The sequence below is a fragment of the Strigops habroptila genome, chromosome 7 (assembly GCF_004027225.2).
Source record: "Strigops habroptila isolate Jane chromosome 7, bStrHab1.2.pri, whole genome shotgun sequence".
Classification (NCBI taxonomy): Eukaryota; Metazoa; Chordata; class Aves; order Psittaciformes; family Psittacidae; genus Strigops; species Strigops habroptila.
This window is the reverse complement of record NC_044283.2, coordinates 8,407,221-8,546,763: the sequence shown is the minus strand read 5'-3', so window position 1 is coordinate 8,546,763 and position 139,543 is coordinate 8,407,221. Positions and strand designations below refer to the sequence as shown.

Below are 139,543 nucleotides of genomic sequence, written 5' to 3'. Positions count from 1 at the left end.
GTTGATTTTAACAACTATTTTTTCATCAAATAGGAAATTTGATGTACCTTCAGAGTCGCTGTGTTCTTAATCCAGTGTTGCAGCAACATGATTGCAGCTGCCCCAGTGTGGGGTTGGGACAGTAGGATCCTGATAACGGTGGCACACAGCGTGGAGAGGAGGGTTAAGGGACCTGGCAGGTCTGTGCAGCAAGGCAGGGAAGGCTGCAGCGCTTTCGCTCAGGACACTGTGAGCTAATGTACAGACCTGGAGGAACAGGCTGGAGTGAAAGCTGCAGTGATGGTAATTAGTGCTGATCTTAATAGTCAGAGGACCGTCAGCATTGATTTTTCTCATAGTTCTGCTCAGCTTGTACTCAGGTTAAGTCTTTCTTCCTGCAACCTGTGTATTGGGATATAGATTTAGAAATCTGTCCTGGATACTGAGGCATTAACGTTGGCCATTTCTTATTTGTAACTCTATTCAGATCTCACGAATGTATTCAATAATTCTTTAAAGCCATTCAAGAGGACACTCCACTTGATGTGTTACACTGGTTTGCTGAGGTAGGAATGGAAACATGGTGTGTCTGGGAAACAGAATAGAAATCTGAGCACCCCAATTCACATTGTCTTTGCTACTGTTAGATGTCTCTGTGCTTGGGTTTATATCCATTTTTTTGTACCAGAGAGAGAAATGGCTCAAAATATAGAAAATCTGGTTGCAAGAAGGTTGGAAGCTGTCTTCAAAATTAGCTATTCAGGCATGTCTGCACAGAGGGAGTGTACTCCAAGGTACGAGAGCTGTTCTGGTGTTGGATTAGGAGCCCTTGAAACACTGTCATGAAAATAAATATCTTTGTGTTCCTTGGAGATCAAATTAACAGGTCCCTTGTTCCACGTTAAATGGAATTTGTACATTCACGTAGCCTTTTTATTGTGTCTCTTTGGGATTGTATCAGCAGCTGCTTGGGCAAATGCCAAGTGAATGGGACTGTGCAGCCACTTTGCATGGAGAAAAACAAGCCAAGTGAACCCTGTACTTGAAGTTCTGCTACGGATATTGATGGAGGGACACGGAGATGCCTAGGCTGGGTTTTGCTCTGAGCATGCAGGATCAATAATGCTAGCTTGGATGCCAAAGGAACTATGGCAGCAGGTGCTAGCACAAGAAGAGCTTGAGCTCTGAGAAGGTGACCCTTTTCCTCTCTGGCTCTGTTCATCGGGATCTGGCTCTTGTAGTGGTACCAAGAAGCAGACTGCTGTTGAACCCTGTTGAGCTCCCACAATAGCATCAGCTTCAGGAATCTAATGCAGAAAAGACTCCATGTGGCCACAGCTGCCTCAAATGCAATCCTCAAACTTTGCTTGGAGCAGGTGTAAAATGTTGGCAGTTGCAAATTCTTCTTCTAAACCCCTTGGCTTTAAAACATTCCCATTAGAGAATTGTTTTCTCTCTCCTACCCAAAGTATTGCAGCACTGGGCTGCCCCCAGAGCAAGTTCCAACTCCCTCTCCTCACTAGTTCAGCCGTACTCCTCTTCCAGGGCTTGTCCAGACTTGGCACAAAGGCGCTAACACGCTTGTACTGACACATTTCCAAATGCAAGATGACATATTTTCAACTGAGCAGCTTTATCTTTTCCTGCTAACACCTGCTAAAAGCAGCTCCTTCTGTCCACACTGGGATTTGAAAACCTGCTCGTTCAAATATTTTAGCTGCCACGTTTCAGAAATGCTCTTTCCCTGCTGCCAGGATAGGCAGGACATAGGGGGCTGTATTCCCTCCCCATGTGTGAACTTGGGGCTAATGACAAAGCCTGGCTCATTTGAATCCAGGATCAGGTTCAAAATGAGTGACAAGCCTTGCTTGCTTTCTGTCGGCATCCAGGTTGGGGTGGGAGAGGAAACTTCCCAGGCCAGGCTGCAGACACTGGCCACCTGCAATTCAACATCTCTTCTCAGCTTGTTCCAAATGAGAACGATTTATCCTGACACCTACTATTCCTTTTCCACTCCTTTCTGACAGTGTCTTCAGCTTCGGCTCTTTTCTCCTTGCCCATCTAAGAGTATCTAAACTTAATCAGAAAGATGATTAATTCTTCATTTTCAAAAGAACTGGCATCATGTACCTCTGGCAAGATGAACTGCTTCCAAAGCCAATTGGATTGAGCTCCTTCCTTCTCCTTCATAAGTCAGGTCAGGTCAGGATTACCTGAGGTCTCATCCCAAAAATCCTCCAACCTCATCCACACATGGAGCTGTTTGTGTAAGACTAGGAAAAGCTGTGGGAGTGGAGGTTGCAGGGCTGGGCTCATGAGTTTCAGGCCTTTTGGGGAAGAAATCATTGTTACTGTTTTCTTCACTAGTTATAAATGCCCAAACCAACAGAACAGCTCTGCTAATGAAAGGGGCAAGTTAAGGCTCAATAATGATGTTCTGTCTGGGCTGAATTCTGCGTGTAGTGAGCTCAGTCTCAGCACCTCAGTCCTTGGGTGCTCATGTTGAGTGTACTAGGTTCCCTCTTGGGAATAAGGAACAACACAAAGTGAAGGAGGTTGGCAGAGTCCTGCCATTAGTTAGTGAATGAGTAATCGGATACTTACTGCTCCTCCCAGTGCATAAAGAGTGTAAGATATAAAGCTGGAACTTGTGTCTGAAAATTTAGGCAGGGTTATGGCAAGATTTATTTCAGGGCAAAATGTGGTAGAACCCAGTTGAACCACCTTTCGTGTGACAGCACCTCCCAAGCTGTGTGTCTTTCAGATTGAACACCACCACCTTTTATCTTCTCCCTTTTCATGCTGTGCCTCAACCTGCATCTGCCCAGGACTTGCTTTGCCAGCCTGGATCTGCACAGCACCTCAGTTGGGTGGGAGATTGGCTGAAGATGGTGGGCTGGGCTTGGAGGAGATCCCAGCCAAGAGGAATTCCATGGGGGTTTTCACATGGGAAAGATGATGTAAAGATGCTTTGGATGGTGGGGCCAAGTGGGGTTAGCTGACATTTTGTTTATCATCGCCAGAAGATAATAAACCTGGTGAACATACATACCTTCCTTTAATGTCACCCTTAGGTTCTTATACCCATGTGCTCAGTGGTGGCAAAAACCCCTTCACTGTATAATCTAGAAAGAGAACTTTGCTTCCCAATACATTTCCTTGACGTTAGTAGTGTTCAATAATATTAACAGTGAAAGGAATGAGGGAAAAGCCTCCATTTTCAACTGCAGTGAGAGCCAACTCTTGCATTAGCTGCGTTTGTTGGTCAAGGCTGGATTTTCTATAGGCCAAACGTTGTCCCCTGCAGCTATTAGTGTAACGAGCAATTCTGTTTGTGACAGCTTTCATAGCTTCAAAGCTAGTTTTCATTTTTCATAGCAACAGGACAGAATTGTTTTAGAGTGGTCTCCTAAAATGGATTTTCATAACATTACTGTGTTTGGGTCAAAAAGCTCATTTTAAAAACATCCACACCATACCATTGCATCTCTCTTGGCTACTGATTCCTCAAACTTCCAGAAAATCTTCCCCAAATACATTATGAACCCCAAATGTCTTTGCAGGGTGTCTGTGCTTTGACATGGTGACACATTTTGACAAAATGGAGATTTTCAGAGTGTTTCCCTTGCTGCCTTGAAGTCCCTCTGTACACAACCTTTGAAACCTCACTTCACAAACCTCTTCTATTTCTAACAAACTTATCCACGGCTCAGAGTTCCCAATGGAGGTCCTTGGGTACATCCTCTCACTGGTTTCACTAATTCCCTCATTGAAAAACCAAACCTCTTCTCCTAAACATATCTGTATGGCTGTAAACCCAGTTCAGTCATGAAAAGTGGATCTACTTGCAGAATATATATTTTTTCCAAGCAGATAAATCTTAGGTGACTGATTTTGCTCTAGTCCATGGAGCTAAGCCATGTTTGCCCCAGCTGGCCCCCTTTTTAAAATGAATGAAAATGGGTCACACAAACGGTAACTGCCTGATGACTTTCATTGCCCTGAGCTCACTGGTTCAGTGTGTTTTATGATCCAAGCGTGGCATAGATGGGAATGCTCTGCTATTCCTCAGGTACATTCCTCTTCTAGTTCTTGTGTTTGGCTGGTTTGTTACTGATGCATCTTTGACTATTCACACCTCATTTCAGATGTGGACGTAAGTAGCAGTTTTTATTCGATGTAAAGAACAGAAGTAATCACAGTGCTTGGAAGCAAAAGGCACTGTTTGTTTTGCGATGCACACAGGGATTCCTGTTTTGCAGCAATGTTGTGCATATTTCATAGCCTTGTAGACAGCTTCTGTCAATTAATGTGAGTTATGGCTCCAGAAGCATTTGTTTACCATAAACCTGCAGTACATTATCTCCTGAGTTTTAATCCCTGCCAGCGGCAAATTCATTGCAATGCAAATAGAAGTGATTTTGAAACTTGTGACTAGAAAGACATTTCTCTTGCAGGACTGCTGCTTCTGATGCTGTGGGGAGCTGTCTTGGTATAGCTCATGATTCCGTTGGGGACACTTTGCATATCAGGATCAGGCTACAGGCTGCTCCTAGAACATGAGACTACTTGCCTCCCAATCTGTCCCCAGCTAGAGAGGGAAAACTCTTGCTCCCGGAATGGTGATAGGGGAACAAGATGGTAAGCCTGATCTATTTGTATGCAGAAAGATCAAGGACGAGGACAGCTCTTCCCATCACAACACAAAAGCCATTCCTAGCAGGACCCAGGATTCCCTCCTAGAACCTAAGAGCCCATCCAAGGACAACCCAAGAGCTCATCTAGGACTACCCCCTAGCTCACTCCTCTCCTTCCTGCCCCTCTGCCCCAGGTATGTGGTTTCACAGCCCTTCCTGAGCAATGGGGCATGCCAGCTCCCTCTCTAAGATCTTCACTCCTAGCCCCAGTGAGCTGCCCCTTTCTTTAAGAGGCAGGTTAGCCTTCTGCTGCTCAAGTGCTTTGGATCGGCTTATGGAAAAGTACATTATGGATAAAGCCAGGGAGCAAGCTAGGTGGCTAGCAGATGGGAGGTGATGTGATGCCCCAGGATTTCAAAGATCATGAGTCCATCTTCTGGCATTGCAATCTGGGAACTCGGGTTTCTTGAGACCTCTGTAGACCTCTTAGTAACGTTTGGTACGTGTCATGGGGAGAAAGACTTACAGGTGTAAATAAGAGTTAATCTTGGAGAGCAAAGGGAGTTGATTGCCTGCAGGGGCTGTGTCCATGCAGATAACCAACCAATTCTTGTCTTTTAATACAAGGAATGCAGGGTTTACTTATTTTTTTAGGCAGAAAGAGTGCACAAAGATTTGTGGAGGACTTTCTTTCCTTTTGGATCTACAGATGAGATGCTGGTCTGTAGAAGCATATCCTCTGTGTGTAGGTATTTAGGCAGTGTGCTCAGGCACCCCACTGTGAAGAATAGATAGATTTTGGGTGGGTGTCCTGAAGTGGTGCTCAGCTGATCTCCTATCTCCACTCTGCTAGAGGCTCTTTTAGAGTCTTTGGTCCTTTATCTAGTCTAGCCTGCATTTCAATTAACCTTTTTTACAATGATGGCAAGAGAAAACACTAAGCCAGGCATATCTATGCAGTGTGTGGATATTCTGCTGAGTGCATCCGTAAAAGCACCTGGGCTGGCAGATAAGGCAACAACAGTTCTCTGGCTGTTCTCAAGCCAGAGCAAATCCTTCTGAAGCATTGACTTTCATGTCTGCTCCCAAGGTAGAGTTTTCCTAGGCAGCTAGAGTAGCCATACCAGCTGCTCTCTTCCACTATGGCAATGCAAAGCAAACCAGAAAAGCTGGCTAAGCTGCTAAGGGAAAGAGTTCCCATGGACTGAGGAATCCTCTGGTAGGGCAGAGTCAGCGCAGGACAACTCCCATTGCCAGCACGTGGACTGGATTACAGCTGCGGAAAGTGCCGGTGGTGCCTGTATACTGTTGCATGATAAGTGAGCTTGTATAGATGTAGTTCAGATGATGGCAGTAGCCTTCAGAGACCTTTTGTGGTCACCTATGCATCGGTTGAGTTGGCTTTGCATAGTCTATAGCTCATCAAGTGAAGCCCAAATGGTTGTGGTGTTCACTGGCTGGTTCTCTGGTGCTGCTTGAATGCTGCTGTGCTGACTGACCTATGCTAATCTCTGCCATGGCTGAAGAAGAGTTTCTTTGCTGTATTAATGAGCTGTTGTGAGCTTCTACACCTCTCTACATCTCCTGAATGGGTTAGAATGTGTGTGTATTTTTGACCTAACAGACACTTCTCATTGTATGTGTACAGGTATAAGGAGCAGCTTGAGGAATCACAAGCACAGCAGAGTCTGTTATCTCCTGCAGACCAAGAAATTATTCCTGGGTACATAGGGTATTCAACTAGAGTATTTGCACCTCGTCTACTCCCTGCTTGCGCAGGTAGAGTGCCTGTAACCACCGGAGAGGGAGTGTGTGCTCAAGTGAATAACATGAGACAGATTTTGTAACTGAAACCTTCACAACATCAGCTTTGAGAAAGCATGACCACAGTGGAAGGAGCACAGTTGGATGAGGCTGGGGTGTGGACAGTGCTCCCAAGTCTGAGGAAGTGCACAGGGAGGAGAATTGTGACTGTGAGCATGGTTGTGGCAAGTGGGCACAGGCTGATCTGGCATCCAATAAGCCTTTTGTAGTGGGTATGCGTTGTTGGGGTAGCTGGAAACCAACTTCCACTAGCTCCCAAGACAGGCTGGAGCTCACAGCAATGCCCAATTCTGTATTTCAAACTTTGCTGGAGCGTGCAGAGCTCTTGTTGGTGCCAGTTGATGCCTGGTGCTCTAGGGCTTGTTCCTGTAAGCTACCATTGCGTAGGACTGCCCTTCTATGAGAGGCTTCTGCTGGGATGGGTGTTGACCCATCTTATATATACAACCTCAGAAAGGTTTTCATTTATTCAGTGACCACCGAAACTAGTTTCTTTGCTATGGCTTGTCTGTTGTGGGAGACTGCCTTGTGTTGGAAAATATATTATCTGACATGCCTTAACTAGCATCCTGCTAAATGCTGCTTTGCCCAGCTGTCCTTGCTGCTGCCAAAGGCAAAGTAATATTGAATATTGTGGTGGTGCTGATCTAATCATGCTAACGAATATATTTTCTAAGGCAAACTTTTCCACTGTAGACATAATATGAAGTTCCAGACAAGTAGAGAACACATAACTGATTCATCTCTAGTTGGTGCCTGTGCTCCTTATGGTTGTTAATTACCAGCATCTTTTACAGAGAATTTTGTTAGAGAGGAGAACATTCACCCATTTATCTCAACAACATTGTTAGTGGGAACAGTGGGGGAACTTACAGAAAAACTTGTTGCTCTCTGTTTTTCTTCCAACATCAGGGCAGGTGGGATGCAGGCATTAAGAAAGTGGTGACAGCCATTGTAGGCACAAAGTAAGGAGCTGAGAAGTGTGCTCTTGGCCTCTTATTCCTTGTTTTGCTGGCCTGACCTTGTGCCACGCATACACTTCTAAGAAACGTGGTAAACCTTCTAGCTTGAGCCAGGAAAGTGCGTTTTGAAGATTGTTTTGCCAAACTCTAACCAAGTCCAAAACATGTACAGGGGCCCCTACATGCATCTGCAGCTTGTACCTGGGTGGCAATTATCAGCTGGTCATCCTTGTTTGTGGCTGAAATTCCAGCATTACTACTCTGCTTGCAGGGAAGCCAGAGTGAGCCATGCATAACCATCCATTTAATCTTACAGAGGAATTAGGCAATTTATGGAGGTTATTAAACATGGCAGAGATGGAGCTGGAACTGGATTCAAACAGTTGTTCAGTCTTAACTTTCTCCTGCAAGCCAAAATCAGCACATCGCTTCCTATGGGAACCACTTCTGAGATTCACTGGCGAAAAGCATGGCTGATAAGATGCGTGGCTCTGAGGGTGATTTAACAGAGCTTCCCTGTATGTGGAGCTTTTTCAGGGCAGTCCTCATGGTCACAAAAAAGCTTTTCACGGGCTGGACTGGAATTTGAGGGAGAAATGCCCTCGCTCAGCTTCTGGCAGCCACCTGGAGAATTTTAGGAGCCGAAGATGATGAAACAGTGAGCGAGGCAGTCCTGCAAGATCTGAGGCACCGCCGTCGCTTATGCATGGATGTACTAATTGGTAGGAGACTGGAGGCAAATTTAAATAAAAACACACTGCACAATTATGAGAGATTAAATCAAGTCGGATTAATTCAAACTGCAGGAGCAAGGGGAAGGAGCGCACTGCTGCAGCTTGAACAGGTTTTACAGAAACTATGTCCACCAAACCTCCCTGACACTGAGCATCCAACCAGAGGCAACTCTTGGGTAGAGCTGGCTTGCAATGAAAACCAGCTCCTAAAATGACCTCTTTTGCTTAACACTTGGACCAGTTGGATAACTCTGTGAAGGACTAAGTAAGAGGTTCGCAGAGATGTATCCAGAGGGGTCTGGGCATCAGAGCTGGTCTTTTGGGTCTTGTAGGGCTTATACTCATTTCCTGACTTTCTTTGGTGCTGTCTATAGCCTAGTTTTCAACTTCAGCCCCTGACAGAGCAGCCATTTAGAGGACAGGGGTCAGGTGCCATGCATTTGTGCACTGCCCAATGCCATAAGATCTCAGTCTTGTGGTACTTAAATAAAATAGTAAGACTAAAACCACGAAGCCCAGGAAAGTGTTTCTGCCCATGTCTGCTCAGAGACTGTTTTCATCCCTATGAGAAAAACACACAGAAGCTGCAAACTCGAAATGAAACTCCAAAGAAGAGTGCTGGGTCATCTGAGAGAAGAAGTTTTAGCAACAAATCCATTCCAACTACCCGTAAAGTATTGAAATATTACTCATTGCTTTTATATGGCTGAAGATCAAGTGAAGCACAGGTGTGACTGAAATACTACCTGTCACAGAGGTTTTAGTGGCCAGTCACCACAACACATCTAATAGGCTGTTCTATTCCAAGCAGTGCCAGTGTCCGAGTGAAGGAAAGGAGGGAAGTACAGTCAGAACTGAACCAGTAGCTAGTTTTGCAAAACTTCTAGATATTTTCATGTCTGCAAATTGCCTTTTTTAAAGAAAAATAAATTTATCTTAAATACAAGTGAAAAGCAGAGCTGGTAACTGTCACCTTTGCTTCCTTTCTTTGAAACCTCAGAGGCTGGGGTCGTGATATTAAGTGATGTTTAGATTTTATAGTTGCGAAGAAAAGCTGCAAATGGTCATTGGAAAGTACCCTCCAAATTAAACAGTGAGAGGTCAAATAAAAGGAGCTACAACTGGTGATTTAGACTGAACAGTAATAAGTACAAATCCTGCTTCTTTGGGCTGGAATTGGAAATTTGGGGGTATTGAAAACTGCTATAAGTCCCATATCCTGCATTTGTGTGACACAGCACAGTGTCTTCTTCCGTGTCCAACTGAATGGGACTCTTCCTCTTCCATGCAAATTCAGTCTTTGGTGGCAGGAATGGATCACCACTGGGAGCTCAAAAGAGTTGTCCTAGGGACAGAAAGTCCATTTCACAGAAGCCAAGGTGGAAGCTCAGGTAGAAATCCATGCCCTGGTCTCTCATTGAGCATGGATTCACATGGGGGTGTGCAGTTTCCAGGACGCTGTGCAGCCACTCAGTCACTTAGGCCAGTAGTGACCTGGGTAAATAACCATAAAAGCTTTTTGAAACATATTATGGGAGGGAATGGAAAGTATTTCACCTTATCTGACCCAGTGAAGCTTCTTCCCTTTTGCAAACGGGGTTCCTAAAGTACAGCAGTGTTAGTTTGCTTCTCTTCATCCTGCAGTGAGAAGCATTTACGAGGAACGTGCTTTCCCCCCTGTTAAATACTTCTTACATGTCAAGCGTGTACATTGCTGCTGGCAAAAAGCAGCCAGACCTGTAGAAAGAGAGATTTCTGAAGAATGTGTGGGGTGTTTGGGTGGAACACAAACGAGCAGATGTTCCCACAGAACAACAGGGTTTTATGGTGAACGCGCGGAGGTAAAGCCCTGGCTCCAGGGCAGCTGGATGCGTTAGGTGTACTCCAATGTAAGAGTCACAGATGCAGCAGGACTGCAGGAGAAATAACTGCTGGGATGTGCCTGAACCCTTGAAATGCTGTGTGTGCGGGTTTCCCGCTGAGGGAGCTGGCTGGGATGGCTGTATGTGGGATAATCTGTGTCCAGTTTGCAGTCTCCCTCAAGCACTGAGTAATGAGGTTTAATGTCAGGTAGAAAAATGCCTGTAAAAAGAAACGGTGGGGAGTTTCAAACCTGGGCATTTGAAGATGAGCCAGCTAAATCCATGTTAGTTGGCAATAGTGAAATGCCATCTTTTTGGCTTGTAAATCTTGTATTTTTTAAGGGAGTGGTCAAAAAGTATGAAATACCTCTGCCACCTCACCCAGGCAAGACAAGTCAATCTTCTGCTGCATGCCAGTGTGGCCCCCATGCCCTGGTTCCTAGGGCTACTGCTGCAATATGTTGCACATATGATCAGCTAGTTAATGAAGCTATTGCTTTAATTTGCACCATATTGGGAGCCTGTGCTCTCAGCCCTTCTGAAAAAATGCGCCTTAGCTTCGGTGTGTGTGAACTGTGGTGATTAACTGTAGAAACTCACCTCTCAAGTTTGTCTGCATTGGCAGCATCCTAAAAATTTACACGGGCATCTGGGGAACCCCTCTTGTGTCCCCACTTGTCACTGGACCCTGTCTACCTCTGCATTCATGGAAGTCTTGCCACCAACTCACCCTGTTTCTTGAGCTCGCATTGCTCTTGCTGTACTGAATTTACAAGTCTTTCTTGCTTCAGCACCTTTAAGATGGGAAAATAGACGGATGATTAATATTGCATTTCTCTTCTGGTATTCCCGCTCTCTGCACATTATGTCTGACCCAAAATCTGCTTCATCAGTGCCTGAGCTTCAACGTACCTAAGATCAATGGAGTGGGTTACGCTCCTTGAGTGTTACTGAGTGCTTGGTGATATCTGATTTCGTCTGTCTTGGTTGTATCTTGCTCATGCGTGCGTTCTGCACAGAAATCTGACAAACGGATCACCAGACTAAATTGAGATGTTTCGCCTCATCTGATATTTAATATGAACCATTGGTTCCTTTGAGGCTGGAATTAAGTATTAGGTTACAGTCACTGTAATTAGCGGTTGTGTGAAATTATCATTAAATCCACTTTCTGAGCCAAGCGAATTATTCAGACATTGAGGAAAGAAAAATAAACAAAGGTCAGATCAGCTTTAGATTTGATCATTTGGAATTATATGCAAAATAAGCTGGAAAATTTGAATGGCACAGGGACATGGAAGATTTATCCCTTTGTAGCCACAGTTTCTTATTTCTCCAAGGGAGAAAAAAGTCTCTCCTCATAAGCCATGGGACTATGCTTGCTCTGGCTGTCTTGCATAGCTGAATCATGAGAGATGATGTGGACTTTGTAAGGGAGTATCTGCAGCACTATTTCAAGTGCTCTTGCACTTGAAGAAAAGGGCAATCGGCTTGGTATGTGTCAGCTATGAGGAGCATCCCAGATCAAGAGCCACAAAACAGTTAATTACTGAGTGAATAATGAAAAACCAGGTACTGCAGCACTGATGTCACCTCCTAAGGAGATGATGAATAGCACAGGCTGGTCCTGCCATGTGCTGTGTGTGGGGCTGCACAGGCAGTGAGGGACATGCTGCTCCCCAGTGACCATCCGCAGAGCAGGCAGGAGCTAAAATCAGTGGTGACAGTTTTAGCCTCTTATTTGGATGCAGGCATCCAGACTGCAACACTTTGCGGTCAGCTAAAGTGGCAGTCTGATTTTAGGTATAATTCTCTGCTGCTGAGAGTGTGAAGTGACCCCTGCACAGCTCATGCAGACCTGGAGATCAAGAACAAAGTATGGGGCCATAGGGCTAGTGAGGACCCAAATTAAAGCATTGCCTTCCCCCCTGCCTCACCCCTTGCAGGGTAATCACAGTTTGACTTGTCACTGAACAACCCCAACTACAACATATTCCACAGATCTTTCCTACTGCATGGAGTCAGAGAGGTGTGCAAACCCACCATTGCCAACACTTGAGTACTGGGAAGCAGCATTACAGCTGAGCATTCAACCCTAACGCTGCATTGCTTGACTGCTTCATTTCCCAACTTTAATGTTGCATAAACAACAGCTTTTCTGCCCTGTCCTACATGCTCACACATGCACACAGGCCTTACTTCTCTGGTCCCTCCCACACAAGCTAACCTCCCTTGGCTTTGCTGGAGATTTTACCTAACAACTAAAATAATGGCCTTTTATACAGTTTCTTAAGATTGACTTTAATGATGAGTGTCTCCCTTTTGGAGAGCTACCTGCTCTCCTTGGGCTCATGCTGCTCTTATGTTCTTCCCTGTTCATAAAATCCCTGTGATACACTGACTTTGTGCAAGGCAAATATGAGTTAGTACCACCTACATGGGGATTGTAGCGCATTCAGAAAAAATAACTAACTTTTGGTCAGACAACCAAGATTCTTTTGGATTCTGTAACCTCAGAACTGCCCCTTTTGCCAATAATTTCTTGCCCTTTCTCTACCTTGTAAAAATTTCTTGAATTCTATATTTAAGTACGAGGCTGATGGAAAAGTCAGGTCTACTTCTGTGCCAGCATAGCTCTGTAATGTTGTAACGAATACAGCACTTACCTTTCTGTGTTCTGAATATCCAATAACAGCCTTGCTTTTGCAAACCCAATTCCTGAAAATGTCATTAAAATCACTCTCAGAGGGTGGGGCTTTGCATGGAATGGGCTTGGTATCCAAAGGCTCCCACTGGCTCCGGTTTCTTAACTCCTGTTTATTCTTTAAATAGGAAAAAATGTGATCCTCACAAATAAATAATAACTTAGAATAAAACTAAAACATGGTGCCAGTGTGCACGTACCTCCTGTGCTCTGACAACCTTTAGGTGAAAAATCTCATCACAAGCTAATTAGAGGGGGCATAGATAGAGGTGGACGAGGTGTCTCCAAACTGTTTCAGACCATCTGAGACTTCCTCCAGTGTAAGGCAGAATTACAGCCCTCATAGTAAATGTCAATAAAACTGGGAAACAATATGAAAAATATCCATTTTCCCAGCATATTTATCTAACAGTAGAATTCTTTGTATGCTGAAATTGTAACTAGCAAGTATACAGATATGACTATATATTAATAACTATGTATTTGTTAATTAGAAGAAAAACCACTGTTTCAGAGAAAAGGGGAATGATGCCCACCTGGCACACTCCAGGTACACTGGCCTGCCATCTCCACAGACACTGACCTAAGCAGAAACATCCATTCTTTGTTATTATTGGGCTGAAGGAGGTCTTCTCGCCCACCATAAGCATCTTCACTCAACCTACGCTAGGAGAGCTGGAAGCTCCTTTGCCTTCCTCACTTGCAGCCTGGGACCCGCACCCCTGTCTGGATCTTGATGTTTGTTTAGCATCAGCCTCACAGTGTGTGCTGCTTTTATCTGCATATTTTATCTAGTAGTCACTGTGCTGCTCAGGAGCCAAGTATGGTGGTTCCAGATCTTGGTGGTTGCCTTGCAAGATGAAAGCCCCTGGTCATCAGGGGTATATTGCACAGCCTCTCCTTCTCTCTCTTGGAAGGTGATAAAACTTGCTAGGGCATTTCCTGACTTTTCAGGCATTTCTTTCATTTCTCCTGTGGAGTATGGGTATCTCCTTGGATAGTTTGTGAAGGGTTGTCTGGCAGATGATTTTTATTAGTTTTATTATCAGTTGGTGTTTATATACCCCAGGCTGAGGTGATGAAGATTATTCTGAGTGGAATGGCTTTTTTGAAGAGGGAGACTCTGCAGGGTCTCGTTAAGATGGTCCAATTCTGGATTTTCCTGGTGTTTCCCGAAAGTCTGACCATAAATGCCTTTGGGAGGTATTTGCAGAAGTTTTTCATGTGCAAGCCATAAACCTCCAACAGAGGCATGAGGTAGGAATGTATATACTGGCGAGGGCGTTTCCACAAACATATTTTACAATGCCCAGATCAATCGGACCTAAAATTTACCTCCTGCATCTCTTGTGTAAGTTGAGTTGGCTGCATGGTTTCTGTCCAAGGAAGGATAACCACCAGAAGTCTGAGTAACTTGTATAACAAGAGCTCTGAGATGACATTTAGACTGCCATGACTTCGAAATCTCACGTGCAGGCTGCAAATGAGTGTCTCTTTCCGACAGCACCACATTCCCAGTGTGTGAACTCATGAGTACCTGGAAAGATATTGCATCTTTCTTAGGAAACCATCTGGCAGCTTGGTCCTTTCCCTCCTCTCACAAAGATGACTCAGCAGAGTCATCCATGTGACTGTCTCTGCTCTTCTCTTTGGTTTCCATACTGCCCTCAAGAGCCAAACATCTCAGTGATTTTCTGCTGACGTGTTCAGCAGTGCCTATTCAGCGTTTTCCTAAGGGCTCAAGGTCCATGGTCACGTAGTTAATGTTCTGCTGTAGTTCCCTTGGCTGGACCAGGCAGTGTGCAGTGGAGGCCAGGCCGCTGTCTGCTAAGACAAGACAAACTCCTCACTGACATCAAATGAGAGAAGACATCCCTAGGAGACTGTTTTAGGCAAAAACTTAAGACTGGCAGAGAATGGGAGTCCTCTGAAGCCACTGGCCAAACTGAATCAATGAGACACATTCAAGAGCTGATCCTGTCCCCAGCTGCTAAGCCTTCATGCTGGTGTACAGCAAAGGTGTGGTGGGCATCATACACGTAATGTCAGCACTTGAGTGCATGTTCCTATTTCACTTCACACAGAAGATGATGGCTACAGATCGACCCTGTAATGGAGCTGTGCAATGAGCCCCTTGCTCATTGACTTTGTTCCTCCAGAATGGCCTTAAGCACCATCACCAGTGAGTCTGTCATCATCTGCAGGACAGAAGTGTCTGAGGGATTTAAACACTGCAGGGAGGCGCAAGACTATGAAAACAGATCTCTGTCTCCCGTAATAAGAAGAGATTACCTGTCAGTACTACTAAAGCGGGTTTAATTCCAGGGTCTGCTTGAAAGTAACTTCTGCAAAGTCTAGCAAATTTTTACTTTGGGGGAAAATTGTATTTGGTGCCTCTTCCATATTACTGGTGGAAGTGGAAAAATCGATGTTGACTGATAAATGTGTTTTCTGCCTTGTGAGCAGACTAGGTAAGTGTCTGATGGAAGGTCAGCACAAAGAATCATTTCCTGACCAAGCTATGGGTTATATTGGGAAAACAAAGATACCTGTGGTGCTACTCAGGAAAGACATTGAATGATTTCTGTTGGATTGGATTCAGGCTTTTTTGGTAGGACCAGAGCTATCTCATAGCACAAATGTGCTGGATCCTGGGGAAGTGGCAAGCTGCTGGCTGGATCCTGGTTGTCCAAGCTGTTTCCTACGTGTGTGAGCATGTCAGAAGTGCACTTCTCCACAGAGCTTTGTGCTACGTCTGTGCAGGCTGCGATCACTTTGTGTTTGCAGAATTACTCTCCAAAGCAGATAGTTCCTTGAGGCAGCTCAGTGAGGGCTTGTAGGAATTTGTTTGGGGTTTTTTTGCCCAGTTCTGCCAGTCTGGCAGAGTCTTCAGGGGATGTGCTGTTTTGTATTGCTTTTCTCAACCTTGATTTTCTGCCATTAATACTTCAGGTTATGATCTTCTATTAAGAGGTTTTGTCAGTATGAGTCAAAAGGGAACAAGTTTCACCACCCCTGCTTGCAACCTGCTCTTTAATACAGTCTCTAACATCTGGAAGTGTCTGATTACTCTAACATGCATGTTGACTTTGGCTCAGGGTGGACTGAACCCAAATACAATGCCTACCTGAGATCTAAGGCACTTACCTTTGATGTAAGGCAGTGGTACAACCTTCCACCCCGTCTCACTCTAACATGCCTTGAGAGCATGCAGAGGATGGTGAGGCAGCCCCAGAGGTGAGTCTGTGTGGCATTTAGCTGAATGCCTGTAACACGGGCTAGATAGGGTGTGTTACCACCAGAGAGGCCTTGTGTGATTATCCATGGTGTTATCTTGTTCTGCCCAGCTTGATTTTAGTTTGTGCTGCCTGATTTTCTGGCTGAAGCATGGGCAGTGCACCCCAGTGCCATGGAGCTGTGGATGTACCCAATGCTCTACCGATGCCAAACTTCCCCTTGCTTTCACTGCTTGGGTTTGGTGCTCCATGCCTATTTGAACATAGCACTTGGCTAGAAGATGCTTCTGACTTTGTTGCTACTCCTTGCTCTCCCCTCCCACCTGGGGTGCATCCTCCTTGATGGCAAAGCCACTTTTGTCTGCACTGCTGAGGAACCTAGAGCAAGTCATGGTTGGTGGGTGATATGCAGAATTTGGCCTTTAGCAAAATCATTCCTAGGCCAACCCCACTTGCACATTTGTTAAGATATCTTTCTTCTGCTTTCATACTTCTCTGTCCCATCCATTGCTCTTGCATGCTGCCCCCCAAAAGGGCCTGGGAAAGTTACAATGGTTATGGGATCTCCTTTGGTGGGGACCAGCCAGGAGAGCTGATCACGCAGTGGTGCATGTGGGCACAAATATCCCTGCAGGGCTCAGAGCTGATTGTATCACCACATGCTAGGACATGGATTTCTTTGCTGGTTTTAGTTAATAATCTTGGGGGCAGGGCATGATGCTTCTGCTTGACATGTTGTCTACACCTGAGATGCTGCTTGTGAAAAACAACATGGTGATGATGAAAGAGAGAAACTAGATCAGGGCTAACATGGCGGAGGAAGTGGAGGAAGAAGAGGGTACAAATGAGTGTCTCTTGGTGAGCCCATGATCTAGGGCCAAGAAGCCCTAGAAAGCTCTTCAGCTCCTGGCATCTCCTCCGGACATTCCCTCGTGTCCTCCTATTGTTAGTAGCTCTGCGGTTTTGAGCAGATCCATCAGTCCCCTTTTATATTCAGTTTTCATGTCAACACAACCCACGACTCCATACTCCCTTTCTGCAGGTTATGCAGCCTCTGCGAGTGATGCACTTGCTCGGAGGAGTCCACCAGCAGGAGACACTTCCTTCAAGAGTTTTGAATAGCACCACAGCCAGGAAACTTTGCTATTTTAGTTCTAGTTGCCATCTATCACTGACACCTGCAGGGCCTCAGACTTCTCTTCCTTTTGCCAAATCCTCCCTGTCTCCCCATGAAGCCATGACCAGTGGGAATAAATCATGGTTTTAGTAATTTGTTTGAATGTTGCTATGGAACAGGTCACGGTGGCCAGTGCGAGGCCCTATTTGTGTAGTCACCAACAGAGGAAAGAAAATGTTTGTTCTGCTTTGAGAAAGACTTCTTTCATGTGGAAAGGGCAGACAGTTTGGGTGGAAGGCTGTGGCCACCACAGAATGAGCTGCAGTGGGATGTTCACTCGGTGACGCAGCCCAACTTCGCAGCTTCACAGATGTTCCTTGAGATGGTTTTGCACATTGCTCAATGCACATCACACGCCACAGCCAAATATTCATCCTCAGCTAAGAACCGTCTCCATTGTAGAGCAATTAAAGTAAAGTATCCCCCCCTCCTCCCTAACCCACAAGCAAACACTGCTGCAGGTGAAGGCCAGCAGAGGAAGAATGACATCATGAAACCCAAGAGGGAAAGCAAATGTCACACCAGCTCCATGTGCAGGTCAGCCACTGCACTGGGACAGAGACATGCCTCTGTGACTTCTGTGCTCTCTATGTGCTCTGTATGTGCTCAGAGGACTTTTTTTGGTCAGCTATGAAGCACGGATTGCTACACACCAAAGCTAACTGCAGAACAAGCTGCCCTTCTCCTGCTTTTAAAGTCCTGGTGGCAAATGTTGCACAACATCCTCACCACCCTGCCATGATGGAGCCATTTCCACATGAACCATCAGAAGGCCATTTAGCTGTGCTCCTGCTGCAGCCCTGGATGGCCAGGGATTGTTCTCTGGCCCATGCTGCTCCTGCTGGGCAGGGCTCAGGGCTGGCCATCAAAGTGTGTCCTTAAAGCATGGAAACAACTCATTCCAGGCAGTAAGACTTCTCCTCCAACAATGCAGTGCATCTTAGTAGTGCTAGAAAAATGTTTTTTTTCCTTACAATGATAAATAAATTACCTAAACCCCTATGTGATTACATTTTCTACTAGGATGCAACAGTGGTGGTGCCAGTCCCAGTGCTGCAGATGTAACCTGCTCAGATGCATGCACTCCCATGCCCAGCTGTTTAAAACTACAGATGGCTGCTACTATAGGTAGGCTGTATGTAGGCAAACAAACTTGCATGAAAAACGAAGGTATCTGGGATGCAGTTCAACATGATCACTTGCAGGAATCTCTTAACACTTTATGGAAGTACTCGTAGGATTGGCCCAGTGTTTCCCAAGCTGCAACATCCCCTTGCATTGTCTACTACCAGCAAAGCAAGGATTTAGTGAACTCCCTTGCTCAACCCTCCAAAGCCAAGTGTGGGCTCTTCTGGGAGCAGGGCAGGGGGAGGTTCCTCATTCCCATCCCACGAGGCACCAGTGCCTTCTCCAGTGCACCCACCTTCCCCCTCTCCTAGTGGTGGATTCCTCTTGTGGCCCTTCCACCTCCACCAGCGTCTGCAGGGCTGAACACAACATGAGCACCACCACCATGATCACACTGGGAGCAATCCACAAGAGGTTTACCGAGCAATGCCAGCCCTTGTGCTACCGCTACATGCTCAATCCTGTATGAGCCTCCTCTAGGCCCATATGTACATAATGGCTCATGGCTATAAATATACACACTCACAAATTAAAGAATATGGCCTTTAAACCAAAATTCTTATAAATTTATTATGAATATAAAACCTGTGCTGGCCAGGACTCACAAAGCAGCAGTGTAAAAAATAACCCCTCCTGGCACTACAAATCCCAGAGCCGAGAAGACTTGGCTTTGCAAAGGACCCTCACAACAGGGAATAAACCCCCAAATTTAACAACTTGTTTATTTCTTTTGTTTCTTTGTAAAGTAAGTTTGCCATGTTAACAAAAGCAGAATAGTTTTATTTAGTGTTCATCTCACACCTTGGACAGCTGCAGCTGTCAGGCACAGAAATACAGTATTAAAATAAACTGAACAAGAGTTGCTCATCGAAAAGATCACGCTATGCAAACCTGTGGATTGGAACACCAACAGTATAAAATGTAACAAAATTGGAAATTTTAATTTTTTTTTAAGCTTTTAAAGATAATAGTCCAGGCTATAAAACTATATAAGCATTGAATAAGAAATGTTAAAGTCAACAAGTCTACAACAGATACATCTTGTAAAAACTCAATAAATTATATATATATTTATAATATCTAGTAACATTTGAAATCATGCACAGTTTTGTACATTTTCTTTTCTCAGTACAGGAAAACTCAACGCTTCCAGTACTTGGAATGTACACAATTAGCAGACATTTGTAAGAAAATACCAAAAAATTCTTTTTTTTATTCCAACAGAACAAAACAAAACTCTATAGAAATCTACCTTCTCAAACTTCCATTGAAGTAACCTCAAAACTATAAATTATTTCTTTTAGGATAAGGATTTTGTGGCTCTAAGGAGAAAAAAATATCTTAAAATGAGATGCTGTCATCCTGTTATTCTGAAACATTGATATGTAATATGCACCAGAGAAAAATGGAAAGGATGAATTCAGGATGCAATTTTCCTTGCCTCTTCGTGGTAGTGAAGTCTTCTGGGCAAAAAAAGCCCACTCACAAAAATAACCCCAGCCCAAATCTTCCTCCTTGTCAGCTTGATCCATACTAAAATTCCCTAGTTCACATCTGTGCTTTTAAACAGCTATCTGGCGTTGAGGAACAAAAACAGCACAGCATTTTAAACACAGAAAATGGGGCATCACTGGCATTTTCCAGTGCGTTAGATACAAAAGAAGCACACAGTCACTGCACCTCTCCTGCAAACACTGTCGCTCTTCTTGCCATTTTGCTCACACGGCATTTCTGAAGCCCAAAATACAACAGTACTGGCAAAAGGGGGGAAAAAAAGTTACCCCGCACCATCCAAAGTCAACACTGTGTTTTGCTGCACACCAGTTATTAAATCGACCACAAAGAATACCTTCATTTGAAAATAGAAAAATAAACACCCCCCGCCCCCTTAATGCACAGTGGTTAAACTGATGGAAGAATTCTTGGCCCTGTTTTTCTGAAATAGGTAAAAAAATCATCTCTCTGCTGCTATTTGTTTGGTTTAACCACTGGTGATGTATTGAAAAATAAACTTACCTTTGCTCACTGCAATCCAGGATAAACTAATATTTTGTTTTTTAATGAATACATATATATATATATTTATAACATTAAATGTAATTTGTTAAAGGACTGTACACCTATACACTCTTTCAATATTTCCCATAAACACAAAAAAGAAAAACTTGATTAATATATTTTTTCTCCATTTTTTAATAAGTTAAAAAAACACCCCACCCTTAAGCTCGGTGAACTTTGAAGTTTACAGTAATGCTACGCTATTTAAACCCATGAACAGATAATGTTAATGTCTATAAATAACTTTACAAATATACATGTTAAGGTACAATTTTTAAAACAAAACTGTGAAGATATAAAACAAACAAAAAATCTTTTCTTTTTGCCCAGATCAGTATATCCTAGATTGCAATGCTCCTATTTTGAGACTTTCTCTCAGTACTGCTTTATGTTGCATTAGTATTATACATTCTTTATTTTTTTTAATATATTTATTTATATATATACAGGATATATTTATAGATATATACACAGATTCTCTGGAATAAACCTTTTTGATATAAGTTAAAGGCTCTTGCCTACAGGTACCCGTAACTTCTTTCTCCGAGTCACTGCACGTAGATGGAGCCAAACCACTGGCGTCGAGGGGTGGATGGAGAAGTGCCCACTCACTCTTGGCAAGCAAAGATGCACAAACCCCCAAAAGCAAGATTCACCCCCCCCCCCCAAAAATGGTTGTTCTCAAAGGTCAAGATGTGGCTTGAGATGCCCATCCCTGGGGTCTGCTCCAACCTCGGCATGGCCCTATCGCTCCCAGCCCAGTGCAAGGGCCAGTGGCATGGCCAAAGCGCTGCCATTCAGATGACTTGACCACCTCTTTTTATATTCTTTTTTTCCTTTCTCCATGATGATTTGCATTTTACTTAATTATCATTTTTTCTTCTTCTTCTTCCAAAAAGGATTCCTTCTATGTAGCTGGGCAGTACGATCATGAAGCTATAAAAACGACGACAACAAAAATATAGATATTTTTATAAATATATGAATCCCTGCAGGCAACGTGGCTTTTCAGCTCCACCAAAAAGGTTCATGTACAGATTGCATAAGCGAAGAATTTCTACATTCTTTACACTTTTTTTTTCTTTTTTCGTTTGCGTTTTTTCTTTCTTAGGAAAAAAAAAAAAAAGAAGGAAGATTTTCTTTCCTCTTCTTCGTATTGCAGGCACAGAACGGCTACTCTGGTACTCGAAACGCAAGCATGGAGGCTGGGAGGTCAGCGCCCCCCAGGTTCAACATTCTCCTTAGTAAAAAAAAAACCACCCAAAAATGAAAAACAACCCCCCCCCAAAAAAAATCTCAGATATGATAGATCATCTTGGCAAGAGATTAGTTCCTTCAGGCCAAACAGTGCTTCTTGACTCTTTATACAGCAAATGGGAAAAAAAAAAAAAGAACCAAAAAAAAAGTTAATTATATTTCTTTTTCTACCCTGAACAGCTCGACAACACCACACATCTCCGGGCACCACCACACAGTTCTACTGGAAGATCCTTCATCCTCGGCACCCCACATTCCTGCCTCCATGGGCACGCTGCCCGCCTGTCCGTCCATCCATCTGTCCGCCCAGGATGGGGTCCTCACGTCCGGATGACGCCGTTGCAGGGGGGGTGCTTGGGCAGGCAGGGCTCATCGGGCAGCAGGTCATGTGCAAAGACTGAGTCGTCCCCCGAGGAGCACGTGCTGTGGGTGTCCTGGCCGGCCGGTGAGTACTGCTCGAAGGGCACCGAGAGGTCCAGGTACTCCTGCCAGGGCAACAGACCCATCAGTGCTGGGTGCCCGCACCGGGGACCAAGCAACCCCTCCCCATGTGCACCCCATCACACTCACATCGGTGGACGTCACGGTGAGGACCCTGTCCAGGTCTTCCACCAACTGCTTAAAGGTTGGCCGCTGCGAGGGGACGGCGTGCCAGCACTCCCGCATGATCATATACCTGCATAAGGGAGAGGGGACCATCACCCATGGTGGGGCTAAATGGCACCCACCCACCCCCAAATTGCCTGAGAGAACAGCTATGGCCAATGCAACTTTAGCCAGGTTGGCCTTGGTGTGTATCCAGCTGGGGTGAGGAGGAGGAGGGTTTTGTGGGAGGGTTTTGTGGAGCTATGCCTCCTCCTCACTGATCATCTCATGTGTCCGCACTCTCAAAGCAGAAGGACCGGACCTAAAGGTGACATGCCAGAGCTACACCCCCCCACCACCACCTACTAAACCAGGGCAGGCATGTTACGTGGCTCTGCAGTCATGGGCTGAGCTGAAATGAGTAGAGATAGGTAAGCCTATCTGGAGATGGCTGCATAATCTCACAGCAGGGATGCCTCAACAGACCCAACCACAGCCTGGGGTGATATTTGGCCACAGAGGGAAGGGGGAGTGGGGCAAGGAGGTCAGCTCCATCACACACTCACAAATCATGGGTGCAGTTTGCGGGTTTGTCCATCCGATGGCCTTCCTTCAAGAGTTTGAAGAGTTCTTCAACGGGAATTCCTGGGTACGGAGACCCTCCCAAAGTGAAGATCTCCCATAGTAGCACTCCAAAAGACCAGCTGGAGACCAAAGAAAGATCTTTAAAATTCAATGAGTTTTTTTCCAGGCCCCCCCATATCCCCTCCCCCCCACTTGGCTTTATTTCTGTGCAGCCATGCATAGCTAACAGAGTCATCAATAGCATGACTAATTGCCTAGGCCATTTTTACTAGTTACTTGGAGATCTCTGCTGATCCAACTCAATAGCAAAGAAATCCCAGGCACCAAGTCTGAAATTGAAATGAGCATTTAATCAGATAGGTGACAGCCCATCTATCACCCCCAGCTCTTTCTTAGGTCTTCCACCAGCTCCACTGAATGGAACAAATCAAATTATTCATGCACGGCTTCACTGAATTGCAGGCTTGGAACCACAGGCCACTAATTGTGCAAGCTGATACCAAAACTTGCTTGTTACAACACTCATTTCACTGGCCAAGCCGGGAGAAAAATACCCCAACAAGCATCAGTGGAGCACTAACATTACACACTCCAGTCCTGCAGCTGTGCTCTGGGTAAAAGTCCTCTTTTTCAAATATATCTTTTGCCTTCTTCGTTTTCTTTTTAAAAACAGGGATTATCTGTCCCTGTTTCGCTTTCACGCACGCTCGCTCTCCCGTTCTCTAGCTTTGATTTATGTGTCATGCCCGCTGCAGCATTACCTAAGCATGGAAACTATGATTTAAGATCAATGAAAGCCAAAGTATGTGAAAAATACAGAAATAGATTAATTTGTCCAATTGCAAGCAGTGAGCTTTGGGGAGCAGGCACTGAATTACTGTAGAAACGCCATTATCAACCACATGTTGAAATAAAAAAGCCGGTGTGCATGCCGAGCTAGTTCAGCCCTTGCAAAGTTCAGACGTGACACAGATTTACACATGAGGCAGGCTCTGCTGTTTGCTTACCGTGCAGAGGCACTAAAATGGACAAGATAGGATTAGGAAAAATAAAGGAAGCAGCAAAATTAATCCAAGAATGTATTTGTTGAATATTCTCTGATCGACTCTACTAACAGCAGACAGAATATTTCAAGCTCATCCCATGTACTCAGCTGAAACGCAACTAGTCTAGGGCAAAGTGTGGAGGAAACCAAGGGCAATTTTTTTCTGCATGGAGTTTTTCTGCACAGTTTTTGACTGAGGAGAAATCACCTCATCTGTAAATGACTAAGAAATACCTGCCTGCCTTCCAGTAATTTTTCAGCAGTTCGCTAGAGATCCTTGGATGAAAGCAACTAGATAATAGTAAAACAAAACCACGTGTGCAAAGCTGCAGCTTGGAATCGAGTCATTTGATTTTGCATCCCCAGGCACCCCAGCAGTGAAGGAGCCCTGCTCATGCTTAGCAGTACTTGGTTTGTCTTTAAGATACTATAGGTGTTGATTTCCCGGTCATTTAATTATTTTCCTTTTAAAGTGAGAGTATGCTTACACATCGCTCTGGTGAGTATAGACCCGGTCAAACAAAGCTTCTGGAGCCATCCATTTCACAGGCAGCCGACCCTGTAATTAGGAAGACAATGGGAACATCCCATCAGCATATTCCCCCAGCCACAACGGCACCATCTGAATCTTCTTTTCTAATCCAGTTTGAAACATTTTCATTAACAGCCACATCTGCCTTCTCGGTCACTGGGCAAAGCAGGAGTGGCCACATATAAACAGATTAGACCATTTGATCCCTGGATCTTCGCTGACGATCTCTACACTAAATGCTCTCTGTGGAGGACTGTATTTCACTGCCAAGGCAGGTTTAACATATCAGCGCATCTAAATCTTTGCATGGGAACAGCATTCATTGCTCATAAATGCAGTGAGCTCTGCAGCAGAGCTTGGGACAACACTTTCCATCTCTTTGCTTGGAAGAAGCAGTTGACTCCAAGTCCAAACCTGGCTTAAACTGAACTTGAAGGGAAATTTCCAAGGTTGAAGGTAAGGGCCAGATCCTCCAAGAAACAAATCCTCATCCTGCTGGGGGCTAAAGGAGAAGACCTGACCCCAGGTTTCCAGGGGAACATCCTAGATCAGGGTCATAAACGTGGGTTGTCACATGTGAGAAATATGAGATGAGAAAGACTAGATTAATCATAATTCTTTAGGGCTTTGCTTGGCCCCTGGAAGGAGACAGAAAGGACTGTTTTTGTGTTTGAGGCGTAATTTGGCTATAGGGGGACTCTGTCCTCTTTTGACCCAATGTCTCACTGGGGGAGACAACTAGAGATGGGACATAGGCAGGATGCACAAACGGGATTATGCTCTCAGCTGTGCAACGCAGCTCAAACAGGGAAGTCCATCTGACCTATGATTTAAATTCCCAACAATTTCCATTCATTTATTATTAAGAAATCCCCATAATTAAGGAAGATTTCTGATGAGATATTGAAAAGGATCAGTATGGACATGGTGTACTTTGTAGGACTGCCTGGATATTTAGACCCCTTGCAGTCACAAGGCCCTTAGGTTCTGCAATACCTTCAATCATTCCACTGCCAATTGTTATAGTTGTAGCTTTTGCTCAGATCTCAAAATCTGCTGCAGGGCTCTTAACCAAGACACAGGTCTTGTCACCAGCCCTTCAATCTTAAATTCATCTCTACAGAAACTATAAATGACTCTGGGTCTCAGCTCTTGTCTGGGGCCATCTTCTCACCCATTGGCAGTGGAGTCAAGAGGCTCAGTTGTAAAAAAAAGGGAGAAAAATGCAAGATAGCTCCAGGTATACAAAAAGTGACATTCCTCTGTCAAAGGCTCTGGTGGGACAGAAGCTGGCTCCTTGGAGCCTTTATTAACAGTAGTGGAGTAGACTGGAAAGGGCTCCATTCCCCTTTGGTAAAAAAACCAGTTTCTCTTAGCCTAAAGCCTCCTGGCCAGAGCTGAGGCCTCACAACCAGCTGCTAGCAGCAGCAGTATCTATCAGGAAGGAAACGTATGGTGGGTGGATTCCTGGGACCAGCCTACCTACACTTCCTCCCTAGGTGAGGCCACCAGCAGACTTCTTCCTTCTAAGCCTCTCCAGAAGGGGAGTCGTGGGACAAGGGTCACTTGCTGCAGGGATGACTGAGCTGCCTGCCAGAAGGAGAACTGCATGTCCTTGGCAGCTCTATACTTACATTGGTGGTTTTCTTGTAATAGTCAATGTTGTGGACGTCTCTAGCGAGGCCAAAATCAGCTATTTTCATCACATTGTCTTCAGTGACTAACACGTTCCTGGCTGCCAAGTCACGATGAATGCACTGTGAAAGGTGAGCAAGTCAATAAATAAGGGCTTGTTAGCTGCTCGCGCCTGGAACCAACAGCACCGTGTGGTTTATGAGCTGCCGTTTCATTGACTTCCAAGCTCATAAAGCTGTGGGCACTGCTTCACTCCTCACTTTCTGTGCCACTGCCCCATCATGCATGCTCAGTGGGAGCCACCTCTTAGCAACACCTAATCGGCAGCCTCAGCGCTGACACAGCCACGCGTCTTTTCTCTCCAAAGGGAATGATGCACAGATGGGAAAGCCAACCCTCCTCTTGTGTGGGCACTTACTGGGATGTGAAGCTGTCTTTCTGCCCTGCTTCCTTCAGGAAGCAGTGCAGGCTGATGTTTGAAGGAAGTAACGTCCTAAAATTAAGGTATCCCAAATATATCCACAATACATAGAATCATAGAATGGTGTGGGTTGGAAGGGACTTTTAAAGGCCATCTAGTCCAATCCTCAACATCACAGTTGTTAGCTGAGAAAGAAGCTAGATTAGCCTGCACTGTACAGAAAGAGTTTAAAGCCACAAAGAACCAGCCACCCTGAACTGCAGCCACAGGACAAACACATCTGACATCTGAATCTGAACTTGCTCTTGCCATAGTGCTCCCTGCCCACACCGGCTGGTGCACAGCTTTGTGAACCCAAAGCCTGATTCTCCACTTGCTGATGTCAGGGTAAATCAGGACTAATCCCAGGGTATGATGTAAGCAAACACAGCAGCCAGCTAAGTGCCAGCAAAGTGCTCCCCAGAGAGCATTGTAGGCATTTCCATGCATTGAGCCAAATCCACTGCCAGTTCCACTCCTACCGAGCCTACATGTGCTAGAGACAGCCACAACACGTGAGCTACACCCAAGATCTCAGCTTCCTTGTGAGTGGAAGTGATCTCAGAAGGAAGATCAGGGAAGGATCAGGAGGAAGAACAAGGGTACATGCAGATCCTGACTGTTGTCTAATGTGACATTGCCATGGAGGAAGCTCGCAACTTGGCATGATGCTCACCCTGACCACTGCTGCCTGAGCCTCAGGAACACACATCTTAAAGATGGCTACCTCTAGAAGTGACAGAGGTTGAATAGGTGAGGACAGGCAGCAAGGTCTGGGTTTCTTGTGCTTTCATATGCACTTTGGGGATACTAAACAGGCCTGCAGGTCACAGCGAGGGCTGTACAGCTGCATGGTTCATGAATGCAGCCAGCATATAGGAACTTCTGCATACGGATGGAGCCTCCAGCTAAACACTCAAGACACTTCATACAGAAAGATGTGGTCTCTAAAGGAAGAAGCCTGCCAACACTTTGCCTGAGGTTGTCCTACACACACACACAGAGCATTGCATGTCTTTGAACGCACGGGTCTAACTGATGCTTCTACCAAAGGAGGTTTCTCAACTCACTTTCTGAGATGCCAAGTACTCCATGCCCCGGGCCACCTGGTAGGCGCAGGAAACCAGGTCTTTAAATGTCAACTGCTCCTCGGGCAGCTTGCAGGTGTCGAAGGAATAGTCCATGCCAGGTGGGCGACGTGCCCTGAGGTATTCCCGCAAGTTCCCCTTTGATGCATATTCCACCAACACGTAGAGTGGTCCTGCAAGCAAGAGCACATCAGGATCCAGCGGAGGAACAGCTCACCACCAAAAGCTCATCTGGGACATTCTGGGCAACCAGTGAGTAGTTACACAGAAGGGACAGTCAAACCCGAGCCTCCCACAGCCCTGCGAGCTGCTTTGCTACGTACCGTCCTGCGTGCAGGCACCAAGGAGGTTAATGATGTTTTTATGCTTCCCAATCATTTTCATCATTTCCATCTCAGAGACCAGGTCAGAAAGGTCCTTGTCTGTGGCATCATCTGGAGAAAGCAAGAGAGGAAAGCAAAAATGTCAGGAAGAAAGTATGTGTTTTGGGAAATAGTTAATACAACTGCTGCATAGACACGTGGGGCTTTGCTGGGGAAACAGTACCGAAAATATGGCAGTGTTTGTTTTTATTTGACTTTGGGAAGAAGAATCAAAATAAAACCAAAACTAACTACCACAAGGAAAGATAAAAACCCAAATAAATTGAGATAGATGTTCATATGGAAATTAACAAAGCCTTTCATCTTCTGTTTCATCCTGTGAAGTATTAAAGAAATAAAGTCACTTTTGGTACCTGGGATAATTTTCCTTTTCTGACTTGTTTCCTTCCCTCATCTCCAGGGGCAAAAAGTCAAGGATTGTGGAAGGTCAGAGCTGGGACAAGGACTACAGGAAGGAATGCATTTTTTGCATAGAAAGCTGCAAATTTTCTACAGAAGTAGAAAAATACAGGGAAACCTCCCCAGCTGAATGCTTTGGTTTAGCAAGATGGGAATGTTCCCGCTTCCAAAACCAACTTCAGAATGGACTGAAGGAAATGTAAATTAAACAAATCCTTCTCTGATAAGAAATGTTATTTTTGTAAAGACGTCACCCCACGTAACGTCAACCCTGGGCTGCTCACTGCTGGAGCATCTGCCCTGCTTGCTCCAGCTGAACTCCTCAGGGTGATTTTGTCTGCATGTTGTCTGTGGTTACTGTGTGCACGGTAAGGATGGGAAACAGATTCATCTGTGGGTGCCAAGTGACTCCTCCACTTTTGGCCTCCCTTTAACCTCTTGGGAGTTTGGGATCAAGTGTATTCAGTGAAGAAACTCCTCAAGAAGGAGTCTGTTAAAGAAATTTCTGCAAACTCCACCTGAGCTTGTTGCACAAGGCTTTGTGAGAACAAGCAGCGCTGGTTACAGGAGGAGTAAGGAGTGGGCTGATTCACAGAGCTGGCTAGACGTGAAGGGGGTTCCCCTTCTTCTCAGGGACGCTATTACCCCTTGGCAAAGAACTGGGTTAATTCCCAGTCCCTCTTCCTGATGGGATTTGCACTTCTAGGTGCTCTCCAAGGAGACAGCCATCACCCTCCGGCTATGTGGGTGAAGGGGATGGAAAGCTGTTCTTGCTTTATTCTATTGTAGCTGTTTGTATAAAAGACTTAAAAGAGAAGCAAAGAGAGGAAATCCCAGCACAATATGCTGTTCTGCCCTCCGTGGAATTCCCATACCTTTTAACATCTTGACAGCAACCGTGATGGCCTTGTTTGGCTTGTCCTTATCGATCCCAATCGCTTCCGCCATCACCACTTGGCCAAAACATCCCTCACCGAGCGGCTTCCCCAAGGTCAGGCTGAAGGGAGGAACAAGCAGGCATGTTAGTGGGTACCAGGATGGTGACACTACCAGCACACGCTGGGACTGCGACCCGTGGGTCTGACTGACCGAGAGCGTGCCAATTCCCACTTGGGATCTGGAGGCAGTTCCAGCTCGGAGACATTGGCCAGCATCGGCCCATCACTGGAGGAGAGACGCGTGATCCGGACCAGGGGCGTATTGGAATTCATGGAAGAGTTGGACTCCAACGACACCTGCTTGGGTAGAGCAAATGAAGTGTTATTGCCAACTGTATTCCCAGGCAGGTATTGCCTGAGATGGATCACTGAGGGGGTTTGAGCTATCTTTGCCCAATGACACCTTTCTGATAATTTCTAAATGGGAAACCCTCTACCTCTGCCCACTTCCTTGCAGAACTGCACTGATTTAGGTACCTGTGGTGAGGTTGTTAGCTGGTGGAAAGGACGGATAGGTCAGCCATGCCCTCCAGCAGGAAGATTTAGTCTGTTCATTTTTTCCATGTGCATCTCCACAGCATGTATAGTCTATGGAGTGACTTCTGTTCCGGCACTGCAAATGCCCACCATGGGCTTGCAGCCAAAGCCGTGAAATCCATATCCTTCACTATGTGGTTTTACATGGTGCCTTTAGCTCCTGCCCTTGTGCAATTACACGTGGCAGAGCATCTCTAATTGAATGGAGAAAGAGAACCCTCTCCCACCTCCATAAGAATTGGTTTGGGTTCACCAGTGACTTCTGCAAAAGCAGGAACAAGCACAATTAAACGTGTTCTTGCTCCCCAAGGAGCTCCACCAGGGAGCCTGGACTAAACTGTTCCCCTGCAAGATGTGCCTTCTGTGGCATCCACGGCTGCACTACCAGCCCCTCTTGGACAAGGGCAACAGAAATACAGCTACTTGGGAGCTGCTCATGAATCAGAGTCAGCTGCCACCAGCTACTGCCCCACTGGAACAGAAATGAATCAATAAGAGGGGGTTAAACTCCTAGATGCAGCCAACTTATGTCCCTTTTGGGCAATGTTTTTCTGGCAGAGTGCTGCACCTAGAGAGAATATTTCAAGGAGGGGAAAAGAAAGGGATGACCATAGGGGGGAATAGGAATCTTGTATCTACTTTCTGTTACCTGTCTCTTGAGTGGGAATTTGGAGACTTTCTGTACAGTGGGGGTGTTCATGGCTTTTTTGTTTGGCATTTTCATCCTGCAGATAATCACAATGGCCAGCACCAGGATGAAGAGAATAAAGCCAATGCCATAACTGAAAATGCCAGCGTACACTGAGCCTGAATCATCCATTTCCATGAGCTCCTCCGCTGCGGGGTGACAAGAGACAGCAGTCAGGATGGGGTGGGCAGCTGCCCACATGCAACTATACACATGCAGTGCAAAGAATTTGGGGAGGACTTGCTCATCTATGCCAATCTGCTGAGTGACTTCAGTGAGGGGACCCTCCTAGGCCAGTGGTTTTCAACCTGCGGCTGTTGCTAAAACATTAGCTCAGTCTGCCTCTTTGGGGAGTAATTTTACTGCACTTTGATGCAACCCTGGGGTTTCTAGGAGCCTTCAGCCCACAGGTTGAAAACCAGTGCTCCAGGCTGAAGGCATCACATTTGTGCTGTTCCTCTGACCCAGATCTTGCTTTCCCCACACATCCACACATAGCTGGATGCCTTGGATGTGCAAAGGCTGCAGGACTGGCATTTGCTGCTCTCTGCTGATTTGACTTCTCCAGCAAAGATTTCCACTGGACCAGTGCCTGTCCTGAGGGACCAAGGAGCTCAAAGGGCACCCAGGGGTAAGACATCTCACAGGGAAAAAGCCTCACAATCTGCACAATTATTTAATGAAAACTTAGTTCTGCTGGGAAGAGGCCGAAAGGTCTGTCCCAGAGAAGTAGCTGAGCTGGGAGGGTGATGGCATGAGCCCATCAGCCATGGCTACCCACTAGCAAGACTTTTTTGGGACCAGCAAAGCCCAGCTATGCTTCTCCCCTTGTTCCTTTCAAGACAGGCACAGCGACCAGAAGAAGAGGCCACGGTGGGACTGGATTTCTGTCCCCAAAAAGGCTGGCATCAGAGGAAGAGCCAGCAGTGGGAAACTTTATAATGAAGTCATGCCGGCGTGGTTAGCTTGCTAACGGTTCATGTACATCACTGCTGCCCAAAGCAGCATCTTCAGCAAGCAGCAGGAGCCTTCCCCTGGCAGCAGCAGGCTCCACATCTGGTCTTCAGTGGCTGTGTCCAGGGGGACACAGGGAAAAGCAATGTTGGCAAATGATCCTGCATGGAGCCATCTCCTCCTGCGAGGAAGGGTTACCAAACCTCCTGGGATCAGGTGCTATGGTTGGTGCCTTGTCTTGCCCTCTGCTCCACGTCTCTCCTCCCGCAGCATGGACAGGGATTTACAAGCAGTCGGGCTGTATCTTGTGCCCTCTCTGTGGGTAGTGCTTCGGGGCCTGCTGCTGCACAGACAGCTGTCAATCACTGCGTCTGACTTCAGTATAAAGTTCCACTGGAGGTTTTTTGGTGGGTTTTCTCCTGCTTATTCTTCGCTTAAATGAGAGGTGTGAGTTCATACATTGTCAAAAACAGTTGGATGAGACAATATCTGGAGCTTCTCAAAATAACAGAGACATCAGCCTTACAACCAAAGGAAATGATTTCTATCCAGTGGATAGCAGAAGCAGAAACAGGATCAGATCAGCTATTATAGAGCTGGCAAATACACAGAGGAAAGACCAGCAGCAGGATCAGGCATGGAAGACACCTTGAGCCCCAGTAAAAGCAATTACATCTGAACCACCCGCACAGATAAAGTCAAGATTAGAAATGCCGAAGTTTCCAGTTCCTAAACACATCCCGAGATGGATATGTTGCGAGTTGGACCCAAATGTGGTCCACCACTGGGTGAGCCAAAGCAGGGTGTACAGGGTTTTCTGTGCCCTTTCAGTAATGGTCTACTGAACGTATTCCAGGCCTGTTCCTGCACTCTCTGCAAGGCACAGCACCCATGAGATTCCGTATGAATATTGCTGGAGTTTTCCTGGACTGTGTTCAAGCCTGCCTCATAGCTGGAGGCAGCTTCTGCAGGTGAAAGGACAGCACAGTCTCATTCCCTTCTTTGGAAGAGCAGACCCATCTGTTGCATATTCTGTGCTGACTTTATTGTCAATGAGAGCTTTTGCACATGAAAGGACCACAAAATTGAGGTCACCCTGGCCTTGGGTTTCAAGCCTGCTGCAGCTTTCATCGATCCCAGCTGGAGCAGGCAGCAGGCAATGCCCCTGGGAGCCACAACTCCTGGGCTCTGCCTACAGATGACTCTCCTCGACCTTCTGTTTGAGATCGCTATCTTGACCTGTTCATCCGTGAAGTGGAAATAATGCCACAGGCAGGGAAGGGTGTACTCACACCAACTACTTATGCATCTCATTTCAGGTTAAGATACAAGATTAGACAGAAAGGTTCCTCCATAAGATGATCCATGGTCCATGTCCAATTTAGGTGCCCTGGATCATCTGATGGGGAGGTTTTCTTCTCCCACTGTCAGTATAAAAAGACAAAGCTCCTAAATCTAAAGATAAAGCTCCGAAATCTGGCTTAACAGTCTCCTAACAAAGAGGCTGTGAACACTTCCCTGTTATATAGATCAAAAAAGATACTGGGCATTTTATATCATTACTGCAATAATGCTGCAAATGTTGATATGCAACGCAAAAAGTGTCAGCTGTGAGTATGCCACAGGGGTCTGCAGCAAATCCCAGAGGATTTGCTCCCAGAGAACATCCCCTCTTTCCAAGGAAGAGGTGGTGTGAAGGAACTTGGCATTTCTAAAGCAAAACATCAAGGCACCCTGGAGGGGGAAGGAGAGGCCAGCAGAGAAGAAAATACCTGGTAGCACCGTCAGCCAAGCAGAGTGATGTGAGAACCCAATAGAATTCCCTGCGAGACAAGTATATTCCCCAGCATCCTCAAAAGTAACATTTCGCAAGTACAGAATCTCTAGCTCCTTATCCGTTGTGTTAACACCTGCCGTCTACAGGGGAAAAAAAACACACACGTATAGAAAAGAGGGAAAACAGAGAATAAGCCACATTCCCAGCAAGTGTGAGGACACCACAGGCAAATTTCAAAAGCAGATTAAGGTGGTTTGGTTTTTATTATTTTCCAATGGCCCATCTTCCACATTCATTTATTCATTCCCCTCTGCAACCTGTAGTCAAAAGCAAAAAAAGTTCCCTTCACCAGGTTCTTACTCTGTCCCACTAAAGAAGCATGCAAGCAAAGGCATCCAAATGAAAAATTGCCCCCACAATATGACTGACTTCAGGTTAGTAGGGTGAGTACAGGGCTGGGGAAAGAAAGGTGGTAAAAGAGAAGAGGAAAGACAGAAAGAAAGGAGGAAGGAGGGGAGAGGTAGTGGGGAAAGACTCAAGTGCTGATCAGAGGAATATACAAACATTTTGGTTCATTAGTTCACCAAAAATTAAGAAAATTTTGGGATTTTTTACAAATTTTTCAGAGTGGGCATCTCAAAGCATATACAGATCATATAGCCCTCCATAGTGTACCATTACACTGGCCAATAACAAGAAGGCACCTGTAAAGGAACTTTCCTGCAGTGTCACTGAGCAACACAGCAGCCCAACCCTCCAGGTTGGAGTCAAGCCCCAAAACCCATGAGATTGCTGCTTCTTTCTGTATTTAACATGTTTGCTTGCATGAGCCAATGTTGACATTTATTTCTCCATTACTTCTCCAAGGGACAGAAGTGACTGTATCAGTTTTACAGTTGAAAATCTCAAAACAGCTTGGTTTTCCAGAGCTTTGAACGTCACAGGTCATTAACATGCAATTCTGTTATCAGCACTCAATTGTAAAGAAGGGAAAGGAATAAAAGCATGAAGAGTTGATAGCAAAATCTGACAGTCATTTTATTGTGGGAATTTTTCCATGGCAATTGCTGTATAGGCGTTACATTCTTGTTTAAAAAAAATTAGCAAGAAAATAAGATAAAGCCATTCAGCGTCAGTTGACAGGGTATAATACAAAATGAATAGTAATTTTAATCACTAGCTTCTTAAAAATGTTATAGCTCATTCTTGCAGTTGCCAGGGCCTTGGGACAGAGTCTGTGGTTTACCTGGTTTTGGTTTGCGAATGTGGAGCCAAAATGGTTTTTCGGCTATGCCTACGAAATTGTTGGCTCTACACAGATATTCTCCTTCATCTTGTTCTGTCACATTGAACAGATTTAGGTTAGCATCGGCTTCAGCGTTTTTACTGATCCAAGACTGCAGGAATAGACAGAAACCTGAACTTCAGTAAACCAAACAATACCTCATCACACCTATATCAGCTAGGATTGACTATTCACGGCTATTTTCTTTTCGGCTGTGCCAACATCCCCAGCTCACCCTGCGGTGAGAGATCTAACCCATGACCTGGGTGAGGAAGAGGAGTTGCATTTGGCCCCCAAACCATGTACAGGTGAACTCCCTTCCCTTCACACATGCCATTTCTTTTTCCAGACAGACCAATTCCCCACTTCTCCATCCGACAGCAAAGGCCCTATGGTTTCTCAATAACTCTGCAGACAGGAGCACCAGAGAAAGGGCTTAAGCAGACATTTGTGTTTGCAACCCGGCTCAGAAAATACTGTTTCAATTATCAGATTCCAAAATAGAATTTGGAAACAAAATATAAGCAGCGGCGGTCTGAAAACTCACTGCTGACTTTGCCTTTCAGAAATTAGCTGTAATTTTTTCCACTACTTATAGGAGCCTCTTCTTTACTAAATAAAGTGGTGCATATAAATCAGACAAACTTCAGACTCTTAAGCAAGGGTTTTATTTCTCTTCTTCCAGGCTGCCATAACAGCACATCAGTTTTTTCCCTAAACACCAAACAGTTGTTGTTATGTTGGTTGAAAATGCACAACCATTTTGGGTGGCCTCAGAAGTAGCCTTGGGAAAGTCTAGGAAACTATCAGCCTCAGTTCTGGAAATGAAAATAAACCAATTGCTCTTCTCATTTTTGGTCTTTTGCTCTCCAGCCCAGTCTCGGTGCCTTCAAGGCCTGATCCTGCCAATACGACTTGCAGCCGTCTAGAATCAAGAGGCCTGCCAGATCTGATAGGTTATTAGGAACTGAACCCACAGGTGGCATCAAAGGGAAGCCCCAATGTCCATGGCTGATTACAAACACCACCAGTTTTGATCTGATCTCATCTCTAAGGCTTATGTGCTGGCAAGTCTGTCTGTCCTGACTAGCAGGGAAATGTGCCTGCCTGCTGTTGCTGCCTTGTTTATAATTAAACCGGGCATGTTTCAATGCAGAACGTACAATTTAGCCTTTGACAAAGCTTGGGCACAGTGCTGCCAGCCCCCTCTCTATAACTGGAATGCATTTAGTGCTCTTCTGCAAAGAAAAAGGGGTTTCCTTTGATCACAAATTAGCCCAGGCTTTCAAGAACTGATGCAGGTGATGGCTTGGTTTTGTTAGGCTGTTAAAAAATGGCTTGAAAGTACAGCATTCAATTCATCCATCTGGACTCGGTTGGGTTTTGCTCTCCCCCTGTTTAGATGTCAGGGGGCAATTTCATGTGCTGGGCACCTATCTGTCCCCCTTGCTGCAATGGAGACTGGGATACTGCCCATATATAAACTGCGCTATAGAGGCTCCTACACTCCACAAAATCTCCTGAAAGCAGGAGAGAAGGGCAGACTGATAAAAAAGCCTTATCTCCCTGCAGCCACCACAGCATTGGGCAGGACGGAGCCTTTTCTAAAGCAGCCGTGGACAGGGAAGGGCTGTTAACAGCACCCTGCTCCAGCAGCATGGCCAGGATGCTGGGTGAAAGGGACAGCAGTGTGTGGCACAAGGAAAACGAGTCCATAAAGCCAACAGACTGGCCCCAAGAGGACAGTGAGATCATTTTATCAGATCTTTAGTTTTAAAATACAAGCACACACACATAAAAACAAAATCCCTGCAAAGCTGGGCCTGACACAGCTCCATGGAAGCCCAGTACTGGCGCACAAAAGATGCATCCCAAAATGGAAATGCTCCGTGCCCCAGCGCTGATGCCGGCATTAATACAATTCAAAGCATTCCTGATTAACCAGTAGTAGTAAATAGACGTGTGCTGGTCCTATTCAGCAAAAAAATAAAACCAAACAAAACTTGTGCTTTCAAACGCCTGCCTGTGCTCCCCTTCGAGGAATGCAGAGCCTTTGCTGTCCACAGAAGAGAAGGTATTTGGCAATTCTAATTACCTAGCCACCCCGGTGCCGCTCCAACTTCATTTTAAAACACTATTTATACGGACTATTTATATGTTCTTTGCCACAGCAAAATGGGAGCTTGTGCTTGTGACACAAGGCACTGTTCGCAGCGGCTCTGCAAACTTCCAAAAGGTAGCACTTTATCCCACGGGGACCACACACGGAGCCCGGAGACTATACTAGATGGCATGTGACACAGCCAGCTATTCAGAGCTTGGTACTGGGCTGTGAAACCAGGGGGAAATTCAAATATGCATAATTCAAACACATTTGGAGAGACAGCGAGGAAAGAAAAAGTTCTATCGACTCGCAAGAAGCACGTGTTGCCAATCCTGAAGAACGGTCTCCAACCATTTCTTCCAACCAATCTGTTATTTCAATCTGTGTAATTATTTCCAGGGTCTCTGGCTTTTATTATCATGTATCTGGCTGAGTTACAGTTTTGTAGATGCTGTCTGATAAGTGGGGTGTTTTTTAAGCTTCATACAAAGAGAAGGAGGGTGTGTGCAGCAGGATGCGTATGGAGTATGTCCATGCATAGGACATGCTCATGCTCAGCTCGAAACTGTAGGGACAAAATCTGCTTTCAGCTATAACTGCAGAGCTAGCATAACTCCATTTGGCCCTATATATTTTAATAAGCACCAACACAGGATGCCTTGAAATATTAAAAGAAACAAAAGGGATTTTAGAAGTCAAATGTTCTTTTCACTCCCTGTTCTCTACTTTTTATATTTACCTAGGTTGAGGGGAAACCAGAACCACTGGCTTTATTCTGGCTGCAATCTGGAAATTCCCCTTCAAGAAAGCATTTTAGCAAAGTCAAGTCTTACTAAGTGAGTTTTTGCTCAATAAAGGCTTTCCTGAGCGTGGATAATAGCAATGTTCACAAACATTAGTGGCTGGAACAAGACTATCTTGGCTCTCAGGTGCTGGTAGTTCAGCATTATTTAGTATGTGCATGCTACAGAGTGTTTACATGAAAACGAAAGAATGTGTTTTAGTTGGGAGCCTTTTATTTTAGTAAGTGCTGAAAATACCTCTATTGAAGCTGTAAAAAAAAGGTTATTTTTACAATTTTAGGTCAAACGCAATCTGACAGCTCTTTCATTATGCTGCATTTCTCCCAGTTGTCTCAGCACTTACAACTACTTTGCTTATCTATGCCACCACAGTAGCTGTGTTATCTCTGGCAAACAGAAGAGTCTGGAACATTGACTTTAGGACATTTTTGCTGTACCCCCTCCAAAAAGCAGAGTATTTCACTGTGTGGGCTTAAAGAACGACTGTCCTGAGGGTGAGAAGAATGAGCATGTACCAACCTTCAACACAGTGACATAGGGTGTCCCATCTGGGCCGTATTTGCTGCCGTTGACTTCCACGTGTTTCAGCCACTGGATGTGAGGCTGGGCATCACTGTAGACCTTGCAGTGAAACTCCACATTGCTCCCTACCACCACAGTCTGGTTGGCAGGGAGCCCTGCTTGCAGGATTGGTCGGTGGGGCGACCTTTCTGAAAAACAGAAAATAGAAGAAAATCCTAATTTACATGTCCTTTTTCCAGCAAGGATTCTTCTCTGAACCCTTCATCTCCTGGCCTTTCAGCAGGAACGGTGCAAACTGGGATTGTCCCCCAAGGTGTCCTGGCCACTGCTCTACCCAGTGCTTCTCAAGCTGAACAGGGAAGAACCATCCAGGAATGGAGGAGGCATCTCGGCCCTGCCATTCCTTCTCTGGCTTCTCTGTATACCAGCTAAGTAATTTATTGATCACGTATCTGAGGCTGAATTGTTGGTCTAAAGAAAGCTTGTTGTTGGTTTTAGAAAACCCATGATCCAGCACTTTGGGAAAGAAACCAAGCTCCTGTTTCCCATATCCAATCACACACCACAGATCAGCTGTTGAAAGAAAACAGTGAAATCTCACCTAATACATCAAGCTGGTACGTGTGCCTAATGTTGCCATATTTGTTCTCCACAACACATGTGTAATTTCCTCGATCTGATGGCACAACACTCTCCATCACCAAGCTCCACTGCTGGTGTCGCAACTAGAAGAAGAAATCAAACCATCAAGCTTGCAGTCAAGTACCATCACCACCACACTATTCAAATCAGTGAACAATCACTGAGCTTCTACATACTTGGCGAGCATGAATGGACCTCAGAATAGGCCTGAACATCACAAGGACCCATCTCAAGGGTCATTAAAGGCTTAACGTGAAAAGGAATTAAGACCAATGCAGGAACAGTGCAACACAACAAAACATGCTGAGATTGCAAGGTGACTTGTTGATGCTTCCACAATAACAATAATGAAACCAGCTGAATGTGGCACCTCTCATTAGAATAACGACTTCAGAAGGCTTCAGCTAACTCTGATCTGCTGGGCCCCTCTGCCAGACCACTCTGGTCCAGAGACTTTGTCAGCTCAAAATACTGCACTCTCATCTGCAGATCTTTACCAACTGCTACATATAACCCGTAAGATGACTACAAACAAAAATCACACTTATTACTGCATCTATAATATATTTTAAACCTGTGTGCTATGGAGGCAACAGGTCATAGCATCTGTCTGAGCTGAAATGAGTGTCTACAACTGAGTTAGTCCCCTGAATTCCCTGTAAAACACAAGAGAAAACATGCCCAGCCTCAAGTCTGGTCCCTGGGATGCTTGGTCAGCCCTTCCCTTTTGGCACCAAGTTTTATACTGCTTGGTTTTCTGGATGTGGCTCACGTCCAGAGTTGTTAGCTGCTCAGTAGCAGAAGGGAAAGCACAACCCATGTCTCCACTCTGATCGGCTGCCCTGTGATCCCAGCTAGAACATTTGTTTCTAATGAGTATAAAGTACATAACGGATATGGAAAGCAAATCCTGAATTAATACAGAAAGCAACGAACAGTACCAAAGACGATTTCAGGATGCATAGCATACAAAAGTTCTCCAAATCTCTGGATATTAATTTAATGCCTTCAGCTGCCCAGAGCAGAACATCTAACTTCACTAAGTATTTTGAAGGTGACTCCAAGGACACAGAAGCAGGAGATTACTATAATGCTGTGCTACAGAACGTCAAGGGCTGATGGAAAAAACAAGGGCGTAATTGCTCCTGGAGGTTTCTTGCTGCAGCAGGTGAACTCTAATATGAAGTCATTTAACCTCTTTTGCTACACATAAATTGCATCCACATGCTTTCCTTTAAAGGGCCAAGTTGCAATTAAAGCCGGAATTTTGCAAAGAGAAGGTTTAAAGTCATAGGACTAGTGTGAGGCGTCCCTGCCCATGGCAGGGGAGTTGGAACTAGATGATCTTAAGATCCTTTCCAACCCTAACTATTCTATGATTCTATGACTAGACAGCTTAGTTGCAAGATAGGCAAGCAGAAGTCATTTTAACAAAGCTTTATAAATCTCTGCATCCCTGAGAACAGCACTGCTGAGCACCCCACTGAATATATAGCATTTAATTTCAGGTTATAGGGAATAGGAGGCTGTGGCTAAGTCTGTACGGAAATCTTGGTTATTGCAGATGTCTGGTCAGGTCTGACTGCACCCTCTGCGCACCCAGGACAGCACAGGTAGAGCTCAATGCAGAACCAACATTACACATTCTGTAAAGCAACGTCCCGCTTGGTGCATCTCTGTAACGGCATGGCAATTACAGGGTAAAAGGAGCTCTGAGAACAGAAAACCTGGACCCTGAGTTCACAGCTGAACATACCAGACTGTCAAGGAAGTTTCAATGCAAATTTGTGGCTGCTCCGTGGCTTATTTCCATACTGGCTTGTCTCATAGTTGTGTCTAAAGACTTTTTTTAACCCACTTTTCAGCATTGCAAAGCACTTGCGTCTGGAACCCCTAGGAGCTACTCCATGGAACTGGGGCTCCAAGTACATAGATGACTCCCTAGTCTGACCTGTATTATCAAATCAGGTCCAAATTAGGTGTTTTACATAGGATGTGTTTTCAAAGACACTTTTATGCCACTTTCGAAGCTTCTCTTTGCCAGGTTTCTGATGGGGACTTTGGACTCTGAACAGAAATGAGAACCTGGGGGGCAGAACCTGTTTGGAAACTCTTCTAGAAGCAAGAAGATTATTTTAATTGTTGGTTTGTCCTGTTTGGTTTTTTTTTTAGTTTGAGACTGGCATCTAGAGTTAAAGGATAATAAAAAGGGATGTTCCCAAGTTAGGATAGTCACCACACTCGAAACATGAAGTGACTTAGTGAAGGCATTAATCAATTGGGTGAGATACTGGAAATCCCTCTGGTTCATTTGGTGGTGTCATTCTTGGCTCCTGTGAAGCTAACATTTGCAGACGCACTTGGAACCTCAGTCCACGTTTGCCAGACTGGTATGCAAGTCAGTGCAATGGTCTGGGGAAGGGATAATCCTCTATCTCCCCTCCCCCTCAATCTTCCCTTCTAGGGTCATTTAACACACACAGGCTTACAATATTACAGATTCCAACAAGGATTTAACCATTAATACTCTTTGGGAAATTTCATATGATAAGTCATATGAATTTCTTGTCTTTATCAGTTAAGGATGAACTGTAACAGAACTAGGTTAGCCTGCACTTCATGTTTTCAACACTCGCCTTTCTCTCCTGCAGGCTTTACACCAGGCAATCACACTGATCTAAACCCAGTTTGCAAGAGGCAGAAGTGGAAGAGTGGTCAGCTTTCATCTGCTGATCACAGATCTTTCACAATCAACACTGAAACTCTTCCACACACTGAAAACAAATGAGAACATTCTCAGCTCAAGAATTTCTGGGTTAAGACCAGATCTCGAGACGAAGTAAGCCAACCAAACTCTGCCAAATCTGGATCTTGCCCATTCTTTTCAAGCTGCCTAATCTTGTTATGAAGATAAGTTGTAACAGGGAATTTAAATCTTAAATGCATGAGATACTGAGCAGGTTTTAAATTTCTTTTTCTGGTTCAAATCTCAGCTGATATCTATCAGTATATTTATACTGGATGAGATTTACATTAGACTACTTACATCTAACCCCAGCTCAAGAGTAAAAACAAGCAAATAAGGGAAGGAAATCTACAGAGAGAGAAAGATGTCTTTATATCAAGAATAGGACAAAGAACTACACCTAGACAGATAGAGAGCTTAAACCAATCTTGCTGTAATTGGCCTGACATTGCCTTCAATAGCTCCTTTAAGCATCAGCTTGTTGCTGAAGGTGCCCCTAGAGAAACAAAGCACAGCGATGCCAGAGACTCACTACCATGTTGCAGAGGATGAAATGTGTCAATTTAAACTCAACGATAGATTAAAACCACTGGGAAGTGGGTAGGGGAATTGCTTTCAGCTTTAGATTTTATTCTGCAAGCATAATTTAGTGCAGCTGATGTCACATAGGTTTGTAAAAAGCCATTCGATCGGTGCACGCAAGCCTGAAAACACTTCATGATGATCCTTACTGCCTGCAATTAGTAAAAGATGCCTGTGCTTTGTGAATGCTATCTGCTGAAAGGCTGTTTACCCACAGGAGTTGCTTTCCCCACTTCTCTTCCCTCCTTAACTTTCCAGAAGATCCAAACCTGAGCGTGTCCTCAGCCTCATCCAGGCTGGAGCAGGGAAAGGACTGAGGAGGGAGCTTCAAAGGCTTCACTGAAGCAATCACAAAAGGCTCTTTCAGGAACGGGTCTGAGCTAACAGGAAGAAACAGCCCAAAACTGCGGCGAGGGAAGACTTTTTTGAATCCTTTTCTGGTTTCTGGAGCCCAGCACGCTTTGCATGCCTAGCTCCCTTTCAAAATGCTACAGATGTGGTAGGCATCAGCACACAGCTATTCCGAGTACCAGCGAAGGTGCCTTTCTAAAAACCACCTTATTTCTTTACTAGTAGCCCAGGAATATGCCAGGGCTGGCTGAGTGCAGACAAAAATCACTGCTCAGGAGCCCTTCTTTCTATACTGATTTTTGTTATTATCAGCTGCTGCCAGTTTTATTCTTCCCAAATAAAGCCATAAAGGAACCTGACTGTGACCTCAAGGGACAAAGTAATAACAATAACAAAATCAAAGAACTCATTTTCCTGTTAAAATCCTGCCACAATTCATCATACCCAGTAGCACAGACACTTCTGGCTAATCAAATCATTCGAGTGCTGTGGGTTTTTGTGTCCCTTAGCTCTACGTATAAACATGAACCAGAGCATTTTCCAGAACACCTCATGGTAGAAAGGAAGGAGGAAGAAGAAAGCAGCCAAGGAGCTGATGCTATTACTCTGGCTACAAGGGAATCCAACACTTGAACAAGGGTCAGTGATTTATACCACAAGAATGTTAATGACCACCAGCACGATGGCCCAGCTCTTTGGTGAGGTCCTCCTACACCTTCATGGTATGCCAGTTTTCATTGAAAGCCTGGAAAGCTGGAAGTAGCTATGTCTCAACGCACTGGGCTGATCTCCAGAAGTTACGACAGAGCTTCTGCTCCTGCTTTCTCGTCATTGCCCACAATGCAACCATAAACCCAGCACCACTTTTACGTATTCACTTAACAATCACTGTAGACAAACCCAGAGGGAATCAGCCTTCAACCCCAAAGGACAGCAGCTCTTCCTAATACTTTGGTGTTGAGAAATTGCTAAGGCTGCAAGAAACACCCCCACACCATCCCCGCATATGTGTTCTTACATGTACTGATGTTAATTCCTTTGAAATACAATTTTCTACAGTTGGTAGGAAACTCCTGATAAAAACAGAGATCCAAGCCAAGGCCTTACCTTGATGCCCCCAATCCTATGCTCTCCTTTGAACTCCTTGCCATTTTTCAGCCAGTAGATGGAAGGGGTTGGGTTTCCACCCGCCGGACATCGAAAGCGAACAGTGTTGGCGGCGGGAACTGCCAGCAGCTTCTTCTCCATCTTATCTGGCCGGGTCCAGAAGGGGACACCTGAGGAAGGAAAGACCAATTTGAACAGGCCCGTTTCTGCCTCAGAGGATATCAGCTGGTGAGCAGATGCATTTGAGAAGGCTTTGGCATGTGCGGAGTGACAGTTAAATTGCTACCTGCTGCAGTTAAGATAAATGACACAGAAATGCTTTCCAGCTAAATGACTCTCATAGACGTAGACAGGGTGTTTGCATTTTAGGTTTGTGATGAAAGGTTCACGACCAGGTTTTTCTCTCAGTAATGCCAGTGTAAATCTAGAATAGCTGCTTTTAAATCAACAGGTAGAATTATCCCAGATCAGGGTGAGAGTTTAGCCTCAGTGTTTAAAAAGATACAGATGTACCTTCGGGGACAATAGTAGCCAAGAAGCATGAAGAGCAGAAAGATGTTGGAACTGTAAAAAAATGTTGATGAGCCAGCAAGGGAGCAGGGAAGAAGCGTTAGCTGAGTGCACTGGAAAATTTTGCTTCTCAGTGAGCACAAATGTAGCCTCCTTAAGGGAAGGAAAGAAAAAAATCAGCCGGTGCCAAACTGGTTTATCATGTTTATGTTCTGTAAGTACAAGTGATTTTAGTTTTAAAGATTCATGTTACCTTTGAACAGGGATAAATTGTTTTAAAACACCAGTGTTAGCATGAGATACTTTTTATAATCTGCCTCAAGAACAGTGATGTTTCTTGGCTATGTTACAAACATTACATATTAACTCCAAATTAAGGCAGCAGCAAACTCATTATTCTGGGAAGAAAGAAAGAGAAAGTTTCTTTAAAAAGCCTCCCAAGCTTTCATTTCTGCTTAAGGAAACACTGCAGAGCTGCATGTGGGGTGCTTCCCCTGTCACGCTGAGGGTCACGTCCAGCCCCCCAGCTCTGTGCTCCACACCAAGGCCAATGGGAGATGGGGGCAGACAGCATTTGGGCTGCAGAACAGCAAAGAGAAAGCCAAGGATTGTAACTGGCATCTCCTCCGGATGGGAAGGAAGCACCCACAAGAGACACAACAGTACCCAAACCCACCAGCCACAGAGGCCTATGTGCTTCTGGCGAAGACAAACTGAAGGTGCTGGTCCTTCAATAACTGCTAAAGAAAACACGATGGCCACCAAAGCTGTTGGGAAAGCACTGCTGCTGGCTTCTCCTGCAACGGTGATGATGCTCAGAAACACTACCCAGCATCACAGCCCCAGCTCAGTGCTACTCTTAAGCCTCTGCAACCCTCTTCCCCTTGGCGATAAGGGTGTACAAAGTTTTCCCTCTTGCTGCATCCCTCTGAGATGCACCTGAGCTGTTCTCTTTCTCCAGCGCTCCCCAACTAACTTAGCCCGTATGTGCTTGGCTCCATGAGACCCATCCCTTTGCCATTCCAGGTAAGTCAGTGATGAGCCCACCTTGGTCTAAGGCCAGAGTGCCCCCTATGCAGGCTCCCTGCTGCATTTCAACTCCAAGGATTTTGCACGCATGGTCATATAGCTCAGCCAAGGCAATCCATGCACTCCCTAATTTTCAGCACCCGCTAACACTCTCCACATGGCCCCCCCTCCCTATGGCTCCCTGTAAAGCCATGAGGAACTGGATGTCAAGAGCTACATCCAGGAGGCCCTCCATTTGCTAGCAATCGTAGTTCTCATGTCTCATCTGCTTTCACACCTCTTCTTGCCAGGGTGGCAATGAAACAGAAGTACGGCTGGCACAAACAAATCGGAAAGAGGAATTCCTGCAATTCCCATGCTCCTGCAAAATCCTGGCTACAAACTTTGCTGTGAACACACGACATACCCAGGAGAGGCCTCAAATGCTACATGGTAATGTGGGCTAAAGCTGGACATCATGTATCCATCTACCTTCCAATGTCTGAGCTTAGAAAATTGCTAGAACTGCACACAAATGGGGAATATTCCAAAAAATGCCAGAAGAGCGGGTGCAAGCCATAAAGGAAGAGCAGGTCTTGACGGTAAAGGAAGATGCTGCTATCGCATGTGTTGGGAAAGGCAGAAACCAAGCAAAGGTTGTGTGAAAGCCCAGGCAGCAGCAGGGGGGGTGAATCTGGAGGAGGTGGGGTGGTATTGGGAAGGCTGAAGAGGAGGGAGCTGCAGAAACCATGTTGGGAGACATCTGGCCTTCGGCTTCTGAAGCATGGGCTATTTTCTAGCCCAACACTTCCTTTTGGCAACGCACCCTGATTTCCCGGAGACTTTACAGCAGGTTAGCGGGGCTGAACAGGACAGAGTTCAGGGAAAGGCCAGGCACGGATGGAAAAGTCCTTCTTCTTTGCTGCTAAGGGCAGCCAAATAACCTGCTGTTTGTTGTTTGATTAACATATCTGCCCACAATAAATCCCATTTTATGGTGTCAGTGACACTCACCCGGGCACGGGGATGTAACTAGATCACACAGCCGCCCCGCCAGGACCAAGCTCCTCCTTGTGCTGTGCTTTTGGGGAGTTTTCCCCTTTCCACACCGTCTGCATGTGCAGCAGGGTGAGGTTTCACTAAGTTTTCGCACTCAAAAGATGAGCCTGAATCTCACAGGAGTCCCATCAACCCACTGGCTGCAAATGTTGTCACTGAAGCCAAGAGGGATTTTGCCAGTGGACATCAGAGGAGGAGCAGGAAAGTTTCCAGCTGGGGATATTCTCCATATGGAGCAAAGGCAGGATCCACTCCTCCCTCCTGCAATTAGACACAGCTTCTTCCCCAAGTGCCTTCCCTCCGTTTGGGTGCTCTTCCATGCAATTCAGGGCTCACCAGGGCTGGGCACCCCTGGATTGATGTGCCAAGATTCAAACAATCAGGGCATTGCTCTCAAGTCAAACTGGAACTGGAAGAAAGTGTCTGTGCATTGAAAACATGCCTTTGTTCTCACTCGCAGGAGCAGCTAACAAAACATCACTGCTTTCGGTTTGCTGTGCCCCCAGAGTCCTTTCATTACCACTTTTTAAGGGGGTGAAAATGTTGCTAACTCTTCTTTTCAAGCAACGCTTGCAAAGCTCCAGAGAGTTTCAGCAGCGAGAAAGGAGGAAGGATGAAAGACAGGAAAAATTTCTAGACCCGCTCTCTCTAAATTAATTACAAGCAGTGATTTTGCATGTGCAGGTGGGAAAAGAAAAGGGACCTGAAAAACATTATCACCGGCCCTTTCCCATCATCAAACACCAAACCCGACACAGTCCGTTTTGTTTGTTAAGGACACTGGCCACCCATCCGACTGGAATGACCAATTAAAAAAAAATGAGAGGGATACTTGGAATAATTAATACAGCCGAGCGCTCATTTAGCAATTAGGAGCTGCCACAAAATTCTGTGGCAGACAGAATCAACCCTAATTGTGTAATTTCCCCAGCTGACGCCTCCGAGTACACAGCCAGATTTAATTGGAGATTATAGGGGCTCTTTGAAGGTGCTGGGGCTACGCAGCGGGGGCTCCAAACAAACAGATACAGGCGGGTAGGGAGCACTGGGGCAGAAGAGCAGTGTGTGAAAAGGGTGTTTTGTTTTTGTTTTAGGGCCAGGAAATACAGCTGTAGAGAACAGAGGTACTGGAAAGCCTCCTTCTGCAAAGGCGGAGCGCGGTTTGTGACAAGGCTGCAACAAACGAGCCAATGATTTGAAGCTGCTCAAGTTCCTCTTTCTTCTTTGCTTCTGCCCACCCCTAAGGGATGCCCCGTTTCTATGCTGCCCTTCAGAGAGGATGCTTGAAGGAGGGTGAGCAGAGCAGGGCACTCCACGTGGAGGGACTGTCTCTGTGCTCTCCAAGAGGTTTTGCACCAGATATTGATTTCTTTTAGGACAGATTTCCTCTCATTCTCTTGCTTTGATAAGAGAATTTTCCAGCTCATGTTGATCAACACTTTTGGGTCAAACCCCCCAGATTAACAAACTCACGATGCTATTGGAATCAGCTCTCCAAGCTCTTCTCTATAGATATGAGGATAAGAAACTCTCTTGAACAACACAATTACAGCAGAAAATTAACTTACCATCACAAGGGGCCAGGAGACAAAGTTTTTGTTCAGTGATATGCAATATGGCAACAGGCAATGAGCTAATCCTGGATGGATTACCTCCCCCTAAATACGAACAACTATTGGTTATATTTTTCTTTTGCATGAAAGCATGTTTATTGCCTTCACTCCTCTAACTACTGACCATTGCTATGTCTGATGGCCAAGCAGAGGCCCATACACCATTATTATGGTATCCTTTTGCTACAAGAGATTGAGGACATAGGTCTTTGGGCTGTCCATAGGACATGGCACTGGCTATATCCACGTGCCCAGGATGGTCCTGCAGCCCCTGTGGACTGTCCCACAAGTGGTGGCACCAGGGTTAATCACACAGCTCCCTAGACTCAAGAGAAGATCTGTGAAGGTTAATAGGAGGGTCTGACGTCAAACAAAGCAACATAAAGCACATCCATGTCATGACATGCCATGAGACTTCACCACGCTGGCACGTTAAGCTGATCAACCGTTTTTAAAGCAGAAGAGAATCCAACTTTTCATAACAAGACCTTTAAACAAAAAGACAGCCGTTACCTTCAGGTCTAAAAAAAGAGAGAGCCTCAAAGTCAAGAAGACCCAGAATACAGGCTATAAATACATGTGGTGAAATGTGTGTTTTCCTTTTCAGTGGAGAAAACCGTTTCCCTCTGTACCATAAACCAGCTGATGTTTTTTGATATCTGTTGCTAAGAGATAGAGTTTACTACAAACCACATTAAAAAAGGTTTAGAACAATTAATTGTGCTCATCAGAACCTGTTCTGCAGCAGGAACAAATCCTGCAGGACCAAACCTGACCCTCCCTATGCCTCTACCAGGCTTCAGCAGGCATCAGGAGCACTAAGCACCTCTGCAAAGGTGCCCGTCACCTTGCAGAATCCAGCCCTTAATTAGAAGCCACTAGAAAACCACTAACTGCTGCTGATGGGTTGCCTGGCACCATAACTCACCACTACTGTCCACATACTGCACAACACAGTGCTATGAATTTATTACAGTAGGAGACCTGTTTTAAAGAGTCCTGCATGTTCAATGCTATGGGCAGCAGAAATTTTCCAGTCATGTTGAACTTCTGCCAATGTACATAGCTGATTGGGAGTTCAAATGCAAGACATTCATTTATTGAAAACACATACACACAGGCAGCTCACTTTGCACAAATATAAAGAGCATAATAAAACACCACACTAACGCCTCTGAAGCATGTAATGATCCTGATTAATGCTATTGCACTTAAAGAAACAAGCACTGGGACTGAAAGAGATTCAGAGTAAAAGCACCGAGAGGCTCCGTCCTGGGGCTCCCTTTCCTATGTGAGCAAAAGAAAAAGCCAGTAAAGCGAAAGGGGTTGCTCCCGCTTACAGCATCAATAAATCTGGCCCTTGGCTAGTGTAAATTTTACACTCTGACTCCAGTCAAGATGCTGGTAAGAACCAGAATCAAACCAGCTAAAAATGAAGCAGGTCAAGGTTTGTAATGGTGTAAAACTGGTGTAAAGTCAGTGAAGGTAAGAAAAAAATAAGTGGATTTGTCTGGATTTACATTCAAGGAGAATTTCTAACACCAGCTCAGCAAGTCAGATTAGCAGAATCAAGTCCCCAAAAAAACCCCCATGCTACTGCTGCTGTAGTATGTTATAGCAGCAATACCACTCTGACAGCTATTTCTAACTTTTTAGGTAAGCATCATCATGGTACCATCCTACGGTCACTGATTTCAAAACAGAGAAAGAACTACTGTCCCAGGTGAACATCTGGATGAGCTGCTCTGCTTGGGAGCCACATGGCTTTGAAGGAAAAGGCCTCTGTATGCCATAAAACCAAATTACCTGTATCTTCTGACTCATCATCGTCATCTTCATCATCACCCGATGAAGGGGAATCTAGGAGGAGAAGAAGAAAGAAGTGAAGCAGAAAAAGGACGGCATGCAGGGATTGTCCACCAAAAGCTGGACAAGGCTTTTGGTGCCACAGTGGGCTCCAGCAAGGGAGAGCATCTCAGTGATGGGTCAACCTTCCCTGCAGCTCCACCAGCCCATCCCTTCCATGCTGCTGGGCCAGGCTCAACTGGCCAGGAGCTTTCTGAACTGGGAGAGAGGTGTCACGAATTTGCCAGGGTTCTGCCACCAGAGACCGGGGTCCAATGCCAAATACTTCTCCTTGTGTAAAGTGCTCTTCTCATAAATACAAAAGCACTTCCAAAAGGGGAAGTTTCTTTCTGCAGAACAAGCTTTCCCCGACTTTTTTTCCCCTCTAGCATTCACTCTGAAGACATTTTATTCCACCAAGTCTCAAAATGACAGGTCAGCATTTCTAATTCACTTTCCCTGCATTTTTCTTTTACCTCAATACACCCCTGCCACGTCTCCCTTTGTTAACTCCTTGCTCAACCATTCAGACTAAAGCTTTTAAAACCTCCCCTTGCAACCAAACTTCTCTCTCGATCAATGTTTTGATGGCTACTCCATGAACCAGTTCCCTTCAGTCATATTCCTTCTACAAAGGCACCTCAAGGCAATAACTGAATACAGGTTAACATCTGTATCTCTCCAAAACATCTTGATTTGTTTCTCTGAATGTGGTCTAACATCTCACCTTCTCCAAGCTGTCCACAATAAAGCCTCAGTCTCTCTTCCCCCTAACAAACGACTACTGTAAATGTAAATCCCATTATCAAATAGCAGCTTAGTGTTTGATTTAGTTTACATGATTTAGTACAATTCAGTGTCTGGAAGATTTAGCACCACTGACTTCATATAATCTCCAGGAATGTCTTTTTTAAATAAAGGCAAAATGTTAGCAATCCAGCAGCCTTTATATTCTAAGACACTGGTAAAAGAACTTGGCCTTAAACACCAGAAAATAGGAAACTTTATGAGTGTTCAACATGTGGCCAGAAATGTAAAGCACTACTTCAGACCAAGCCAGCCAGAAACTCCTTCATCTCAAGATGCACTTGAGTTTTCTGCTGTTCTCTGACCAGCACAGTGGAGGTAAAAATAAGGGGGGTGAAGGAGGAAATGGGGAAGAAGGAGAAAAAACCAAATCCCAAAGGTAAGGGAAAGGTAACAACAAATACTATTTCCCTGCAGAATCTGGAAGGACTTTCCAGACATATTCACCATTTACAGGAAGGAAGTAACACAGGAACTATCTCTATAGGCTGTAGCGGCACATTGGGCTTTGCACCTTCTCCTTGGCAAAGTCTCAAGGAAGACTTGAAGCACATATCTAACTGCAAATCCCCCAGTTGAGGTCCTGCTGGCAGCAGAACCAGGGAAATGCCACGGGGCTTGCTGAAAGTGAAGTGGATGTTTAGGAGTTTTGGCTGAACCAGCAGGTTTACTCAAGTCCTGGCGAAGGCAGAAACCCAGCCAAATCCCCACCAGCATTGACAGAGAAACCAGCACATTCTCAGCCCTGCACTCTCAGATTTGGTTATCCATATATTAACATGTGATTATCATTTACTTCCAATGAACCAAACGTGAGCAGAGGAGCAGAATCAATTTTTAAGCCAATTCAAAAACATTTCCACAAGGTTGAGGGAAGAGACTTTGGCCCTGTTCACGTTTCAGGTGAAAGGTGCAGCTTAGATTTTAAAAACAAATATCCCGTGTTCAGAGCTACTGTCCTATTCAGGTTACTAAAACATCACCTTTTTCAGAAGGTGACCAAGAATTTCTAAGCTATTTGTTAATCATCTACTAAAATAGTAAAGCTTTTCAGACACTGACAAGTATTGGCACCAACAAGAACTGCTAGATGCTATTCTCAAAAGACCTTTAATTATGAATGGAAAAGGGCTTCATTTTTTTAGTCACCTGTTTTGAATAGCTTAATGTTGGATATTTTGAAAACTTTTTTTGCTGGTACCAGCCTGCAGTTCATGCTCGTCCCAGGGGTGCTGCTCAGCCACTAAATCCAAAGGCTGTTCCGTGCATGAAATGGTTGCAGAAATGGAGCTTCTGCCAACAGGGCTGGAGATCAGTTTGTGCATGCAGCCTCTATTTGTGATCCTCTTCAAGTGCTCAGGTTTTAAGAGGACAGTGTGTTTCTTTCTGTAAGCTAGCAAAACAGTCAAGCGCATGTCTGTCAAGGGAGGCATTTTAAAGAGATCAAACCCTGCTATTAATCAACCTGGTTTTCAACCCTAAAATGCGAGCTCCAACATCTCCTTGCTCTACCTTCAGCATCAAGCATATCACTGTGCACACTGAGAGTCGCTGCGGAAGAGCCAATTTATTGCAGGCTCAAAACTCACAGCCCCACATAGGAAAATCCTGATACGCTCCTAGAATCTGGAAGATTGTCTCAAAATGGGACTTACGTGTGTACCAGCTAATTCTGAATACACCCAGCCTAGTTGTGCTCAGTTAAGAATACATACCAGAGCACCTCCAGATTGTTAGTATAGATTTAAACCAGTTTAATGCAGAGAACAACTCCAGCCCCAAACATCAGATACCCACATAAACACCCGACCAGATACCTGAGCTAATCGCTGGCATTACCTTTAAGAATTGGGAACACAAACCACAAACCTCTGATAACAATCTCATCTCCTCAGTGCAATCAATACTAATTATGAAGAAATATCTGCGCATATGAGAGGCGCCACTATTGCCACATAAAGCAGGGCTTCAAAGTTTCAAACAAGTGCTGCTGACAGCTAAAACGGAGACTCCCACATTACCAGCACTTTGGTGGTAATGACAGTGGGCTAATAGAATCAAAGACTCATAATGCTGTCAGAAAGCAGGTTCAGGTTACTCGCTTGTTCTTAAGCTGTTATTAGCTATTATTAGTGAAGAGGAAAAACACAGGGGCTTAAACTTTTTAAAAGCAGAGGATTATCAGCCCTTCCACTATTAAAAACAATTTCTCACTTTACAAACTTTTGGGGCTGGCAGCTGTTTCATTTGAGCGTGTAACCAGCTGCCCTCTTCTGCCTCCCTGCTGCCCCTTGAACTCAAAAGCATTTTAATGTCACTTAAAAAAAGAGAGAGTAGTGTTTCTAACAACCTGTAGTTCCTTGGATAGTTCCAATAATCGTACCTAGTTAGAGGAAGCCTTTCAAGGGCCAAATACTTCTTTAACCATTTAATTGATAAGACCTTGAAGCATTCACAGCAATCTCCAGTAACGTTCAATGAAAAGCAGATGTTGGTGGAGGGTCACTGAAACGAGCTTTTATTCTCACGATGGCTTGATTCTCTAACACAAAATCCTATTTCTGGCACGAGAAAGCCCTTTATGGAGTGGATGTGATTTACAATCATAAACATCTCTGTGTTTGGTTTTCAGACAGAGCCCCTTACTTTTTGAGGGAACTCAACTTTCGAAGGCAAGGACCTACTGTTCAGGGATGCTTATAAAAGCTTCAACAGTCCAAGGGCAAAAGAAAGTTTTCAAAACCTTAGATCTACAAGGGGTTCATTCTTCTCAAAATTCAGGCTTTTAATCTGTGTGATCAGGAGGCTCTCTATCTGCTCACAACGATGAGCACCCATTTACCAATGCAGCAGCCTGAAATCATGGAGATGATCTTAGTGTTAGCCATTAGCTACCTGGGAACAATAGATTTTTCTGGCACATTCTGTTCAGTGATCCAAGCTTGGACAGCTTGTAGCTGTTCTGTCCTAATCACAGAAAACACGGCCCAGCAAATAAAAGCATGTGCTTTCCTAACACAGCATTTGTTTGCAACATACGAATCCCAAAAAGTACCTTTGATGAAGCACATTTTTGAGACATATACAGTTTATAGATAAACTACTTCTGAAACAAACTAGCAATTTGTGATATCCAGGGTGGAGGGAAGAGATTTATCAGCTATGGTAGGGAAACAGTTTTCAGGAACCTCCAGCTTTTACATGCAATTTTGCCACTGATATGTCACATAAAGTGGGAAAAGTCACTTAACCTCCCTGAGCTACAGTTCACTCACTCACAAAAGACTTCAAATGCACATGTAGCATTGCATCTATTTAAGTGTTAAGGAGGATTTGGGGTTTAATCTGACTAGCACCGTTTCTAAGTCTCTCTCAGTATTAACATCAAGCTTTAACATTTGGTATGGACACGCAAGCATTCTTCCATTGGTTTGTTCTGTCAGTCTAATCACTGCCAGGAGTTACCAGGGAGGTAGAGACCTACCAAGTACGGACAAACACCACAAAGCACCAGCTGTGCTGAACATGTGGAGGCACAAAAATAAGGATAAACAAGTCACCGAGAGAGCTGTATTTCTGCACGTACCTGTAACTCTGACTGTAAAGTTTCCCAGGACCTCGTTGGAATGCCTTGGCTTGCAACTGTACAGCCCCGAGTCATCATATGACACATTGATTATCTTCAACAGTTTTTGTCCAATATGAGTTCTGTTGGTAGGTGCAATCCCGATACCATCTTTAAACCAGAAAACAGACACAGAAGAGCCTTGGGTGTTACAGGAAAGTTCAATGGTATCTCCACTTCCAAACACCAACTCTTCTAGAAAGGCGGTCTCGCTCCTCAAGTATTCTGCAAAGGGAGAAAGAAATGGAAATGAGTAAGTAAGAGCAGATGTCAGGAAACAAAAGAGCAGTTACAAAAGAAACATATCTTATGTTTGTCCTGCTGATGCTTCCATGTGCCCAGAGCTCCTCCAAAGGCAGCTGTGCACACCATAATCAGGTAGCTGATCTACAAGAATGGCTCCAACCCTGTAGCAAACAAACTACGGCCATCACCCCACCAGGTGCATCACAACAAACAGAACAGACCTCTATGCAGGGTCATTGCAACACCCAATGTTGTGCGGGGGGGTGATCTGGTAGATATTAAGCGTGTGCTGCAAAGTTCACAGTTAAGTCTCTGGATCTCTTTATTCCTATTGAGGCTGTCCACAACGGCTGCAAGACCCACCAAGGAGGGGATACAAGAAGGAGAAATGGGGATAAACCTATTTCTCAAGTGACTCTGGGTGGTCCAAAGGCAACCTCTATGGGATGAAGGAAACAAGGAGGAAGGCTGGACAGAAGATGAAGGCTGGAATGGCTAAAATAAATGAACCCACCACTAGCTACCTGCTGAACTCTCTGTACAACAAAGAAGTGCAGACCCAAAGACTGAGCATGAAAGCTGAAATCCCCGTTTCTTCAGTCTATCTACCAGCTGTGGCAGTTTGTTCCTGATGTTTCAGAGTGATGACAGTGAACCATGCCACATGCTGAAGAATCTATTTTACCATAGGATAATAACACAAGGAAAGGTTCAAGCTCAAAAGTTTCCCCCTGGAGGAATGTGGGGCATGTTGAAAGTCTGGTTCTTGGATCTGATGGTCCTCAGGCTCATTTTAGTGACATATAAACTCACTCTTGACATTGAATGGTTTATTTATCCTTTACAGCAGTTTAGTAAGGAAGAATTAGCTCTCTACAGCTATCCTCAACCCAGCTAGATCAACAGCAAGACTGCTATTCTTCCCACCTTGTCTTTGCTAACCAACATTTTCACTTGGCACTGCCCCATCTCTATCTTCTGGCTTACACCAGCTCTGAGACTGTACGCTCCACCAGGCGCAAGTCTTGGTTTTGTACAATATGTATCATGTGGGATCTTACTCCACAATGAAGGCACTTTGATGCTGTGATTACATGATTAGCAAGTAAAAAGTAATTCAAAACAGGTAAGTCTGAACCTAATCCTACGATCCAGGTGGCCTGAGTTGATCTCTGATAGTGATCCAATATAGATAGAGATCCTAATTTTGAAGCTTAAGCATATTCATAGACTACAATTTGACTGTGAAACCAATGTAATTACAGCAGCTCTGAATACCTGAGGATGTGGCATTGGCTTCAAGCTGCTCTTCTGCCATTAACTGAAAGAGTTGGAGCGTTTTTAAGAGAAAAATGCATTGCTTTTCTTGTCAAGCAGGTTTTCATTCTTGTGGAAATGTAAAAATTATAAATATCAAAATGTTTCACTCAATAGCCTTGCAGGGTAGAAATAAAGAATCCCAGGGGCCTCAAAACGTGGTATTTCATGGGAGGTATCGTCTCACAGGAGGCCAAGCCCACACTCATTGGGGTTTCAAAGAACCTTTCCTCTGATACCCTGGCAAGTTTTCCAACTGAAATATTTTAGGTTTTGGACAGAATGTTGTGGTATTCCTACAGTCAAAAGTTGAGGGTGTTGGTTTTTTTCTCTTGTAATGAACAGATTTTCCCTGAAAACATACACTTTTAGTACAGAGAAAAAGAAGACAGGGCTCCAGCATCTTCTTCTTGTCAGACCAGCACCTGTTGAGACACTGAGTGTCTACCCATGGTCTCTTCCCAACTGGGATATATCCTTGGCGAAAATATGGTTGAGAAACATTCTGGTTTAACTTTCAGGTTCCTTTCAGGTTTTTTTCTTCCTTCTAGACTATAAGGATTTTTTCCAATGGTACCGACTTTGGCTACCAATAAAAAAGCCCTGCATACACCTTTGTGCTTGCAGGATGGCTACTGATCTTTCTTTGCTTGTTGACTCTGATGGAAGCTCTTGCTCCTTTCACCTACTGGAAAACAAACACCACGCAGCTGCACAACCCCTCCATACAAAATACACAGTTCTACCCAAGCTGTTTGCCAAATGATCAAGACTTGTGTATTTTGGCTTTTGTATCACAAACCTACCATACAGGAACAAGCCCAGACTAAGTACAAACCTAAGTGTACTGTTTAGCCATTTAAAAGGAAATTACTCTTTTCTGAAAGCCACATTGAACCTGGGTTAATGACAAAGTGACAAACTAATTTTATAAAATATTAGGGAATGCTGAAGTAAAGAGGAAATTCACTTTAGGCTCAGAGCAGAACAACTGGGGTCTGAAGCTTCTTCTGTGGGAAGAAGCATCATCTCTTGTTTCTGACAACTTTATTTTGGCATCTCCGCTCTCAGTCTCCGCAGCGGGTCTCCAGCAGATATCGTGATGCAAAGTTCAATCCTAATGACTTTACTCCTATTGACTGGGAGTAGCATCTGGAAAGATGGAGTGGTGAATTAAAAGGAGAATGTTACTAATGGCTTTAATCTCACTTCTTTAAACACTTTTTCAAATTTAAGATTATATGCTTTGGCTTAAAAAATAAACAGGATCCAAATTGGAGACCTCCACAAAATACTTAAATGTGCACTGAAGTGCTTAAGTAATTTGCCCAACTGTGACTTGGAGATAGAAATTTTACTCTTATTCCTCACATAGCTTTCAAATATGGTGATAAATCCAAAAGTGCACAGAGTCTCATCTCTACGCTGGCTGAGAATAGCTGGAGTTCAGAGAACCAGAACTCACATCTCCCTCTGGGTGCCCAGAGCCCAGCACCTCCTTCCTGCCTTCCAGCTGCAAGTGCCTGGTGTTCCCAACAACTTCTCAACAAGAGGCACCAAGATATCAAGGAGACATGAAGTTGTCCCCTCTGGGGTCAAGCATCTAGCCATCAGATTGACTTGCAGAAGTCATGGATGTTATAGTTACTGCTGAGCAGTGCTTACACAGATTCAAGGCCTCTTCTGCTCCTCAAACCATCAGTGAATGGGTTGGGGGGTGCATAAGGAATTGGCAGGGGACACAGCTGGGACAGATGACCCCAACTGACCCAAGGGATATTCCATACCGTATGGTGTCATGCTCAGCATGTAAAGCTGGAGGAAAAAGAAGGGGGACATTTGGAGTCATGCCTTCCCAAGTCACTGTTATGCGTGGTGGAGCCCTGCTGTCCTGGAGATGGCTGAACATGGGAAGCGGTGAGTCAATTCCTTGGTTTGCTTTGCTCGTGTGCAGCTTTTGCTTTACTTATTAAACTGTCTTTATCTCAAACCACAAGTTTTCTCACTTTAATTCTTCTGACTCTCCCCAATCCCACTGCAGGGGGAGTGAGCAAGCAGCTGTGTGGGGCTGAGTTGCTGGCTGAGGTTAAGCCACGACACATAGGTATAAATTACCAGGAGTAAGTTCACATAGGGATTACAGGAACCCACTCCATCATTTGCCAGCAGAGCAGGGATTAATGCATTTACTGCTTTAGTGGGTTCTTAAGAGAGGAGTAGACAATCAAGGTTGTGGACTCCCAAGATATGACTACAATTCAACCATTTATTAGTTCAACTAAAGCAGTAATGAGTTGAGAATCACCAAGAGATGCTTCTAATGGAGATCAGCACTCGCATCATTATCAACTGCTGCTCACAGCAAACATGCTGCAGAGAAAGAGACACATTTTAAGCTGTTCAGAGGAGCAAGAAGGCAGCAGCTAGTCAGGAAGCACCTTCTACAACGAGAAGCAGCTGGCCCAGCAATGCTAAAATGCTTTTGTATGTATTCACTTATAAGGATAAGATACTTCATCTCTGTAGCTGCTTGGCTCATCCCAGTGATAATTCACTTTCTGTGTGGTTCGCAGCTCCAAGTGCTTAAGTGTGTCAGTATTTCCATCAGATGTCTGCTCCTTTTAGACATCAATACTTGCTTCTGGCTGAGTCTGGAAATGTTCTACTTTGGTTGTAACGCAGCAGCTCTCAAGAACTGCGGGGGGATATGCAGTTACTTATATTTTAGGCACAAAAGGATGAGGAGATGGAGGGTGATGGGTATTCTTGTGCTGCTAATGGCCCCCCTAAACTCCAAGGGCTGGTACCCTTGTTGGTGTCAGGGACTATTTCCAGGTCCTACGTCAGAAAGCATGGGGGCTGCCTCTGGGCAGCAAAGGCCCACTGTGCCCATGAGAGGCTCAGTGGGGTGGGGGAGCCCCACGGCCCCACACCACATTGCAAGGTGATGCGTCCTGGTTCCAGGACATTCCCTCCAGTTATTTCCCTTCACCTGTGTTTTTCTTCCTGGAATAGCTTCCCACGATTCCACTTTTCCAAACATCAAAGTACTGGGGAGCCTCCCGAGGGTCTGCTCAGGTGGGAGCATCATCATTCTCCTCCTCCTTCAGTGAGCATCCTGCAGCTGTGGCACGTCCACCATGCAACCAAAAACATCCCACTACAAAGGGCTCAAGGCACACAACCTTCAGTCGACTATCAGCAAGATATTCCTCACCCCACCCTGAACCCTGGCAATCCCAGAGAGGCTTTTCGGGATTGCTTCACAGGCCGGTGCTGGAATGGAATAAGAGGCTCATTTCTAAGAGGATCATATTTTCCCCTTTTCAAGCTGGACAAGCTGCATTTGGCATGTTAACAAGCAGCAAGATAGCAGCATGTATTTCTCTCTTCAGGTTAATTTGAAAATGTTTCTTGTTCTATGCATTTTATTGCACCAAATCCACTGTGACAGGATATATGATAGGATCACGAGGCAACAACCATGCCAGAGCTTTCTCCTGTTGTGTCTGGTATCCTGTTCCCAGGGGGATCATGGTCACAGCCACTGAGTTGGTGGCTAATTGCTGCAGGGATACAGAAACCTCCAGCATCAGTGGGATGAACAAGGCCATGATGGCAAAGAACACATAGACTATCTCTAGGCTTAGACCAGCACCTTGTCCTCTATGCATGCATAACCCTGGTTTAGTCTAAGTGTCCCACCTGTATTAATAGGAGCCTATAGTATTATTCACCCCCCACAACAGCATTCTTCCCAACACCTGTGGGGCTACTTGTGGGATGGGGCTGCTTCCCCACCTCACCTCAGGATTTCTGCACTGGGAAGAGCAACCCCCATTGCCCAGAAGGTAAATAAAACACTTCTCTTGCCGAACGCTATTCATTAGGACCTGACTTACATTAAAAAGCAGCCAGGAGGGATGACAAGCAGCCCCAGTGAAAGTACCCTGCAAGTACCCTGCCATGCCCCTGTTCTCTCCATCTCCCCAGAGAGGCAGACGGGCCCCAGGGGCATATCGGAAACCACCAAATCAGCCCCGGGCTCTGCACTGAGCAGCAGCCCTGTGAGAGGTGGGCACGATAAGATCGTGGGATTGCCTGTTTACCCAAGTACCTGCCTTCTCAGGGCAGATAAGATCAAGGAAGTGGCCCCCACAGCCAAGCAAGCTCACCTACAGCCACCACATACCCTCAGTGCGCTGCAGGAGCTGACGGGGTAGTTTTGTTATTATGGACTTTTGGTGGTCTTTTATGCAAAGCCTCCTCTCCTTTCTGCAGCATCCCTGCCTGGCTATGGCTCTGCCGCCCCAAAAGCACATCACCAGCCTGGCACAGCAAAATGTAATATATAATACATACATAACAATATATATTTTATGCTTATGATATTGTCTATAATATTTTTATATATAATTAAAAGTATTATATAAAATATCTATATCATGTCTTCTATCTTTCCCCTCTTTTCTTCCCCTCCAAGGTCAAGACCCCCCCCCCCCCGAGCACATTTCCCAGCATCAGGCTGCAGCCATCCTGGGACGAAGGGGCTCTCTCTGGCAATCACAGCAGCATGGGATGCTTTGCCAAAGCAAAATCATTTCCTGAAATGGTGTTCAGCTGGGTTATCTCCCCTGAATCATAGAATCAACTAGGCTGGACAAGACCTTTAAGATCATCACGTCCAATCGCTACCCCAGGACTGCCAATTCCACCACTAAACCCTGCTCAATGGGGCTCATACTTCAGGAAAAATAAAAGATCTGGTTGCTTTGTAAAAGCCTAAACCATGATCAAGAAATGTAACTTTAGGAAATCACACCTGATAAGGGTTTGCCTCCATCATTTGAAGGTGCCACTTTATCTTTCACCAGTTGCATGTGTTTGCTTGGCAGAGGAGGGGTAGTTCTCCTGAAAAACTTAAAATAGCTTTCCTAATAATAATGCAAGGTAAACTGTTTATTACCACTGCAGTGGCCTATGCAATTGTTACCAGACAACGTTGGTTCCAAAGAGGTAACAAATGTTCTGCACTCTATTACCACCCAGCGGGGTTTTTATTTTAGATCTGTGTTAGGAGGAAAGCAAACTTCTTTCCTAAAGAATTAGCAGAACAATAACCAGGTTTAGTTCTATCATATGCAGCTTGCTTCATAAACAAGAGATTATGGAAAGGAGAGGAAAAAAAGTCTCTAGTGTTTAGCTTGGCTATCCCCGACTGCGACTTTGGAAATGCTTCTAGAATGGAAAAAGCAGATGTTGCAAATCTGCCTTATCTACAGAGCAACTGTTGACTCTGTTGTGCAAATCCTAATTTACATCTGCATGAAAGGTTTCAGAGATTAAATGGCATTCAAGGAGGAATATTAGCTTTTCTCCCTCCCTCCAGCCCTCCTTTGAATGGATTTACTACTGGCAATTAGCTTTCTGTTCCACCGGCCAAGTAGAAAACAGGATTCATCAGGACTCTACAGTATCCTCCTTTTAATGGACTGTTTTCTCAGATCACCCAATTCAGATGCTGAGAGTTAGAAGAAGAAATAAATCGTCACAAAGCTAAAACAGTTACAAAACCACTATGGCCAGGAGGATTTCCCTGTGGCACTTGGAAAGCCCTAAGGAGGGAAAGGAAACACAACAGAGAACGAATCAAAGAGGTCTCCTGGCTACACCCAACAAAAATGGGAATGTAAAACCCAAGAGACACAAAGCTTTGGTTGCTGCTGAGAGCCCAGAGCCTGTCCCAGGGACACCCTTTGGCTGGGGCTTTGCTGGCTTAAAGGAACAGACAGTGATGGGGAGTTCTTATAATCAGGCAAGACTATGCAATCAAATATCTTCCTTGGTTCACCACTCAAAACACCACAGAGGGAAGGCAACCACCACCCGTATCTATCTACCTATCTCACAGCTCTGCATTCCTTTAACAGACATAGAAGAACTGATATGAAATGTCCTCCACTTCATCAATGGTCCCTAAAGACAGGGAGCAGTGGAGCAGAGCAGCATGGGGATGCTGAGGTCTCCAGGCTGTGCTGCTCTACATGTCTTCCTGGCTCATGCTGAACCACCTCAAGGATGCCTACGCAGATGGTTCCTGCTCTCCCCTGTGCCGAAGCCTCTGTGCTCTATTCAAGAGGAGGGTAGCAATGAGCTGTATCACATCTCAGCAGCCCATGCTCGCAGTGGGGATGACACCAGTCCCAGCCTGCCACATGGGAGAGTGCATCCTTGCAGCCAGTTTGCCCACGTCACACAGCCCTCCTCACCCAACCACAGTGGCCAAACGTGGTCAACCCAGACCGCTCCCTACCCAAGGCAGAGTGACAGGACACCCATTGGGCTGAACCTAGGTGGAGCACAAGACACTGCAGATGGGTCACCATCCTTTTGGTGTCTGCCTCTGAAGAACAGTGGCCAACTTGGCCCCAGCTTTTGCACAACTCAGCAGGGGCATTCCTGGCTTGATCTCAACACAAAGATCCCACCCCAAAGTGGCTGATGTTTTACATTCCTGCTCCTCATGCCTGAGGATGTCCAAAAAATCTTTCTGTTCTAGCAAACAAGCAGCTGCAACAACCTCTTTCCACAACCAGTGGAGGCAGCTATGGTAACTGAGGCACAGACTGAGGCTTCCCAGTACTCCAACCGACTGAGCAAAGCTTGCTCCCAGCCTCCACTGGAGCAGGATTGGGTCCTGTGACCAAACCTATGCTCTTCAGCATCAGTGCACCATGCCATCCCTCCTGCTTCATCGGATCAGGTTATTCAGCAAGGTTTTGTAGGTGACATGTACTAAGCAATTTACACCAAGAATGAGAGATTATACAAATGAGTGCTCCACAAAGCATAAAGAAACAGAATCTTTGGAAATTCTTTTAAACTTCCTAGCAAATACTTAAAAGAATACGCACATACTGCTGAGTAATTTATTTTTTCTGGGCTTTTCCTCTACACCCTCATTTCTTTCCTAAAATCCTTCAAAAATTCATTACTTCTGGGGTTTTGACCTCCAGGGTGGGTTTTCAGCTATTTAGTGAATTATAGCAAAATGATCACCACCTCTTAAGTGCTCTTGCAGAAATTTTTAAGCAATACATAAGGCCCATAAGTTTAGGTTTACACCAGAGGAACTTTTTAAGGGATGTGAAGACCTTTACAAAGGTCTCCCTTCACAATTCCCAGGCAGGCCTGGCACTGGCAGTTAGTTGTGATGCTTTTCTGGTGCTTGTGATGTGTTTCTGAAGTGGGCTTTGAGATCACATGGCATCAGAAGAAATCTGCCATAAAGCCCCAACCTTTCCCCTTCGGTTCACAGCTATGCAGCTCCCAAATCCCAGCTCCTCTGCATTTCCCTTGCACTTTTAATGTGTGCTCCTCTAATCTTCATTTAATGCAGGCAGCTGGCTGCAAATACCCCTGAACAATGACTTTAATCCTAAGTATCCTGAAGCCCCCCCCCCTTCCTCCCTGCACCAAAACTGAAGGGGAAAAATGAAAAGAACAGCCTCATGACAGCAAGATGGAGAAATCCAAGTTATCCACTGGGCCAAAGGAGCAGAAAGACACAATGAGCTAAATTTTGCCTGGTTTGCTAATTAAAAACGGAAGCTACCCCACTCCGGAGCCAAGGCGGGGAGGTAGGGGGAGTTTTCATGCTATTCACAAAATCGGCTTCCAACTGGGACCATATTCACTTCACATTAATTGTCATTCCAACTACGAGTGTCCTAGTTTCAAAATGAAAACTACCCTCCAATGCAGCTCGTGAAAACTAACACCAGTGTCGAGGCATTAAACAAAATTTATTGATTGCATTTTCCCACCCACTAAAACTTTAATAAGCATTAAACCTCAAACTCCTGGCCCCGTTTCCTCCCTCTCCCCTCTCTCGCCATAAAAAGGGTCAGGCTCCTCTATATGGAGATTAGGACTTACTGTTTGGTATTTGTTTATGAGCCTATCAATTGCCTCTATTTCAGGAGGGGGAAGCACACCTAAAAAAAATCCCACCCTCTTGTACACGGATTAAGAGAGGGCAAAGGTTTAGAGTAGTTTGGGTGGGTTTTCTTCCAACTGATTGTGGATTTTAGATATATGGCGGATCATGTTCACGTGAATCAAAATAAGTAAATATTCCCCTTTTTGCAAGTTTCCCTTGAGTAACATAAAATGGTATTTTTCAAAGACACCCATTTCTCAGTAATAAGACGCAGAACTTCCAAGTCTTCTCTGCTAGCCCTTTCCAGCTGTGTAAAAGGAAAAACAAAACAATTTGGGGGCCACTCTGTCTGCATACTTAGTAAAGAAAACAAAGGTCAAACATTCGAAATGCAAAGGTTGGTGATTAAGCCCAGAAATCCATATCTAGGCATCAAAATGAGTAGCCGGATTTTGAGAGTGCTGAAGCAATTTAAATGCAGAGCCTGACCTGGCTCAGCATCTTTCAAAACCAAGCCTGTTATTTCAGTGCCTCAAGCAAGATTTAGGTGCCAGGTTCCCAAGTTGGGAGAAGTTTAACAGTAATCTTCTTTTGGGAAGTCTGATCCACTTTAATCTAAAGTCACAAATGACAAATGGATTTTGTTATGTAGAAAGCACATCTAATTGAATCTGCAACACTTAGTCCTTGTGTTAAACTCAATTCTTATCCTTCAGTATTATTATTAGGAGTCGGGAGAGATAGTGAAAGAAAAGTAGATGTTGAAAATTCCTTTATTTCTCCTCTTTAAATAAGGCTGCTAAAGGGATTAGACAGCTTTGAGTTCACTGCTCTGTTAAATCAACCTTACAATATTTTTTCAGCTTGTTTGACTTGCTCTTTCTGTATACATTTGTGTTTTCACCTTTCTGCATTCAAATCCCACGCTTAGCGTTTGTTCTGCGCTTCTCACAGGAAACTTGGTCAGTTCTTTATTTGTATTAAGTCTACTGAGTTATAGAAAACAGACTTGGAAAACAATCCCTAAATTAGCAGGACTTACCGGCTTCCATGCATACGCACACACACACAGGGCATCACATACCATCTGACCCAAACGCGGTGGTTTATCATTTCCAGCAGCAACAGCAGGGCATCAGGTTCACCAGAACGGACCTTTTAATGGTCTCCTGCAACCGTATCTATTACGGTGGGTTTTGGACTGTGCGTAATAAATTAAGAGAGAGTTCAAGGAAGTCATGCATGCCTCGGTTCCCGCTGCCTTCAAGCAGTTTTAATGTCCCCCAAATAATCATCTTCTACAAACTGTACTATGTTAGGATCCAGTATTGCCAGAAGCAGGTTAGATGCCCCTATACGCAGCTTGTTTTAATGCTGCTGTAAGGAAATGTAGACCCTCTACAGAGGGCCCTTTCCAGCGTCCTGCAGCAAGACACGGCTGGTCCTACCTGAACCAGCCAGAGACCTTCCACAGGCACTTTTGTATGCCTGCCCTATCCTCTGCAGCCTGATATTCCCAGCTTTTCCCTTCCTTACCCCACCACGAATACTTTTTAAAACTCCTTCTCTCCGAGAACAATCACCCAAGTGTCTGAGATGGATGCTGTTGCGACAGCAGGGATAGTCATTGAAACAAGCAAGCCAAGGGAGAATAAAACAGCCACTTATCTATGGCAGATACAAAATATGGATGATAAAAACTGAGCCCAGCAGCAACTCAAGGGCTGGATTTGCCTTAAAGTCAGGCACCGAGGTAAGCTCCTGCCCTGCTCACTTGGGTGGGATGGGTGGCTGAACCACCAGCTTGTACCACTGGTGAAGAGACGAAGTTGGACAACCTCTCCACGTATTTGTACCTATCTATTCCCGTTGATGCATATACCCACAAATGGAGCAAGACCTGCCCACAGCATTCCAGCCCCTTCACTCCCTTTTGGAGCGCGGGTGGCTAATTCAGGGCCATCTCCTCTTCCTCCCTGCCCGAGGATACTACATGTTGCTCCCCTAACTGCTTTTTCTCATCCTCAGAATGGCCAGGATCAAGCACCGGGTGAAGATATTCCCGCAAAGACTGCACTGTTTGTCTGCACTTCATTTGCTATGCACTGGGAGGAGGGGGGCAGTGGGGGAGAAAACCTCCACTTCAAACATTTACACTTATTTTGAAAGCACCTGAGGAGGTTTCAGGCCTTTTTTTGCCAGGACTAACACATTCCACCCACAAGATGACGTTGTTTGGGTTGTTGAAAGCTCCTCGCAGGAAGGATTTACATTATGTGGTCACCAGACCCAGGCAAACAGCTCGGTTTCTCGGCAGTGAACCATTGTCGAAACCAGAGTGGAAGGTACAAACCTGCCCCTTTTTGTCCCCGCACCAAGGGAGATGAGGCATAGGAGAACCCCTGCTATCTACTTCTGTGTTGTTCTCATCCCTTCATGAAGACTTTTCCTCCCAAATCCCCTGACGCCAACAGCCTACACATGAAAATGAGGCAGAAATCTCATTCCTTCACTAAAGAACAACATAGGTCAGAATCCCAGTACAACTCATAAACACTTTCTAGGAGTTATTTTCCTTTTTGTCTGGGCAGATTGCAAAGCATTTCTGTGGCAGGAGGCTTCAGGTTTGGGTTTCCTTTGCCTCCTTGTCCAAATACCAGCAAGAGTAATTGAACCACTGGCCAAAAGAAAATTGTGACCCATTCGTCCATACTCTGGAAGTTCCCATTTGCTCCTGCAGCTCTCTCTACTCCACCTGGACTGAAGGAAAGAGAAGGTATTGCTGTCGAGGTGCCCCCTCCAAGACACCCAAGGCTGACAGAAAAGTTGAGCATCTGTAACACTGTATTTACTTAAATGTCACAGTATTTATTGTATTTATATTGTAACCCAGATAGGAGGGGAGCTGGGGTGGCTTTACCCAGTATCTTCAAGACTAACGTCAGCATCCCCCAATAGCCGCTCATACCCTTGTTTTCAAGCCAGGGAAATCAGGAGACTGGAAAGCCTGAAACTTATTTTTTATGCTTAATTACAGATCTCAAGTGCCTGACACCAGGCCCTCACTCATTATGCTTCTGACACTGATGCCGAGCTGGAACCAACGCTTTGCGCTCACTCATCACTCACTACGTTCACGAGTGTTTTAACTCCGAAGAAGGTGGGTGATGGATTTGTAGCAACTTCAAGCAGGGATGCAGAGAGGACACCATCTGCTGCTCCTTACTGCTGTTTTTTCCTTCCTTTCTGTAATTAATCAATTCGCAAATTGGAAGGGCAGACTTTTCCTGCAGCCTCCTCCTCCCATCACCCCTGCGAAGCAAAGGCTAAGGACACATCAGGGCTGCTGCAAGGTCTAAGTGCTGCCCGTGGAGCGTGAAGCAGCATTAGGGCCGGTCAGTGGGAGTGCTGGGCTCCCAGCCCTGCGGCTCATCCCACCCAGGGGCCTCCCAGGGCCCAATCCACCACACACAGCAAAAAAAGAGGCTTTCTGAGTTTTCCCTGGAATAAAATAATAATGTTTTCACAGAAACCATGCATAACACACCGGCTGTAAAAATTCATGCGGTTTTTCTTTCTCCTTCTTTTTTCCCCGCTGCATTAACTCATAGCTCATCTCTTATGCAGTAAATACCAGCTAATTTATGCACCTCCGTTTACCAGCCCCCCCACTTGAACCCCCAGCCTATTAACATAACTATTTAAACTGGACATGTTTTCTCAAACATTCTTCTTTCATAAACTGCCAAGTGACAGTTGTTTACTGTCAACAAGCCTGGGTACTCTAAGACAGGGAGAAATATGCCCTTTCGAAAGGCAGATGTATCGGCTACCAAAGGAAGATTAAAATCTGGTGTTTTTCTCTTCTCCCTCCCCAAAAATGCTTTATTCGTACAGATACACATGATACAGATCAGGAGAGACGGTTCTATGCCTAATTCCAGTCATTCTTTTAATTAAAGACAGGCTCACAGAGGATTTATCTTTGGTTGCACATGCTAGTTGTCAGGGCACACTCATAATCTTCCCATTGCAACTGGTTTTTCCCCTTCACTTTTAGCTCTGATACCCCCCATCTCCCAAAGCACATCTCGGGGAATCAACATGCTCAATTTGCACAGATCATGCTACCGGCTAGAAACAAAACTCTTGCCTGGGGGAATTTATATAGACAAGTTATAAAAACTTAAACGAAGATCAAATCATCAGTTAGTTCAAGACCTACAGGCTCCAAACAAGCTGCTCAAGTATTTTGCTGGGAGGGAATTTCTTCCGCTTGAGTCTTGCACATGAAAGCGGGGGGGGATATGAAAAAACCAAACCTCAAATCCTCTGAGAAAACTCTTTTTTCCCTGCTCTGACAGCTCATAAAGTGCCGGGAAAGCTCCTCACCGGCTCCTATCCCGGTGCAAGGGTCTTGGAGCACTGAATGCCGGCTCGGTCCCGGCTCGCTGCAGACCCCTGCGGGGGATTATTAACACTTTCCCCGGCGCATTGTGCGGCCCACAGATCACAGCACTGGGGGCTAATGCCGGCCGACACTGATACAATGGCAATAAGGATGGGGCATGAGCGGATGGCGGCCGGCACTGCGGCTTGGCTCCACGCAGGACTTGCGCCAGAGTGACAGGGGGGGCCCGGGCGATGGCCATCACCATCGCCTCAGGTCGTTACCATCACATTTTGGGCTGTGATGCTACCATCGATTTGCACCAAAGCTGGAGTTATAAAAACCAAGATGGGAAGTGAAGGTTTGCGTTACAGCAGGGTGAGAGGAACGGGAGGTCACAGAGAGCCGGCTCCAGGGATTGCCCCCATGAAGCAGCACCAGGCATCTCCCCACCCCCAAAGCGGGGAGCCCTTTTACTCGCTGAGTTTCCTCTGCTTGTTAAAATGTTTGGGTCATTAGAAAACTTCCCAAACAATCCCTGCTTATGCTAAATAGCTGCTCCCACCACGATCTGTGAAGGGCTTCAGCCTGCTCCCTTGGAAATCAATGGGGGCTTTTTGCTTTGGATTCAATAGGCGCAAGATCAGGACCTCATTATTATTTTTACAGGACTACAAGCAGCAGAGAATGGTAAAACCCCTAAACAAAGCAACAACCCATGGCCAAACTTGCCATGAAGGATCTTTACAAGCTCTGCCAAGCATCAAAGTAAAATTAAAAATCCAGTTCTTGGGAGCTTTTCAGGTTTTTTGACAGGGAAAGTGTAAGGTTGATAAAAGCTGGTCTCATCATTTGGATCCAGGAACTTCTCCCATAGCTCACTTTTCCTCAGAAGAAAAGCCTTCATATAGGCTTATTTTGCCTTCCCCAGGGGGAGAAAGAGGAGATGAGTCGTCAGTCCAGGGTGATGCAGTTACCCTGCGGTACCCTGTGGAGCCCTGAGCAGAAACACCCTCAGGACTTCATATGATCTCCTCTGCACTACACCACAATGAAACCCCACCAGTCCCTCTGCAGAGCCACCACCAGCAACACAAGGCACCAGACAGCTCCAGGATATGTGTCCTGCTATGGGGACCACATCTGCACCCCATCTCCACAAGGGCCAGGAGATCACCTAGCAGTGATCTGGTCTTCAAAGCTTTACTGATTTAACTACATCAGCTGAAATACTTTAATGAGATTCCTTGTGAACAGCACAAGGTACTCTGGTGCAATAAAGACAGAAGTATAAAACACACTACTTTCTACATTAAATGAAAATAAGCTGACAAATACTTCCATCAGTTATCAAACAGCAGGAGTTGGGAAGTCAGCCTTGCAGGTCTCTGGCATGCCATGGTGTACCACGATCGCCTGTTACTTCCTTTCCTTAAATACCTTATACTTAAGCTAAGGGATGTAGGAGGCTTGGCTCCTTGGGTAAAAAGGAAAAAGGGAAAGAAAATCCAAACCAACATGCTGCCATGTGTCAGCTTGACATTTGCAGGTAGTTCAATAATGCACAGTACAATCCCTGGGTGCAAACACCGACACCGAGGTCCCCATGCTGTGGCCTTCCCAGGGAAGAGTGCCTTCAGCACACAGCGCAGCCTGCAGAACTTCCCTTGCTTGGAGAGAGTCATCCTAGACTTCGTCCTTTCCTCACCCGAAAACTTGGAACCCTTCTCACTTCTGAGTCATTAACACTCTTAACCCCTCGCAACCTGCAGAAATGGCACAGCCCCAAAATCTCACAGATGCTAAGCGTGTAAGCACATGGTAATTGTTTTGCATACAGTTCTGCGTGATAAAGAAATCTCCTTCCAAGTTTTAATATAACCTCTTTATTTAACTAACTCTTTATCTTCCCCTGCTTTCTAGATTTGAGAAAGCAAGGCCAGCACACGAGACCTACCACCCCCTCTGCAATAAATACCACACCTTTTTTAGATGAGTACATCTGAAACTGAAGCAGTTACTGAAGAAAGGCTTTCTTGCTTGACTGTGCTGCTATATTCTTCATAAAATAAAAAGCTTTGCTATGCTGCATAACCTGTCACAGGAAAAATATAAATAAAAAGTTAACTTCCTGGCTAGTCCCTACCCACCTGAATGCGACAACCCCCCAGAGAGCCTATCAGAATAATAGGGCAGGTTTACGTGTGATTACCTTTCACATTTTAACTACAAAGTTTACCAAAGGTTTTACTCAGCTCGTATCTCACAGTTCTTGTTTGCTTTTGATATTACAGAAACTTCCTGGTCATTCAAGCCAAGGAGCAGATACTTTAGGGGTAAGCACACCGCATTCACCGCAGGAATAAAAGCCCTTCTTCACACATTCAGGGCTTTAAATCATATCTGCGGCACTTGGCAACCTGAGCTGTGAGTGTATCAGAAAGGGGGCACCGGGACAGTCAGCTCTGCTTTAGAGAAAAAGTACATATTTTTTTACAAGATCCCCAGATAAACAGCCAAAAGAGCAGCAAACAGTAAACTGATAAGCTCTGTAGGAGGCCAAGAAAAAAAAGTCAGGGTGTAACAAGGTATTTTAAGGTGCTTTCGGTATCGTACGTGTCTTCAGACATGGCTTTAGCCCAGTGTTTGCACAGGGGATGCTATCAGATTTACTCCCCCTAACAGCAGGGATTGCCTACTTCCACATACTGTGAAAGGCTTTGCTGAACCACAGTCCCATTTGCTGCAATAAAAAGATGTAAGGCAAATTTTTACCAAGCCACCATCCTCTCTGGCATCCAGCCTAGTACATGGAGGAGAATAACGTTTATTAACTAACCAGTATTAAAAGAGATGAAATGGCAAACACTGAAACATCAAACCATGCTATCAAATGGCTTGGAGGGTGCCGAGTCAGCAGGCAATTTCAAGCTGGGTTTTGTATTTGGGTTTTGAGGGGTCAGAAAAAAAAAAGGAACAGGTATGGAGAGCCAAACAAGCTCCCAAGACATAGGAAAAGTTACAAACATGTAACACACTAGGAAAAAAAAGTCTACTCAAACAGAGAACAGAATAAAGTTGTTTTAATTGATTGTGTATGAGGTTCAGCCTAGCTCGGAGAAACTCGCCAAATTGGGGAGTGAATTTCACTTCTATTTTTAGTAGAAATATCTGAATTTGCAATATTCGTGCTTGGTCTACCCCACATATACTAAAAATTGCCAAAAGCTAAACTGGAGTATGGTTGGACTTGATGATCTTAAAGGTCTTTTCCAACCTAGTTGATTCCATGAGAACCACACAGCCACTTCTCCACCTATTCTGAAGTATGCGGGCTCATGCCCAGGCTCCAGCGCTGGACCCTATATGCTTCAAGGACCAGCCAGAAAAACCCAGCAGCAGGCCATGCCCTAAAACCTTAGCTGAAATTGAAGTTCAACTAATGCCTTCAGTCACAGACAGCTCTCAGATCACTGTCAGAAATGGCTTGGTCAAACGCTTTTGTAAACTGGAGTTTTATTAACTGCTCAGAAACTGGGCTGATTCCCTGTCTTTTAGAGTCTCCAAGTGAAACAGCAGATGTACGCGGTAGATTTTCAGGGAGGACAGCTTTCTAAGCATATAGTTGGGTGTCAAAGTTCACTTTTATTGACTATATTTTAAGAAGAAATATTTTGTTTCCCAGCCTTATAGAGGTGGGGGGAAAGTCCTCCTCCAGCTTCATGCAAGATTTCAGCTTTGTCCAGGCAGCAGAATATGTCTCACTCGACGGAAACAGTCCGGATGCAGCAGGGATGCAGCCATCAAGACCTCTTTAGCGTTTGCCCAACTTCAAAACTCAAACTCAGGCAGGCTTTGGGACAGGTATACTTTCCCAAATAGCACTGAAGATTTGTTGGAGGGAGTCATAAAAGTCACCATGCTGGTCAGAGTGGCTTACTTTAATTGCATGATTTAATTAGCAAATCAACACTTCACTACACAATTTTCAGATTTACTTTCATCACGTTCCCTACTCGGTGGTTGTTAATAAAGTCTTAATTAAAAGAAAAAAGAAACCCTCAGATTTAATTGGAGTGACCCTTGTCAATACGTGTAGAAGACCTGACATTATACAGCTAGTATCAAATATATTTAATGAGTCCATCTCTGCACTGGAATGGACTTTGTAGTTCACTATTTGTTAGTTAAGAGATAGATTTTTGTATAAGCCATATTTTATCATCCTTTAGTTGTGTCCTCTTGTTTTATCACTTGGTAAAACATGCTAATCTCAACATTAAAGACAATGTTTAGCTGTTAATGAGAACAAACAGATCAACTTTTAATCTCAAAACAGTTATCACTCATAGCTGCCCACTGAATCTAAAGTGTTTCTGGTCTCAGGCAAAGGTAGGAAGCACCATCAATATAAAAGAGACTCTTTTCAGACAGTTTTAACACATAAAGCCGGAGGACAGCTCCAGGAATGGCTGGTGCCATTTGGGACTCACTGCAATACCCTTATAATTTCAAGGTGAACTTTGAAATGCTCAAACATACAAAGCAAAGCGACACAGATCACCGTACCCTACACCTTGGACCCATTACTGGGTGCGTGCCAAAAGGCTATGAGAGCCTGGTTGCCACCAGCTGCATGAAGCGAACATCTCAACCAGCGCATTCAAAGTTCTTCAAGTGCATCAACCAGTTCTTCCAAAGCAGAAAAGTCATAGGAATTGGTACATGCCCTCCCATTCAACTTAAACAAAATCCTGAAAGAGCCCCTCTTCCGTTCTTTTGGCTTGAAAACTGCCTGTGCAGTAACTGTGAGTGACAGTTTGACTCCAGTGCTGCACAAGGGAACTTCGGTTCCTGCTCCTGACAGATTGGGAGAGCTCTCCCCTTCCCGCACAAACCTGCTCAGACGTTAGCGGTCCTCTATACAACTCTTTCAATGCACACAGGCAGCTTTAGCAGCTAACTAGTGCACTACAAATCCTAAGCAGCCCAGAAATTCCCTTTTTCCACGTATACCATATGCAGACAGACACATGCAAACCAGTCACAGGAGACATGCCGGTTTATCAGAAGTTTTTAAAAGCAAAATGCTCCTGTTTCAGTTGGTCTGCTCTCTAAGAAAACAACCAGCGTTACTTGACATTCACAAATCGTACCAAGTAATATCTTTATCTGAATACTAATGCAAATTGGACGGGCTTTTTTATATTGATGTCTATTCTGTGGCTGCTGAATAGAGTGACCGCATGCTCAAGGCTGCAAAGGAGTTCACTGACCTCCCTAATCATCTCTGTCATAGCCCCTGAATGACATACACATTCAATCCTGCCTCGCCTCTCTACTTTCATTCATAAAAAAAAGAAAAAAGGGGGGTGGGGGGGAAATTTGACATTGTTCTTCCTGCAGCAGCCCCGAGAAAGGGAGAGAAGAGAAACTCAGCCCAGATGAGGCCCCTGGTGTTTTTAGTTTAGCTTCTATTCAGCAACAGCCCCGCCATCTGCCTCCTTCCTGCCAACAGCCGAACACCTCCCTGCGGAGATGTTAAAACCTGCACCCCCTCCACCTCCGCTAATAGCGAGTATTCATATTAGCAAACATACACATACCTCCAGAATGCCTCCCTTCAATGTGTGTTTTATGTAGCTGAGTATAGGCACAAAGCAGTAGCTGTTATAGCCTTCACAGCCCCGTGTGGAGAATTAGATCACTGGGGAAAAATCCTTCCAAGCCCCTTTATGGAAAATAAGGCCTTAGACTGTAAATGCAAAGCCCAGCGAACAACAACCTTCAGTAATGAGCCAATACCCCATGGCCCATTTGACTAGGAGAAAGAATTTGCTTTTTACCATTCAATTCAAAAAGACTGAAAAAGTAAAATGTGTTTTTACTTGGCTCTGAAGGTTTATATTCTTTACAGTTTCTTTTGCACAACCTTTCCCCCCCCAGGTCGGACGGGCAGCGGGTGCCCCTGTGCTTGCGGGGCTGCTGGCTTCGGCACAGAGCTGGGCGAGCAGTGCTGGCTTCAAGCTTCCCTGCAGCACACGTGGTTGGTGGTAGTGGGAGAGCCACCAGCATCTCTATGCACCCCCCAGCCTGTTCATAGTGATGGAGTGACCCTTGGAGACTTCGTTCCATGTTAGAGTTAACAGGAGCTCTCCACACAGAGCCGAATCCTGCTCCCAGGGAGCACAGATGGGGTTGACAGTGACAACTTTGCCTTGGAGAAGGCTGACAGAGTGGTAGGAGAGCCTGTCCTGAGGATTTCTACCGGAGCCCCTAGAAATTCCAACCCATCGCTGAGCTCACATACATCTGATGATGTTTCCCTCAGTGTGACCTCTGAGTATGCCACTTGTTACAACTCCAACAGCACCCTAAAGCCTTAACTTGCAAAGGTGTCTTAGAGCACGAGGAGGGTTTAGCACCACTTGAACACATCATCAGCCCCCAGCTACAGGCTGAAGGTGCGGGTGGAAACCCAGGGGACCACCGAGGTTGCTCCCTACCTCATGGGTTCAACCCTGCCCCAAGTGCCAGTGCCTATATGTACGTACTTAAGCCTAAACCAGGAAGAAGTGGGGACACTCTGCTTCTGCCGCTTCCCACCCCTGCAACGAGCCCAGGCTGCTTGCCTCCTCCTGCACACGGACCTCAACTGCTCTGACCAAGTCGCTGAGATGTTGCCCCATAAATCAATTCTTTTGGCTGTGAAAAATGAGCCAAACGAGTTACACTAAGAATCTGGTGTTTTATTAGGACTTTCTTGAAAACAAAACCAACCCCCGGTGTGATTTATAGCTTTAACCAAAAGGGGTATGAAAGTAATGCCCCCACCCCCCAACCTCCACGAAGCCCATTTATTCCCCTGTCACTTTTTTGGCAAACAGGCTTCAAACCCTTTCCTGAACAATGGAAACTTTCTGCCGGGTACATGTAACCCCGAAACAGGGGGCTGCGAGGGGGCTCCCTTCCATTAAAGAGCTTTGAAAAATAAACAGGGACTCAGGTAGCAGCTGAGGCGTATCAGAGACACGTTTCAAACCCGCCGTGTATCATTAAGAAAACCTCAACAGCAAACTAAACAGCTTTTGTCCAATGTGTCAACTTTTTTTCACTTCCAATCGCAGCGCTGCCACTCGAGGGGGGACCTTCGCTGGCTACCCCGAAACGCTGTTCCCCGCTCAGCACAGCCGCGGTTCCTAAGCTGCGATCCAGTGTGTGCCTGCCCGGAGCTGGCGCAACTCGTTTCGCTCCTAAAACGTAGCTACAAACGACCCTTCCTCACTTTTCCCACCCGAGCACACACAGTCCCGAGCACTTCTGATGTGCGCTGAAGATGCGCGCTACGGAGGCATCCTTCCTTCCCCAACCGCAGCCACTGGTCCCACCCGGGGTGCTGCATGCACTGCCACGGCGGGGAGAGGACTCAAGGAGAGTCTTAAAAGCAGTTCTTCCCTTCTGGGCGCCTCTGCGGCTTGCCCGAGACGCGGAGAGAGGAGGAGCACCCGGCCCGCCCGGCTGCAGCCTCCCGGGTTCCGAACTCCCGCTCCCAAGACGGCTCCGGCAGTCCGTACCCGGCCAGCTCCGCTCTCCGAGAGGCGGGCTCGTAGCGCCAAACCGAGCCCCGCCGCGGCCGATCCTCCCTTCCCGACCCGATCCGCAGCGCGGAGCACGTGTGCGCGGCCGCGCAGGCTGCCTTACCTGCCGGCTGCCCGCCGCTCCTCTCCGCCGCCGCTCCGCCGCCCCGCCGCCCTGCCGGCATCCCTCCGACGGCCGCCGCCAGGCACAGGCACCAGACGGAGCCCCAGGCCGCCCGCATGCCTCCGGCACGGCGCCGGGGCAGCGCACCGCCCGCCTCAGACATCCCGCGGCCGCATGCTGCCGCCGCTCACCGCTCCGCTCCGCCGCCGCGCTGCCGGGAGAGGGAAAGAGGCGCTCAGGGGAGGGGAGGACGAACCGCCCCGCCCCTGGTGCCGACACGGAGTAGGAGGAAAAATAAGGGTAAAAAAGAAAAATAGTAGTAAAAAGGGAGGGAAAAAGTGGTGGATGGAGTAAAAACGCGCGGGGGGACGCGCTGAGTGCGGGCGCCTACCTGCGCAAGCCCCGCGGCTGGCCGCGCACCGCGCATGGAGGGAGCGAGCGCGCCCGCCCGCAGCAGCCCCGTCCAGCGCTCGCCCGTCCGCCCGCCGCCGCGGCTCTCCTGCGTCTGCTCGCCGCGGCGCGGGCGCGGAGCGGGGCGGCAGCGATGTCTCCGCCCGCCGGGCCGGGCCGCCCGCCCCGCCGCCCCGCCCCGCCCCGCCGCCGCCGCCGCGGGGGGCCGCGCCCGCCGCCCGCTCCGCTCCGCACCCGGCCCCCGGGGCTGCGGGGGGGATGATGAACGGGGCTCCGCTGGGAGGGGGAAGGAGGCGGCCGGGCCGCTGGGTTCTCCCGCCAAGCGCTCGGGGTGAGGCAGGCGCCCTTTTCCCATGGACGTGAGTTAAAGTTGGCTCAACCTCCCGAAGCGCTCCCGTGGTGGCACCCGTGTGATTCCTTTCTCTGGCCCTAGAAGTGCGCGGTTTCTGAGAAGAGGCGGTGGGAAGGGGCTGGAGGGTGTCCGTGGACCAAATGACGAGCAGCGCTTCGGCTCAGTCTGAGGACTTGCACAGCTAAGGGCAGTACACCCTCTCCCCCGGCACGGTTGCCATGCTGTACCCCGGCATGAAGCCACCTGCAATTTGAGACCCCCGACTTCACCCACCAAACCCCAGAATCGGTGTGTTTTAGTGATAGGAATAATCACAGCCTCTGCAGACTCTGCATGTTTGCTGCTTTAATAAAACCTAATTATATGTCACTTACATCTAGTTATGATTACAAGGATCTAGTTACGGTTTGGGATCATAGTTATAGTTTGGGATAGAGACCTCTTACACAGCTGAGCTGCCTAAGTGACATGCCTCAGTTCCTGCTGACAGGCGATCCGAGCAGCTTCGCACGGAGAAGTCACAGCTCTGCTTTAATCCCCCTTGACGCAACAGCTCGTTCGCCAAAAATAGATGCAAATATTAGCAGAGCTGAAAATGCTCGGCACAGGGGGCCCCAAAACCCCAACCTGCGTAAGAGCCAAGCTGAGGTTTTTCGGGCCAGAGGAAAAGCCAGGGCGGTGCGGAGGTTTGGCATAAGCGAGGGATACAGCGGGGACCGCTGGTGGCCGCTGAGGAGGGCTCAGAGTTTGTGCTGTTGTCGCTGCGACCGGGATCTGTCTTGATACCTTTATCAGGCACAGAGGCTCTGACATCTCAATACTGGCGCACTGTGTGGGGAAGCATTGAGACGGGGCTGCGGCGAGGAAATCCTACATGTCAGCAGAGACCCTCACCAGTGACACCATCGGTTTTAAATGAAAACAATGAGGGGAAAAGCAGACAGAGAAATAAAATGTGGTTATTTCACCGTCACAGAGACGGCTTGGCAGCATGTCAGACTGCGCGATGTTTGCTCTCACAACTGCTGCGCTGGAGGTGCCAGCAAATCGATACAAATAAAAACAACGGCAGCACCATTAGAACACTGCATGAGGAGTCGTTGCCGCCGTTCTTTTGAAGATGACTTTTGGCATAAGCAGGGCCAAATTCTGATCTCATGTAAAGTCAGCAGGGTAAGAGCAACACCCATTATTGTTGCTATTCTGAGCCCTGTTCTCCAAGAGGAGAGCACCAAAGGGGGATCAGGAGCTTTCCTAAGCCCTAAAATACAAACCAAAGTGAGAACTCACGGTGGTTTCTCACACTGTGACTGCGATTCAGAAACGCCGCAGTGACTATTCCTCCGTGTCAAGTGAAGGCAAACGCTTTCAAGATGCTCCTGGAGTGGGGTAATAGGATGGAAACAGCCAATCCCAACCCGAGGAGCTTTAAGGTTGCTGGGAGATGTAAAGGTCTGCATCTCAGATCAAGTCAGCTCAGCCCTTTAATGGTTTTGAACTGGTTTTCATTTGGAGGAAAACTGAAAGCTTATAACATTTGGAAGCCCTTTGCAACAGGAAATCAAAGGGGTATTGAGATAGTCCTGTATGAAGGACTTCAAGGTTCACAGTTTTCCCTAGAGTGGGATATTTTTAGGTTTCCCGTTTATTAACCTCTGGTGCAGCACACTCACGTGGGGCTGGGGAGCACAGACCCGATTAAGCACACGTTTGCTGAAGCTGCTTCGTCATTGCAGTGGCCACCGAGGCAGAGCCAGGGATGTAGGGCTGTGCAGCAAAAAACTACAGCTCTGGACTATGTCTCAGCCACTTTCTTACCATAAAAAAAATCCATGTTTGAAGCCTAGTAAAGGCTGCACAACACAATTGCATGTATTTTAGGACTGTTACGCCATAAGCCGCATATTAGCCCGTAAGTTTTCCTTCCCCCTCAAGCTAGGAACATGCCCTTGCCTTCACACAGGGATACTCTGCCAACGTGTTTGTTCTCCTTTACCCTTTATAAACATTCCCTTCCCAGAACTTTATATTTGTTTATCCCCTTAATATCCAGAGCTGTCAGTGATGAAAATCAACCCCCTTTCGGCAGCTCACGGATGGTGAGTAGCTGCCTTTTTCTGAGCTAGGGGCTGAAATACAATGTGGCCAGCAGCGTACTGGGTGTCCAAGCCTATCGCCGTCATGCTCTCAGAGCTCCTCCACAAGTCTGGAACACACTGAGGGCTTGGCCACCAAGAGCAGCAGTCCTGGGAAGGTTTGGGGAGGTCCTTATAGGCCCTGGGGGCATTGGCATGGCTAAACCCCTTCTTTCCCTTCATGTGTCTCCAAAGCCCTGCCTGGGAGAGAAGCTCCTAATCTCTCTCTCTGGAAGTGCAACATGCTGATAGTCTCAAAATAAGTTAAACACAGGCTGCTGTCAGCAAAATCAGGTCCTGGTGTGAATAGTTTGAGCAGTCCCTTTGCTTCTCCATCCAGAAGATGGGGATGGGGTAGGCTGTGAGATGCCCATCCAAAAGCCCTTGGGGACACGGCTTCTCGTGAGTTACCTTTGATGACATTGCTGGAGGAGAGTGTGTGATGAGACGTGAGATGGGGTGTGGTGGCATGAGCTGCTTCCCTTCCCTTGCACTCTCTCCAGTGCGCTGCTGCAATGTGCTCCACTGCACTTCTGGGCTGTCTTATTTAGCAAAGCAGACAGCAGAGCACAGGGAGCACTCTGAGCTAACCCTGTGCTGGGCTCAAGAAGGACCTTGAAAAAGTGATACTGGGGACTGGCACCTCCATACTCCCAGAACTTGCTTCTTCAGCGGGCAGAAAGCAACTCCTGAATGAATACTGAATTGAAGCAAAGCAATGAAGCACTTAAAACTTCCATTTAAGTTTTAATATGCTGGCAAGTTTGATCAGAGATGTGGTCACATGAGTCTCTGAATCATATCAGGTTAGGTACACGCAATAAATATTGCCAAATATTCCTTATCAGAAGCGGGGCTTGTTAAGTGACCTGTGAGCCAGACCGAGTGCTGCAGCCCCACAGTGCTGTATAGAGCTGTTCCTCCAGCTCAACAGACCGTTACATGAGACTGAATTGAAATACTGGTTCAGAGATCAGTGTCAGTGTGCGTGAGTAGGAGCCCAAGCTGTCTACCCTTAGCATCCAAGGGTTAAACAGCATCAGCAGATGCAGACGCTGGGGTATGTTTTCCAGAGCTCATGTCACCACCCATTTATATCAATAAGGCGCATGGGAATGGCTAAACCATTTTTTATTAGCTAGCCAGCCCAAAGGACTGTGATTCCAGGCAGGTTTATTGAATTTCAAGCTGAAAAGTCGTTGTTGCTAAGATTAAGGATCCAAATGATTGTCAGGGTAAACACTGCGAGGGGTTAAGCCACCCTGTGAAGGCTCTCTCTATGCCTGCACCCTCTGGGAGCTGATTGCAACACAACCTTGTCCTGTGGGATTTGTTTCCCACTGAACAGCATGGACACATGAGGAATAGAGGGCTCTGGAAGGGTAAGTTGTTTGAATTGCAGTGAAAAGAGAAGGAATGAGTGCACTGGAGAGACACACAGCAAGCCTGTTCTGCAGGAGCTGAGCGTGGGGAGGTGCTGGTAGAGGTAAAATAATTTGGCAACCTGGAGAGCAAAGCAAATGATGGGAGAAAGCGGAGAGAAAACAAACTCAAAGCAAAACAACAAGCCTGTGGAGGGTGTGAGAAGCAAAGATTCAAAATCAGAGCTTGAAATAACGCTGACTCAGCACAGCTGCTGCGTGCACAGCTGGGGGTCACACTGCGTTGGGGTCACAGTGGCTCCCAAAGGTGCCATTGACTGCCAGTGCAGGCTGGGTGTGCCCTTGTCCTTGGCGTAAACCAAGACAATGCTCCAGAACATGGAGAGGAGAAGGCAGAGATCGTTTCTGCCAGCCAGAACTAGTCATGCCGTCACCACTAGGACATTTCAAATGAGCTGGAGCATTGCAGTTGCGGGTGTAGTAGGACACCTTATTTTGTGGGGCTGTTTGAAACGAAGCCACATGTTTAATCCCCCACCAGCCTGTGCAGACTGGTGCCTGTGAGGAGAAACCACATGCTGCCAAAATGAGCTTCTGGGAGCCCAATGGCCATACTTGAAGTCCTCTCTCCTGGATGCGACCACAGACCACCAAAGGACACTGTCTGCCTGCCACTGCCTGTCCACCCCGGCTGCTCACCTGCAAAAGGGGGTATGAAAACACCCCTTGTATCCAAGCCTTCAGAGATGTCACGCATCGGGCTCTTCCCCACGTTCTGGCCCTGCTGTATGGCCTGGTGGCCACATCCTTACCCTCCTTTCTCCAGGGGCTTTTCCCCTGCTCTGCCCCACTCTGAGGTAGGGAAAGGGATGCGTAGTGAGCAGCATGGGAGCTTTCAGAATAAGCAGCCACATCCTAAAATAAATATGAGCTAAGATCTTTCATCTATTAGGAATGTCAGAATTTTAGTCAATATTAGGGCATCAGTGCTATGACTTTTAGGCAAGCCTTTCTCAGTGGCACGTTCTCTTACTTCAGGGGAAGGCTCAAATATGGGGACAAATCAGCCATTCTTAATTCTACTTAAATACAGCCTGTATGCTCCTGCAAGCCAGTGCTGACACAGTGCTAAGTCTGACAGCAGCCCAGCCTCATCTAGAGCCTGATTTGTATGGCTATCTCCTTGCAATTCCCGTGGTAGTTTTATTTTTCCAAAGAGCATGGTGCAAGCTCTGCTCTGAGTATGTTCCACTGCAGAGATAGGGTGGGTGAATCAGACATGTATCAGTGTATTAAATACACAGGACATGTTACAGAATTGGATGGCTTTATAGCTTTTACTGGCCTTTGAAACAAAAAGCAACATACACATACATGCATTCCAGATCCCCTGTGCACATCCAGCAGCTTTGCAGTGGAGAAGCAATTGAGGATCTCAGGATGCTTTATAAACAGATAACTCTACAGGGGATAGTTAAGTGTTATTATCCCCATAGTACAATTGGCCACTCCAAAAAGCTGAGGATGGTGAACCGCCTTCCCAAATACCAACTCCTGGTGTGCAGCTTGGCTTGTGGGACCTTGTCCAGCTCTGTTGTCATAGAGTGATAACTACCTCAGGGATCTTGGGCTGTTGCAGAAATGTGATTCCCCTCATGCAGCGTGCTGGATGTCCAGATCAAACGTCATGAAGAATGCAACCTGTGGTCAGGGAGGTTTGGCCCTCGTCCGCCCTGAAAGGCCTCTGCGTAGTAATTGTGGCATAAATAATTTCATTCATCATTAAGAGAAGAACGTTCGTGGTGTAGAAAACAGCAGTTACATAAGAAATTGGATAGGAGGCAGGTAGGTATTGACTTTAAGACGTTGCATGGAGCCAGTGCCTTTAATCAACAAGGGAAATGTTTGAATGTTAATAGAACTAACAATGAAACCGGAGTCGTGTTTTGACAAGTATTTCCAAACATTCCAGGAACACTGCGATGCTCGAGCAGCCTCTTTCCTGGGGGGGGGAATTGATTGCTCAGGTTATAGTGCAGTTTGCAGTGCACAAACAGCCTTGCCAGCACCTGTGGAGCTGGGGTGCTGCGGTGGGCAGGGGATGGGTAGTCGTCCTGATGGCGTTGAGGGACATGGGCAAATAAATGTTTTGAATAAAGGAGAGCGATTTCTTCCTAAGCTGGACAAACATCCTGCAGGCTTCTTAGAAGAGAAGTGAGCTCAACGTTGGGCACTCTTCCTGGGATAGAAATTCCCTTTTGTATTATCCTTTTACATGAAGAAATTGCTCACGATGCATTTTGGTGATGGCCCCCTCCTCTCTTGCATTTTGCCCCGAGTTTGGCGGGGGGGGGGGTGTGTGTATAGTTTTAGCACAGGTCAGCTCTATCTGTTCTGGAAGGAAACCCTAAGCCATTTAAAACGTGACCAGAAAAGTGCTGGGGGACAGCTGTATTGTTGAGAATCAGCCCTGCCATGCTGTTCACAGCTAATTTTGCTGTAGGTCAATGGATCAGATGAATCATTAATAAGCATTTGAAAACATTGGATACCAGGTACCACTGATCTTGAGCACCTTGTAAAAGATTCACCGATGGGTCAAAGGTTTTTGTTTATGAAGAAGACCCAAACTTTACCCCCAGATTTGCCATTAACTGTGTGACTCTAGAAACTCCCCACCCTCTGAGCATCTCCTGCCTCTGCAGCACTTTGTCATCCATGTCTGCTTTGGTTGAAAAACCCACATAACTTCAAGTGAAGTTAGCAAAGCACCTGAGTTAGGAACCTGATGGATCTGGGCTGTCTCTGTGGTCGATGGAGAGGACTAGATGTCTTTGAAATATGACCTTTTGAACTCAAATTGCTTGTAATGGTGCCAGTATCTGCTGATACTGGAGGGATCCAGGATGCTCAGCGGCTGAGTGGGGGTAATTTTCACCCCATTTTAGCAGTTTCACATGTTGTCTTCTCCTGGGAGGGAGGGCTTTAAGGATTCACTGTAGGAGTGTAAAGAGAAACAAGATCTCCCTGAGCCCAAAGGTACTCGCTGGAAGCACCAGAGGTGGTCCAAGGCGGGAGAACCATGGGGTCTGATGGCTTCATTTCTCCAAATCACCACTTTGCCTGAGGTCAGGGTCTGTGCTATCCGTTTCATACAACACCATTTCCCATTTATGCATCACCATTAAATCCAAAAGATCACAATTTCTTTACAAATCCCACTCAAATATGTCTTCAGTACTAGTGAAAGGTAAATAGATACTTCTGAAGGCATTTTTAAGAGTGTAACTCCAGTCTTCCTTAAAAAACCCCACAGCCAGAATAGCCAGTGGTTTTCAGTCAGTGGTTTTCAATCTTTTTCATTTGCAGACATCCACATTTTTTTTCCAGCAGAGCTTCAGCCCCATGTATAGTTAAACTGAAGCCTACTGACAATAGGCTTATTTTTCTTGTTAAGTTTTGTAGACCATTCAGAAGAAGTCAGTGCACCCTGGAGACCCACAGACTACAGTGAAACCGATTGAAAACTACTATATACTTATTTTTCTGTAACTAAATATAATTTTTTTCCCCCCACATATTTATGCAGACTGTCTGCTTCAGTCTATATAGTGTCTGAGATCTGTGGACCTGCTATGTACTACACATACTAGTATTACTATGGGAGTGTAACTGCAACAGTAACTGGAAACTGACATTAATGTACAAAATCAAGTTACTCCTCTTAATCATTAGTTTCTGAACTTGATGCAACAAGGGAAGAAAAGACTTTAAATGAATTAGAAAAATCGCAATAATTGCCAAAAGGCTTAATGTAGTTTACCCAGAAATTGCTTCTTAATTGCTCATGGTGGGCTTATGGGAGACAGCGTGCAAACAGTGCAGATCTTGTGAATCTCTCTGTCCCAGTTCTGGAGAGCAAACCTCATTTTCTGGGAGGAGAAGTGTACAAAGCTGGGCATTTCAGAGACAACAACAAGCAGGCGGCTGCAGTATCCATTCTGGTTCGTACAAGTCACTTGGTTGTGACAGCAAAATTTGTGTCCTTCTCCAAAATTCAGGCGTAGTATTAATCATATGTCATGGTAAGACAAAAGGGTTGCAGATTGCCAGGAATATATTAGCTCCTTTTTCAATTGAGAACACAAGTAGGAACTTGGTTGAAAAGGGCATATTTTCTCTGTGGCTGTTGATGCCTCAAACCATAGAAATATGAAAATATTTGTAATAGTTTGTATCTTACTACACAGTGGAAGGGGGGTAATGCAGTGTCAGGCTGATTTCTCCGCACGCAGCTGTGCGGCTTTGTAACAAGGAATACCTGTACGTGTAAAAAGTACACCAAAATCAAACAACCTGAACTTTAAAAACATATTCCTCTCTGCAGCTGACTGCTAAAGTTAACCTGGGAGCCAGGCAGCACTCTGCAAACCAACAGAAAGTTAAAACCACTACTTGCTTCCAGCCAACTGACTGGCTTATAGGGTAATAAGAAAGACAAGGACACTACAGAAAAGTTAGCATTTTTTCTTGAAGGATGTATGACAAATTTCCAGTCGTTTCTTTGCCAAAATAGTTTCATAAATACTGGAGACATTTGATTTTATCCACCCTGAATTCACAGAAATGTTGAAGCATGTTCTCACAGGTAGCCACAGTTAATCTGTGTAATCTTGAAATGGCTTCCAGCTTTTAGAGTTTACATTAAGTAAAGATTATCCAATTACAGTTTTCTTTAAAGATAAGAAAGATAAGGTTGATGGAGAGACATGCTAGATGACTAAAGTATGCTACTTATATTTCATACATTTTTTCACAGTATGCCATGAGATGATTCTAAAATTAAAACACTGTTTTTTTGACTTCGCAGGACGATATGACATAGCACAGCAACTGAAGCGTAAACACAATTAATGTTGACAATCATTGGTCATAAATATGACTGCTATCTAAAACACATCACAGCACCATGGGTTTCCTCCAGAGTTACACATTAGCTTTCAAAATGCCTCACTTCATATTTTGATTTCAGCCAATAAATTACCTGTGGCTTGACTCAGCCACTTGAAAATAAATGTTGACTGTTCAGGAAATTGTAAGCATTACTGGAAGGTCTGAAGTCTGACAAATGGCTGTCTATGGATCATTTTGCAGGACGAATATTGTGTTCAGAGAAATGAGAAAAGCTTTGGTGAGTTTGGTGTTAGGAAGTGGGCTCATGTGCTAACTTTAAATTGCATGAAGTATTTTGTATTTGCTTTGAAAAGTATTCCTTTTGTAAGCAGGCTTGGAGAGATTTAAGAAACCTGGTGAGACCTGGTCCTGATAAGGCCAAACATTAAGTTAAAAGCCATTTCGATTGTATCAGGAAAGTGTTTCATGGAATGACTTGAAAAATAGACATTAGTGTAATGTGTCAAACTGGTAATAAATCCAATTTGAAATAAAGTGTTGTGGCTTATCATCATGAACCACCCAGCTGAAAGCAAAAGAAGAGACTACCTGCAAGTGAAAATACAGGATATACCTAAAGGAAATGGTGTTTCACCTGGGGATGCTTAAACTCTGGAGCATCATTTCCCTCCATAGAGGGCTGTCTCTGCAGTTGGGTGTACCTACTCTGCTGCGTCTGGGAGGAAAGCTGCCTGGACACTGCCCTGAGAGCACCCTGCTCTGAGAACCTGTGTGGGCAACTACCCTAAATACATGAATTATGCCAAGCAAACAGCATGGCCATGTTGCCAATGGCTCATCTAGTTGGAAACAGTAGCTTAGGGCCATTATTCAGTCCAACACTGATCTAAAAGGAGACTAATAATTTGCCATCTGGATTCCTTGCTCTTTCCCCTTCTTCTCTTCCAGTTCTCTGACTTCCTTTCCCAAGGCTGTTTCCTTTAGAGGTCTTGTGCTGGTGTCACGCTGTGTGTTTCGCAGGCAGTTGAAGCGGTTTCATGTTGAGAAATGGCTGCTTGGTTTTGTTTCTGGGGACCCTTGGTGATGGCCAATGGTGCCCATTGAGCAGAGCTGGGGAGATCACACCTCCAGCCGGTTCCCAAAATGCTAACCATATGCTTGGGCCTGAGAGTGAATAAGGAAAATTCCCCAAATCAAACAGGCTCTTGCAGCGCTTTTAACATCACAAGTGTTTATTTTTTTTGCTTGATGATGTTGGAAAACTTTAAAAGATCTGTGAATATCACTGGATGGGGTCAGTGAGATTTTCAGGGAAAAATTCATTCTGCCAAGAGACTGTGACACTTATTCAGAAAAAAAAGAGAAAGGTTTGGACTTAACTGTTTGCTTGTCAAATGTACTTGATGGAAGAAGACTGAAATATGTGATTTTTTGTTTGGCTGACGTATGCACAGCCACTTGTCCATATTCTGGCTCCTTTTATTTTGTTGCACTCCATCTTTTTCCCAGACTGTATGTGAAATGCTTTAACCTCACCTGCATGTTTGCAATGACCTATATGAAAGGGAATAAAAAGGTTGTGCCATTGTCACACCTGCAGACTTAACTTTATTGATATAAAGCTTCTGTGTTTTGGGAGTTGGCTGTGCTCTGGCACCGCAGGTCACCACTGGGAAATCCAATTTAGAAGACATGAAGCTGATTAGTGGTGGACATTACCTGCCTCATGGCAGTGTGGAGTACAGGGGCATCTTGAGGACTGGTATGACAGAGGACCTGGGGTAAGAGTGTGGGAGGAAGATCCATCCTGAGGTCTGCAGAAGAAGCAGGTGGCCTCTGAAAAGGTCTTGCCTTGCCAAAATCACCTGGTATTACATTTAGGGTACTTGCTGTCTTCTGTGTTTCCCAGCTTGGTCTATATTGTGATTTTTACTTTCTGAGGATGCTAAAACCTTAAAGGGAAACCCTGAGGACTCTGTAAAAAGGCAATGAAAAGCTAACTTGGGCAGAAAACACCAGTGGGCTCCAGGCAGTTTGGGCCAGAATTGGTGGAAAGTTAGTTTTCACTTCTCACCTCTTCACACTCACAGTGAATTTAGAAATCGCCTGCACCAACTCTATTTTTAATTCCAGATGAAAGACGCTGCAGGCAGAGGAACTGAGCCGAGGGTGAGTTTCTCAGAAATGAGAGAAGGTGAAAGCAAACAGGGAGAAGCTGAGTGGGCAGATGGAGTCAGGGTCTCTGCTTACATATTCCTTACTGGGGTTCATTTACACCCACCAACTCTGTACCTTGGCAGTGCAGCGTGCCAAGGGGGTACCAGAGCTTAGCAGAAACATAAGGATTACGTCCAGAGTCAAACGTGAGGAGAAAACAGTGCAAGCGTCAAACCGCTGCAGTGCAACATGATGGAGCCAGCATCAGTGTTTGATGCTTTGGGGTCTTGCAAAGCAGCAAGCAGCTGCCTCTGCAGAATCAGGTGCTCTTTGCCCACAGATCTTCCCCATGAAGCAGAGAGGAGGATTCAAACACTGTTGGTCTTTTCCTACCTGCTATGACTTCTTGGGTCATTGTGAATCTTCTAAGCGAGGAGAGAGGGTTTGGTCTTGTTTGTTTGCAGTTATTTTTCTCTGCAGCCAGTCCTCAGGATTTTGTTAGCATTGCAAATTCTCATTTCACAATCAGCATTCTTCCAGCAAGACAGACAAAGGCATTTGGAACTATCTGCATTTATCACTAATGCTTGAACTGGATGAAAGATGGCTGGATCCTCCTCAGGGGGGTTACGCCATAACTCCATCCACCCTGGGGGAGCCACGCTGATTTACCACAGCTGAGTATGCACTTGGTGGAATTTGCTCTGGCGAGACTTTGGTGATGCTCCGATCAAAGGCAGCCTCTGCAGAGGACAAATTCAAAAGGCTGAAGGACAGAAACCTCATGCTCTTGGGGCATGCTTTTCTTTAGGAGATGGCTGGAGAGTCCTGGCTCAGCCTGTTGCACAGCAATGCTGTTGCAGATAACAACCATCTGCATACTTGGAGGTGTTTCTCCAGTTGCATGTCCACCCCTGAGGCAATTGGTGTCCCTTGGATGGCCTGTTAGACCAGGTTTAGGCAGCACTGATAAGATTAAAGAGGTGAAAGAAAAGATACCACATTTGCCCTTGAAAGCACATTTGCTCAAGGGCCATCAGACATATCAGTGCTGGGGAAGCTCCCATATCTGCACCTGGGCAGCCGTGTCCACCTCAAGGGGTATGGTGAGCAGGACCAGGCAGGTTGCTCGAGCAGCTGGCAGCATGGCTGCATCCATGCAGACATGTCCTTGGGGGTCCAGCAGGTTTTAAACTCTCACAGCATAGGGTCCAGCATCAAACTAGTTGCAGATGGGCAGCTAGTTCCTTCAAAAGCAGGATGGTTTCTGGTTTGGTTTGTGTTTACCCAGCTGAACTTCAGTCACTTAGTTTTAGCTTCGAAGGCACTGAAGGACAGTAGTGGAAACAAGCTGAAAAATGAATAATTTCCTTTTGTCTTCAGCACTTCTGCTTACCCACTTACAAGACTTTGAAGAATCTGAATTTGGATGTTTCCCTCACTATTAGGCGCTTAAAGCGATTTCTTGGTCATCCCTGTCTACAGTAACTTAATTTATTCAGATACATCATTCTTCCCAAGGAGTTTGCATCCAAAATCATTTGGATGGCTCTCTGGACCTTCAGAGGGTTTTTCTGGTTTGCTACCCATTTGTTAACATGGGAATAACATATGAACTGAAGCTTGGGTGATGGGACTTTAAGCTGTAGATTTTTGAGGCTCAAATCTCGATTAACACTGCTGTGCTGCCTGCGGATGTGACTTCCTTCCAGACATTCCTACTGAGCTGCACATTGCTGCCAAAATATGTAAATTGCCTCACTTAGATTCCTTTGCTTTCTAATATCACATTGGGTTAGGCATTACCTGGCTTCTCGTTAAGTCTGCTTTTTTTCATAGCTAATTATTTAACCTCTTTTTTTGCTGATCTGGACAACATTTTGGGCTCTGTTTGTATATCAGTACAGCTTTCGTTTAAAAAACTGCACTGCTAGTAAAATCTAAGTAGTGCAGGGTACTGCTGCTGTACCACATAAAGCCTATGTTGCATCTATGTATGCTTTTTCTCTCCCTGAGATCCTGGGCAATGCCAAGGAGGAAAGGTGAGGGAAAACATCCTCTTATGATGTCTGTGCCTGTGAGAAGGCATTTAACTACACACTCTGCATCACATTAGTGATGCTCATGCATTTTGCTGGCATAGAGAAACAGAATGAATCACCATAATAATATTAGCTGAGACAAATAAAGTGTATTTAACAAGGCCTTCAAAGCCAGTGACCTCCGTAGACACTCCACAGTCAGTACTGTTGGTCATATTTTACTAGCATTGTTCATAGAGAAAAGCATCTCTTTCCTTAAATAGAACAGCTGGCTTTAGAGAAAGAGGCTAGAAGAGTAAAGCCCAGGTAAATAGTTTGAGGGTGAAGCTCTCTCACATGGGAACAACTAAGCCAAGCAAAGCACCTAAAAGCCTTGAATGGGAATCAGTTCAAGCAATATAAATCTGACCTTGAGGGATTGTTCTCCAGACCCTGTATTGCCAACGTGTTACCTTTCCTTAACAAAAGGAAGGTGGATATTTGATTACAAAGCTTTTTCTCAGTTGTTTAATTAAGACAATTAATGATTAATTTCATCAGCAGTTTCTGTTTTCTTTGTTGGTGGCCTGTAGCTGAAGGACAGCAAAGCTCCCTTTGTCTCAAAGCATCTCAGTGCTGGGAACCACTGTAGTTTATTGTGCATTTAGCTTTTGTCAGCATTTCCAATAAGTGGACCAATTTATGGTAGGAATTACTCACCCTCCTTCTTGCCAGCAATCGATATTTGCAGCAGCCTGTTTCCTTTGGGTATTCTGATACTTTCCAAGTTCATTTGGGAGCCCATGGACTATATCTGGGCAACCATAGTTTGCTGCTTCAGAAGAAAATAAAAATGCAAGTCCCAGGATGCACAGATCCTTTAGAGGCTTTTGGGATTCTCCACTCTTCAGAGGCCATGGCTCTGCTTGGAAGATTTGTCCATCTTGACATTTGTTCTTGCTTATGGAAATTGTATCCTTAACTTTTGGGCTTCCAGAAAGACAACAGTGTAAGAAATGATGCTGAAATCTCTCTTTTACTTCGAGTTCTCTGTCATGTCCTGTTTTGAGCACTTTGGAAACTCCTCACCTAATAAAAACTGAAGGTAAAATGTTTCTGTAGGAAAAGGTACTCAGAAACACAACAGCCACAAGCCCATGTCTGTGTCAAACCCCGTGCCGAAGCTCTGTCTACAGCTATGTCTAAAGCCATATCCCATTATGGCTGCAGGTTTGTTTTCATCAGGGAATATGGGTGAGTATGTCTCTAAGTATATAAATACAGACTTGTATCAAAAAATGCGTTTGAAGAGTGGGATGTATCTCAATCAGTTTTAAGTGACTACAAGTTTGTCTTCAAGTAATTGCTTTATAGTAGGCATCCCCTCCAAAGGGAGCATCCCTGAAAGGGTGAGTCACAGAGCTCCTGGACCTGATGAAGGGGATTTTCACACTCCTTGGATACATCCAGGCAATGTCCTTGACTGAAACGTTGCTGGCTTCAGGTCAAAAAGCTGATTCAGTAGAAGTCTAAACTTCTGTCCTTATGGTGTTTAGGAAACATCCTGATTTACTTAATTTAAACAAAGGCAGATATCCGGTTAAAATCCCTGGAGCTGCAGCCAATAAGTGCCTTATTTCAGCACTGTGCTTGCAACGACGGCTGCCCACCATAAAAACACAGTGCAGGGGAATAAAAGTATTAAGAAAATAAATGGATGTAGTACTTCAATTGGATGCAGATTTGAAATATGTGAGGAAGGATGGAGCAAGTAGAAAGAACTGACAAAGAATAAATAGACAGAACCTGGTGGCAGCATGCTGAAGCCATATGGGGTGGTTTTATCTTGTATATTAGATTTCTTCCCTCCCACTGAGCAGGTAAGAAAGGAACTTGCGCTGCAGCCACCTCAGAAAGAGTCTGTGAAAGGCTTGTTGCTGGCATGGTGCAGAGCATGGAGAGCTGCAAAAGGAGCTGCAGGAGAAGACCTTGTTGTTATTAGTGGATGCACTGGTGAAGATTGGGCAGGTTAGGGACAGTGATGAGGTGTATTTGAGACACATTAATGCCTGCTCAGGTTACATCTGCAAATTGTCCATACCTGCAGGTCAGACTGATGCTTCAGTGTCTCCAGCACATTGTCTAAGTACCTCACTAGCTTGAATGGGTGTTGTGGTTTAACCCCAACCAGCAACAACAAAGCCCCACACGGCCTCTTGCTCAGTCCTTCCCCCTCCTCAATGGGATGGGAGCGAGAGTCAGAAAAGAAAAAGTGAGAAAACTCAAGGGTTGAGATAAAGACATTTTCATAAGAAAAGCAAAAGCTGTGCATGCACATTCTCCACCCCTTATTCCATACCATTTATGGCATGCTCAGGTCCCACACCAACCAATGCGCTCTCATTTCCTCGCTCCCACCTTTCCATCTTTTGATATAATATGCAGATATCATTCTCCTAGTCTATGGACCACCCTTATAAAATGTCTGTAAAATGTCCATAAATATCTACAGTGTCCCTTGAGTTCATTTAGTCCGTGACTTTGGGCTCAGATGACCACATGTATAATGGTCATCACTCAGGCAGGAGAGGTGGTGTGTTATGTGGAGTTACTGGACACTAAAGCCAGCTCAGGTCAGGTCATTGCTGCTTGTTATAAGGTTTGTCCTCCATTGGTTCAGTTGGTTCCTGTTATAGTAATTCCTATAACATAGAATCATAGAGTCATAGAACGGCTTGGGTTGGAAAGGACCTTAAGTTCATTCAGTTCCAACCCCCCTGCCATAGGCAGAGATGCCTCACCCTAGATCATGTTGCCCAAGGCTCCACCCAACCTGGCCTTGCATGCAACTCAAAACATGGGTTACAATAGTTTAAAGGTATTTCCATTACAATCTATCTCCACTCCTGGTCGTTTTGGATCAGACCATAGGGCTTAACATTACAATGAACTCCCTTGGCCCTCCTCCGGCTTGGACTTATTCACAGACTGCAGTCCCTTAGGGCTGAGCCTTATCTATGAGCCACAGTTTCTTCAAGGGTATACCTGCTGTGGCATAGAATTATGCAGAGCTAATTGCTTTGAGGTGAACCTGTTCCAGAGTGGCCTACCCATGGCCCTTCAGAGATACACCTGTTCCAGCATGGCCTTACTCACAGCCCTTCGGAAGTGAACCGGCTCCAACATAACATTACCCATGGCTGCAGTCCCTCCAGGAGTGTACCTGCTCTGTTGCTGGCTTATCCATGGCCACACTCTTTGAAGTGCTCCAACACAGCCACTGATGCTGCAAGACGTATGTGCTGCAGCATGGGCTTATCCACAGCCACAGATGCTTTGAGGTGTACCTTTTCCAGCGTGAGATTATCCTTGAGCCACAATCTTTTCAGAGGTATATCTGCTGCAGCACAGACATAACCATGGCCACAGGTGCTCTGAGATGTACCTGCCTTGGTGTGTACTTATTCACAGCCACAGACAATCGGGGTGCCCTTCTCCCACATGGACCATCCACAGGTCATAGTCCCTTCAACTTGAGTTCACACTGGTGTTCCAGCCTGTCTAGTGCAGAAACAGCAGTGATGCCATGGCCGTCTGCCAGCTGAAGCACATCACTGTTGCTGTTATCAGAACGTTCCCAGGCACAGCAGAGTAAGGTGATAAGCAGCACAGCACTACAGTGAGCAGTGAAAGCAAAGAGCAGCCACTAACGAGCACTAGACACTAATCGACAGTAACACAAGCAAACCCCATGGCAAGCACAGAAGCCTTCCAATTAATAGCTAAACCACAATAACAGCTATAAATTCGATCTAGCACATTCCAATCAAATCTGTCGTTATCTCAACTCTTTGAGCACCACGTTGGGCGCCAAAAAGGACTGTTGTGGTTTAATCCCAGCCAGCAACTAAGCCCCACACAAGCGCTCTCTCACTCCGCCCTGGTGGGATGGGGGAGAGAATGAGAAGAGTAAAAGTGAGAAAACTTGTGGGTTGAGATAAAGACAGTTTAATAGGTAAATCAAAGATGTGCGTGCAAACAAAGCAAAGCAAGGAATTGATTCACCACTTCACATGGTCAAGCAGGTATTCAGCCACTTCCAGGACAGCAGGGCTCCACCACATGTAACGGTGACTTGGGAAGGCGAACACCATCACTCCGAACACCCTCCCTTCCTTCTTCCTCCCCCAGCTTTATAGGCTGAGCATAACACTGTACGGTGTGGGATATCCCTTGGGTCAGTTGGGGTCAGCTGTGTCCCCTTCCAGCTCCTTGTGCACCCCCAGTCTATTTGCTGATGAAGTGGGGTGAGGAGCAGGAAAGGCCTTGGCTCTGTGTAAGGACTGCTCAGCAATAATGAAACCATTCCTGTGTTATCAACACTGTTTTCAGCACAAATCCAAAACATAGCCCGTACTAGCTCCTATGAGGAAAATGAACTCTATCACAGCCAAAACCAGCACATGAGTTTGGAAAATGGCTTTGGAAAGGTGGGGAGAGTGTAGATGTCCTGCCTGGCTCATACAGGACATCTGGCATAAAGCTTCAATATCCCCAAAATCACATCTTAATGAATCAGGTATATGAAACTGTAGAAGATTTGGGTTATAAAAGACCTTGAGAGGTCAATGAGTCCTTTCCCTGCCCCTCCATTGCCAATCTCCTTTATGTGGCTCTTGAGTCAGAGAGATGATGGTTGTTAACTCCTGCAGTCTTCCAGTGTGCCAGGGATGCTCTGAAAACTATGGCTGGGCATCTACCTACCTGTGGACAAACTATTTTTCTTCTTTAGCTGAGTTAAAGCAGCACACAAAGAAGATGCAACTTCTGTGGTGGAGCTGGTGTTTTGTCACAGCCTCACTGAGAGATGCTGGTGCTTCAAAAGGTCTTGTGTCCTTAGGCCTGCTCTTTGGGTGAAAACCACTTCAGCCCATTCCTTGCTTTAGCCTCGTGTTAACAGAGAGGAGAACATGCTGTGGGAAAAGTCCTTCCTGCTTTCAGAAGTGAAACTGGTTTGTCAGTGGGGTAAATGGAGTAGGGTGGTTTCTTGTTTTTTCTGTCTTTTTCTAGTGGCTGGGGTTTTCCAAGGCACTTCCCCAGTTCAGATATCATGTGTGAGAAGACAGTCTGACTGTCACACCCTTTGCTGTTGCTGTTGTTGGGACTGAGGAGATCATCAGAAAGTCGATAGGTCTGGACAGATGGTAGGATCAGATTTGGTGTCCCCTGCTTGCTCGCTTTGTAGTGACTAGCACTGCTAGGCTTGAGTCATATTCTTTGCTTTAGGGTAATGATACTCGCTGGAGTCATCCTGGCTCTGAGGTTAGACTCATCTGGTATAAAAAAAGGCGAGTTCAGAACAGGCCACCCTCAGACTCTAAACAAGAATGCTGTCGCTCCGTTTATGAATTCAAGATGTCAGGTTTTACATCCCGAGATCTATTTTCTGCTATGGTTTCTATTCAAGAAGGGCTCTGCCTGTGTAATGAGTAGCAGCTGATGAGGTCTTACAGCTCAGCATTACACAACCGAAATCAATAGCTTGTATGCAGGAGCCCCTGGCATGGCACAGCGAGGAGTGCAACCTGGGGCCAGTCCCATTTCTGGGGCCTCTGCATTGTCCCTGTGCCTGCCTGGCATCTTTCATATGTAGGATAGGGATATTTATTTCTGCCTTTTCTCCTAAATAGAGAAAACCTGGTCCCCCTGATTTCTTTCCAAAACCCGTAAATCTATCAGTCAGGATGCAACTGTGCCCTCTGGGACAGAGCTGTGCCTTAGCAATGACTGTGCCTCATCCTCCAGGCAAGGCAAGTCTTGTGGGTGCAGATAATACCTTCTATTAGATCTTTTATTCTGGCCTAATAAAAGATCTCACATCTCCCCACATCTGGTTTGTGTCCTGAGGGCACTGTGGGTACCACAGCACCTAACCACCCTGACTGGGATCAAAAAACCCAGACCCCACAGCAACCGTCCTCATAGCCAACTCAATGTGGTCTCTCTTAATCCCCTTGATCTCCCTAATTCCCCCAAGAAAAGAGTGCCAGGGAGCTGATGAGTTGATCTAGGTAAACAATGGCATTTCAGGTTCCAAGAATGATAAATAAATTGCTTCAGGTCAAACCAAAACAAATTATTTGCATTTTCTTGGCAAACTGGAAAAAAAAAAAAAAAAGGAAAAAAAGAAGAGATTCCTGTAGGGTCAACCCCAAATAGCTTCTTAATCCAAACCCAAAATGTTTTATTTATTAACCTTTTCATTTAACTTTGTTTTCTTTCAACTTACATTCATTTGTAAAACAAAAAGGCTGTCTTGAGACACCAATGTGAAAATGTTGAAATGAAACATTTTGGTATTTCAGAAAAAACCCAACCCATTTTGTTTAGAAGATGTTGAAACAATGTGTTTCGAAATTTTTTCAGAATTCCCCTCCCATTCTTTTCTCTTTGTTTCTCTTTTTTAAATCCCCCTCTGGCTGAAACTATTAGCTCAGCTCACCCTGAATTTGCAAGGAATTTAATCTTCCAAAATCTTTGATTTCTGGAGTACTTGCTGCTCGTCAAAAAAAATCTCCAACAAATAAAAACAAATGCTCTGTGGTAGCTGTAAGAACCCGTTCTGGATGCTGTTGTGATATGGATGAGGGAGGGAAGAGCAACTGGGGACCTCTGAGATGGACTCTGTCTCAGCCTAGGACATGGGCAGTAGATAGCTCTGCCTTTAAAACCTCTGTTATAACCATTACATCAAGGTAGTTTTTCCTCTGCTTTGGGAGGTGAGTTCCAAATTGGTATTGTCCTCCTGTCCCCCTCTTCAGCAATCCAAGCCTCCAGCAAGGCTGGTGGGGAAGGTGACTAACTCAAAGCAGGGAAAGGGTGATGCAGTTGATGAGATTGTTGCTTGATCTCACTGAGAAACTCTTGAGGAGTAGCAACTCCAGCAGGTTTGTTGCTGCGATGCATTTCCTCGTTGAGATTTGTTGGCTGTGTGTAGAAGATGGGATCATTCCAGCAGAGCCAGCTGCTGGTTGGCAAGAAGCTGCCATGTGGTTTGTAACCCAGCACAACATGTGCTTCATCAACACCAGCCGTGGCCCCAGACACAGGTGGGAGGTATTTGTGGTTCAATATTAATTACAAGAAGCATGCTGCTGGTGGCAGCTGTAGGACAAATGAGATGATAATCATGTGTAACCTATTTCCACAAGCCTTGTGGCCCTCAGACCCTGCAGTGCAATCTGCTTGGAGCTGATCCTGGCTTTGCTGTGTGTCCAAGTGCATCTTTTGGGTAAAAGGCCTTGGGATATTGCCAGCTTGGGAAGTGCTGTTCAGGATGCTCATGAGCATCACAGCAAGCTTCACCATGTGTTATGCCCTGAGGGGTGCAGCCTTAGGTTATATGTCTCTAAACAAGGCAGCCTCTCCTGACAACACCCAAAATAGAGAGAAAAGAAGGAGAAGGAGCATGACCCTCAGTGATATCACTGTCTTACATCATACGGGCTACAAGAGACGAAAGCTAGCTTTGAAGATTACTGCTTTTACTCATACCCAGCTGCTGGTGAGTCCTTTCTCTCTTATCCTTTGTGCTGGTATTGCTCCTGCTCTGTTCTTGCCCACAAGAAGAATGACATGAAATATGAGAGTGAGAATAATAAAAAAACCCAAAAAAGATTTTTTTATTCTTTGAATAAAGCAACAAAGTAGCCAACAAATTGGTTCTTTGAAACTGATGGGGTGGAAGGAGTCAACTGGAAATAATTTTTGCTATATAGCCTTAAGACCTTTTCCCTGGCAAACGACTCATATATTTTTTTTTTTGCATTTATAAACACCAAGTTGCCTTTTTGTTTCAGTAAGTTTGGGCAAGTAAGAACAGATTAGTCTGTGGGGCAAAGGGTGGTGGCAGTGGTGGGGGGTATAAGTGTAGTTAGTTGGTTTTTTCACTCTGGTGTGAGAAAGCTCAGTGAATGCAGGGTGATGTGTGAGGAGAGGAATGGGTTTGTGTTCTGTTTGATGGTGTTGCATGCCCCTCACATGCATGGAAAAATGACATGTCCATCATCATCACTGGTGTGCAGAGACACCCCAACCATTTGCAACCCCCCAGGGAAATTTTGGAGCTGTGTCCTTGTTGCCGCCAGATTTTTACTTTTTGTCTCGATATTCGTAGACAACAGTATCTTTTCCCACAATAACAGCAAAGTTCAGCTACAAACTCTGGTGCACCCCTGTTGTAGGGGTATTCGACTGTATGGGGTCTGTACGGGGTATGATGTGATGGCTGTAGGCACACATGACCATGAGAACAGGGAATGGTATTTCATCCCTGACAGCAGAGTTACAGCTCCACAGGGCCATTTAAGGGGCAGCAAATAGGAAGATGCATGGCTAAGCCACAGCATGGGTGCTGAATGCTCAATGCATCCCATTGCATTGCATGAACCATGCTTCAATGCATCCCACCTTCACCAGTGGTTTGGATCCCTGCTAGAGCACTAGTAGGGATTAAGTGACTCGACTAGGATCATGCAGGAAGTTTGTGGCAAGGGGGTGAGCCCAGAACCTTTCTTCTTACCTTCTCCTCCTTTCCTAACCATGGTACTAGTCCCTTTTCTTTAATCTTCTGATTCACATGCGGCACAGTGCATTCAAGGGGTGTAGGATATGACTGAAGGAGGATACAACGAAGAAACTCCGTTTCGGTAGCATTTTACACCCACTTCTCACCACTTGGAATAACTGCATGCAGGACAGAGCAGTGGAGAACTAGGCTCCACTACCATGGGACTATTACGTTACATATCTCATAAAACAAGCCCTTCATTTTGCTCATTAAAATCAGGCATGGTTGTTTGTTGGAGTTCAGCTGTACAGTATTTCTTCTATTTGTGGGTTTAGCTATAAAACTGAAGGAAAACTTTTCTTACAGTTAATTTTCCTTTTAATTGCTCGTAGTGGAGTCCTTCTGACTCCAGACCATTTCTATTACTTCACTACATTCTTCCCCCCATACCTCTTTTATAGGGTAGGAGCACTATTTGCCTCCCCTGCATCCAGAATCCTTGTTGAGATGAAATGTAGAAATGTAACCACAAAGTAAGGCTGTCGGCTCTTGTACTCATGTGTTTGTTACTCCTGTTGCCAAGTTGAAAATGAGCTTTTCTTTCTTTTTTTAAATTTTTTTATTTTTCTTCAGAAATAAATGACTAAAAAATCCAATCAAGCCAACTTCCTGAAGTCTGATGGAGAGGTTGTGCTCTGAGTGAGAGAATGGGGTCTCCAAAGCAGTGGGGTGAGATTCCTACCTTGGCCACGAAACTGCTATGTGGCTCATTACTGCAGAGCAAAGTGATGCTTGGCACACTGGCCTTCCCAGGCTCCCCATCATAGCAGAGCTGCTTCTCTGTCCTGCTCCAGCCCATAAAGGCTAGTTGCATTGTCAAACCATCTGGGCAGTGTTTCACAGTTCTTTGTAGTTCAGGAACACCAAGCTGGTTTTCGGGGGTAGTTGGAGGAGATATCTGCTCTTTGGGATAGGTGAAGGGTGTCATAGGAACGCAGTATTTGGGATGTTTTTAGTCTGCATCTGCATTGCAAAGGGAAAGCAGCACCCCAGCTAGCCATGTCTCTGTCCCTCATCAACCCTTTTCAGGTGCCTCATCATCAACCTGTTTGGTGCCTCAAGTCGTTTTTCCTGTTGCCCATGTGCCAGAGACTGATCTCTGCTGAGAGCTCTGATCACTACAGCTATGCACAGCATAAGGAAAAGTTGAATTTCACTCTCCACCCAGTGCCTGTGTGTTTCCAAATGTGATCTCAAGGCATGACTTCAAGACTGGGTTAAGCCAGGGTGCAAGCCAGGACCTGCACCCTGATCAGTCCAAACTGCACTGAATCAGATTCCCCTTAGTCTGGCTGAAGTTCACTTACTGCTATCATCAAGGTGGCAGAGGACTCCCCAGGTCTGGTGAACTCCTTCCATTGCTTCAATCAGCCACGAGCAAGCATGACTGGCAGTAACTTGTGTGAAATGAGTTGATGAGCCCAGATGAGCTCCTACCTCTGTATTGATCTGCCCCTATAATTACTGGAAAAGAGCAGGTTTGCCACGATAGCGTAGCAGGTGGGCCAATAATGAAACGCCATGAGGACAGACTCAGAGCACGCTGGGGGGCCTCAGCATCTGCTCATGTTATGGCAGCATATAGCAAAGCCTGGACCTCTGTGGGCTTAAATCCTGGAGGAACTGTGGATAATATATTTCCAAGAAATCACAGTGAGCCTCCGTGGGTATCTTACCTCAGGCACGTCATATCTGAGCACTTCACATGCCTTTGTCCCAACCAGAAGCAGCCTAGAGGTGGCTGGTCCTGGTGAAAAGGATGCGGTGGCTGTGCTGTATGGATTGGAGGTCGGTGTCTCTGGTTACTCTGCAGTGGGCTATGCAGGTACACTGCCCGGGCTGCGTGTTAAAGTCCTTGGGCAAAACCCATCTCTCACCTGGCTAGGGAGGGGATGTGACTCCTCCAGGTCTCTGATGGTTCCCATTTCTCGCCTGCGCGTCTGGTCTCAGCTGTGGATCTCCAGCCTCTCTGCTTGCGCTTTCGCCATATGTCTCCGAGCTTGCGACAGCTTGGTTCGTGCTCCAGGGTAATGCTTATTTACTGGCAGTAGGTTCACTAGTTGCCGGGGTAGGCAAGTTATTTACAGAGTTCCTATTTCCTAATAGTCTTATAATGCAGCCCACTGTTGACAGTTTGTTTGAAAAGTCGCTTTTCATATATAAACATGTTCCAGTCAGTTATTATTTGCTTTTCTAACTCCTGTTATCAATAGAATTTATTATTAACACCCCTCCCCACTTCATTAGAAAATGTTGTTCTGGAATATTTGTGTGTCTGCAAATGATAAATATTGAGATTTCTGCTTTTTAGATTTGTGAAAGGGCAATTCATTTATTCAAGAACTCAACTTTTGACCCGATCTTTGGAGTAGTCACTTCTGCTGGTTGAATTATTCATCGTGAATAAATTATCCCATGAATTTATCCCCCTCCTGCTTTTTTTTTCTCCCCTGTTTGTGAAGCATATGCTGAGTGATCCCGATTTCTGAGAACAGAGCCGTCATTAGCGAGAATTTGCTGAATAGTTGCATATACCCATTGCTTTCCACGGCAGCCGTGGTCTGGTGTCCTCCTTCCCTGGCTGCTTTCCTGGAGACAGCCACATGTCTCTGTAGACCTGCAATGGAGGGAGAAGACTAAGTCCAAACCCCCTTTCTTGGGGGAAATAAGACCACTCTACCTGCACACATCCAGTTGAAGGGGCTGGGACTGCAGCCTGCAGATGGTGGAGCAGACCCATGAAGCTGGTCTACCTCTGCATTTGGATCAAGGTGTATAATTCAAGTCCTAGGGATGGGGAAAAAAAAGGAAAAGAGCAAAAACCCCAAATATAAGTCCATTCAGCAGACAGCCACACTTTCAAGCGAGGTCCTAAGGAATGTTTTTCGTCACTCCTAGTGAAACTGTAGGACCTTCATCTCTAAATGCTTGCAGAATTGCAGATGAAAAGCTCCTGACTGGAAGCACTTGAAGCTCAGCTTTTGATCTCCATGTTGTCTGCATGCTTGGCTGAGGAGCGCTGCTGCAGCCCCGCGTCCCTCTTCCGAAAGACAACAAGTGTTTTCTTTCCCTCTCCCCATTTAATATTATCCCAGTTGACCCAAGGGATGGACATTGCTATTTTCTGAGGGTCAAATATTATGACAGTTTTGGATATCAATGTTCTTGTAGTACCTCTAGCAGTTGTCTTCCAAAATAACTTCACTGGTCCCTTTTTAAGGAATAAGCTTTCCTGGACAGTTCAGCTTTGATTCTTGCTGGGGTTTGGGGAGGGTTCTTCTCCAAGGGGTGGGGAGAGGGTTTCAGAGGAAAACTCTAGCTATTGCAAGAGAGCTTTTAAATGAAACATGGAGCATTGCTGATCCCTGAAGGAGACAAATGACCTGGAAGATGCAGAGCTATCACTTTCTTCTGGAAATGTGAGGGCCGAGGATTAAAAAGTGAAGTGGCATGGATTTGAAAGGAAAATCATGTGGGGGAATAGAAGGTTCACTGCTGGGAATGGTCTGGTAAGCAGAGGCTGCTCCCTGTCTTAGAGGAAGGGAGAAGCTGATTTTCCACTGTTGTATCTGGTATCCTTTACTGCTACAGAAATTAAATGTAAAATGCTGCCACACCAGAAATCTTTGCTCAGGAGTTGGTATTGATTTACACCCACTTAGTGCTCAATTTGTGCCAGTATAAAAGTCTACTTAAGGCAGTGGCAAATCAGGATAATTTTGTGGTAGTCCTGAGTCAAGTAATGGTGTAATTAAGAGTAACGACTGTGGAGGACTGGCTTTTTTTGTACATGCACTTACTGTTCCTCCTCAGTGGAAAGGTAATTGTTGTGAGGAAGGACTAGTGAGTGCTCAGTGCGTGCTGACACAGTGCATCTCCCCAGCACAGCGGTGCTCTCCCACCTCCAATGGCTGATTGGATTCATCATCCCATGCTCTGTTGTGAATTAAATCCCTTTGTAAAACAGCATCTTGGACCCTCTGCCTGTAAAAACTATGACTCCAAAGAAACTTGGTGCAGCAAGCTGGTTTTGATTAGAAGGAATAGTGTATTTTAAAAACATTTCAGCTAACGCATCCTAAAGCCTCCCATAGAGGGGACAAAGTACATTTTCACACCTGCTGTGTTACTGAGGGGAAACTCCCAGGGGTTGCTCTGGTTGGCTGATGTCAGTGCATAGATTTTACCTGTCTTAATTAGGACTTTTGCAATCATTGCTAATACAGTATATGCATTTTTAAACCCTGTTTAGTCAGGCCCTGTGTCTCCAGTAGTAAAACTGGTTATAAGTTAGCTAGAACATGAGAGAAAACACTGCAGTGCTGTGACATGAATTTCTGGATATATTTTGCAATGTAGTTAAAGAAAAAAAGGGTAATTCCAGTCTTGCACTAGCTGTGCCATTCTAGGACCATGCTGGGAGCACACCTGCTAGTTCTACAGGGTTCCTCCCTTTTCCTCCTGATGGGCCACAGTCACAGGTTGTCTCTGCCCTCCTGAGCCTCACTAGCTTTTCTCTTTATTCTCACACTGAGGCTCCTCACGGGCTTTCCTGAAGCCTCTGCAAAAGTAGGGGATATTCACTAAAATTCAGAAGAGCCAGTGGGTGAAATACCATAGAGCCAGCATGGATGCACCACTCCAGCTGTGAGCATGTGAGTAGGGTGCATGGAAACAGCTGTGCTCATCCCATGTCTCCCATCCACACTGAACCCAAATTCTGGCCCATGTTCAGTTCATAGAATCATAGAATGGTTTGGGTTGGAAAGGACCTTAAGATCATTTAGTTTCCAACCCCCTGCCATGGGCAGGGACATCTCACCCTAGACCATGTCGCCCAAGGCTCTGTCCAACCTGGCCTTGAACACTGCCAGGGATGGAGCATTTACCACTTCTTTGGGCAGCCTGTTCCAGTGCCTCACCACCCTTACAGTAAAGAACTTCTTCCTTACATCTAACCTGAACTTCCCCTGTTTCAGTTTGAACCCATCACGCCTAGTCCTATCACTACAGTCCCTGATGAAGAGTCCCTCTCCAGCATCCTTGTAGGCTTCCTTCAGCTCCTCTCTTTGCTGCAGAAACCTCAGCACAGGCTTGAGCCGCCCAATTCTACTTCTGTTTCATGAGGCCAGCAGTGCTGTGCCTGCCTTGTGGGCTGCGAGGAAACCCCAAGAGCACTGAGATGCTGCCATGGTGGCACCCATGTAACTCCTTGCACCCTCTGTGCGCTGAAGGCCTGGGATGATTTTGCAGAGTCAAAATACCATTCTAGAAATTAATTGCATCACGTGCTGTGGAGTTGTGCTTAAACTCCCCTTTCAGATTTATAAGCCTGACAAATATAATTTTTTTTCACAGCTTGCTGGCCATCTGCTGATCCTCTATAAATATCGCTGATGTAGTGCTTTGTCTTAAAAAGGAAGACGACACACATTTACACACACAACCCATAAGGGTGTGATGCCAATGAAAGGTATTAGGAAATATCATAGTTGGCCAGGACCCATGAATCGTGTAGAACAGTGATGTGGCTAGATACGTGTGTGTGTTTAATTTACTCTGGCAGGGGCTGAATATACTTCTAAAACAGCACATGCCGCCCATCACAGGCCATACTGGTGACATTGCTTAGGTGTCTTTCCTGGTGGGATTGAGCATCTCTGGGAGTGGTTTCACCCAATGCAGCTTTCACCTTTCCGGTGGGCAGAGGCACTGCAGAGCTGGAGGTTTGCATCGAAAAAAACAGGAGAAAGGACGAAAAGAGAGGAAAGATAGCAGGTGGAAAGAAGGAAGGAAAGAAAGGATGAAAGGAAGAAAGGATGGAAGGAAAGATGGAAGGAAAGAAGAATGGAAGTAAAGAAAAGAAGGAAGGAAGGAAGGAAGTAAAACAAGGAAGGAAGAAGCCCTATGAAACAGGACAAGAAGATATTACCTATGTTTTCCTAGAAGTTGCTACATGTTTTATCAATCTGCAGAGATGAGCATTCAAACATGCTGGGTTTTAAGATGACCCATCAGGTGGAAGCAGGATGCGAGCCCTTAGCACAGAGATGCGTATTCCTTTTACATGGTCCACAACTAGGAGCTGCAATTTTTGGACAGAAACATTTCCTCCTCTGCTTCTGGTCACTGGCGCTTTGAATGCATTTGTTCTTGGGGTTTTTTGCAATAAAGGGAGTTCCTGGCATTTTATTTTCCCTCTCTGCCTTGTGAATCAACTTGTTAGTTTCTGGGGAGTTCCTGCAGGAAGACACAGGCAGGTGAGAGGCACAGCATCTATCCTGGAGCATGAAGATGTGGCCCTTGGCTGGTTTTGCAGCCTGAGGAGCCAGAGGAAGGGAAGGACAGGACAGGTTTATCTCCTGGGAGCTGGGACTGTGAACGCAGATGGGTGGCACCAGGCTGGAGTGTTTGGAGGCAGCCCCTCTCCCCAGGACTTGCCTGAGCCAAGTGGGCTGAGTGGCAGGTTTCTCCTCCGAAGCCAGTAGGGACAAATATCTTCCATTGCTGCAAAGCAACCTCAGGACAGTGGCTCCCCGGCTGCTTCTCCAGCCCGGGACTGGGAGCCTCTGCAGCTCTTTCATGCCTCTGTGTTAAGGTCAGTGTCAGTGTTCCCAACTGGGGAGGGTCCCTCACCCCTGACCTGCCCTCTCCCCTTGCCTGCCCTCTCTGCGTAAGCCCCTAAAGTGTGTGAGTGGCCAGGCAGATGTTCATGGCTCCTGCGATGTTCTGCAGCATCCCAAAACCCTGCAGGCAGGGCCCTGTGTGCCCGTGGAAGGGGGAGATGTGGCCCATTGTGCATTGACAAGGACTGGAAGACAGCAAACAAATAAATCAAAAATAATTGAAATGACACCATGGGAAATAACTCCCTGGGGCTTGCAAGTAGACAACTCCTTCCCAAGGAAAGTTACTAGGGATGCTGTCTTGGAGATGTCAGAGTAATGAAAACAAAAACAAAACCCACCCCAAACTAGGGGGTGTTTTACTTGAACTAACGGGTCCCTTTTAAGTGTAGGAAATTGACATTGTGTTTGAATGGGGGCACCGTAGGAGCCCAAACTTGCCATACATGTATTTCCAAACCTACCACCTTCTGTAGAAACATCAAGGGAATACATTTGAATGGAAATAAATTCAGCTAACGCCTATTGATGCAAATGGGTAATTTCAAGTGCATTAAAGAATGCGGCCAGAGACGCTTCAGCAAACAATCCAGATCATGTTTTAATTAAGGTATTTTCTTTCTTCTTCTTTCTTTTTCCTTTCTTCCTTTTTTCCTCCCTTCCATTCGCGGGCACAATAGCAAAGAATCCTCTTGGTCTCTGAGAAGACAAAATTACACCTAAAAACCAAGGCCATCTAAAAACATGCGCTTTGATAAACATATATGGACACGAATTTAATTGTGCCCGTACGCTTTCACTCTGCAAAGGTGACAGCTGAGCCAATCAGCTAACTAATTAACATACACTGCAAACGAGATTCCTCTTTTCTCAGGACCGGGACAGATGGCCTATGCCACTCAGCCAGCTTCCTGCACCTAATCCCCTGCTCCTATTTGCTCCAGTGGCTGCAGATATTTGCATTCACTCAACAATAACCCATTGAAACAAATCACTCCCTTTTTTCTTGCCACCTCCAAGGAAGCACTACACACCACTGCCAATGTGGAAATGCTGCCACAAAGGAGCCAATTATTATTTACAGCAAAATATCAGAAAAAGGGGAAAAAACAGGATTGCTGCTAAAAATAAAACAACAGCCCTTAAAAAAAGAAAATGGGAGGAAAATACAACGACATCTTTGAAATGGGTTTAGTTCATAAGGCTGCATTCAGAGTGCCTGGAGCAGGTTTTCATATTTCTTTGCCTTCTCCTGTTGCCATTGAATCCGATAGTGTGCTTTGCTTGTTAACAAGTTTTATGCTTTATTTTGGACAATTGTTTTATGCCTTGGCCAACAATACAGATTCAGATTTGTTTTCTAACAGCCCCTTTTCCAATGGCCCACACATTGCCAAGAACTGGTTGCAAAGCAGGATTTATTTTCAACAATATCTTTTATCTAAGCACATCCCTCAATGCTCCATGGAGAAATCCAGGGTGCGACCGGGCAGCCTGAGGCTGTGTTTTGTAAGTTGGACGATGCTGATGCTGCCACATCCCCAGCTGCTTCCCAACAACTGTTGCTGTCCCCACCGCCCATGGTGGGCTTTCAGGAGTGGTTTGCAAAGGATGTACACCCCTGAGAGTGGGGTAGTGAAGATGCCTTCACTCATGCTGATATTTTGGGTATCCCACTCTGATCCATCTCACAGCCCAGCGTTGCAGAGGTCTTCTGGCTTGTCAGAAATCAGGCTGCAATGGTTTTTTTTTTGGATCCCCCAGAAAGAGAGATTTTATAAGTACTGTTGTATGTACTGTGATGCTTTGCAGTGTGTTTGCCAAGTTGTAGAGGCTTTGCAGTGACTGTGACCAGTGTCTCATCCAAGCAGTGGAAGGAGGCGGTTCCCAGAGCCCTATAGCAATGCGGAGCAGGGAGGGGGCGGTGATGGCGGGGGGGGGGGGGGAAGTAAAACCGTATGGGGATTTGGGAGATCAAAGAGAAAATCTTTGGGAAAAATCCTCCTAGTTTCATCGATACAGTCAGAAAAGATGAATCCAGAAAAGCTTTTTCAGTCAATCGTTACAGCTTGCATCCAAACCAACACTACATTCAGAAAATGAATGCAGGACCTTTTGGTCCCAACAACACACGTGTAACATGTCTCAGTATTGGTAAAAAACATTACTGGTTGTTTGGATCAGGTGAGAAAGGATTGGTTTGGGGTTTTTTGCAAACAGAGAAGATGTGAAATATCTGTCATCTAAAATTCTTCTTTGTGCATAATTTTTGGTATAACTTTAATCAGTTCAATCACATTTATGCTGTACTTTATTTCAGCTGACTGAGATGATCCCAGCCATTGATTCAAGTGTAGACTGATGTGATCGTGTAACTGAGTCTTTCCTGGGTTGGGGGAAATGGCTAGATATGAAAACATGGCTTTGTGTTTGGCTACTGGTGCCTTGCGTCAGCCTTTCTGGGAAAGGAGCTGGTTGTCCAGTGTCCATCTGCCCTGGTACACACCAGCATTAAAATAGTAACTAGTAAACATACTCAGGAAGGAGCACGCAATGACAAACTGAATAGTGTCGTCTCCCTCTTGCTGTCCCAGTTCAGTAGAAACACTTGCATTGGTTTTGGGAGATTACAAAACTCAGAACCTACTAAAGCCACAGGAAAACAGCATTTCAGATGCAATCCCAGACCAAGGACTGGCAGGGAAACTGCCCAGCAAATAATTCCAGGTCCATCAAAAGAATTGAATGCATGAAAGTTTCCTTCTAGTTTGTGAAAATCCTAGCGTATGCTTTGTGTGCAGACACTTGAGTACATTTGCTGGTGAAATGAGGATTTGCACAGATGTGCACAGCCTGTCCTTGTGGGCAGGGAGGTCCAGAGGCCAGAGCAATCTTGTCCCCTTGAAGGTGCACCAGGATTACGTTTGTAACACAAAGCAGAGCTTCCCAGGGACCCAAACCCCCAGCTACTTTTGCTTGCTTTTTTCCCCCAAGATTTATACTTTTTCTCTGTCCATTGCCAGATTCACATGGAGACACCAAAGTAGAATAGGAGAGAATCTTCTCCATATATCTCCAGTTCAACCAGAGTGATGACAAGCAGCCAACTAACATCTGAGTGGGCTCTGATGAAACTTCTTGCTTGGCTGTGCAGTCTTTCGCCTTTTCACATCAACAGCCATGCTATAGGGTCCTTATTTGACCTGCAACTTCACAACCTCAATCCTCCAAGGTTGGGCAGCCTAATTAAAACCAACAGAAAACAAGAACGCAATTTTGCACGCTTCATTTCAGCCTGCAAGTTGGTTTGACCACTCCTAATGCCTTCTTCACATCCATTCAGTGCAGGAATGGTTACAGGAACATTGCTAAGAAGCCGGTTTCAGGGGTGGTTGGCCCACTTGCTGTTCCTTCTTATCTTTCCACCAGATCCAGACCCTTCACAGAGTCAGGAATCCATCTCTGCTTTTTTCCCCTGGAGCTATCTCCTCCTCCAGACATCGAAATGAATATGCAAGATGGAAAGATTGCAGCCTGGCAAAAAGCTGTGCTCTCCTTTGCATCTTAAATGACCACTGATCTCTTTGTAAAAATAACTTCCCAGAGGAGCGCACAAACTCACTAGCTGGTTTGCATGCAGTTAAAACATACCCAACAACAAACCTCCCTGTATTTTGGAGACAGTTATTTTTCATAGCAGAGCCTTAAAAGTCCTTATAAATGTAAGATGCCAGTGGTTTCTCATGCAAACAAAAGATCCCAGGGCTTAGCTCTCTGCTGAGAGCGAGGAAGCGCCAGGCTAGGAATGAGGGAACATTCAAATGGGCTCCTCTCTGACAGCTTTATAGCCCAGATACAATGGGCAGAGCCTCTATACTGATGAGTCTAATTTAGGCAGCCCTGGCACCCGCCCCCCATGGCCCTAGTGCACATTAGTGCTGTCTTCTCCAATTCTTCTCCCCAGCCCTACTGAACAAATCGGCGTATCAGTCCCCGGGCCCCACGCACCAGGGCCCCGCACACCTTTGTGAGACTCCTTCCAGAAAAAGCTGCTGCTTAGCAAAACAAAAGGAGTCTCATAATCTACTTATTGTGCCTCATTAGGATTGTGGGCGCCCTCTTCTAATGGGAAAGTTATAGGATCAAGCAGCCAGTGCACTTCAAGGTTACCATTCTGGGTAATAAAGACATTTTTTATCCCGTTCATGTCCAAGCATGACAAGACACAGCGGCTTGCTCCCAAGGAGCCGCTTGACATCTTCATTGTTCTACCTTCTTGGGGTGAGCATCACAAAACCAAGCGCAGCTTTTCCAGTGAGAGAGGTGTTTTGATTTGGTTTTTGTTCTACTCCCAGCTGCAGGAGCAAGCCCGCTTGGGCAGGATCTCTGCACATTTTCAAAGGAGAGCTCTGGGCAGATGTTATCAGGGATAGTTTATATAAATCCGAGCCTAGGTTAATTCAGAAAATATGTCGTTTCTGCAGCAGCTGTGAACCACACAATGTTATCGTGCTCCTGATATGCGGGCACTTAGATAACATGACAGTCCCTAGGTGATAGGGTCATATCAACCTTTGATGCTGAAGCACATGCAAATTCCCTTTAGAGTTGGAAATGCAGTGCTTCTGGGAGCTGTTTAAGGAAGACATTGTTCAGATAGTATTTCTCACTGAAGCTGCAGTTTCTTATTTCCAAAGGAGAGGAGCCAGCTCTGTTGGATGTTACAAAAGTCCCTTAGAAACATTTGAGAGATAGCTTAAAAATAACCATTATAGTTCGGTTTAAATGGATTTATGGAGCATAAACAAAACAAAAACTTGGCTTGTTTAAGAAACTGTAGAGTCAAAGATGTGATGTGTTGGGTAAATGCAGCAGACAGAGTCAGGCTGCAGAAAACATTTATAAAACACTGAGCTTTTGACTTTTACTTCATATGTAATTCACCTCTAATGGACCTTGTTGTATCATCAGTTTTGAAGTGAGGGTCCTTGATGAAGTCTTCGGGGAAAGCATTTAAAAAACCAGTGACACTTGTAAGGACACAAGGATTTCAAAGCCCTTCAGCAACATAAAAAAGCCTCAGTCCCCATTAGTTTATTTAGGCAAAACACAGATGTTTTCAGCATCAGAACTCAGACTAATCATGCAGATCGTTTTAACCAACATTTAAAAGCAGATCTCCCTCGTAGGAGGCACATCTATTACTTAAGGTTTCATAATAATGCTGCATTTCAATTTATTATTCAGTTGAGGACTATCACACCCTGGGAAAATTGGGGAGGGAATTTTGGGAGATGCAAGGTCATTCCTTGCTTTGCCTGAGATAAACCTCCCCCTTCCAAACTGCCCTAATCTTTCCCTGATATCCCAGTGCTTACAGAAAATCACTATGGCCTCTTTAAGACGATGAATGGTCAAAATTTGGTCTACACGAAGAGAAATTCTAGTTTATAACCTCATCTGAAGAGGAGATATCACCATGGTAGTAGAATAAAATAAAGTATTAGACCAATAAAATATTGATATTAGACCATTGATACTGCCACTGTGGTAATACTCAGGTGGATTGCACATTTGGTTTTTTCACACCTCTCCAAAGCATCCCTTGCACATATGGTCGCTGGAAATAGGTGTGATTGATAGGGTTTCTGTGAGGATTTACAGTACCAAAAAGCTTTGCTGTGATTGATGAAGACCCCAGGTCTCTGAGCTCTGACAGTCCTGCTGCCAGTTGACACATAACCCAGCTCTTCTAAACATTTGCTCTCCAATAAGTCTAATTTCAAACACAGGCAGTGCTTACATGCATGTAGTGCATCAAGCCCTAGAGCAAAATACTGTAGCCAGCAGATATGGCCTTCCCAGGAATGCAAGGAGGAATGAAGAGCAGTCACTATTTTTTGGAAGCATTTACTGAAACAGCCCAGCTGGGAGAGCAATAGCTGGTGAGGAGCTGCCAGGGAGTGTAACCTGGGAAGATGCTGCCCTTTCGGACAAAGCAGATGTATTTTGCAGGTCTCTAGGAAAGGACAAGTCTTGGAAATTTGTAGCTAATGTTTCACCCAGTAGCGTGCAAGGAGACCCAATTTCTTGGAAATAAAACATTTCTCATGGGTGTCTCATAAACAAACTCTTCTGGCCACATTCAGTGAGCAGTCCCTTTCTAGGAAAGCAAATATAGGACAAATCCCAACCAAAAATGAAGCCAAGCTACCCTGGCACTGAAAGAGCGATGCATGGGCTGAACCTGGACCTGTGCCATTTTCCTTAATCTGTTTGTAGGGAGGTAACAAATATCCAGTTTCTCTCGTGTATCAGCAGCTTTGAGGCCTCTTTGTAAGCAGAGCTAAAGTCAAGTGCATCTGTAATGCCTGTTATTGTGGCAGACACCACAGAGAGAGCATTAGGAGCTCCCTCCTCACCCGGGGAACACAAACCAGGGTGTGTTTATAGCCCAATAATTGCTTGTTTGTGTAAAGTAATGATGTCCCTGTTTGGCTTTTAGGCCAATTAGTAGAATAAAGGTGGTAAAACCACCAACATAATTAGTCTAATGACTATAAAACACTGACACTAAGTGTAAAATCTCTAGCCTTTTTGACACCCCGGTTTTATAGTGCAATATAAGGAGGGCAGTAACGTTTGGATGTGGAGGACTTCCTCTGCTTTTGTAGCTGACTTTGAACGCCCCTGCACCATCAGATGTGTTTGGAACGCCTGGGGTGGCTGACTGTGGTCTCATATTAAAAGAAAGTTGCCTCTGCTAATTATTTCTTGCAATGCTTTTCCCCTTTGCTAATTAAGAGTGGCAGAGAGATTTGATAATCTTTTTCCCCCTAGTAGTTAAAAAAAGACAAAACCAAAGCTCAACCCACCCCAGATCCCTGGACTGAAGAAGAAACTGTTCCTTGCATCTGGGGTTTCACTACTTTATCAATACGTTACCAGCTGAGATTGCTACAAGCAGTCGTAAGGCACCAAAAATCAGTCTTTTAGTGTCAGCCACAATGCCAGGGCTGTGCTTGGTGGGTGAACAGAAGGGAAATTATCTGGACGTGCAGCTCCCCCTGAAAACATGAACAGCTTCATTGTGGCACTGCTGCTGCCTTCCCGGTGCAGTTAAAAAGGGACCATCAGGATTGGGAAGGCCAAGATTCAACCTAGGATAATTATTCACCCGGAGGGTCTCTTCAAAAAAGCAATCATCCTTTGGAGGGTTGAAAGCCCCTTCGGTTAACTGATGGTTGTTCTTTCAGAGCAGGAGCCAAGCCTGTGCCCAGAGGGCTGTGCTACACCCTCAGCTTGTGTAGCACTTATGGCAGCAAAACTACTATTGCTAAATCCGTCCTTCTGTAGTGTTATTCAGGGTGCTAGTTGATCACAGGCTGGGACAGTCTGCGGTTATCTCAGTTTTCCTTATTAGTGTGGGGAATGAAGAGGCATTGCAAACCCAGCCTCTCTCTCAAAGTCGCTAAATTTGCCCCTAATGTACGGCATGTATTTACACTCATGACCCCTGCTTTTGCCCCTCTTCTACACCACAACATCTGTCGTGTGATTCCTAGCACAACTCCCTGAAGAAGGAGGCTCTTGTGTATGCTTAAGGCCATGGGGGGAAAACAGTTGTCCCATTTCAACCCTACATGAGTAAAGCAATGGCTCCTCTCAGCCTGTGTTTTAAGCCTGTCCACAGAGGACTCTAGGGGCATGGGACACCTGCAAACAGCAGAGAGCTTAAAAGCCAGCCTTATTGCCAGATGACATGTCCCTGCCTATGGCAGGGGGGTTGGAACTAGATGATCTTAAAGCCCTTTCCAACCCTAACTATTCTACGATTCAATGTTGGTTACTGCACCCATTTCTGGTCCTGCCACCCAACAAACCTGCCAGCAAGGTTCAGTTCCCTCCTGACCCATCAGGGAAGGTGGTGTGAGGCTGCCTTTCACAGGAGCAGACTAATGGGTGCTCACACTGTCCCTCCCCTTCAGCTCACAGGAGCCAGGGCTGTGCTGCTGGGACAGGGAGCTGAGGGCAGGTGTGTCCTAAACTGCTCTGGTGAGGTGGGCAGGAGAGTATTCCACTGTGCCCACACTCTGAGAGGTCCTAGAAACCAGACAGATAGATCAACAGGGACCTTTCATGTGGCAAATGATGTAGTGATGCTTAAAAGGTAATTTTTTTTTTTTATAAGGACACAGGTAATAAAAGGGAATTAGGGGGTGGTAGCATTTTGACCTTAAGTTTGAACTTCCTCCCAATGTTTGGGACTTCTTGATTTCAGGTTAGTTCTCCTGTTTGGGTTTTTTTTTTTTAGCATTTTCTTGTAATGGTTTCAACAGATGTAAAAAACATGTAGTTGAATTAAAGATGACAACAGAGAAGATATCTCCTGCCCAAGAAGCCCAGCTTTGGGGTTTTGAAGCATTGATCTTTTATCAAGCTGTCCCTCTTTCTTCCAGCCTCTGCTGATGCTCAGCCTTCATGCTCTGGGCTGCTCTCTTTCCGTGGCTTATCTGAAAAAGGTTCTGCCTTCCTTCACTCCTCTCAGATCAAAGAGAACATTATCGGTTTACAAAGAACCCCCCATTTCTTCCTGTCTCTTCTCACTAACCTTTTCTCCAGGGGCAGGGGATTGGGACCCACGCTGCTGGGCAGCACTGCATCCCTAGTGACAAGGGTGCCTGTGGTCTTCTGCACTGCGAATCAGAAAATTATGCCTAAACTTCCTATTCCCAGGAAAAGTTGTTTAAGTCTGATGATTTGAGGCATCAAACATTTCTAGTGGAACAGCACTGACTGCAGGGAGTTCCCGAAGGGATCAATTTGACCCCCTGTCCTTGATTTGCACTGTGGGGAAGAAAGGAATAAAAGGCATAAAAATGTAAGTTGAAGACAGGGTGTCACCCTTTGCTTTGAATTTCCTGCCTTTTGTCAGGCTAAGTGCTCAATGCTATTTAAATGCAAGTTTTCTATAGGAGAATCCTCCCCCGGCCAGGCTTTCATGGAAAGTTTTGCAGTGCCCGTTGCTTTCATGCCTGCAGGTTTGGGGACAGTTCATCCAAAATCTCCTGCCTCAGAAAGTTCACTCCATTTCCATGTTGCACTACAGTTGGGTGATGCTTCCTTCGGCATCCGAGCAAAGAGAGGAAAAGTACTTCTGCCTCTACAACTGGCTGATTTTCTCCTACAGCAGTGCCTTCTATCTCAGTTTACCTGTCGATGCAATGGTTAAACAGTGCTGCTATTGGAGAGACATTACAAACCCAAAGCATTTCCAAGTGCCTGAACATGTCTTGTGGGTTACGCTTAGGTTGGAATAACTTCTTCAGAAAGACTCTTTTCCTAATGGTGCATCTTTTCTTCTTGCCAAGATGGCCAGATGGCTCTTAGTTAAAAAATAAAATTCATCCATTTTTTCTTTGCTAGACTCTCATTACAGCATGTTGCTGATAAAGCACTTGCTTCTTAAATATTTTTCTCCCTTCTATCTACCCTACCCCTGCCTTGCCCCTAAACAGATTCTCAATTAACCATGGAAACAGATTCTCAATTAGGAATGGGCAAACCTCGCAAGCTCATTTTCACATATTTATATGGCTGGTCAATGTTTTTCTGTCTCAGATGATATTTCTGATTGGTTTTCAATTAAATAAAAGCATCTGCTCACTGGAAAAATGTTTCGCTATAAATGAAGCTACCAACCAGACTTGTTCTTTGGTAAAATATGTGTGAAGTCTTTTTTTAATGGTAGTGGTGAAAATAACAAATTTCTGACCTTATTTTTTTCCAGAGGTTATTAGGTCCTGAAATTTCCTGCTGATTTAGTAAGGTATGAGATAAGAAGCCTATCTAAAAGCCAAACAAGTGAAACTAAGCAGGGATGCAGTTACTCTGCTCCTGAATCCTGCATTGATTTGCTATACCATGGTGTTACACCTGGTGAATGCACAAGTTGTCCTTTGCCTTTTATGCTTTGGTGGAAATACGGAATAACTCCATCAGACCACAGAGGTGTACCCAGAGAGGCGACAAAATAGCATGGTTGAAATGATTGCCTGAGCAAATCACTGTGAATCATGCCATGACTTGGAAATGTAGTGGAAACATCAGATGTGCTGAAGACTAGATTATCCCAGAAATACCCCTAAATAGCCTCCATATCACTTGTTCTTCCTAGTTGCGGCCCTGAACACAGCCCAGGAAGGACAGAGAGGCATTAATTCATCTTCAGTGTTGCTCAGATCATGCAAACCCTGGGACAAGCTTAGTTTCTTTGGAAGCTCAGGCAAAACCCCTTAATTTGTCTGCCCAGGTAAGGCCATCCTTCCTGTCATATTTGAAAACATAGCCCTGGCCTAAAGCCTTGTTTCTGTGTTTCAGGCAACAAAACCCAAGTCTCCCCTGGAGCACCATGGACTGGGACAGCCTGTCCCTTGGTGCAGGGATCTGCGGCTGGGTTTGAGCACCGGATTAGCCGCAGAATAGCTAAGCTCCTATAAGGCTTGGGAAAACATGCTGCCCTTCCATGCTTAGTGGGTTTGCCAGGCTCTCCTGTCACTTAGAATGAATGGGGAGAGAAATCATTATTTAATTATCTGGGAAGCCCTTTAAAAGACTAATCAGCAAGGAATTTCACTCCAGTAGTAACAGCTGGCTCTCACACTATGAGTCACAAAGAGAGATATTAAAAGGCTGTGTTTTTCTCAGTTAGTGAACTTATTAACTGTGCTCTCCTCTTTTATAAAAATGCTGCATTGTTCTCTAACAATGGTCCCCAACCCTTGAGAAACACCCTGAAGAGGATGGGGGGCTGCCTTACTGTAAATTGGGGGTTACCTAGTCTAGGATCTCACACTTTGAATCCTTTTTTTGCTTTTTTGGGGGGTTCAGGTGAGGCTCTTTCCTGAAGCCAGGTGTCAAAGGGGTTTGAAATAAAAAGTGTCAAATGGAGGAAGCACTGGGAATGGGACAGTGATTCATGCTGTGACAGCCAGTGGTTCGCTCCCCTGCCACCCTTGTAGCTGGAGAAAAGCACATCCGAGCTGGGTTCCCCTTGGAGAGGCAGCATTTGCCTTGGCACTGTGGGAACGACAGAGTGGAGCCAAGCTCAAAGCATTGGGTTGGGCAGGATGAGCTGAAATGGATCTTTTCAGAAGAGACTGGAAGGTCAAGGGTAGAAAGGGAAGAAGTGTCCCCACCAGGACAGCAGTTCTCAGTGAATGCTGCTACCCAAGGCTGTGAACTGTCACTGAGTTGGGAAGACTTGACCCAGCTTTGCCGTAAGATCCCACCCGAGAGCCTCTCTGCACCAGTTCCCATCATGCCAGTGCCTGAGAGTGGATTCAGGAATGATGACAGCCACAGAGCACTTATTAAACTTCAGTGCAAGGAAACAGCTTTAAGCTCAAGTGGCAGTTCAAGTGAAATAAAATGAAGGAAATGATGTCTCAGCTGGTGTAATTTCGGGCTACCTGTCGCCATCTCTGTGTTTACACTGCTTGGGCACCAGTTTTGCTCTCTTCTGCAATCTGCAGCTATGTAACAAGCACTTCAAAACTCAGCAGACCCCGTCAGACCCTCCTGATCTATTAACCAGACCCTTGGCCTTATCAGAGCTCTGCAGAGGGAATAGTCGCCTTCCTCCTCCAGGCTTGTCATCTCACCATCATTTAAACATGTAGCTCTCCAAACACAACTGGATCAACAGCACAATCTAATCGCTGTGGGAGCATGGGGATGGGGAGCAGATCCCTCCAGCAAACAGGGGCACAAATGACTGGAGAGATGCTGGTTGTTCAGGAGAGGGCAGGGGCTGGGCATCTGCTTGGCTTTAGCATGGATCAAAAGTGTTGGGGTGTGTGTGCGTGTATGTCTGTGGTGGGACGGAGGAGAGGAAGCACAGAAGGGGTATGGGATTACAGTTCACTGAAAACCCATTTCCCAGATGTACAGTGATTTGCTGCTTTCAATTTTTCTTAAGAAATCTTTTTCTTTGTGTGCGTATATAAATTTCAGTCTCTCAAAAGATGTTCCCCCCTTGCTGCCCAAGATCTAACATTTAACTGAGAAAGATGTTTACAGGGTCAAACTAAATTCCTAGTATTTAAGCCAGTGTCTCAGCACAACACAGTAGAGGCATCTCTGTCCAAGCAGTGCTGGGCTTTCTGCCGCAGGGGAGAATAGGCAATAATATTTACCTCGCACAGACAAAAATGGTACGAACACAACCATCCTCTCCTCTTCTGGGGCCCTTGCTGGAGACAAACGGCTCAGCGGTCTGGCAGTAATGGATAAATCTCAAAGGGCAATATTTCAGCTTATATAAGGGGATGGGGCTCCCTGCCAAGACAGCTTCTACGATTTACATCAGGGAGGATTTGGCTGGAGATAAATCAGGTAGTCATTCCCCCTCGAGGAGCTGTGGTACCAGCATTGCTCACCTGTCTGCCCGGCATCAGAGCCAAACCCATCCCCAGGGCTCCAGGTATGAACTGCACATTTGAGGTGCCCTCAGAGAGGTAGGCACTGATGGTGATGAGAGGTGATGGCAAACTCAGGTGTGTGCAAACACCGGAAAAATAGGTGTTCAGCTGGAGTGCTTTCCTATGGAGGAGAAGGAAGGTCTCCTGCCAGGGGAGCAAAGTGCCCCAAGGGAACAGTGTTCAGGCCCCTGCTTTGCATCCACCTTTTTGTGCTGCCAGTCTCTTGGTCTTGGTCTGCTGCCACCCAGCACCCTGTCCAGAAGTAAGCAGGGCTTCCCGTGCTTGTCCTCAATAAGCAAGGTGTGGGATGGAAAGGATGGCGAGCAGCGAGTGGTAGTTCCAGCTCCCCTTGCTCGCATCCCCACACAGCTGCTGTGGGGGAATTGTTCTGGGGCTGGTGCGGACTTGCTCTCTGCTTCTGCTCCAGGATGAGGCTGGGAGGACCAGTGAGTCAGAGTTGTCTGCACCAGAGCTTGTCCTGAGGCTGCTCTGATGGAGCCTCTCACATGCCCTCCCTTATGTCTGGGCCTTCAGCTACAGCCAAGCCATGCTGGTTTGGTAGCAGACACACATTTCCAGCTCCTGGCTGCCTGGATCTGTTCAGGAGTATTTGCTCCTGAGTTTTCACCCATGCACCCACCACTTGTTGTAACTCATAAGCTAATAGGATGCAAGCCATAGCACTCTGGTGCAAACACAACCTGTGCTTCCCCTTCTTTCCTTCTGCTAACTGGATCCCAGCACTTTACCTGGGACTGCTGGATGAGGATGAAGCCCTGGGGAGCTGAGGGCAGGCCAGGCTCCACGTGATGCTCACTGGGAGGTCTTCAGCTGCTGGGTATGGAGCTTCCTCTGCCTCTGCACTCCATGCCTATTAGCTTTGTTGCATAAATAAAAAGCAATTTGCTCCCGATTGTTTGTATTTTGTTTTGATACTCAGTGGGCTCACAGTATGCAGAGGAGATACACACATGGGTAGTTCACCAGCCTCCCAAGAGAGGCCAATAAACCGTTAATCAGTGCACTAGGAAAGAGCTCTCCTCTAAGTTGTTTTTGGTATGTGTATTAAAGAAGGACAAAATGGTACCCACTTAACAGAGTCCTGCTGCAGATCCCATCCCCAGATCTTGCAGGGATTTTTAAAAAACAAGGAGGAAAAGGTATTTCAAGTTTTGTAGACTGCAACTTGATGCGTGGGGGATTAAGAGTTCCAAGGTTCCATGCATGGTTCCATAGTGCATGGTTCTATGCACCAATCTGACTGCATTGGTCTGGTTATCTGTTGCCTCTAGCCAAGACTGGGAGTATCTCAAATATCTGAAGAGTATCTCAAACACCATCAGACAGAAGGGTTTGGGCCATCCTTGTGGATGTTGGAGGGACACTGAAGGCCATATCCAATGACATCAGATGCCCATGCATAAGCAACTGAATTGAACCACAGTAGTACCACTTAAATCACATCACTGTCAGAGAGAAGGACTGAGCCAAGATCTCCTGCAACAAAGACTTGTGCCTATTTCTGTAAAGAGCATTCACATTACTGGATACTGTACAATATCAAAGGGTTTCTGGCCAAGGCTGCTAGGAAAGCTCCTTAACAGATAAGAAAATATGTCTTTATATTTGCCATTTGATTGTGAAAGGAGACATTTTAATCAGCATTTGTCAGCCTGTCTGATATATAAATAGCATTTTTTTCTGTTACACTGATCTTGTAAGTGTCCTACAGTCTGTTTGCTCACAAACAACAGTGATTATCTTTTCTATAGGGAAACTATGACTTTCTTTTTCTTAATTGGGCGAAATTCCTACTGAAGTTAGATTCTGTCAAAAATGACAGGTCCCAGCCCTGGTCAGTGTCCTAGGGGAAAAAAGAGGAATGAGGACAGACACAGAAGTTTGTCAGAAGCTAAATTCAGAAACATGAGGACAGGGTGGACCGTGCAAGGGTCTCAGGAGACAGCCATTGCATAGGTGCAGAGGTTGAAGATGGTGGTATTTGGGAGGTAGATACACAGGGAAGAAACAGCCCTGGAGAACTGCTTTCAGCAACCTTTCCTCTCCATCTGCTTTTGATCTGTGCAGCGAGTCCATGCATCTCCCCATCCTGTCCCGGCACTTTTGCCCATCTCCTCTTTGTCACTGGCACTTACAAATCCTACATCCACCAGGACAAGTGGATGAACAGTCCAGTTGGGAACAGCAGAGGGGGAGCTGATACTTTTCCACCATAGGTAAATAGATGTTTTGATGCAGTAAGGCACTTTGGGGATATCGTTTTGGTCAGTAATTAGCTGGAGGCAGCTGTGCCTCCTGGAGACATGATGTGCTCTAAGGCTGTGTCCTCCCAGTTGTGACCTAAAATAGTTCTGCTGGTGGGGATCCAGCCAGGATCATGTGAGTGCTTTGTCTGCCGTGAGTCTTGCAGCATGGAGAGAATGTTTGTACAATAAGTTGCTGCACATTCTTCAACTCAGATACACAAAGTCTGCAACACCTCAAGTTAAAACCAGGTAAGCTCCAAGGAGCATTGTGGTTTGCAGTTTACTAGTATAATAAACAGAGAATTATGATGTTTGGCTGCATTGGTGCTGCCTACAAGTTCCTCTTTGCTTTTCTTTCTGATATTTGCAATGTGCCCAGGGCTGTTGTAATGCTGCTGATGCTGAGGGTGAATCTGGCTTATGCTATGAGGTGTTGTAAGCACTGGGCACTTGCAGTTCAGTGCTTCAGCACAGAGATATAAAACTTCCCCAGTCTGAGGGATTTCCAAATTCCAAGTATGTGCCTGGTGGCCCCCATTTGTGTAAGAACAAAGCCAGGCACCAAAGGCACCTGTTTAGGAGCATTCAAAGCACAATGGAAAATCTAAGGCTGTGGCTTGATACTATTTCTACTCCTTCTGTAACAGCTCAGTTAAAAGGCATTTTTGCAGAGGAAAATGTGGCACTTAAAAGGTAACATATTCTTTTCACCTTTCAGTTTCCAATTCAGTTTGTAACTTAGCCCTAAGAAGTGATCAGGGGCAGCTTTTCTTTCAGCCTAAAATCTCTTTTTCATGCACTGGATGTCAGCGCTCCCGAAAAGATTAAATAAGGCAGAGGTAATGTAGATTTAAAGAATTTTCCAGATGAAGTGCCAGAGCACTTTGAACTGAAGAAGAAAGGGGTTGCTGTGTGGAGACTGGTGGGTATGGGGGGAAGGCACCATGGAGCATTGCTCTGCACAGTGCTTGTGGGTAAATGTGCTATGTCCATGGAGTCCTCAGGTCTGGAAGAGCACCATTAACTGGTGCCCCCTGGGCACAGTGTGATGCTTGCAGTGTGCTGGCACAATAATGCATAACAGGGCTGCATGTCCGGTAATGTCCCTGGGGAATGGTCTTTCCTAAGAGGTCTGAGGCCTGTTCAGCACCAGGGAGCTGGAGACACCTTGCTCACCTTCCCTGGTGTACATTGAGTATGGCACCCACCATACTGATGGGGCAGAGGGGGCCTCCATCCCCCTTAGCCTTTGTCCAGAGATCCAACTCTGTATCAAGAGCAAAACTCATCCAAAGGATGCTAGTATGGGAGGAAGAGCTGTAAGGCCAATGCTCATGCTCTCTGTGTCTGTTCAGTGGCAGTCTCAGCTAGAGAAGAGGAATCAGACACTACCAGAGTCAAATGTTGCTGCTACCACCAGAAAAAGAGGCATCAAGGGAAACTTCCCCTGCTTGTCTTCTGCCCTGCTTCAGCACTGAGAACATCTGGGCCAGAAAATGAGCTGCTACAAAGGATGAATTACTCCTGTTATCTCCAGGTAGATCAGGTGTCCGACAGCATGATACCAGCCCATCAGGAGAAAAGTTCAAGGGAGATTTGTGAAAGCACTCACTCTGTAATGCTCTCAGAAGCTGCAGTTACCTTCTGGCCATGAGCAGTGGGTGGAGGGAAAAATAGGGGGAGGAACAAGGTTTAATAAAAATAATAATAATATTAAAAAAATCCCCTTTGCATTTCAGTAGCAGCTCTTCCAATGCTCCCAGACCAAATTAACTCATGAAAAATTCCTGGCAGGTCAGTATGAATTCCACAGATAGGTGAAACAAGATTTGGAGGTAGAGTGAATAAACAGCTTCAAGTCATGCAAAAAGGCACTGGAGTGGGTAGAAAGAGAAGCCAGGACTCCAGCTCCATTTCTCCTCTGGCTGTGTTTCCCTTGTGCCATTTGACCTTCAGGAATACCATGTGCCCTGTGAGGTTTGTGTCTCTATTTGGGGTATCCTTATTGAAAGACCTGCAAAGCAGCATGGAGAGCCGTCAGGAGGCTGCAGCAATTTAGGTATCTAATGCCACTGAGCAGATACTCATCTCTGCCTGTTCAGGCTTGTTCACCCTTCAGGATACATGGGTGTGTATGTGTGGGGCAGTATGGGATTATGTGGGAGACAAAGGCAACAACAGAAATACAAGTCTTGACAACAACTCAAGGGCTGATTTTTGGGTGCTCTGTACCTGCAATTGGCTTGTTTCTTTCAAAACCCTTTCTCACCCTCCTGGACAAGCTTTTAGGGGGTGCTAACATGGTGATCTCTGGTGATAACCATTTATTTTTAAATCTGACCATGGTTTGAATGGTGAGCATGGTTTGAAACTTGATGCACAGCCAGATCAAATACAAAGCCACTGCGTGTATGACAACAGATGGCCATATCCTGCTTCTGTAGACATATACAACATGGCTGTAGAGCTATCTTGGATTCTTCTCATCAGTTTTGGGTGTCTATATTTTTTTTTCTTTTCTGTTTATTTATTAAATTAAAGGAGGCACCCTGTTCTGTTTACTTATTAGGGCCACCCTCTGTGCAATGTTTCTGGGTAGGCAGGCATAAGCTTTTGCATTGTGTTTGTACAGCTCCTAGCACATCGGTCCTGGTCCTTAGTGGAGCAAGCAGGATGGAGGCAGAACTGACAGTAAACACGTTGATGCTGAGCTCAGTCCTTCTCCATCACAGGCAGCTCTGCAACACATGTCCAGTCCCAAAGCCACCACTCAATAGCTGTTCCACCTCCATGGGACAAAAAACACTGCCCTGCTCCTATAACAAACTTTATACTTACAGTCAAAGGTTCAAAACTGTATTGTAAGATGCAGGAAATCTCAAGGGCATATTCAGTCATGACATAGGAAAGAAATGGTGAAGTAAAATTCCCCATTGGCTCTACAAAAAGGGTCACAGCCCTTACTGCAAACAGAAGGAAAGAGCCCTGCAGCTCCTGCCAGGCTGAACCAAGGAAGACTGATTCCTTGTCCCAGATTTGGTGCCAAGTGTAGCTCCAAGATAATTGTCACCCTGGAAGTGTTTAACACCTCCAGGAGGACCAGTTCTTATGTCCTTCGCTGCTTTTACAGCTCTTGTCAGCTCAGGTGCCTCTGAGGCAGGTGAGGAAACCATAGGAAAAAAAGAGAAAGAAATCTCCTCCCAGGTTGTGCAGAGCCCCATGAACAGCCTTGGGTGATGATCAGTCCCATGTGGACAGGGACATGACCCTGTCTGGTCACCCAACAGCCCTTGTTGGACACACCAACAAATAGGGCACTCATGGATTTATCATCCTTTTGAGGCAGCAAGGGCTTAATTTTTAGAGTGCTGAGCATCAGCACCCATGGAAACTTCAGCCCCAAACCCTCTGGGAATCATTGTCCCTTTGCAAGTGCAAAATGGGCAGCCTCAGGCAGGCAACAGAAGGCAAAGGCAGGGTGTTTTTCAGCTGTGGCCTTAAATATTGCAACACAGGTTGGATTTTACCACTTGCATGGGGCATTGCACACGTCCTTGGGTACCCAGGACCAGACAGTGGCATCCTACTTTTGCTGTGTCCCACCCCACCAGACCCTTCACAGATGTGAACACAGATGTTCCTTCTCCTCTGACAAAATTCAATGGGACATTTCTTCCCCCTCTTTCTCCCTCTGGTTTTTGCTGTATTCTTGACAAGCTTGAACTCCATAGGGGGGGAAAAGAAAAGAGCAGCCCAGCCCCTGGTTCTCCCCGCATCCTGCAGCAGTGCCCATTTTACATGGTACAAAGGTCATTTAGCATAGCATGAAGCCCTCAGCAAGTTGCACAAGGCAATTTCATCTGATCCGTGATGGAATTCCACTCAGCCAAAGTCCTTATTATTATGCATTTTTTACACATTAGGATTTTCCTTTTGTTGGCAGCCAGATCTCTTCATGAGGTGTTAAAAAGTGCAGAGGGGCTCTCTGCTCCACTTCGGGTAGCTAATCCTGCCTTTAAGGCTGGGATAACTGTTTCATTACGCGATGGGCTCAGCTTTAGAACTGCTGACGTTCGCTGACAAGGATCTCAGAAACCAGCACAAAACCTGTGGTGGAAGAAAACCCATCTCTGCTTCTTGCAGGACAACCATATCCCAGCAAGGGCTGTGAGACTGTCTGTGATTTCTTCTCTCTCTGTCTCCTAATTCTGGCCCCTAATTTTCTAACTGTTTTCCAAGATGGCAAACATGTAATGACTCATTTGCACCTGTGAAAAGCAATCCTCCCAATTTGATGGATGATATGGCAAACCTTAAAAAATAAAGGTTAACTGGTAGAGTTAAATAAATAGATTCTCCCCCAGCACTGGATGGAGAGATGTCGCAGGCAGAGCAAGCATCTGCTTCATGCCAATCATGGCCACATGTCTCCTGGATAGTCAGAACAGCCACTTTATTAAGTATTGTGGTCCTTCAAGCACTAATTAGATTATACCTGAATTGAAAAAAATACGTAGCCTTTGTTCACAGCCCTTATAAAACAATATCAAGGTCTATTAAAATGCTTCTGGCTGGAAAAATAATCAAACGAGGTCCTTCAGTCAGTGTGATATTTCAGTGATTTTAACCTGTTTCGACTTTATCAGAAAAGATGAACTCAAACAGGAACAGGTGCAGAGAAAAGCAACTAGGATGGAGCATAATCAGGACCTGGAAAGCCTGTTTTATGGGAGAGGACTAAAAGAGATTGGCTTGTTAAGCCTAGCAAAATGAAGGGAACATGATTGCTGTCTATAAATACATCAGGGAAGTAAATATGAAGGAGGGAAAAGAGCTATTAAAGCAAAAGGCAGGTTTGGCACAAGAACAAATGGATATAAACTGGTCACTAATAAACACAGTCAGGAAATTAGAAGATGTTTTCCAGCCACCTGAGCAGCACGGCTCAGAAGCAGGCTTCCAGCAGCAGCAGCAGCAATGAGGGCTGGGCTTAGCTCATACTATGCTTGGGCAGTTTCTGGCAGGGATGGCATGTCCTGAAATCTGAGGGCCAAATTCAGAGTCCTGAGAGATCCCTGCTTAGTCCTACCTGTCAATACAAATATTCTGTAGCAAGTGAGGAGGAAAGGAAAGAAGATAAAAATTGTAACGACGCTGGCAGCTTGTTGGGAAAATGCTGCTTCTGGAGAAAATAATGTCTCGGGGAATAGAAATAACCAGGGAGAAAATTTCAACCAGCAAGATGAGAACAGATAATGAAATGTGGAGTAGCAGTGAAATGATTTTTCTGGTTAATACAAGAAGCAGACAGCAGAACTGGGAACGGCCCTAAACCTTATTTCTTGATGACAATATGAGTTTTCTTCCATGAAATGTAGCAAATACCAGAAAAGCTATATAGGATGAATATCCTGTAAGTCTGCAAAGGGACCACGTCAGTTGTTAGCAAGAAGCAGACTGCATTTGGTGAGTTATGACAGGATAAACGGAATTTAGCGCTCTCTGTCTCCTGCCTTCCCCATGACCAAAATTGAAAAATGGGCAAAGACTGCCCTTCAACACACTGCCTAAGGAACATGGGGTAAATTAGCACAGCTATTTAATTCCCTTGCTGAAAGTGCCTTTTTTCCCCCTTTTGATTTAGACAAACTGAAAAGTTTAAGCAAATTCAGCAGTCTGGCACAGTCTCTCTGGCTGAAGCTGGTCTGTTGCATATGAAATCCTTAAACAGGCTTTGGCTCAACAGAAACACACTGTTTTTGTTTTGTGAGTAAACCCCAAGTGTTATTTGGAGTCATCGTCTCACAAACGCAGGCGCAGAGCAGAGTGTTTTGGTCAAGCTGATTCTGTTCTCGCCTGAGCAAAAGGCTTTTGGTTAATGGGTTTTTAAGTGATCTGATGTTCAGTCTTCATCTTGTGAATGATGAGAGTTAAAAAAAAAAGGTCTCTGGTTCTGGTTTTATTTACAGACCAGGAAAACCTCTTATACTCTGCAGAGTCACTGTGATGCAGAGGGAAATAACTGGGAGAAGGTCTTGATCTCATTCGCAACAGCTCCTCTACCGAGTCACTGGTGGCTCTGTAAGAGCAGTTTCCCTCCAGACGTTGTTCTTAGCCTGTTTTTCTGGTTTCTCAGGTACCTGCCCAACTCTTTCTTTTACAATTAAGAACATACTGGTCCCCCTTCAGCAATAATAAAGGCAAAGAAAGGTAATGCAAATAGTTACCAAATGACCAAAGGGACTAAACAAAGCGTGACGCCTCTAAATAGGCAAGTAACCCCTGGTACTGGGACGGCAACATATCAACGCAAGCATGCATCAATATCAGTCAACACTGTACCATAAGCCAATGCCATATGTACTTCAGCAACCCAAAAGTGTCCCAGGCGTCCACCCTGGTTACATGATGCACCATGCTCTCTTTACCTTCCTATGATTCAGTTGTTAACTCTGGAAATGCCATGGAGAAATTATTCAGACCCAAGATTAGTAACCAGATAATTAGTAACCTAGCCCTAATGGTTCAAATGCGAGACCAAAGGTGGTTAGAAAGACATGGGCACATGTTAAAACACAGTTACAGGTGCACGACAAGCCATAGCTATGAGATATTTGCTATGAGTCATTTACTCAGAGACATTTACTGCGCATAATAGCAGGGGTAATGCAGAAGGGACAAATTCATTACCTGGCTTATGATTTTACATTAGTATTTGCCTTCAGTGGTTTCACTACAGAAATGATTTTTGCCCTATCCATATGCACATGCTATTATTTGTCCCTGTTTGCATTCATGAAACTCAGATCTGTAGTGAAGCTTGAGAAAAAGCTAGACAATATTGAAGTGTGATGATGGCCTTCAAACTCTCTATTTTGCTAAAAAGTGGGATGAAAAAGCACTTTAACATGCTTACAAACTGGGTAGTTATTAGGACATAAAGAAATACTGGTGTTGCAGATCTGCAAGCTAGGTGAAACTTCACTGGTGGTTTGGGGGTGAGAGGTTCAATGAAAGTGGTGCAATAAGAGTGGCATGGCGGTTGCTTAGTCCCATTGAACTCCCAAACAATGCCTTTGAGTGAAGAAATCATCCATGCTATGTACTATACAGAGGAGAATGACTGCCTGATTAGTGAGTTTCCTGTTGAACGGGTGCACTGATAAAATGCCGTATGAATCAATTAACGATTAGGCTGTTACAGGAACACTTATTGATTTAGTTTGTAAAGTGCCTTTTCTTTTTGTCCCAGAAATGCCCTTGCTGCTTTTGTTCATCCTTTAAAATGAAATTCTTTTAGAGAATGGAAACCCTCAAACGACTCTTGAACTTAGGCTGGTGACTTCATATTACTTAGAGTTTCTATGACAATTAGCTTCTGAAGTAAAAAGGCCACAGTCTAGAAATGGGACAGGGTATGCAATTTCATTTAGAAAGATAGAGACAAGATGGGCAAGATGAGAGGGAAGAAGAAGGAAGAAAGGAGAAAGCTGGAGGGAAAGAAAGCATATAAGGATGGATCAAAAGTGTCAAGTTCAGATCCAGTTCTGGAACCTGCCTGATCTATGTGCCAGCCCGGCTTGGAATAACCAGTTTTCAAGGTGTGAATTTTATATATATTGAGATGAAGCTTTTGATTTGGTTACAGATCCAGAGCCCAGTGGCAGAATGCAGATCAAGCTGCAAGTTTGGATGTCAAGTGTCCTCAGATCTGGGTGTGTTTAGATGTGCACTTTGGCATCACACTTCCAATAACAAGGTGCCTGAACAACCCAGTCACAGCTCTGTGCACCCTGTTCTGAAATCCTGGAGAACAAGTTGCCCTCCTTTTGAGAATGAGAGAGAGTAAACACTTTGCTGGCCAAGCTGTGCTTTGCAATCAAATCCTCTTGTATGTTATTTTCACTAATGCCTCATGCCTGTATGGACCTCCCTTTCTACCAACATGTTTTTGTCCTGTACTGAAGAAGAAGGATCTTCCTCTTCTAGCCTTTATCCCATAGCCATTTCCCTGTTTTGAAGCCAGGAGTAGCCCATTGCAAAAAAGGATGTTATTCACACCAGCCTGGCTAGGCACCTATGGGTAGATAGATGATGATCCATATATACCAAATTGCATCTAAACAGCTTTTTTGAAGTGGTGCTACGGCAATGTAGCTCATGACTTTATGTTGAGGATGGCAGAAGTTTCATTGGCTTCAGCCCAGTTTTTTGCAGATCACTCCCTGTTAATCACTTGTGGGTTATTTTCCAACTTTCAGAGCAAGCCTCCTGGGATGGAGGATCCTCACTGCACTGGTTGGGGCATAAGCCCATGTGTGGGTAATCGCACCTGGGAAAGGTTTAGGGTGAGCACATCAGACAGAGCTGCAGATAGATCCAACTCTGTTGTTAGCCCATGGCCAACCCGCTGATACACCTGTTGTGAAGGTGTACAACTGTTCTGTCTTATTTCTGGGCTGAGAACCTTAGTAGGCTGTTCAGGCTGGAAGTCAAATAGGGGAACAGGGTAATGTCTCTTTGAAGTTTGTTACCATGAGGTGCCAACCTTACATGGCATAAATGTCACGTAGCTGCTGCTGTTACAGGACTTCTTCAGGTTTTGGGGTTCTCGCTGTACCCGAACTAAAGTACAAGAAATAGGTGTCTTCTGGTTTGGATATGACCTGAAAGCAAAACCAGACAGTATCTTCTGATTACCAGAGCTCAAAGAGCTTCAGCCCCAGTTTTGATCTTTTTATTATTTATTTATTCCTCATGTACACTTAATCATTTCTACCAGATGTTGAAGATCCTTTGTGTCACCTGAAACTTACTGAAAACAAAACGAAACGTGGCTAATAAATACATACATACATAAGTACTGCATCGTGACTGCCTGCTCCTACATGATTATTGCAGGCACCCCAAATTTCATGCTTGTGAAATGTATTTAAACATGAATATCAATTTGAGACTTCAGTTCTGATCACGCTAGATGACTCTTAACAGCCATGACTAACCTCTCCTCAAATCATTACCATTCGTATAGCCACAAAAGGCAAACTTGATGAGAGAATGAGAAGCTAGTAGGGTCTCAGGCTAAGCATACAACAGTGGGATAGCTATAAATGAACCTTTTCAACCATAAATTACATGTGGCCAGTAATTCCCTTTTCTCCCTCTCTCCCTCCCTCTCCATCCTCCCCCTCCACTCTGAAAACCCTGGGACAAAGGCTTGCCTCTCTGAAGGATGCCTTTCTGGAGGATTAAGCAGCTTTTGTTGACAAAATACAAATTACAACTCCTTTGCTTGGTGTCCCGCCTTCTCAGCTGGGCTCCAGTCCCTGAGGGACAAGGCTCTATTACCCCTGCGTAGATGAAGAGCTCAGAATAGGCAGATGTAATTATTAACACCATTCAATGGAGTGTCTTTCTGAATTATCAATTAAAAATCTCTACTGTTTTTTCCCTGCACTAAATAGAAAGCTGATGGCAGTTAATCTATTGTGCAGCAGAGTTTTAGATGCATATTTAAACAGAGTGCTCCTCTGCTTTTTTATTCCAAGGGCAGCGCGGGGTGAGAGGGACTCCTATGAGGTAGCACAAAGACCCTTGTCATTTGATTGAGAGAAGAGCCTTTGGAAAAATATTGTCGCCTTCCACCCTTGCAAACAGGTCCCGTGGAGATAGTCAAACAGGCCCGAGATGCCCGATATTGTGGGAGATGACAAATGAGTGTTCCCTGCTCATACACCAAAGTGCATCTAAACAGCTTTTTTGACGTGCTGCTATTAAAATGCAGAGTTCATGGGCAACAGACATAAGCATGAAATGAAAACAGAAATGAAGCAATGATGTGATTAAAACCAACAGCCACACTGAGCTGGGCTGCCAAGAGCTGTCAGCTTTTGGCTGAGGGAGAAGACTGATGCACCAGGTTTTGGGGAAGGGGATGCGAGGATGGCTTAGGAGCAGGAGGAGTTCATGGGTAGAGTTCTGTTAACTCTCCCACTGACCTGCAAGTATGTGTCCAGCTCTCAGAAGAATAAATGTCCTTGCAAACGTCCTTAGAGAGCTTGTTTCAATACTACTAAGAGCTTCAAACTTTCCATCAGTGGTACCAGGGTGTTAGGCTACCACTTCTATTTGACAGCTCCAAAGCCCAGTACGAACATTTCCAAAAATACTAATTTTCTTCTTAGATTTTTCCTTTTTTTTTATTTCTGGTAAGCGACTTCTCTTCTGTCAAGAGTTGGGCCTATTGCTTGCAAAGAGCAAACTCCTGACTTATGGGTATATTATTTTTTCCATCTTGTATGTGCTGTGCACGTTGCCTTTTTTCACAGCTGGGATTCCCGCTTAATCCACAAGTAGAGTGAGATGTTTTTAAACATTGGAAAAGTGGCATTATGCACAGCAGGAATTTCAGTTCAATAGTTTCAGTTTCCAAAGTGGTATCAACTAAAAAAAGCACCCAAAGATCGACAAAACAAGCAAAATTTGTGACTGTCTCTGGGCTTGGGGAAGTAGAGTTAAAAATGCTCTATCAGACAGAAAAAAATAATAGCTGCTGAGGAACTGGAAAGCATTCAGGGCTGGATATGTGCCTTCTGCAGTTTAGGAGCTTATTTTATTAGCACTTAAGACCTAGAAGTAGCATTGAACTCTTGACATGTTGGATCACTTCCATCTATTGCCTAATACAACCCCTATTCTCTTTTCCTAGCTCTTCAGAGTCGTGATTACCTAATAGCATGCAATACCTGGGATGTCATTTTTTTTCCCCCCTTTTTCTTTGTAATGATTTGACTCCCCTTGCCCCCAAAAAGCTGGCAGACCATAATGGATCCTAATGCACATGCGAGCATTTCCATGCTGCACTGCTCTGTTCAAAAGCCTTTCTCCAAGATGAATAGCATTTGAACTTTGTCCAATATTTCTTATGTGGTATGTGCCCTTTATTTACTCCATCGTGTATATCTCACTCCATTTAAAATATTCACAGTTTGTTTTCAGTGCTATCTGGCTGGCCTTCAGTCTGGGTTTAACAAATGTTAGATGTTATATTCACTTGCATATTTCAGGTTTGTCATGAACCAGAAGGGGAAAAAAAAGAATTAAATAAAAATTGCCTGCACCATGATTTAAATAACATGTTCAGATCCTTTATTTTTTTGTTTTAAATGCCTTCATCTCTTAGCCTTATAAGGTGCAGACTGTCTCACACTGAACTCTAGCTGGGTGGCCTCAGTCAGCCAACAGCCCTGCAAGCTCATCCCATTAAAGTCATTATATTTACTTCTTATTTCAACAAACCAACCTGGATTTTGAGGCGGGAAAAATTGAGGGAAGAAATCCTAGGTCCATTTGAGAGTGAAAGGGTGTGAAATTCAGTTGCTAATAGGCTGCAAAATGGGAGCTTTCTGCATTTGCTTCTAAAAATGCCTTTTTTGCCACTGGTAAGGGCTGTTCCTTTCCTTATACAATCTAAGGAACCAGTTAGTTGATAGGCAAGAGATTAAAAAGAGGGATTGCTGGCAACCAGAGCAATTTCATATCTGAGCACCACCACTTAGAGCAGTTCTTCAGCAGACCTCTAGTCCTACTCCAATCAGGAGAGTGCATACCTCCACGAATAACTCTGAGAACCTCATTGAAATGCTCTCAGTGGTTGGGGAAACTGAGGTACGGACCCTTACTTCAACAGAGAGTTGCTGGACAAGTTGGGAAGCAGAGTCATGTGAAGAACTGTACAAGAGAAGGGCTCAAGGTCCACCAACAAGTAGCACGTCTCACGCTGGGAAAACAACTTCACCACGTTGCACAGGGGATGGCTCTTGTGCTGTGTAGATGTAGTGAGACTGATCCTTCTCCCAGCAGACTGCAGTCTGTAAATCAGAAAGAAAGGACAAGAAACTGAAGACAATAGCCTTGAGGCTAAAGGTACCAATGTGAAGAAAGGTGGGTGGTTGGCTGTGTAAAAAAGAATGAAGTAGTGAAAACAAAGAAACATCGGTTCCTGGTACAGTGCTCTGGTTACTGCGCTGGACTCACTGTCCTCCCTCTGTCACTGAGTGGCTATGTCACCATGTCACTTCATTTCCCCATAACACCTCTGGGGCAGGAATGGGTTCCTGAAGGAGTCAGTGAAGAAAGAAGCCCCCAGCAGAATGGCCCCCAGGAACTCCTGGCTTGCAAGCAAAAAGCCATAAGCGAACACTTGTGATGTGCTGGGGTAATCCTTCCGGAGCTGGGCACAGCCCCAGCTACCTGTGATATTCCTGGGGTGGTCACCATTCCTGATTTCTGTCCTGTCCCCTGATAAAAGGAAGACTGAACACAAGTTGCCTTGATGAAGTGTCCAAGTACATTCCAGAGATACTGGGCACTACAAGGGCTTTTCATGTTCAGCCAGAGAGCAACACAACAAGAACCAGTAAGAAGAAGCTCAGCCTGGAAGTTAAGTGCAGACAAATTCACAGGGGAAATAAAGCATGTAAAAAACAATTAAAACAGCAAGGCTGATTAACTCTTAGCACAAACTATGGAGGGGAAACAAGACATTTTCAAATCAATACTGAATGCCCTAGGGAGGTGATTTCCAGAAGACTTCCCCAGCTGAGCAAATGGATCTTCTGGAGTTTACAATCCCCTGAGCTCTTTATTGGGAAATTTTATTTTTATAAGCTCAGTCCTATCAGTTGCATGGCAAGAAATGTCAGCACTCACCCAGCAGTTTACAGGAGGACTTTTATCGTTTTGTGTCTCACAAATGTCTCTGTGTACAGGGAGAAAGAAAAGAGGGGAGGAGAGAGTGCTGGAGTGACTCACTCTGTAGAGCTGGAGAAAAGTCCCACTAACCGTCTGGTGGAAGGCTGCACCCTGCCAATGCTCGCAGCCATGAAGAATTGCTTAGCAAGCTCTTATGAGTTGAAATGGCAAAGCAGCAAATGCAAATGTGTGAGCTGGATTAAGAAAAACATCCCCCGAATGAAAATCTGGGAAAAGGGATCCAGGCTGCTCTATCCCAGTGATGTTGACTCCATTCCTCCTCAGCAGCAGGATCTGGCCTTGCTTCTGGCAGGCCTGTGGCTGCGCAGGGAAGCTCCAGCCTGCTTGTGAAGAGGCTTTGCAGCCACGCTGTAGCTAGAAGGAATGTGCTCATGTACCGGCTCAAAGACAGTACAAGTCCCAGCACTTCTGCAGCCTGGAGTGAATATTGATGTGCTGTTTGTAGCCACGTTAAGAGCCATGACCTCATGCCTCTGCCCTGTGGAGGAGCTGCCCATCATTCACCCATTTGACACCTAGGTTAACAGATAGTTTGCTCGAGGTCCTTGTGGGCAGAGCTGAGCAAAGGTCTGGCCCTCTGTAGTCAGGCCCATCCACTCTGTCCCACAGCTTTCAGAAAGCATGGGCTGAATTTGGTGTCTCAGGAGCCTGGTGCTGGGCTTTTCTTTTGGTGTTGGTCTACATACCCATGTTCATGCTGTACACAGACTGATGAATCTCCATGACTGTCACAGAAGAGCTAATTCTTCAGTTTGTGTTTGTGGATGAGATGATGCCTGTTTCCTTTGTGCAGAGGCACCAAGCAAAGGCATTGCTCCGGCTGTCCACAGCTTGCTCACTGACACAGGAAAAATATCCTGAATCACAGTGCTTGGTACCATATTGCATCCTGCAAGTGATTGTGTGAGCATATATGCCTGTGTCATTCTGTGGTGACAGGGACACTGGGGACAGATGCTACCTGCACCATAACTCAAGGAACAGGTACTTACGGTGGAGGAAACGAAAGAATGAATGTTTAAAGCCAGTGGTAAAAGGAAACAGATTTCTGAGATCTTGAAGTATTCATTGTGGGTGTTTGATATACATCACAAAATCTCAGCTTTCATGTACAAAGATGCTGTGTTAGCCCTTGGTTTATCATTGCCACTTGTATAAGCTCTTCCTCTAAGACCCGGGCTCAGGACTCAGCTGTGGGGTGTGTATGTGCAGTGATTTTTGTCTCAGTGTCTCTGGATGCTCTGAAAGCATCAGAACTTGGTTTCCTACAGTAACCTGTCAAACAGCAAGGCTCAAAGGTGTGTAACATTGGTCCTCCTCCAAGCGCAGAATGGCTCTGACGCAATGAACAGCCCAACCTTTTACTTGGTAGGACCACTTTGAATCCAGGCTTCTTTATTCAGGATTGAATTCCATCTTCTGGGGCTTGGGGACCATCCCTTTTGCATGAAGGGGCATTTGCTGCAGTCTCAGTCTGCTGAGAACTCACTCCATGTGCTGCTGTTTACATGGCAGCCTTAAGATTCAGATTTCACCGCTGCTTGAGATGAATCCAGGTTGTTCACTTCTTGATTGCAGGCATTGTGCCCCAGGTTTGCAAGCCGGGAGCATCATTGCATCACTCCATTACAGTGGTGTGAGCAATTGGGAATGGACTCACTTCTCAGTGTTCCCAGAACTTGCTGCTGTTCATACACAGGGTTTTTATTAATATGCACAGACAGGTCTGTGTTTACACTCCGTCCTGTAACAGAGGCACATGTATAAACCAGTGTCCTGCCTCCACACCTACCTCCAGACCAGACTTTCCCCAGATCAACTGAGCATTTTCGAGTACCACTAATATTCCAACCCCCTTGTCTAACCCCTGAGACGGGCCTTTACATCCAAGGGACTCACTCAGAAATGTTGACATCTCACTGTAAAAGTCATACCTTTAAGATCTGAATCACCATCTGAGCATCAGCCTCACATACACAAATATTTCTCTGTAATGTTAATGCCTAGAAGTTCCTTATTTATTTATTTTTAACTGAAAGATGGATTTTCATACACATCTCATTATTTTCACCCTCTTTTCTGCAACAGCCGGTGGACCTTTAGTTAAAACACAGAACATTGAAAGTCCTGTAGTAAGACCATGACATTTTTGTCTGCACGTACCTGGGCAAGTGTCTGACTAAACAAAAATCCCTCGCCTCTATGAATTTTTTATGACTGTTTTCCTATGGGCAACTACACAAGAATTCACCTTTTAGTGAAAACAAAAATACAAGCAGCTGTTGCAAAGAAGAGGGTAAGAATATGAGCCATGATGCTTTCATCTTTAGAATTCAACTTAGTAAAACTGTTGCTAATTTCTCAACCATCTCAAGATTTTTTAAGATGGTCTTGGGATTCTGCAAAGCTTTATCTATAATTTTTCAACTATGGAGTGAGCAACTTGTGAACCTTGAAAATACCCAGGTTATGACAGCACCCAAATGAACACATTAAACAGGTTTTCTTACTATTGCATTCAGTGGTTTCCTTTGCGTACACACATTTTTTTATCAAAATCAGATCATTCATGTCAAAGAGATTGGAGACAGAAAACAACTTTCAGCATGGGTGATGGAAAAATGACTCTGCTGACACCACCAGCATTTGCCACTTCTGTTTCCAAGTGACTGAGACTTTCCAGAGACAGAGACTACCCTCGCCCTGTAGAGAAACAGCTCCTTTATCCAGGCATATGTGGTAAATCGAAAAGAATAGTTACATTGCCTAGAAGGCTGCAGATCAAGTGACACAAGCCTTGACAGTGCAGCTTCTCTCCCATATATGCTGCCATCCAGGACCTGAAATGATTTTTTTCCTCCTCATAAAAGCTTTGCTATTTCACTGGCGCTTGCATGTGTGTACAGGCAAGCTTGTAATCATCGAGTGTCATTTTTGGGAACTCTACCTCTCCATTAACTTTTCTTTTAATTTAGAGGGAACGCTGTTGTGTTTATGGTTTATCCTAGCCAATTTCCAAACTCTTCAGTCCCTGAACTCTTCCTAGGACGCACTTTGCATGATATTTATTGAAGGAGATTGGCCACGATCAGGCAATCATTATTATTGTGGCTGCATGCACCTATTTTTCATTAGAAAAGAAAAATATCTGCTTAATTTGTCTATCATTAATTCTCTCATCATTACATGTGTCATTGGCCGGAGGGGTGTTTGCCATCTGTCGTTTCACGCTAGTCTTTAAGTTTGGGCAATACGACACAACAAACTTTCGTCTAGTCTTGTACTGGCAGAGTGGGGCAAGGAAGGATGAGGGGTTGATTCAGCCTCCTGTGACTCCTCTAAATCATCTTGTCATTGCAAAGGGCATAGGGCTTTTCAAAATTCCTGTTGCAGTCCTGTGGAAGTGAAGCCATGGGTTTTCATCACGGCTTTCATCTTTCCAATGTCTGTAAGATGAGTCAAGGTTACACTCCAGAAACCAAGCTGTGTATAGAAGCGTAGAACAGCTTCAGCCATTGGGATGCTCACACTGGGTATCACACCTGGGAAAGCAGGAGTCTTTACGGCCAGGCTTAACTTTCCAGCAGAAAATTGAATCAGATGGTACATGTTTGGAGCAAATTGCAGTAGCAGCAAAGACCCCACAGTAAAAGCTTTGATGACAGCATCTGAACTCTCCTGGGACTGTGCTATTTACTCACATGCCATTGCTAAAGCCAGCATTACTATACTGTCAGTGCTGTTGTTGACAGCCTGACTAGACTTAGCTATCGTGGCTGCAGTCGCACCTTTTGCTGCATCGACAGTCCCAAATTCACTTCCTTTGTGGATAAGACAGAAAGAATAGCTTATAAACACACATGGATCAGTGCTCCACCTAAAAGAAGAAACATCCTTTTCCTGAAAATAATACAGCCTCATCACTCACACAGATTTATAGCCTTTATAGTATAGCATAAGTGATGCATTATAAGAGCACAGGAACATAAGAATGATTGTATAAAACCTCTGGTAGCCCATTATCCTGTTTCCAAGCCTCGGTCAGTAGCAGATGCCTAAGAAAGAGCATAGGAAAAGTGTACAGCAAGGTACAACAATTTGTGCTTCAGAGACTTCCTTAGCCTGGCTGCATCTTTGCAAATATGTAATGCCAGAACAGTCACAGATGCATGGCTGGGGGGGAAATGGACTTCCAATTGCTAAAAAAGTCAGAAGTGATTTGACTCCAATGAGTCATGAGGTGAAGAAAATAGGTGTAAAGTCAAGGAAAACCCAGTGGGGTTGTGGGTGTAGCTGAGGATCTGCAGCAGAGGCAGAACATTAACTGCACTGCTGGAAAGGGGAGATGGCACCAAGAGAAGAGCTGCAGACCAGCAGGACATCTCCCACAGCTTTGGGAGACACCTTTGCAAGGGATAAAGGTCTAAGTGAACCAGTTGTGTTTCAACTAAGTGAAAAGTTGTGTTGTGTTTGAGTTTGGCAATCCGACTCCTTTTCAAATCACCTCAGAGTACCAATATGAGGAACCTCATCCATTTAGGTGAATGTAATTTAGTTGCTTCTTGGACTTGGTGATCTTCCACATTAAGATTTACAGCTTTAAACTCAAGCATGTTGGCCCATTTTTTTAATTGCATCTGTTGGGCCAAGGCTCCACTCCTTGTCTCTAAACAACATTACTAAGAGCTGGTGAAATGCATTGATCCTCCTCGGTTGTCCGTAGCTGTAGCCATATATGATCAGATGAGCCAAAATAAACACAAACTGGGCAACTTTTCCAAGAATGAAAACACCTCATTTGTTGAACCTCCAGGTCTCAAAGAAGCTTTGTCCATTTTTACTACAAACTTTCCAGAAAGAAAAGCCTGTTCTTTCAGAAGATCATGGTTGTAAAATTCCAGATGGATTGTTGCAGGCTTTTTGAAAATTAAGGAAAAAAATTGTCCAAGACTAGGAAACTAATGTAACACGAGTACTGTTTTGGACTACTGTCACTCCTTAAAATACTCCTCAGTATAGCAGGAGTAGGCAATATGATGTATTCAGTAGCTTGAACAAACCTGCAAAGTGGTGGTATTTTCAAGATTTAATGATACAAATTGCATTTCAGTGTAATAGAAACACTGAATGCATTATGGTACATTGAAATAAAGTAGTTTACTGAGTATTAAATGAGAAGGCATTCAGTGGGGTTTGGCTAGAGATTTAGAGGCAAGCATTTAGAAAACCTGAGCTTTTTCACACACTGTAATACTATTTAGTTGGCAAGAGACTCTTTAAACCCTCATTAGTAAGATTGCTGATTTGGCAGCAGTGAAATGCGTCTGTTTATGAATAAATCCTCACATTATATTCCTCTGCTCTTCTTTTCTGCCCTTTTCCATTAAGTACTTCTCTCTAGAGCCATCCCACCGCTGCTTTCCTTTGATAACCCGTTGGCCCTTCTAAATGCAGGACTTCCTGCAGGTGACAAATGGCTCCTTCCAAAGGTCATTAGTTACACACAGCTTTGAAACCAGCCACAGTAAGGTTCCATCTCCGTTCCCATTTTAGTGATTTAGCATTTCAGGCAACAGTCAAGCCAAGACTAGTATCTGACACTCATGTGTGGGAGAAGGTTTTCCCTAGGGGTGATGTATAAATTTTGCTTGTTTATTTTTCTTTAGGTCTTTAACAGTCCATGTTCCTCATTGTGATGAATGTTTGTGCTGAAGTTCGACATTTAAGTTCTGTGTTCAGAGGTATAAAATGAGCTATTATTTGCTTTGCCCAATTATGAGAGTACTGCATAAGGGAACTCACCCACACATGAAAACTGGATCTCTTTGATGGCAGCTTGCCGTGGGTTCAGTCTTCCCTCCACTTCCCTCCACTTTGGTCCCATAAGCGAAAAGGTGGTAGAAGTGAAAAGTATCCATCAAAAAGCCTTTGAGAAGGATATTCTCCCTCCTAGAGCAACAGTCTAAGATTCAAATGTGTGCAATTTAGGAGCACTTTTTAATCTTCCACATTGTCTGAAAACTCTAAGTCTTTAAGAATAATTGATCTAGGAACTAAGTCTAGTCCATGCCAGCTGATGTGAACTAGCAGCCACTAATGTATGAATGTGGAAGGAGGAGGAAAGCAAAGGTCATTTTGACCCATTCTGCACCAAAAGCTTGGAGTCTGTTCAGAAAAACTCCTGCCTACTAAAGACCCACTAAAAACAGTGCTTTGATCTCTGTACAATGTGCTCAATTAGAGGGAGGGAATTCTCAAACAAAAGCTTTTTTAAATTTCCTTTAGAATGAATAATTTTGAGGGTGGTGGAGGATGGCGGCAACAATTGAAGGAAACCATCGCTCACTATTTGCCCAGACGTTTTGCTAAAACACAAAAAGCCATGAGGAAGCACCTTTTGAGGGTGGGTACAGGTATGAAACCATGTACAGCACACTGAGGTCTGTGTGTGATGCAGAAGATGATATATAGCCATACATATGTGGCTTTATATGGCCCTTGTCTCAAAGTGTTTCACCCTACTTGCTTGCAAAGTTAGAGTATGCAAGAGGTGACCTCAGCTAGACAGCAGAGTGGTTCTTTCTTAAAATGCATTCATCTCCCATAAGTCTCACATTAGCTACCACGAGAGGCAGAGCCAGAAACACAGATCACATCCCTGCCCATGGCATCATTTGCATTGGGACAGCAGAGAATAGCTCAGCCTGCTGTGGTGCCCTGAGCCCCGGGTCTGGCCTCATCTGGTGCCCTCCTAATGTTGCGAGGAACTTTGCCTTGCAGGCTGGACTGTAGGACACAGAGCAGACCTGGGTTATCCTCACAGCTCATCCTCATTTTTCTTAGTTCCCATTTATATGCTGCCTCACTGACTTCCTCTTTTCAACTATGCCAGTTTCAATACTCAGTTGACCACAGCCCTATGGAATTAAGATTTTCCTTTCTTTCCTTCCTGTCTTTTGATAGTATCCAGTAGTTTTTGCAGCCACAGATTAAGTTAAACATGAACCATGGGACTGTTGCCTGTCCAGTGCTGTCAGTTGCTGCAGGCAGGATGACAGTAAAACACCACTCTCCTCCTCTGGCAGCATTTCACAGTAGGATAAAGGCTGGAACAGTGCTCTTGATGGCCAAATCAGTCCATATGGGTTTAACAGCATTTTCCATACAGGAGATTAAAATCAACATGCTGGAAGGGAGGGGAAAGCTCTTCAGAACCAGCACACAGAGTTCAGATTAAGGTTTTGGCTCCAGTGTCTTGCATGAAAGTGAAATGATGTTATTTGTAACAGATTACTGGAAAAAAGCTTGGGACAGGAGCAAGCCTGTGGAGATACTGGCATCCATGTGAAGCCTTTTCAGAGAGTGAGTTACAGATAGGCCAGTGGAAAATGTTGTTTATGAGTAATGAAAATGCTTCCTGGGAAATTTAGGTCTTAGAAATCCACCTACAGCTCATGCAAAGCATTGGGTTTCTGTGAGAAAGCTGAGTGTGAGGAGCAGAGTGGTGATGGTGTTAATGGGGAACAGCATGACAGCTCTCCTTCCACCCAGCAGCTCAGAATGAGAAAGACATGATTTGGCACATGCTGTATTTCAGGACACGAGAAGGTTGTGAACGCAAAACTCAGCTGGTATTACTTGCTGAGCTTTGTAGCATTTTAAAATCAAAACTGAATGCAATCTGTAACTGGTTTACTGTATGTTTGTAAGCCCTGACACCTTTTGAAAGGTCCTTGGTCTCAGAGCATGGTTGTTCTCAGAGGATGTTTCCACTAAATCAAGACAAGGACCAGAAGAGGACATGCAGATGGACTGCAGGTAGGCGTGGATGTAAAAACTCATGAAGGACATGCATTGATCCCCCCCAAGTGCCAAGACACTTGGCACTGTCAGTTCCAAGACACTGATGCTTGGAACTTCAACCTTCCCTCCAGCCATAGAGAAAGCCTGTCACTTCCAGGGTTGTGACCATGACGTCTCAGTTGGCCTCTAGGGGTTTCTCCTCCGGTCAGTTTGCTGAGATG

General features: G+C 45.3%; 1 protein-coding gene across 3 annotated transcripts; it reads right to left on the bottom strand.

The window, feature by feature from the left end:
- Positions 1–18,947: 18,947 nt before the first annotated feature.
- On the bottom strand, positions 18,948–75,885 carry FGFR3 (fibroblast growth factor receptor 3). 3 transcript variants are annotated; one of them, XM_030492189.1, is made up of 18 exons: positions 75,761–75,885; positions 75,370–75,580; positions 53,735–53,998; positions 49,303–49,356; positions 43,307–43,476; positions 38,480–38,603; positions 37,876–38,066; positions 33,160–33,304; positions 30,389–30,582; positions 29,360–29,505; positions 29,146–29,267; positions 27,812–27,922; positions 27,471–27,661; positions 25,940–26,062; positions 24,262–24,332; positions 22,710–22,847; positions 22,129–22,234; positions 18,948–22,043 (listed from the first exon to the last, which is right to left on the bottom strand). In XM_030492189.1, exons 2-18 carry the CDS (start codon positions 75,530–75,532, stop codon positions 21,879–21,881), a joined length of 2,478 nt encoding a protein of 825 aa, XP_030348049.1. In that variant the 5' UTR covers positions 75,533–75,580; positions 75,761–75,885; the 3' UTR covers positions 18,948–21,878. The 3 variants fall into 3 exon arrangements, with proteins under 3 accessions (XP_030348049.1, XP_030348050.1, XP_030348051.1); XM_030492190.2 differs by having other exon boundaries at positions 29,360–29,508; positions 30,395–30,582; XM_030492191.1 differs by having other exon boundaries at positions 30,395–30,582.
- Between the last annotated feature and the right edge of the window lie 63,658 nt (positions 75,886–139,543).

Bases quoted from the DNA above. Each gene is read 5' to 3' on its own strand.
- FGFR3 (XM_030492189.1), bottom strand. From the start codon at position 75,532: ATGTCTGAGGCGGGCGGTGCGCTGCCCCGGCGCCGTGCCGGAGGCATG. The intron at 27,923-29,145 runs GTATGGGAATTC...TGCTTTCTCCAG, and splicing joins TGCTGTCAAGATGTTAAAAG to ATGATGCCACAGACAAGGAC. The intron at 22,848-24,261 runs GTAAGCATACTC...TTTGGTCTCCAG, and splicing joins TATACTCACCAGAGCGATGT to CTGGTCTTTTGGAGTGCTAC.